Source organism: Marmota monax, unplaced genomic scaffold (assembly GCF_021218885.2).
Source record: "Marmota monax isolate L192 unplaced genomic scaffold, Marmota_monax_Labrador192_F-V1.1 WCK01_AAM20220418_F8-fsc00029, whole genome shotgun sequence".
NCBI classification, from domain to species: domain Eukaryota; kingdom Metazoa; phylum Chordata; class Mammalia; order Rodentia; family Sciuridae; genus Marmota; species Marmota monax.
Window position 1 is genome coordinate 11,737,296 of NW_026693024.1, and position 144,179 is coordinate 11,881,474.

Below are 144,179 nucleotides of genomic sequence, written 5' to 3' on the forward strand. Positions count from 1 at the left end.
CATAAAGAATAGTATCCTCTTCCTCCACTTATTTCCTGGAAGTGCAATAGAATTCTGAAGGTTCAGTTCATGCGTCAGAAGAGTAATGAGTTGTCTTTTTTACTTGTCCTTATTTTAAACTCAATATCCGATATTGAGTACATCTCACAGCTTTTGCAAAAGCAGATTTTCATGAGTAATGTAATCTCTCCCACGTTCCCAGTCCTACCTGATGAACGGAATGTGACTTTGATGGGTTGTCCAACAATTAACATACTCAGTTCAGGCTTAGTCTATTCCAACATCAACTAATGCTATTTTAACCAGTCAGTGGATCCTGAGAGGAAACTTAGATTTGGAAAACTTGTTTTCTTTCTTTTTTTTTCCTTTTGATTTCAGAATTCATGTAGTGTATTTATCAAACATTTATATAAAGGAGAAGTAGGAATGGAGACCTGTAATCCCAGTGGCTTGGGAGGCCAAGGCAGGAGTATTGCAAAATCAAAGCCAGCCTCAGCAAAAGTGAGGTGCTAAGCAACTCAGTGAGACCCTGTCTCTAGATAAAATACAAAATGGGGCTGGGGATGTGGCTCAGTGGTCAAGTGCCCCTGAGTTCAATCCCTGGTCCCCCCCAAAAAAAGAGGGAATGGAGAGATGATGATTGAAAGGCACAAAATATTTATTAGACAGAAGAAATATGGATTTTTTTATCCTGTTGCATGGCATGGTGAATAAAGGTAATAAGAGAGTATTGTACATTTCAAAATTACTGAGTAAATTTCAAATGTTCTTACCACAAAAAAGTGTTAAGTATTTGAGGTGATGGATATGTAAACTAGCTTAATGTAATTATTATACCTCGTATTCATAAATCACAACATCACTTTGTATCTTGTGCATTTGTATAATCATAAATTATCAGTGCACAATAAAAAAGGAAAAAACCTCAATCCCTCCCCAAAAAAGTTTACATGATGACGTTTGCCAAACCCTGTTCAAAATGCTTTACCAATAGTCATTAATTCTAGTTTCAGTCTTTCAACTAGCCTCTGATTCAGTTGCTGTTATTCCCATTTAGCTGATAGGAACATCAAGGCTTGCAGAGAGATGAGTAGTTCAAGATCTCGCAGCTAAGAGGCAGAGATGAAAGTGAAACCCACTTGCTGAGGCCAAACTATGAATGTCATATTGATGTGTTGTTGTTTTTGCTTTATATATATTCCAAATTTTCAGAAAAGCTATAAGATTCAAAATAGAACTCACCCCTTACTGAGATTCAGTAAAGGGTGAATTCTACAGATTACTGTTGATATGTATAATTTTTTAAAAATACGGCAGCATAACTATGTATATTGAGGCCCTTCATCCTAGAATACCTCAGGACACATTAACTAAGACTAGGAACATTCTCTTGCAGAACCGCACAGTATTTATCAACTTGAGTGCATCTCACACTGATCTAATTTGTTTAATTTACCATCTGCATTTCCATGTTGACAGTTGACCCAGTGATGCCCTTATTATTTCCTGCAGGGTGGAATCCAGTCTAGGGCCAGATATTTGTATCCATTGTCATGTCCCTCTGGTCTGCTTTAATCAGAAACATTTCCAGAACCTTCATTTATCTTTTATAGCAATGGTACCTTTGCAGACTCTATGTCCCCCTCTCATCCCACCAAAAAATATTTGTGTGTGTCTGATGTTTCCTCAAAATTAAGTGAGGAAATGCAATACTACCTAAGTAGGTGACATTGGGATGGTCTCGGGGTCTCACTTCTGGAGGCCATAGTATTTTTCTGCCCTTCACTGTTGGTATAGATTTTGGCCACTCTGCTGGGCCAAGGGATCGACCCATTTTCCCACCCTGTGAAGGCTGTTTCCTCCTTGCAGCTAGCCCACAGCAGGTCTGCGGGGAGACTGAAGCAGAGCTGCTAGACAAAGGGATCAGGGCGTGTGTGGGGTGGGGAGAGTGGTGTGGTCACCCCGAGATGTCCTAGACCTAATTAGAAAGCCTGGGCGTGGAGGAGGGAAGAGATAAGAGAAGTTAATCATTTAGCAGCTACAAGGAAAACAACACAAGACCCACTCACATTCCTGAACGGGTATAGAAACCCAACAAAATTCCAAGGACTGAAATCCCACTGTGGCAACCACGAGGGCCACCAGGTCCCTGCCAGGGCCACCAGGCCTCCAACCAACCCAGAAGCAACAAGTGCTTCTCCTCGAGGACTAGCCTCCTGTCCAAACCGTGGCCTGCGTATCCTCACCCACCCTTTTCGTCATTAGCCACTGTAAGCTCAACGTGGACAACTTGTGTTTTCCTTCTTCAAATTGTTGTTGTATAAAATACTCTTAGCTTTAGGTCCTGTAGACATTCCCAACTGCCATTTGTCCTTGCTCCTCTGGTGGAGATACCTCCTGGAATCTGATGCTTTTTCTGGCTAGCATCTGTGAATTTAGAGATTTAGAGATGGTGTCTCCAGTCTGTCTGGAAGTCTGCTGCCCTGTTAGTTGTCACGTGTTGAAGACGTGACCTCCAGCTGGTGGCGCTGTTGGGAAGTGGTTGAACCTTAACTACCAGTGGGTAGGTCTAGTTGGAGTATTTTAGTCAGTTTTGCATGGCTGTGACCAACAAGAACAATTTAGAAGAGCAAAAGTTTATGGGGGGATCACGGTTTCAGAAGTCTCGGTTCACAGACGGCTCCATTGCTAGGTGAGGCAGGACATCATGGCAGAATAGTGTGGTGGAGGAAAGCAGCACAGGACATGGCATCAGGAAACAGAGAGAGTTCCTCACCAAGGACAACATATGTACTCCAAAGGCACACCCACAATGATCTACCTCCTCGCCTCGCCCTATCTATCTACAGTTATCCCCTATCAGAGGATCGATGAGTTGGTTAGGCTAAAGTTCTCATAACCCAATCATTTCACTTCTAAACTTTCTTGCATTGTCTGATACATTAGCTTTGGGGAGGGACACCTAGTATCTAAACAATAACAAGGGGGACATACATTATTGGGTTGTTACCTTGAATGGTATTTTGGGACCTGGCCTGGGCCTGGCCCTTCCTCCTTTTCTGTCTCTCTGTTTCTGTTTTTCTCTCTCTGCTGATAGATTGAAACCCCTAAAACTGTGAAGAACCAAAATAAATTTTTCCTTATTTAAGTTTCTTTTCTCAGGTATTTTGTCACAGCAATGGAAAGCTGACTAACACACTCATGAAGGCCTATCCGTGTCTCAGGCATTTTGGTTAGGGCTTAGACGTTGCTCTAGGCAGAACAATTGAGGCTTCAGCATTTCTGGGCTCCAATAAGTCAAGCTTGCACCTATAAAATTAGAAGGTAGCAGAATCACCTCCTAAAGAAAAAGGAATGGAATCTTAACCCTTAAAGCTATATTTGAGGGTCAAATATATTAACACATGTCTGAGGTTTCAGGAAAAGGCATTTCTTCCCTGAGGGGAGATTGATAGAGGGAAATCTGGCTGCTTTCATACCAGAGGCTGGGATAAGTTGCAAGCAAATGTGAATGGAAATGTGTGAGACTAGACAACAGAAGAACTTGTTCTACTGCCCCCTAAGGGTAGGTATATGTAGTCTAGGAGCTGCAGGGCTCGGGGCCAGGAGATTTTATTACAGAACAGCTTGACCCAGCATGAAGACAAGCAAGGCCCCTGCTTCCTTACATACCCAGTGAGCATCTCAACTCCTCCATGTGTTCGTTGCAGGTGACCAAAGATAGAAGTTAAAAAGAAAGGATAGAATAGTCTAGGTAGAAAAGATGGGAAGAGAAAAATTAGATCCATACGTTCAAGCTGTGCTATTTAGTTACTGACACTGAGCATCCAATTTGCATTTGACCTTCCTGTCAGTAGAGTAAAAAAACACACAAACAAAAAATGATCAGTTAATGATCAGTTTCTAATTTCCATGAGAAAGAGCTCATTGATTACGTAGGAAAAGCAAACACTGCCTGATGGTTAAATAGGAATACATCTGCCTATCATGTGCTATTGGTAATAAAGCTTTTCTTCCGGTCAAGGTCTTGTCAATTTTCTTTGTAATTATTTTACCTGTTGGCACCATGAGTCAGAGGTCTTTCAGTGCTGTAATATGGGGGAGGCTCAAGCCCCAGGACAGACAATAGCAAATGTGCCAGGTCATGTTGAGAGTGCATGAGCTGATTAACCCCAGAGTTATCTAAAACCATGGATTTTACAGGGTTTTTTCTGATCCCACCAACTCTGAAAAGGAGTGAGTGAAGTTTGTCAGGTGCTGTGAAACATGAAATCCACCCTCAGAAACTTATAGCAGAGAAATCATATAGCTGTCGGTCAATAGCAGAAGAGACTGAAGTAAAAGATGGAAAATTGCTTATATAAAAGGAAACAATGTAAAAATAACTCATGACCACTGTAAATCCTTTCCTTGGAAGGGATTTTAGTTTTTATTTAAGGATCCTGCAAAGTCTTTTATGCTTTAAAGGGCTCCACCCATCAATGTGGAATTGGGTGTGGACAGGTAGGAGATGGATTCACTTATTTGATTAGTCAGTCAACAAACATGAAATGAGCTCCTGTGTGAGCCAGGCCATCAGATGGAGATGAACTCCCAGTCCAAGATGCCCTAGTTCTGAAATATACAATGGAACAGAGACTTGCGCAGTCCAGGAAATGATAATATTGCTATGTGTTTGTTTGTAGAAAACTGAGCAATCATTTTAAAACCTTGCTTTCACAGTGTTGAGCCAGGTCATTATGTACATGGCTATTTCCCAGGCAGATTAGTGGTGGAATCCTTTATAAAAGCCAAATTGGTCCTCCTCACCTGACCACAAGGGGGTGCTATCTGTAGCACCCTCCAGAAGGCATCCAAGCGAACATGGCTGCAGACCTCCCAATGCTGGGTACTAAAGGAAAAGCTTCAAAGCATCCTGGGTAGAGCCCAAAGGCCTTGTTACTGGGCGATTGAGTGCTTGTCATTTGCACTGGTGGAACAGTAAAGGACTCTTGGGAGCTCCCTTCCAACTTAGGGCAGCCATCTGGAAGGAGTAAATGCCCCAAAGTTTACCTCCTTTTGCAAGCAACAGGGGATATGATAATTTTGTCTCTAGCGGACTTTCCTCTGCACAGCCGGTCCCTACAAGTCCTCCTCTCCTCGTTCCTTGAAGAACTTCTGTGTTCTTGCTTGTTGATTTTCTTTTTGCAAATGGGATTGGAGGACCCATTATTCAACTAAACCTTTTGTCAAATCTTAGGCCCTTCCTAGTGTTGACTGGACGTCTAGACAGGTAGAATTAACTGCCTAAAGGCCAGGACGACCCTAACTCAGCTTCCCATTTACATTTTTACATTGTCCTAAAATACACCCACACCAGCCCTGTGTCTTGGTGTTTCGACATTGTACAAGACTCTGAAATAAGTTGCTTCTCTACCAACATTTAAAATGTCCTATTTGCAACCTCTTCAATGGGGTACTCAAGTCACAAGAGGGCTCAGATGGTTCTGGAAAACTCTTGTTATGCTGCTGGGGTCATAAAGGAGACTCATAAACTGCTTTTGGACAATGAGGCAGGGGGAGGGAGAGCTGGTATCTTGTGTCTGCTGTATCCTGACTGCCAGGCAGGCCAGAGAAAATTAGGGGTATGTTTTCATTTAACATCATTTTTTGCTGACTCTCGTCTCCCTGGAAAATTGTCCGTGAGGAGACAAAATAAGGTGCCCTCTCTGTTAACTCAGTTTTCTTAATTACAGTCATTGGGAGATGACTTAAATCATGTTGTGAGGTATGGAGGTGATTTTTTTTTCCCTACCTCCCAGGCTGCCGAGGAATTTGTCTTAGAGACTGGCAGTGGTGAACTTGGAGATAAAAGTCAGTGTGTTAAATTTTTTAAGTTGTTCTTTCTAGCGTTTTCTCCCCTGCCTTCTGGGGAGAACAAACAAACAAACAAACAAAAAACTAGCCACAGGACCAACATGTGCCTACGCGTCACGACCTGGGGGGACGTAAGGCGAGTTGGACTTGGTCTTTTCCTGACTCACTTTGGGGTTTCTTGCTTGGTGTCTTGCCTTCCCTGTGCCCAGGGCTGAGGACTGCACCCGGCTGGTTCCATGGGGGAGAAGCCGGCTCATCAGTGGATCCCCATCTAAGCGGATGTCCATGTCAGAAACCCTTCTCCTGGTTCTGTCCACATGCTCCATTGCAGGTGATCACCACCCTGTGGCTCTCGCCTCCCACACCCCAGAACCTCTCCTCTTCTCTGCCTTTCTCCCCTCCATTCTAATCAAGATACCTTACTGTTTCCCCTGCAGTGGGTTCTTTGGCCCTGGGGGCCTGCCGTTCTCTGAGCTGCAGCCTGAGTGCTATTTTCATAGCAAAAGTTTGCTGTCACTCTTCACACCCCCATCTTCAGCCTGTCAGTTGCACTCAGGACAACGCTGACATCCTTCCTGAGGTTTCGAAGGCCTGGCCCTTCCCAGCCCCTGCCACCACTCAGCCTCATCCCTCGCCATCCTCCCTTCCCCCTGAGGTCCCGCCACACTGGCAGCTTCTGGGTTCTTGAACTTGGCAGGACCCTGGCATCCTCAGGCCTTGGCCCTTGTCGCCCCTCCACCTGGAAGGCCCTTCCCTCTTTCAGCCTAAGTAAGTGTTAACTCATCAGATCTCAGATCCAACAGTGTTTCCTGAAGGAAGCCGCCCTGCCCGTCGCTCCAGGGTAGGACATGGCATCCCATAGGGTTGCGGTTTTCCTTAATATATATATATATATATATTTTCATTTGCCAGATTATAAATTCCATAAATTCAAGGAAAGTGCTTGGATTTTTTTGCTTACTATTCTACGCTGAGAACCAGCTGAATCGCAGGTGTTCAATAAATACTTACAGAACAAATGGATGATTAAAGTTGTATTGGTAATAAGCAAGTTTGGAGGAAGACGAAGGAAGCCTGGCCAGAAAGGCTGTTCTGGAGGATTTCTGGGATGTTGGGCAGCGGCAGCGAATGAGAGCAGAAGAGCCAGTTGCGGTTGTATCTTGCGGGGGGGGACTTAGCACCCACATTATAGACTGCGAAGAGCTTGACTTGGGAAAGAACAGTAGGTAGGTGATGTCGCTGGTGGACACAGAGAACGTGGCTGGAGCCCGCCTGCGGGTCTCCCTGTACTTGCTGCAAGGATGCAGCAGCCGGAGGCGGCCTGTCCACTGTCACTGTACCTGTCAGATAGACTCCAGGGAGAACTCTCTCAGGGGCCTCAGGCAGGGCATGTGGGCCTGTGTTCATTTTACGGAGACCTGTGAGTCTGATCTCATTTCCTTTATGTCATTGGCTTTCCAGAAAGTTCCAGGCCAAGGTGCACAGGCAGCCCCTCCTCTGCTTCACGGACTGCGTCGGGGTCTGTCTTGCCTCTTCTCTCCCTGTCTCTCCCTCCTCCTCTCCCCTCCACTCTTCCTTCTGTAGTCTTCCTTGTCTTTGTCATCCCCTTATCACAGGCTCTGTCTCCTCCTGTCCCCTCTCTTGCCCTTTGCCTCTCCCTCCTTTTCTCTGATAGGAGACGGTCACAGGCCGAGTGCTCAGTTTCAGCCAGTCATGGGGTATTGGTGCGCCTATTCCCAGGTATGCAATTCTCGGAAGGTGCAAAAATGCAAAGCCCCGTCTCTGGGGGGGGGGGCGGAATTCCACTCCTCACTCACCTCTGCACGCCTTCCTGACCTGACCGCCAGCCTTGGGCAGCTCTTGCGGTTTCCTCTGCCCTCCAGCGAGCACGTCCCCTAAGATCCATCTCTCTGACTCCCCCCTTTGGGTGTGGCATTTCCGACCAGCCCAGGTTGTTCTGTGGACCCTGGAAAGTCGTCCCTGGATCTCTCAGGTGGCCTCCGTCTATGATCAGCCTTGCACTGTCTAAAGGCCATGTTTACTTTCTGTCTCAAAGAAAGCAGAGCCAGGTCTCCCCTTTCTTTCTGTCCCCTTGGTACCCAGCCCATTGCTGGCTGGGGTCGGGGGCTCCTCAGGCTGCGACAGTTGGTGCCTCATCGATGGGGAGGATCTGCCTGCTGTAGCCGGCCAGGCAGGAAGCGTCCAAGGGATCAATGAATCCTTGCTGTGTTTTATGTTCTCTGGTGAAGGACAATATTTCTTTTGTCATTATTCCTCAAAAATATGAAGAATATAGATGTAGTTAATGAGGTGACAATCACCCCCTCCCCCGATTGACTTTTACTCATGGGGGATTTAGGAAAACCCGTTGGTCTTCGTGGTGGGTCGTGAACTACCTCAGTATTACCTCTAAGGCCAGAGCCTATTACGGACTCAGAACGCAGAACTTTCCAATGGGATCTTTTCCTGTGGGATTTGCAATGTTCCTGTGAATTGACGATAATATTGACTTAAAAACTCGGGAATATTAAAGTAAATTGGGAAATACTTTACCTCTTTTAAAAATAAGCTTTATTTAAAGAAGGCTTAAATACAAGGAAATATACCTCTTTTGCCAGGTGCAGTGGTGCACACCTGAAATCCCAGTAGCTTGGGAGGCTAAGGCACGAGGATCACAAGTTCAAAGCCAGTCTCAGCAACTTAGCCAGGCCCTAAGCAACTTAGGGAGACTCTGTCTCTAAATAAAATACAAAAAAAGGGCTGTCTCAAAATAAAAAAGGGCTTAGGGTGTGGCTCACTGGTTAAACACCTCTGGGTTGAATCCCTGGTACCAAAAAAATAAAATCTACCTCCTTTAAGCATGTATTTTGGTAAGTTTTGACAAACTTATGCATTCACATAATTACCATAACAATCAAGATATGGACACTGTGCTGTCCAATTTGGTAGCCACTAACAAACTACACATGACTATTTAAATTCAAATGAACTAAAGCTAATTAAAATTTAAATACACTTCCTCAGTTATACTAGCCACATTTCAGATGTTCGGTAGCATTTGAATTGTGTGACTATTTGATGGTGTGACTATTGCTTACCATACTGGGATGTGTAAATTACAAGACACTGCCATTATTGTGAAGGTTCTGCAGTGTTGGACAATGCGGATATTAAACATGTCCATCATACAAAAGAGTTCCTTTGTGTTCTTTCCTAGGCCATCCTCAACCCCATACACTGGTCTCTAGAAATCACAGATCTGAACTCTGTCTACACAAATTAGGTTTGTGTTTCATAGAACTCCATTTGCCTACTTTGCTCAGCATGGTTATGGAGGTTAATCGATTTCTGCTCTTACCTGCATAATTAAGTCACTCCTTCCTATTGCTGAATAGTATTCCATTTTATGGATATGCCACCACTTATTTACCCAGTGATATCTTGATGACATTTGGGCTGTTTTTACTTTGGTATGTGTACGAATAAAGCAGAAGATTTGTTGTGCACATGTTTTCATTTTTCTTGGGTGAATGTCTATGATTGGAACTACTAAGTTGTATGGAAAATATATGTTTGACTTTTTAAAGATCATCCAACTTCACAGCTGCTAAGGTATGGAATCAACCTAGGTGCCCTTCAAGAGATGAATGAACAGATAAAGAAAATGTGCATATACTCAATGGAATATTACTCAGACGTAAAGAAAAATGAAATTATGCATTTGCTATAAATGGATGGAACTAGAGACTATCATGCTAAGTGAAATAAGCCAATTCCCCCAAACCAAAGGCTGAATATTCTCTCTGCTATGCAGATGCTGGATCATAATAGACAGGGTGGGGGGACAGGGTGTGGTAGTAGAGGTTTACTGGTTTGGACATGGGAAGTGGGGGAAGGTCGGGGATTTGGGAATAGGAAGGACAGTAGAATGAATCGGACATAATGTTCATGTACGAATTCATGACCAGCGTAACTCCATATCCTGTATAATCACAAGAATGGAAAGTTATACTCCATGTAGGTATCATATATCAAAATACATTCAATTATCATATATAACTAAAAAGAACAAATAAAAATAAATAAATTTAAAAAATCTTTTAAAAAAAGATCATCAAACTGTTTGCTGAAATAATTGTACCATTTTATATTCCCTCCAGCAATGTAGAACAGTCCCATTCTTACTTGTTAATACGGATTTTTATTTTTATTTTTTTACTTATCCTATTAATTACTGAGAGATGGGTGTTCAATCTCCACCTATCATTATATATTTTCTGTTTTTTCCTTTCAGTTGTATTAGTTGTTGCTTCATGTATTTTGAGCCTTTGTCACTGGGGTCACACACACGGTTATATCCTGGATACGAGGTGTCTCCCAAAGCTCCTGTTTGTGCAGGAATGTTTAGGGGTGAAAGGATTGGATCATGAGAGCTGTAACCTAAATCAGTCCACCCTGGTTTGAATGGACTGACTGGGAGGTAACTGTAGACAGTTGGGGTGTGGCTGAAAGAGGTGGGTCACTAGGAGTGTGCCCTGGAAGGATGCATCTTCCCTTCCCCCATTCCCCTCTCTGTTTCCTGACCCCACCATGAGCCGAGCAGCTGTCCTCCACTGGGCCCTTCCGCCATGATGGCCTTACGTGGCCCAGAGCAGTAGAGTCTGCTGTCTATGAACCGAGACCTCCGAAACAGTGACCCCAAATAAACGATTCTTCCTGTACGTTGTTCTTGTCAGGTGTTTTGGTCACAGTGATGGAAAAGCTAACAAAAACACACACTGAAGCGTGTTTTGTTTTCTTTATGAATTGATCCCTTTAACATGAAAAGTGCCTGTTAGGCCTTGTTCTTGTTTTGCTAATAATATCTTAAAAATACTATTAGAATGTGTGTTGTACACTTTTCTATCCCTTTGCTTTTAATCTATCTGTGTGTTTTCATTTGAATTGGGTGTCTTTCAACCTACTTATAGTTTACTTTTGGTTTTTAAAGTCCAATCCGAGTATCTAGGCCACTTACTTTTTAAAGTGCTAATTGATGAAAAACAAACCATACATATTTAAAGTATACAAGTTGATGAGTTTGAACATACACATACCTGTGAAACCCTCACCACCATCAAGAAGATGGCATTTCCCGGGGCTCCTGAGGAACCTAGTTCTTCACCACTCCTCTCCCCAGGGAACTACTGATGTGCTTTGGGTCACTATAAATCAGTCTGCGTTTTCTAATACTTTGTGTAAGTAAAAACATACCATATGTACTCTTTCTTTGTCTGGCTTCTTTTTCTTATAACGATTTGGAAATTCATTCATATTTGGGTTTTTTTTGTTTGTTTGTTTCAATTATTTTCCTTTTTATTTCTGGGTAGTACCTCATTGTGGGGATACATAGCAACGGTTTTATTCCTTCACAAAGATGGACATCTGGGTTGTTCCTAGCTTTTACTATTAAAATAAAACAGTGATAAATGCTCTTAAATCTTTGTATGGATATATGCTTTTATTTCTCTTGAGTAAATAAATACCCAGGAAAGAAACTGCTAGGTCATATAGAAGGCACATATTTAGCATTTTAGGAAATGCCAATCTGTTTTCCAAGGCATTTGTACCATTTCTATGATTTAGATGCATAGTGTCCCCAAAAATCTCATGTGTGAGTCACTGCAAGAAAATTTAGTGGTGAAATGATTAGCTTGTGAGAGCTTTAGCCTAATCAGTGCATTAATTCCCTGATACAGATTAACTGGGCTGAAACCGCAGGCAGGTGGGGAGTGGTGGGAGGAGGTGGGTCCGTGGGTGAGTCTTTGGGGTTTAAATTTTGTTTCCAGTGAGCAGAACTCTCTCTGCTTCCCGATTGCCATATCTGAACTTCTCTTATCCATATACTTCATCCACGATGTTCTGCCTCAGGGGGGCCCAGAGCAGTGGAGTTGGCTCTCTATGGACTGAGACCTCTGAAACCGTAAGCCAAAATAAACTTTTCCTCCTCTAAAATTGTTCTTGTCAGGTCTTTACATCACAGTGGTGAAAAATCTGACCAATACGCCAACAGTGTATGAAAGCCACTTTCGCTTCTCTTTCTCCCCAACATTTGGTATGGCTTTTATTTTAAGTAAGTCTATTTGGTGTGGGTTTTTATTTCATTTACTTATTATCCACTTACATGTCTTCATTTATGAAGTTTCTGCTGAAAATTGTTGCCTAGTTACAAAACTTTATTTCTTTGTCTTATTCTGATACAAGTCCTTGGCCAGTACAATATATTCTCTCCTGCTCTGTGGCTTGAGTTTTGTTTTCTTAATGATCTACTTACAAGAGCAAACATTTTTAATCTTAATGAAGTCCAATTTATCAGTTCATTTATGAATTAGATTTTTTTTGTTGTTCTACTTATTAAACTTTTGTCTGCTTATGATCAAGAAGATTTTCTCCTATGTTTTCTTCCAGAAGTTTTAGAATTTTTAGTTTTACATTTGGGCCTATGATCCATTTGAGTTAATTTTTGTGTAGAATGAAAGGTAAATATTCATTTTTTTCCCCATTGAGAGATCTAGTTGTTTAGCACCATATTTTTCCCCCAAAAGACATTTCATTCCCTCATTGAAATGACTTGACATGTTTGTCAAAAATCAATTAATGCTTATATGCATGCACAAAATTATACAAGGTATATGCAAATGCTTTTCAATAAATCTCTGTGAGATACCTGAATAAAAGAGTGGGTCAGACAGTAAACATAAATTTTGTGATATCAATCTTTTAAAAATTCAAATATGGTTTGCTTTTATTTCTTTGTGTCTACTCCATATCACAAAAACAGAGGTCCTCCAACCTATTGTGGATGCATAGGCTTTCTGGTGAAGGGAAGCCCTCTTTTCAGATATTTGAACTTGGTAATGTGCACAGGCTCCAGAATTTTCTTCAAATGCAAATGTACTCTGAAGTGATCTCTCTTTCTCTCTCTCCCTCTCTCACACACATAGACTCTTTAATTTTCCTAAAAAAATACAGATTGATAGAACTGATAAACTGATCATAATTAAACTTTCTGAATTAGGAGGGCCCAAATCAGTCAATATTTAATTCCATGACAGAGAGAGAAACTATGGGAAAGAAAACCCAATGGCTATGAAAATAGAGATCTAAAAATTTAATGATTTAAAAATAGCTCTACATACAAAATGGCAAAGAGTAATACAGATTGAACGTTTTGGTTTTGAAAACGTGAAATGTCACCACTTTGCTTAGAACCAGTCTGTCATCTGCTAAGAAATACACACCATACAATGAAATCGACGAGGACACACTTAATTTCTTCAAGTGTTATTCATGTTCAGCAACCCCCTTCTTCCCCACATCTCCTTGTCACACAACAACACCACTTTTAATCTTCCGTAGGCAGTGCAGAGCATTGATGATCACAACAGCAATTGTTTTGAAAAGCACCTTCCATGTTTATTTCCACTGATTCTTCATCACGCTAAAATCCTGTGTTCCTCATAAATCATTTCCTGTTCCAATGATTTGGTTGTTCAAAACAAGCAAGCTTAATTTGGTCAAGGAATATATTGCAAAAGAAAATACGTTTCCAAATAGGCCAGAATCCAATTATTTCTACTGACCAAAAAGACTAAAAAACATGCTTCTCAAGTAGGCAATGCTTGGATACATTTACCCACCAGGTAGGGTGCATCCCCCTCACCAGGGATGCATCTGATGGCTGTGGTGACTGGGCTGGGTCTACACCAGCATGTGTGAGGACAGACTAAGGCATAGATGCTGTCTGTGACTAGCTGAGTTGGTTGTGGGGTGAATATACAAGGTCATCAGCCACACAGAGTTGTGAAGGTTGGATGCACTGTCTATAGCTACTGGAAATGTTGGGTCTGTACCATGTGAGTTTTAAGAAGGGCGTGAGATGAAGAATATAGCCTGGTGGCTCTAAGGGGCAATGACCAAGGAACTGGCCAGTTTCCCTCAAGTAATTGGAGCAGAAGTGCCCAAGAGAATGTGAAGTGTTGGAAAGGCCTCTACTTGATGAAACCATCCCTTCTTTTTGTGGACTATCATAGTCTGATATGACTTCATGGATCCCTGCTTCAAATAATGTTTTGCTTTTTTAAAAATTTTTTTTTATAACTCTAAAAACATTCTTTGGAAAACCTCATGGCTGAATCACTGACAAATGTAGAAGATCCAACAGCCCCGGGGAAACAAGAGTTATCCTTTGACTGTAGCTTCCTCTCAGTGTTGAAACAACCAGGCCCAGCTATGGACCTGGCCTCCTCATAGAGTACACAGGTCTCTCCTCTCTCCAGCACCTGAAATCTCAAAGCTAAGATTAGCATATATTTCTGAAACTTGATCTCCAAGAGGGCTTTTTCAACTGGAATTGGGTATTTTGTCCTAATATGTTCCAGGCAGTGAATTTTGAAAGAGGTTTCAAAACAAGAATACAACATACCATGCCTTATGAGAGGGTGTGTGGGAGATGCACACTTGCAAATATACTAGCTTTGGGTGTGCCAGGCTCAGAATCATCACTAGTATGTGCAGAACAATATTACAACCAGCTAATACATTTTTGAAAAAACAAAACAAAACCCAAAATGCAGCATTAGGAGGTGCTGACTAAGGTGCTTCTTAATTCACGTTTTTTGTATTTTTTTTTTTAAATGGAATGTATCAGACAAACACCTACAAAACAAACATGAATGCAAAGGACCGGACAAGTTTCTGTACAGCTTATGTCCTAGATACTTATATGCATACATAAGAACCCCACAGGGAAGAAAATTTTTCCTCTCCAGCTCCCTGAATTTCTGAAGGTTGTCTAACTCAAAAAATGTTAAAATATTTCATTTCCATATAAAATATATACAAAAATAGATCCTATTTACAAAACCCAGATAGTATTTCCAGTTTCCCTTGGTAACAGTTCATTCAGTTCCCTCCTCCTCCCCTGTCCTCTCAGAAAGTCGCCATCTCCAGCAAAGAGCGCTTGAACAGCTGGGCGTTTCTGGACAGGTCCGTGACCTGGTGGACCATCTCCTGCAGGGCGGTGGTGCTGGGATAATGCAGGGCCGCCATCTTGGTGGCCATCACTATTGTCTTGAGCTGTTCACAGAGCTGGTTGCTGGAGTTCATGACTTTGTTACGGATGTCCTGGGCAGACACCTGCCTTGTCAGCGTGTCTCCGATGAACACCAGTTTGTGTGCACTGAGGATGACAAACTTGCTGTGTGCCACGAAGATCCGCGGTGGCTGGGCCGAGCTGACACAGCTGAAGAGCGCGTCGATGGCATTGAGGAGGGAGATGAAATGGGTCTCACACTGGTCATAGTAGAAGCAAAGCAACTGCCGATCCTGGGCCCCCGCACCGCTGTTTGCGGTCGGGAGGCTCTGAGAGGGCTTCCACTTGGACATGTCGTTCTCCACTGGCTTGGTGATTTCTTGTTCCAACAGCTGGAACTGACTCAGCTGGAAAGAAGACAAAAGCAGGTTTCATTCAGGGGAACACATTGTAATGGAAATGACCCCTGGGTGGAAATAAGAGATGGGGTTTAATCCTTGGTGGGCGTCGGATGCCTATTGGCTGTGAGGCCCTGTAAGTTGCCTTGCTTCCCCAGCTAGGCCATGTAGCTCTGGGGAAAGGTGATCCCCAAGGACGCCTCCTGCTCAAACCACCAGTCCCCTCTGCCTTCTGGCTGGAAGGCAGCTTAGGGTGTAAACCCCAGCCTTGTCCCCTGTACCTTTGGGAAGGTCAGGTGAACTAATATTTACAAAGGGCTCAGAAGAGCGCCTGGTGGATCATGGGACCTGTGTAAACATTTATTACATGTTGAGCGGTGGCAAGGGAAAACCAAACATAGTGATCTTTTTGTCACTTAAGTCACCAACAGTTTGCCCCTTGGGGAAAGCCTTGACTGTCTCTGAGAGCAGCTTAGGCAGAATGACAATTCATGATTCTTGTCTGCTTCTCCTACTCTTTCTGTCAAGACTTATAGTTATATTACAATCCAGCACTAGAGACACTAATGCAGATAAATGTCCATGCACTGAGAGAGAAGATCACGACTGAGGACACTTGAATGCTAGCTGGCTGTGCATCCTGGTGGTAACAGCCCCCTGAGCTGTTAAAAGGGCCTTGAACAGAATGGTGTTAGCTTTCTTATTTTTCTCCTCATTTTCCCCAACTGGTGTATTATTTAAATTGCAACTGAAATACTTTCTAGCTAGTCTTCCAAGACTCCAAAGACATCTCTCTTTTGTAGCTGAGGACTATTTATGACCTTACTTTCAGGACTTGGTTAAACTCTCCTCCTGGGGTAGGACTGAGTCAGAGCAGTGATAACCTCACCCGGCTTCTCCCCCAAGAAATGCACATCTAGCTTGTCTATGGAATCTGCTTGCTTCTCAGGAATTACTATGGTTTCAGCAAATTCCCTAAACCCCTGCCGTCTTACTTGGTCAAATGCCACTGCAAACGTAAACAGATACAGGGTGATGAGCTAAGGCTTTTAATAATGATGAATTATATTTTACACAGCTTAGGCTTTTGCAAGCATGTTCATCAACGTGTTCTCTCATTTATATGGGGGGTTACATTTCTGAGTTTTAGAGAACTAATTGAAATTCAGGGAGTTATATGACTTGCCTAAGGTGGCACAGTCAGTTGATCAGAAAGCAACCTAGGTATCCCAAAGACTGCATGCCATTGCAGATCACCTCCCCTAAAGAGGCTTATAAATCTTCAATCCATTTCGCTTTTTTAAAAATGTCCTTATCCATCATTATCTGGTTTAACCTTTGAATGAACACGCCCTGCCCAAAGTCCTAGGTAGAATGGTTTGGATATATTTTGAACACAGTGGGTCCTTCCTACTCTCTTACTCTTAGGTGGGACCATGGGTGGACAAGATGTAGGGTTGTGCTGATGGCAGGGGACAAGTAGAGATGGGAGAGGGGGAGAAAGACAGTATGAGATTCGGACTTTCCCAGGCATTGGATGAACCACAGAAGAAAGCTGCCACCCTCTGAGAAGGCGGAGATCAAATGCCATCTATAGAAAGGAATTTGAGTGGCCATTTGTAGGTTCTGTCAAGGCAGAGGGGGCCGGTTGGGCAGGTCAGTGGAGGAAATGTCAGAAAACAGGAGGGAATGAGGCAGACAGAGAGAGACTCAAAGGAGGTTACCCAGTCCTAGTTTTTACTGAGCGTGGCTGCTGCTTCATTTCTGGGCTGGAATTCTCTCACTATAGATGATGGCCTCAATATAAACCCCCCATTTGCTTGCTTGGGCAAGCTTAAGTGGGTCTTGTGTCTTGAGACTCAAAGCCTTAACCCAAATAGCACTAAGTATGTGATATATTAATAGATTTAGCCTTAAAAATTGTCATTTGGATGTAATCCAGGTGTGCCCAGCTGTATTAGCAAGGTCATTGCCTTCTCTCAGTTCCTATGCCCTATTCTATGCTTTGGAGCTGATTGATGCCAGCATACTGACTGGATCCAAACCTGTGTCTTTGGAAGTCGTACTTTCCCTGCTGGGCGGGAAACCCTGTCACCTCCCAGGCGTTTTTGTTGGACTTGAACTGACCTGATGGTGCTCCAGCTGCATCTTGTTCTGCTTGATGATATTCTCTTTCTCCAGCAGCTCCTTCTGTTGCCGCTCAAACTCCTCCTTACCCTATTATTGTCCAACATAAAGAACACATTACCTCATCGCTGTGATTCACTTATGCTAATGACTTCGTTGACAAGTGCATACATACTCTTTCATTTTCCACTGCTCTGGCCACTTCCTGCATGCCCAATTAGGCCCTGTGAACCCCAGATGGGGGTGGCAGGCTCCTTGGCCAGAGACCTAGAAGCGCTGTGGAGGGTGAGGTGGAAAAACCAAAGCTGCTTCCAAGTGGGGTGCATTGCTCTCTGCTATCTTATCCTTCTCAGGAAGCTTCCCACAATCCACTTCAAACCTCCTTAAGAAGCACTGTTTCTCTTGGTTCTTCTTTGACAGATTTTATGTGAACCCCCAGATCTCCAAACACAGGTCTCAATGGGGTCCATGTTTCACTTCTAGTTTTTTTGAATCACTTATGTCTCTCTACTCCAGATTACCAAGGTGCAGAGTTGGATGACCAGGGAGATGCATGTTAAATTTCTCCCTCTCCCCTCTCCTTATGCCCTTCCTGAGCACCAGGTGGCTCTGTTGACCTTCCCCCACTCTCTTGGGGAGTTTAATAATTTTCAGTGTAATTCATGCTTCTCAGTCATATTAAAAATTCAGATAGTAAGCCAAATTCTAAATGGTGGAGTGTTTTAATCACTTTGGTAGAGTGTTTTAATCCCTCAAAATGGAAGGTCAAGCTGTTAGGGTCCCAGGGCAATTTGGAACTTGGTAGAATTTCCTCCTGTGGGAGCCATGCTGTGATGGCACAGTTTTCCATACGCCAAGTAAGGGGTCTGAGCCAATTTCAAATGCCCAGTTGCAACTAGATGCCATTTTGGCTGTAATTCCAGTGACTCAAGAGGCTCAGGCAGGAGAATGGCAAGTTCATGGCCAGCCTCAGCAACTTAGTGAGGCCCTGTCTCAAAAAAAAAAAAAAAAAAAAAAAGGACTGGGGATGTAGCTCAGTGGTAAGATTCCCCTGGGTTCAATCTTTAGTACCAATAAACAAAACAAAACAAAACAACCTTGAATACCCATTCATCTTCTAGGTAAGTCTGAGATGGGTTTGAGCATCTCTGTAATTAAACACACTGTGGAACCTTTCTCTCTCTCTCTCTCTCTCTCTCTCTCTCTCACACACACACACACACACACCGTAGATTCTAGAGAGGACTATAGAAATTCTCTATTTATAGAGATTTCATTTGTTTTTTTAACAGTGAATACTTTCTTCCCCCCAAATAAATATTTATGGCACTGTACCAAAAAATACAAATAGAAATGGAGTTGGTATGATTTTCAGAAGACCTGTGGTACTATTTGGAGAGGCATATCAATAGATCTAATCCAGCCCTGTAGGTCATTCATTTTACAAACCGTATAAAGGCCCAGGGAGGCTAAATAAATTGGGCACACAATTAGTGTCAGAGAAAGATCTAGAGCCAGGAGGTCTGAGGACTCCTATTCTGGCGTTCTTTCTGCTGTACAGCATCACTCCAACTTTCAAAGCACTTGGGTAAATGTGGAATCACGTCTGCGCCTCAGGTAGCCGAGCCTAACAGCCTTGCCGGCCTTCGGCCCAGGCTCCCTGAACATGGAGGCAGGTGGTTAATGAGTTTGGTTTCCTTACCTGCAGGTGGACATAGTCATAATCATCCATCCAGCTCCGTTCCGAGCTGTCACTGCTACTACAGTCAGGAGGCTGGTCCTTTCCCAGGGTGGGGGGCAAGGGCTTGCTGAGGGCCTGGGCCTTGCAGTCACCAGGTCGCAGCAGCTGCATCTGGGAGCCAGCGTGTGGATACTCTACTGAGTTCATGAAGTTGTCAGGTCCATTCTTCAGATGGGAACTGCCGGGGCCTGGTCTGAAGAGCGCCTCTGCATTGGTGTTGATGGTGGTGGTCAGCTGCTTGGCATCGTCGGGCACCGTCTTGGCCACCATCACAAACCTGTCCAGATCATCACATTTGTTTTGGGGCTTATTGATGGCCAGGATGTTCAGGGACCAGCTGCACTCGTTCAAGTCATGGCTGGTTTGACTTAGAATCTGGTGGGAGTCTTCCACTCTCTGGAGCTCCCGCTTCATCTTGTTGTGGAGGACCAGTTCCGGGAGGTAGGAGGCATTGGCTACCGCCCCCTTGGCAAAGTGGAGGTACTCCCTCAAAAACAGCTCCACCTTGTCCACCGCGGTGCGTATCTCGTTGATGTGTCTTTCCATGTATCCGTAGCACCGCCAGTCGGTGGTGACCAGCGCCATTAGGCCGCAGACTCCCATCTCCAGGGCCTGCTGGAGCCGGTGGAGTCTCTCGATGGCTGTGTCTGGATCCAGGAAGAGCCTTTTGTCCTGAGACGGGGAGGCGGACAAGGAGGACTCCTTGGAGGAGGTGGAGGAGGTGGACATGTTGCTCCGGGTGCTGCCTGTGCTGGAGAAGGACAACCGGTTGATGCCGTCGACCACATCCCGGGAGCCTTTGGCATCTGGCACGCTGTGCAGAGGGACATCATAAACACCGTCTCTTTCTTCGGGGTTTGTTTTCTCACCGTTTTCTGCTGGTGGCTCCAGGAACTGGACTCCCCGGGGGATGTCGTATGCATCGTTCTGAATGCCCACTGCCTGTCCCAGCTGCGGGGGCGATCGGTGCAGGGACAGGCTTTGGTGCCTTCGCGCCACGACTTCTGCGGCTCCGGGAGCATCGCAGGCGTACTTCATGTGAAGGTCCTTCCCCACTGGCTTGGTGCTGTTTGGGGGGATGTCATAAACCCCCTCGGGTCTGGTGTCTGGCCTTCCGGTTTGCTTCATTGGAGGGGGGAAATCATATTCTTTTTCCCTGTGCCCAGCTTCGTCTCGGCAAGCGGAGGGCGGAATGGCATAGACCTGTAAAGTAAGGAAAATGCAAGACTTATTTGCTTGGCTCATGGGAGCATCAAGGAACTGAACGGGCCATGGAAACACAGCCCAGAATTCTCTCCCCGCTGGTCGGCTCTGCTCTCGCCCTCCACTCCTAGCTGGGTGTTTCCCATAGTGCTGCTGTTCTCACTTCCCTCACCCTTTGACAGGGACATCTTTCCTCTGGTCTTGGTGCCGACTCATCTGCGGAGCCCTCCTGGCTGAGCTGCATGCCCCTGGGTCCCAGTCCTGGGGCAGATGATGCACTAACACACTGAGCGGGTAGGGTCTCTTCCTGGTCCCCCTGGTCATCACACAACTGCGTGAAGCTGGTAAGCCCCCAGGTGTTCTGAGGCACAGTTCCCTTCTCTGTGAAGCAGGAATAACTGTACTTCCGTACAGGTGCGCCCCAAAGGGTAGCTCCTACCCATGCAAGGCATAAGCGGTAAACAGTCCACGAAGATGAGATGTGTCAGAACTTGCCAACCCGCACTCCTCTTCCCTTCCAATGGCCTCTCCTTATTGTTTTCCCCATTTTTAAGGGGAGCTTCTAAATTTGGAAACCCTAGAGTTAACTTTGGTTATTGCCGTGCCTACCTGCCCTCTTTACTTCCTTCTTCCCTTATCTAAACTAGATTTTTCCCCTTTTGGGTCTGCCTTTCTTGTTTTATCCCAGTGAACTAACACACACACACACACACACACACACACACGTACACATGCATGCACACACGCCCTACTGGCTATGGTATCGTAGCTCACTCACCCCTTTTGTTGGGGGGATGTCATACACCCCCTGAGGTTTTATTTCTCCCACCGGAACTGAGAACACAGGGCCTTTCACAGATGAGGGAGGGATGTCATATACCTAAAGGGAAACACTTGAGTTACCCGGAATGGTAATGTCTTGTACTGGTCATTTTTTATGCTGCTGTTTTATTATGGGTTTATTTCCAGGCTATGTACAGGCTTGATTGTGGGTAGCATCCCATATCATAAGGGCTCAATGGAATTTTCCTCTAGAAATGTCATGTCCTTTGACTTGGATTGAATACGCACGTGACCTTAAGTGTAATATCTATACTCCCTGAACCTGAAATTATGATTTAAAATTCATGCTTCCTGAAATAAAGTGATAAGTGATAAACTGATAAGGCCACATGAGCTTTCTCAGGAAAAAGACTAGGATTTCCTCAGAAGGAAAATCCAGAAGATATAATTTAAAAAATCACTGGAGAAGATGGTTCCTAGATTGACAAGCCAAACAAAGCTTTTCAGATGAAATGTACCTAATTTGTGAATTTTCTTTGCTTAAAGAATGCTACCCCCGAGAACAGCTCCTTCCTGGTGACCACGTTCTTGGCACATACCCCTTGCATGGTGTGGGAAGGAGGAACATCGTAGACGTCCTTGTGGCTTCGGGGTGGGTCCTCGTACACGTAACCATGGGCTGTCCTCACGGGTGTGATCACCTGGGGGCAGAAACAGGCCAAGGGGTGAGATTCAAGACTGCAGCAGAGCTCCTAAACGCCCAGCCAGACACTCAGCCCTCCTCTCTCCTTGAAAAGGGAAAAAAGAGAGGCAGCGAAGAGAGGAGGAAGAGAAAAAGGAAAGACCATAAGACACTGGGTCAGGAAACTTTCAGATCTCTCCTGGACCCCAATAGGAAGCAGGTCCCAGAAATACTCTTTTCTTTCCTCACGGTAACAAAATCATCTTGATGTTTGTCACAGAATCTCAATTCCAGGTATACACCTGAAGGGAGGTTCAAATTCTGATAAAAGTCTTCCCTGATCCCTTTGGAAAGGCCCAAGGCACAGCATACAGATTTTTTTTTTAAAGACTCTAAACTTTTATAAAGTAAATAATGTCAATAGTTTGGCCACTTAAAATTCCTCTCATACCCTTCCCAGCATGCCTCTTCATCTGACATTATTATTATGATTATAACTAAAATTCCATGGGTCAGGAGCCCAGAAAACCAAAGCTCAAAAGTGCAGTCCTTAGAACTTCTAGAGCTTTTAAAATTAACTTATGAAACCGAGGAAAACAGTGTCCCTCAGTACCCACAATGGAGCGGTTTCAGGACCTCGAGAAGATAGAAAAACCATGGATGCTCAAGTCCCTTATATAAATGGTAAATTTTTTTGCACAGGACCTATGTACATCATCTCTAGATGACTTAAAGTATCTCATACAATGCAAATGCTATGTCAACAGCTGTTATACTGTATTGTTTAGGGAATAAGGACAAGAGTCTGTACATGTTCAGTACAGATGCAGGTTTTTTTTTTTTTTTCCTGAATATTTTTGATTTGCAGCTGGTTAAATCCTCAGATGCACAACCTGGGAAACAGGACTGACTGTACTGACTCCGGGAGCCACCAACAGAGTGCAGGTGTCATGACCTCTGATCTCTGATCGTTCTCTCATTTCCACCAGGGAAGTGAACATCCCCAACAGTTTCTGTGTCTAAGGGATGTCAGAAATCAAATACACTCATCACAACTCTGGCATCTGAAGCCAGTGCCAAAAACGTGAATCTCCCATTCTGGGCTCCTATTTTTATATTACACACTGCCTTGATATCCTAAATGTGGGTAGAAGCGTTATTGGAACTTAATTTATCCTGAAATATATTTAATTCTCACAGGGCTCCTAAACGGTCAGGGTCTTGTTTTTGTACAACCCCCACACCCAGGATCATGAACAGGGTCCACTTTAAGTATTGCCCACGATGTCCTGGAGAACAGACATCACAAATTAGGAAGAATTGGTTGTTCCTGAAGAAACCCTTATTCTTTTTCCTTTCTCCAATGTGAAAACTCTGGCGTCAGGCTGCCTACAAACTATGTGAAAAATGCTCCAAGTCTGTCTTCGGCTGAAATGGGTGGAACTCAGCCAAATGCACCAATGCCCTTCTCCCCAGGGACTCAAAAATGCCAGAGTTCAATTTTATTTAAAATCCCTGGTGCTTACCACAGATTATTTCTTGCAATGAAGGTATCAGAGATTAGTATGCAGTTAACATTTCCCTGAAGCCTCTCTGCTTTCTTGGGTTTAAAAAGGAACCTATTGCTTTAAGGTTTTTGGCATGGAGCAAACAGAACCGTTTTGTACAGTGGCCACTGTACTGAGGATGGCAAAGCTTCCCCTTGAAAGCAGAATGCCATTTACTGAAGCAAAACATACTGTGGTTCTATGCATAGATATAGAACCCAGCAATCTACCTGTCTCTATTGTGTTCACTGTTGTCCAGGAGAGAAATGAAGATTTTCTCCTGGTCTTCTCATTAGCTCCTCTATTTGTAGCCCCGTTTGGGCTTAATAATAGAACCTGCTCACAGCGCAGCTTTTGTTCAGTCTGCAAGTTTCTAAGAGTGGATTCTATCCAGCTTGCCCATTTTGGAATAATGCTAATGGACCATCAAGGCTGGTTATGTTGGAGTCCAACTGGACCATTCATTCTTTGTTTAATAAAATGGAGGGAGTGGCACTGGTGTCCAAAAATGGCATGAAATAGGAACACAGGGCATGACCCTCAGAAGGGGTCACGGACAAAGCCGTTCCTTGCCCTTGCGGACCTTCCCTGGCAGAGCGTGGTGTTTGTGCTTTTCCGCACTTAACATTTCACTTCCTGACAAATGTCACAGAACCCCAACTTGCTCTCTCTTTCTCATTTAGAGGATGCCTGTGGTCATCTGGTTTTTAAAAACGTCGCATTCCAAACCAGTCATTTTCCTTGTTTATGCATTCAAAGAAACAGATGGTGAAAGCCACAGGGGGGAGAAGCCCCAACAGAACAGCACTGTCCTGATGGTCCAACCCGATTCACACTGGTCCATAAGTGGCATCTAAATGGGACCAGTGTTTCTCATCTGGTCCCGTAGGACTAGGATACTCAGTGATTTGCGCTGCACCATTGGAAAGGTCCAGGGGCTGAGTGTCTACTTTTGGACAATCTGTGCCTGGACCCATTGCTTGGGTCCCTCTTTTGCCAACTGTGTGTTCTCTTCTCAGAGCAAAGTGCTGACGGAGCTGTCCCTTACAAAGTCTCCAGTTTTGTGGTTCATTAAGGCTTTTTCTTCCTGCTTGACTGGAGTACACAAAAACCTTTCTACTCTCCCTCCACCTCCCAGAACCACTGAACCTTAGCCTGAGAGGCACACCTAGTTCTGGCTAAGGGAACCTCGAGTTTGGGAGAATTTGCCTGGGCATTTGTGGGCTCAGGTAGGAATCGCTACCCAGCATTTTAAAGCTCCCTGTCTCGTTGAAATGAAGTCAGGTTTTCATTTCCTTTTTCTCTTGTGTGTTTTTCTTTCCTGCATTCCTTTCATGCTACGTATTTATTTATAGTTACAAGGGCGTAGCCTTAGGAATTACAAACTGACCTCTTAATTCATTCGTGTTGCCTCAAAGGGGGCTAAATGGTGAGGTTCCCTGTGGCCTTAGGACCAAACACTACTGCAATTGCTTCCCTGATTACCCCGAGAAGAGGATTTACACTTTGAGATGTGGGTTTTCTGTCTCCGTCCCGAGGAGGAATCCAATCTTGGTGAGAGGTTAGGACCATTCTTCTCAACTAACAGGAGAGTTCCAAGAAAGAGACTTTGAGAAGAATTAAGAAGCAGAGAAGAGAAGACCCTGCAAGCAATTTTTTCTTTCCTCTTTTTTTAAAAAAGATCATTAACTCATATTAATAGCACATACCAAATGTGATATTTCCATACATGTGTATAATGTAGTGCGTATTGACTGTAAACATTTAGAAATCTCCAAGGCTGGGTCCTGGCAAGGTAGCATCAAAAGACCAGAGACTGGGGTTATGTTAGTTCCCTAATCTGTTTACAAAAAAAAAACAAGAAAACAACCTCAACTTGTTCCAACCCGCACTCTAATGGTGTTTGCTTCGTGCCATTTTGAGCCTCCGATCCTGGCTGAGTGAGCTGGTTTTGGAAACGTTTTGAATAGAGTTGGCCCTCTGTATCCTGAAGTTCTGCACTCACGGATGTCAACCAACCTTGGATCACAAATATATGAAAAAGAAATTCCATCCGTACTGAATATGTGTGGACTCTTTCCCTTGTCTTTAGTGCCTTAACAGTACAGTATAACTATTTATATAGCATTTGCACTCTATGAGGATCTACAAGTCATCTAGAGATAATCTGAAGTCTATGGGAGGATGTACGAAGGTTATATGCAAATAGGGCAGACACCATTATCTATAAGGAACTTTAGCACTGTAGATTATATAAGTTTAAGAATCCTGAAACCAACCCCCAGAGTTCAGAGGGATGACTGTACTTTCATGTCTCATAATTTTTAAAGCCATGCATACTGATGTTTGCAGAAGAGAGGCTGTGTTTGATAGTGAGGGCCTGCGGTACGCTGAGCACCAATGTGTGTGAGAGGCAGCGGGTTGGAAGAGAGGTCCTTGTGTCCACATTTTATCAGCCTGGGCTCGTACTCCCAGCAGAGCAAGGGTCCTGTACTTGGATGCTTGCAGGGTCCAGCAAATAGGGTATAGGGCAGACACAGATGGGGTTTTGTGTTGGGGAGACAACTCACGTCCTACTAAAGGAGGCAGTCACACCTCTGTTCCAGCCAACTGTTGTCCCATCTTTCAAAATTTTAGGAGAAGCCAGAAATCTGGATTTTTATGTGAAATCTTCTGGTTTTCAAAATTAGTCCAAATATTTAAAGCAGTGTCGTGGCCAGATTGAGCCTATCTCTGGTCCCCAGGCTGCCACTCTTCATCTTTGCCTTCATCTAGGTATTTCTGCCCACCTTCCTTAAGACCTTAAGAGCCCCAAGGGCAGAGCTCCAAGCTCTCACCAATTCCATCCCTTGGCAAGACTGATTTACTCCATCTTTCTCCTGTGCTCTTCATGCCCACTCCTCCGAGCCTTGATTCATTCTGAGTCTTTGTATAGGGTTTTCTTCATTCTTTCCTAATATTAAAATTTTATTCTATTTTTGAGGCCAAGTGGAATGCCTGTCTTCCACGAAGCCTTTCCCTGATAGATCAACTATCATCCTCCCTGGGCAAGTGGTACACACAACTCCAATAGAATAGGACTTGTCAGTTATGGTTTAATGGTTTCAGCACAGCTCTTCTCTTAGCATTTTAGGGTTAGAGACCATTTTTATCCAGTTAGATATAAACACCAGGGCTTACAACTGTGCCTTGAATACAGTAGATCTTAAATTATTTTAATAAAATAAATTATCCACTGAACACATGAATGAACCAAAGGAAAATTCTAGTCTTTTCTTAAGCAAGATGGCAGGAGCTAGAGAGGATGCTGAATGGCGGCTGCCTGTATAGAATACACGGAGCACTCAAGTAAGCCAGCTCTAGGTCAGGGACCATAGGATAAAGGGAAGAACCCAGTCCAATCAGCAAAGGAGCAAAGACAGTGGATTGAAGGTGAGGTAAGGATGAGCAATCAGAAACCATGGGGGGACGCACCTCCTGGGAGGCTAAGGAGCGCTTGCAGAGGGTTCCCTTCCCCTCAGTTGGGCTTGCATGTGATGTGAACACTTGGGTTCTTCCCAGCCAAGCCAGAAACAATGGGGGAGTGTTTTGGAAAAAAGAAACCCCAACAAACCCTGCTTTCTGCTTTGACATCAGAAGGGAAGTACAACATAAAGGAATAGGTATCATGCTTGCTTTAATTCTGAGAACATGTGACAGCCTCATGTCACAAGAAGCTGGGTACCAGTGACCTTGTCCCATGGGGGCTTTGGCTCATTGGAAGAATTAGATCCGAAGAGGAGAACGGTGGACAGTGGAAGCAGGACTCAGGCAAAGCTGGATTCACCTCCTGGCTGTACACTTAGCACAATGAGAACCCAATTCATATCCTTATTCATACCAAGCCCCATTTTCTCATTAGTCAAATAGAAATAATATTACTTTCCTCCTAGGCTATTATGAATTCTAAATGGGATCAAGTACATAAAGTTCCTGGTATTAAGTAAATCCTTTAACCTCAACTATAGTTATGGTAATTGTCACCTACTTTATACAGAGTTAACATTTTGAACTTTGCCTTCCAGAAGTCATGGGACTTGGTAATCCAGACTAATCCTGCTGGAAGCTCTAAGAAAAAAAAAAAGTGGCAGTGTTGGAGAGATATCATGCCAGGCAAATGCTCTACCACTGAGCCACAACCTAGACCCCCAAATATTCTTAATAGAATCAGTGTTAAAGGATAGTAATTCTTTAATCTACTAGGTCAGAATCTGAAGGAGAAGGAATTCATGGTGGCAAGGTTTTTTTTCCCTGTGGGCATCTGCTGGTCTGAGAAGCTACGTTGTGTTGTGCTTCTTCTGGCTTTTGGGGATGAGGGGGATACTGGTGTGTATGGACACCAAGCCAGGGACCTTGATGAGCCATCCCCACTTTGGGCTGGAACCCTAGGATTGGCATTCAAAAGCAAGGATCCCCTGGAAGGAAGCCCACTTCTGCCTGGGCTGTGTGGCTAGGCTTTAGGTCATAGGGTTGTTCAGAACATCTGGAAGCACAACATTAGATTTATGTGTGCTTAAGAGACTGACAGAAGAAAGCAGAATCCTCTTTAGAGACTAAGAACATCTTCATAGGCCTCGAATCATTTTTACAAATTAAAACAAACAAAAATAACAATGTCCAACACACAGTCACAGATAACCAGGGACACAGGAGACTAGAAAATAGGAACAGGACAAACTTGCTTGCTATCTGATTAGGAGTTTGTGTCTTAGTGACCACAGATCTCAAAGCTATTTGCTTTCAAAATGTTTCCCAGTTAAACCATGAGAGAAAACAAAATTTAATCGTTTTTAAAGTCAGACAGAAAGAAACTGATCTTCACAAACGCATGAAGTGTTGAAAGTGTGGTGTGAGGGGCACTTGGAATTTCAAATCGAAGCAATAAATGACAAGAGACTTTGGTCCTTGATCACCATCCATAGATCTACTTGGGTTATTATTTTACAAGGCTCATATTCATGCCACCATTGTCACAATTATTAGCATCAAAGTTCAAGATATGCCAGTGGAAAATCCCAGGGGAAAATGTGTTGGGAGATAATAACATTTACCCAGGAGGAAGATGGTGAGGCTCACACTCACACTGTTGAAATTCTCATCAGATGAAGCCTTTCCAGGGGAAAACCACAATCTGTCAACGGGATCTCACCAAGAAGCTGGACACAGACCATCACTCTGGAATGTGTAGAAGCAAAGCATTTTCTCTCAAGACAACTTTTGGTCACATGGAGTCACTTGTGCCAGGGTCTCAGCAAGTCCACTTAGGGGTACGTCTTCTTCAGGCATCCACTTCACCTCCCCAGTGCAGAGCTGGCTGGGTGCCTGGGATCCGGGCAGCACAGCAGAGGCAGAGGCCATGAGGTTAGGAAAACTTGAGCTTCTAGGCTGCAGCTGCCAGCTGAATGGAGCCCTGAGGGAGACGGAACCCTAGCAGCCTTCCGCCATTCACAAAGGCAAAACTCCTCACCCCTAGGAATACTCAAGTGCCGCCATGTTTTGTTGTACTTCCTCCTGATGCAATGGCTCATCTACTCATCACAGCTTCTCATCTCTTTTCTCTAAATACTCTTCAGCTTCAACTCCTTCCCTCCTTTCACATGCTGCTAGCAGCCAGAAGGAAGAACAAATTAGTGGACACTAAAAATATTGGTCTCACAGAACTAGAGAGTAGTGGCGACCATAGGCTGGGAAGGGTTGAGGGGCAGGCTGGGAGGATACAGAGAGGATGGTTAATGGGTACCAGGGTGCAGCTGGATGGGAAGGATAATTTCTAATGTTCCATAGCACAGTAGGATAACTATGGTTGACAACTAATTGTGAATTTTTTTTTTTCTTTTTTGGTGCCAAGATTGAACCCAGGGGCTCTCAACCACTGAGCCATATCCCTTCAGCCATTTAAATTTTTAAAAAAATATATTTTGAGAGAGGGTCTCGATAAGTTGTTGAGGCTGGCTTTGAACTTGTGATCCTTCTGCCTCAGCCTCCCAAGTTGCTGGAATTACAGACGTGCACCACTATGCCCAGAAATTAACTGTATATTTAAAAATGGCCAGTAAAGACGATTTCAAATGCTCCCAGCACAAAGAAATAATAAATGTTTGAACTGATGGATATGCCAATACATTGATCTGATCAATGCATGTTGTATAAAAGAACTGAATAACACACTATACCCCATGGGTATGTACAATTTTTATGCTGGTTGGAGTAGATAAGAGATGCAGAGATGGGATGGGAGTGACACAACAGACTTCAATAGCACTGGTCATGTTCTAGTGTCTTATCATTATTGACAGTTCTACTCTATCTTTGTACATATCAAAAAATGACAAAAATCACCAAATATAATTTATAATTTGAGCATATTTTTAAAAAAATAATAAGGAATCCCACTTAGAAAAGTTCTCTTCCAATAAAATCATGGTACATAAAAATCAAAACAGGGACAACCTAACTTTTGTAACTCTTCTAATTTTGTAGCTAATCTCCACGTCCCATGAATCTCTGTGTCCAAATCTCTACAATTCAAAGCACCAAGAGGAATAGCTGGCCGTGCTCAATCCTGTCTTTGATACTAATGCCTTCATCCCAAGCCAGTGGAGCTTGCTCATGGATCCAGTAGAGCCAGAAGATGGTAGCCAGCTTTTGGAGTCTGGCCCCCTGGCCTGGTCAGGAACTGGGCAACCCAGGTGGGGCTCAAGAAATACAATGTGTAGGGCTGGGGTTGTAGCTCAGTGGTAGAGCAGTTGCCTGGCATGTGTGAGGCACTGGGTTTGATTCTCAGCACCACATATAAATAAATAAATGAAATAAAGGTTCATCGGCAACTAAATATATTTAAAAAAAAAAAAAGAAATACAATGTGTAATTGATGAAAGGTTAAAAGTGCCATGGTGCCATACTGATCACAGTATGCATTTATAACTTTGCCATTCATGGGACCCCAGATTGTCTAAATTCACAAGTATGTTTCACTGATTAACAGTCTATTTGCTTTTTCTTGGCATATGTGGAAAGTCAAATTAAGACTGCTTCCTGTCTACCTCCAACCACAGCCCTACCCCCGGCTCCCTGATTTATTTATACTATCTCTCTTTAGGTTTCGTACATTAGTAAGAATATTTAGATTTCCCAAACTGCTTATTAGAAATGCCCTTACAAAGCATTGATGGAGCCACCACAGTATTTATTAGGTTTTATAATAATTTCTTTGTCTTACATGAACTACTTGACCCTTCTCTTTAAAGAAAGCCCCAGGAAGAGAAACCATGCTCATTGCCTGCCCCGTTAGAACCAGGGATCAATTTTTAGAAACTCTTGTTACAGAGGTTTGTCTGTTTAAAATCCAAGGTGACTACTTGCTTTTCTATGTCCAGGGGAAAAGCCACATGTTGCCTCCACTGGATTTATTAATTCTCTATAAATTCTCTCTGCCCAGCTTGGGTGTAGCAGTGAGCTCATTTATTTACTTGCATAGCAACCATATAATGAAAACTGAGTCTGGCCTTAAAAATACATCCTTGGGAGCCACGTCTGTGGTTAACCCTTGCCAGTGCTGCTCTTGTGCTCTCTGAGGTTCTTTTCCCCTTTATTTTTGGGAGGCCGTTTGCTTTGCTTCAAAGACGTATTGATGCCTGGTTTTCAGCTAGAGCCGAGGCTTCTGCTAGCCACATTTAAATCCCAGCCAGCTTCTTTCCCCCAGTGAGGAAAAAGTTGCTACCGAAAGCCTGCAAGTGGAACAGGGCTCCTGGGTCACTTCCATCTTACCCAGCATTGTGTGGTGAACCACTCCATGGAAACAGTGCCCTGATTGTTAGGTCCCCAGCTGTCCCCCCTGCTGCTTTCAGGAAGTTCTTCCTGTGGCAAGTGCTAAAGCAATATTTAGTTGTGGAGTGACCAAGCACCCCAAAGCAGCTAGAAGCATTTAACGTAAAAGAACACAATGGGAAATAATGTCTGGACTCAAGGGGTTGAGGTCTCTCTCAGGACAAAGCTGAGTACAGCCCGTGACCAATGGGTACAGAAAGACCATTTTAAAAAAAACATCCTAATGGACCGAAATGTTCTTTTGAATGAAAACTAGAAAGGCACATGCATTTGGGCTCTTTGGATGTCCAATTCAATTCAACCGGACCCTGAGCACTAAATCTAGATTTTGAAATGGGCTTTAGAAAGGCGCCCACAGAATGCCCTAGGGAGGGTGTGACTGTGGAAAGGAGGTAAGAGGTGAGAATGTGGGGACCCAAACCACCGCTGGTATTGTTTCCTCCTACACAGCAGATGCACGGCTGATTGGGCACATGCTCAACGTGGCAGGACTCAGTGCCAGCTCAGAAGGGGGCTGTTGTGTCAAGAGGCCCAGAGCTGCAAAGGGCCTCTGCCAAGTCCTAGAGGATTAAATGGGGGAACTGGCAGAAATCAGTAAGTTCCAGGACAGCATGCTTTCTTAGCTCTTGATAACAAAGTGGGGAAAGGAGTTCTTCACTAGCAACTCTCTGGACGTTTTCTTGGGCACAGCCCCCGCGGCTACTGGAGGCTGATTCTCCCGGGCTTGGCACACCCTGACCCTGCTCTTGCCGTGTTTGGGCATAGCTCTGTCATTTGAAGGACTCTGTAGTTCTCAATGGAAAAAGTAGGCTGGATCCTAAAGGAATGGTAGGAGGGTCTTGAAAAGTCTTGGGAGTCAAGTTGATTTTTTTTTATTTTATTAGAGACTCTCAAGTTCAGGTCATTTAATGAAATTTTATCAAGTGATTCTGGGACAGAATTAGATAAAGACATATGGATCATAAAATGTTAGCAAAGACCATCGGAACCCAGCATGGCTTGCCATTTTGCAGTTGAAGGAGCTGATGTGTGGGGGGTTACGCAGCCTGCTATAACAGAAGTGAATGGGACTCTCGGTTAGCTGGGTTCTCTCCTTCTTGCCCTGTGGCCACACCAGCAACACCCACTAAACATTCCCTAGACAGTCACCACTTTCTAAACTTCACAAATAAACACTCCAGAGAAAGTTACTTCCGTCTATGAGAAACACAACTTGAAAACTAGGTATTGTGATTTTGGGGGGTGCCCTTCCACAAACCAGCCTGTTCAAGGAGATCTCTCTGTATCTGATTAAATGAAGTTATCCACTTGGAGCAACTCCAAGTCATGTGAGAAGATGCTATTTCCATATGGCAGAGAAAGTAAACATAGCCAGTGTTCTCAGTTGTACCCCATTCCTGACATCCCCCAAGTGACCCACTCAGGACTTTGGAATCAGCCAGCTCTCAAACCGACCCCTGAAGCTGGGTGGCAGAAACTTCCACGTTCCTTAAGTCTACTCTCTAGATCTGAGGTGAGAACCTTGGGCAGCAACTTTAATTTCTCCTGGCCAACAGAATGCTTCTTAGTGCCCAGGATTCTGGAGAGCTGGACTTGCTAATGAAGTGTCTAAATGTGTCCTCTTAGTATAGGGCTTGGCGACTTCAACCACTCGTTGGGATGTTAAAATCATTAGCGCTGGAATCAGACAGACATGGACTCAGACATCAATCCCGCCTCCTGGGAGAGGCAGCAAGTTAACTTCAACAGGTTAACTTTCTTCTGAGACCTCAGAATCTTCCTCTGAAAAAGGAAGGCCATAATGCACCTCACCAGGCCGATGAGAGGATCAGATGATATCATGTATATAATATCCCAAACATGAAGCAAGGGCTCAGAGGCATCTCAGGGTCACACCCTATAGTCTATTTCTGAAACTATTTTGCAGAATCACACATAGACTTGAGTAACTAAAAACACCACTAAAGGTCACCCAATACATTGCTGGTAAATTTGAAAACAAAAGTGAGTTCAATATGTAACTGATTTAAGCATGACGTGCTTTAAGAAAAACCAAATATTTGACTGGCTAATGAATACCACAGGTGCACACCTGTAATCCCAGCTCACAGGTAGGTGGAGGCAGAAGGAGTGTAAATGCCGTGAAAGCCTGGGCCACTTAGCAAGACCCTGTCTCAAAATGAAAAAATATATATATAAAATAAAAAGGGCTGGGATGTAGCTCAGTGATAGAGTTCCCCAATAGAAAAAGAAAAAAAAAAGATAAAATAGAAAACGATATTATAAAAATTATTCAAATAAACCAGATGTCATGATGACATTGCTAAATGCTTCCTTGCCTCCAAAATGGGTGTATTGTGGGGCAACTTTAAAGAATGGCCTCCTCAGGTCTCTTCTGATGTTACTGGAGTCACGTCCTGTCTACGTGCGTCACACCTGGACTCTTTACCCAGGTGTGGCGTATCTCTCCAGACATTACCTTGAAAACAAGGTTAAGGGCACAACTGTTTAGAACCAAGTGCTTTCGATTTCTGACGTTTCTCTAGTTCTGCATTTTGTGCAATGCCCTCAGACAAGTCCGTTTTAAAAGAAGTGTTCAACCATTAGTAAGTCCCGGCGTTATCTTTAAGCAAGAGAAGCAGATTCTCTCTTTACTTCACAATTAAGAGCGTCAGCTGCTCAGTCAGATACAGCACTATGCGTGGTGTCTTCCTCCTTGCTCTGATAAGCTGGTCACTTGGCATTAAATCATTCAAAAAGGAATGATTTAAGCCTCTGTTTGCCTTGGTGTGGGTTGGTCAGGAGTGACTAATGCACTCTTAGAAATACGTGTTATCTGGGAGCTGTAGGACAAAGTGCAGCTGAGTTTGAAGGTTTTGGCCTTGACCAAACAAGAAGGACCTTTGTCTAGTTCTAACAAGGTGTCAGGCCTGCTCATCCCACTGGCGTGGGTGGCTTGTCTGGGAAGGGACCCTTCTCCTCTTCAGCTGAGGTCATGGTTTGCTCTTCAATGCACAAGGACGTCTAATTTTATGTAAAGATTTAAAATGCATCTTGATTCCTCAGAGAAGAAATTTTAGATGAAATTTCAGTTCTCTGCACAGCCCCCCAATCCATGTACGGAAGAAAAAGTGTATTCCAATTGGGTCTATCTGTCCATAGGGATGCACACTCCTCGAACCACAGTTGTACTTTACTGAGTTTATATGTGGAGAAACTGGAGGTGCCCTCTGCCCTGGAAGTAGTTTTTGAGCTCTGTGTGTGTATGCAGGGAACAAAAGAAAGTGAGATGAAGTCAGAGTTTATCTTCTCCGGGAGGTTTCATTTCCTCTAAATCTATTTTTCACTTGTTAGTGGACGAATCTTACTGCTTAATATATATAGCAGTTAGTTGGCTGGTATCTGAGTGTTGCTCTGGGCAACCAGATTTCACAATGCTTCCAATTTCAATAAGGGAAGTCCTTGTTCCTTAGCCAACCACCGTTTGGGTGTCTGTGTGCGCGTGTGTGTCTGTGTGTAATCTGTGATGACTCAGTGTCTAAGAAGGTACAGACATTGTAACTAATGTATTTCTGATTCTTGTATTACCTTTCAGGAATGAGCTTAGAAGACCTGGCTAACACCTTTGAATCATTTCCTGGCAACATTTGTTTGGGTCCTATTTTGGAAGGCAGGATATGCTCCTTAAAGAGGATGCCATGGAGTCCTGGCAAACCTTTACAATGCTTGAATTTTCTGAGTGTCTTCTCAAAGCAGCATTTGCCTCGGTCTAGACCACCGAACATAATAGTAGACCATTGCATTTTTTAATGGTCCCATGAGCTGCCTTGAGATCCGTGAAGTGTTCCATACATTTTAGGACCAGAAAGGAGGAAAAGAACTGCTGGGCTGTAAAGAGAAAGGTGCACAGAGGAGATGAACGCTGCGATGGGTTCTAAAGGATGCACAGGAGTTCCCAGGGAGAATAGCTGGGGTGGGTCATTCTAGGTAACCCATGCCAAATGCAAGGGAAGAGCTGAGACTCAGTAGGAAAAAACTCTTTTACTACTTTGAGTAGTTTTTCTCTTTAAGTGACTATAAAAGACTTAACCAATCTTGCTGTGTATGTAGGGGGGAAAATGCATAAAATACAGCCTCTTGGACAACCTGACCTCACATCAATTGCACTTTGCTGGTTTTCTGTGTGTAGATAGCTGTGATTGCAGAAGATGGGTGGTGACTTTCTCAAAAGCCCTTCTAGCAGGAAACCACTGTATATAATCTGAAGTCTGTCACACCATGTGATAAAGAGTTGGAGGCTGGGATGTGCGTATGTGACAGCGGGTGGGTGATAAGTCCAGAACCACCTTCCCACCTAAGCTTGCAGGTGCGCTTAAATTTAATACTATACAGTAGTTGCCTTCCTGGTTCATTCTTGTTGGCCACGGTATGCTAATACTTTGCTATATGGCTAGCCCCTGCCTTAATGTAGTTGATAAATTTAATCCCAAAGTGATCTTTAGAAGGAGGCAAAGCGAATCTAATTCCACCAGTTAGAATTAAAGCAACAGGTCCAAAGAATGATCATAGAAACACATATAATAATAACTCTCTGTGTGGATCAAGCATGAAATGGGTACACTTGGGTGGCAGTTTTACTGATTTCTGAAGCAGAAAAATGAGGTATTTTAGATCTTTGTAGGCATTTTCCTTTGGGTGCATGTGAAGACTCCAATTCAAACCGAATATCTATATTAGGTAGAATTTTTTCTTTTGAAATATTGAAAACTTTTTTCTTTTTTTGTAATCCAGCTTTTCAAATGATTGGACTCTGAGTAACTCATTTAATTTAGAATTGCCTCTGAGTTCTTGGCAATCATGATGCATATTTAGAAATTTTTGCAAAGTGACAAAAATCTAACTTACAAATTGTTTTCAAATGTAACCGAATAGTCACGAACCCTAAATATAACAACTAACGAGGCTGACATGATGCTGTTTCCTGGACGTTTGTCTAAATGTTTACTAATTTCTACTTTGTAGTTCTTGCATTTCATATTTTTGGAGACAAAACTTCGTTTTATTTACTCATTATTATTATTAGTCTTTTTATTTTGTTTAAATCAGTTCTTAAACATCCTTGTAGGTCCTGGGCACTCTGCCCACAAGGTCTAATGGATAAAACAGCCCTGCTCACAAAACCCAGGGTGAAAAAGACCAATGAAATTAAGTAAAGGCGTCAGTGTATATGGTTTTCGGATACCTTTGGGAGTTTTTTTTACCACTCCCCCTCCACAGAATGCTTGCACAACTACATGCTCAAAGGACACGATACATATGCTAGCAACTATGTGTATGTTCAGTACATGCAAAGAAACAGATTGACATAGTTCAAGAAAAACTCTGGGAAAAGAAAGAAACACAAGGAGGGGGACTCATTTTTAGACCCCTGCTATGCTCAGCACTGTGCCTGGGGATTTCTGGGTATCATTCCATCCACTTCTCACAACTGCCCCTTGAGATAAACACAATTATGCCCATTTTACAGATAAAGGAACCAACACTGAGGGAAGGTCTGTGACCTGTCAAGGGATACACAGCCAAGAAGAAACACAACCAGGAGTGGGGATTCACCCTGAAACCCACGCTCCTCCTCAACACTCATGCTCCCTGTGTCTCATGAAAGGTGGGATGACAGGACTTCCTCTCTCAGCCTCAATGCTGATTTAATGAGTGATGAATGTCAGTGAATGGGGTTGGGATGCAGGAGGGTGGGTAGAACCCGGGGTTTCCCACAGACAGAGAAGGGAGAGGAGGCAGGATTCACTGTCTTTTTTTTTTTTTTAAATTCAGTGATTCATTGGTAGTAAAAACTGTGGTGGGCAAAACTTCTGAAGCCCACAGTTTATGGTGACATTGAGGGAATTTTGAACTATGGAAAGTCCCCAAAACTCAATCATGTTGGGACCTATCCAAGCCCCTGCATCCTCCCTTTATAGTGTTTCTCAAAGTGTAGTCCTGGCCCACCCCACCCCAGAACTATGCAAGGAGCTCAGTCAAGTGCAGATTCCAGGGCCCCCACCTAGACCCACTGCATGACGCTCTCTGAGAGAAAGGGCCTGGGAATCTGCACTTTAACTCACCTCCCCCACCTCCCTGGGTGAGTCTCTGTTCACTAAAGTTTTAAAGTGATGTTTGTGTGATTCAAAACAATATGCCAACTGGGGGGGGGGGCGTGGCACACACCTGAGATCCCCGTGACTAGGGAGACTGAGGCAGGAGGATCACAAGTTCAAAGCCAGCCTCAGCAACTCAGCAAGGCCCTGAGTAACTTAGTGAAACCCTGGCTTCAAAATAAAAAATAAAAAGGACTGGGGATGTAGCTCAGTGGCAAAGTGCCCCTGGTTTCAATCCCTAGCACAAAGGAAAACAAACAAACAAACAAACAAACAATAACAAGAAGATTCCACTGTGTTCTCATCTTCTTGCTGAATGACTCTTAGGGAGCACAGCTTAAGCCATCAGGAACGTCTAGTTCTAGGTTTATTACCATGTCCCAAATGCAAAACTAGAAAGAAAAAAAAAAATGAGCCTGTGAGCAAAGTAAAGGTTAAAAGGGAAAACAAGCAAATTGCTTTACTAGAGAGTCAGTAAAACTGCTGAAATGAGAACTCACACCAAGCCAAGCCAGAAAGACAAGACCAGGCCTGATCCCCGGGCAAGGAGATGACCCCTTGGGGCCTTAAGTGCAGCCACCCACTGAGAAGCTACATGGCAAGGAAGATGCTGGCAGAAGTCAAGATAGTCACTTTTACCTGGAAAAGCTGCTGAAGGTTCTCTTCTAGGAAAGGAAAGAAGGAAGGGAGGAAGGGAGGAAGAGTGAGTGGGGCGGGAGAGAGGGAAGGAGGGAGGGAGGAGTAGGAAGGAGGATGGAGTAGGAGGGGGGAGGAGAAAGAGGAAGAAAGAAGGAGGTGGAGTGGGGGTGGGAAGGAAGGAAGCAGAGGTCAGTTCACCCCTGGGTCCTGTGAGCCTTGATCTCTGGGACAGTGCGCTAGGTCATGTGTCCTAAAGACCCAAAGGCACTGAGCTGCTTCAAGGGGAGGTCAGGGTATCACAGAGGGTGCATGAAGCTATCTCCCTATTCTCTCCTGCTCTTCCTGTTCTGGCCACCATTTTACTCCAGAGCCCAAGGGCCCTGGGCTACCGCTGCGGGTACTCCCCAGGACAGCTCTGCCTGTCCCTGGAGGGCTGGCAGAGGTCCCTTGGCTAAACACAGAATGTTCCGCAGAATGTAGAATTAACAGAACAGAACAGCACGGGGAGGGACTGCCTGAGAGCCACCCCAGTCCTGTGGCCCCTGGACATCCACCCAAGGGAACGTGAGTCACAGCCTTTGGCCTCAGAGAGGACTAGCGCCCTGGAGAAAATCATGCACAGTCACAGCGTGCACAACAAGAAGTCGGAGGTGTCGGACTACTCTGACTTGGAACTCAAAAGGTTGAGTCTAAAAAGGAAAACACGTCACCTTCCTGCCAAGATAAACTGTGATGAAAGCTAGGACCCTCCACCTTTCAGCCCAGCACTTCCTGTCCCGGCCACCCCCCATCTGCCCTGCACCAGCCCAGGCTTGCTATTTTTAAGGTGCAAGCAACCAAGACTAAGAGAAGCTATTTATTTATAGTCACACCTTTCAACTGTTCTTTTTCCCCCAGAGAAAGAGGGGTGGGGGGAGAGGGAGAGCAAGCAGGTCTGGCTTTCCCTTTGCATCCAAAATCGCCGGGGCAAGAAGGACTTTGAAAGGTCAAGACTCCAACTATCGCCCCCGCCAGAGATTGATGTCCTGGGGAATGCTAAGTCGGAAGGCTGTTCCTGGCTTCTTCAAGAATTCCTCCTCCTAGACGCACACTCGGATCACATGCGCTTGAGAAGTGTTTTGTTAGAACATATTTTTTTGTATCAAAAAAGTGCTTAGAAAATGCGTCAGTGGTCTTGTTATTTAGCCGAGGTGCAGAATGAATTTAACACAATCATGCTATGTGCCTGTATAAATACACCACTGTGAATTCCACCTTGATGTGTAAAGCACCAATCAAAAATAAAGAAATGAGCGAAGGAAAGGAAGATCAGTAGAGAATAGGGAGAGGGTGGAGGGGCGGGTAAGGAGGGAACTGGGGATTGATAGGGAATAAATAAAAACCCATGCCTGTATGATTCTGTCAAAATGAACCCAATTATTATATACAACTCTATCCTCTAATTAAAAGAATGTTATATGGATGAAAAATAATAAAGGAATTCAACAATAAATCTCCCCTCCCCCATTTTTTCAACTAAAGTTTCTAGAGCCATGCAAGTAGATATTCCCTAATTTACATGGGTTTGGAAGTTCAGCCTTTGTACTAGATTTGTTTGAGGGAGGGCCCATCTATAACATCTGTATTTAGTTTTCTAAGAGCCAATCGGCTCGTTCTGCCACCTAACTTCATTATCCCTCTTGTAATTTGGAGATATTTTCTTGTCCTATTAAATCAGTCCATTCTTTATACCAAACCTCAAAGAACCCACTGGAATTTGCAAGTTAATGGAAGGGAAGCTCCGTCCCTTGTAATGCACACCAACCCATCAGCCTGGTTTGGGCTGTTGTCACCAAAAGCCCACTGACGTTCATCTTCATAGCACATGTACCCACCCTGCATTATTGTGTTTTACTGTGTCCCTCACTACAGTGTAGACACCACGAAGCCTTCTTCACCCCTTGGTTCATCACAAGCATCAAAAATATACCAAATGTTCACCATTCGTCTTCAGTTAACACGTTTCTATTTATTGCAAATTGTTGTAGTATTCCAGATTATAAGGGTGACGAAAAGCTCTCCACCTGCTATGGTTTGGGTGTGGTCTGAGTGTCCCCCAAGGGTCTACTGTGATTAAAGGCTTGATTTCTAGTGTGTGAAGTGATGGAAACCTTGGGAGGGGCCTACCAGGAGGTCCTCAGCCTTTGGAGGTGTGTCCTCTGAAGGACTGTGGGACCCCAGTCTCTCTCTCTCTTTAGCTTCCTGTTTGGTGACATAAACTCTTCCACACATAGCTTCTTGAGCCATGATGTGGCTGTCGCTGAGAGGGCCCTCACCAGATCTCGGCCAATGCCAGTGTCATGCCCTTGATCCTCCCAAACTGCAAGCTCAATAAATGTTTTCTCTTTATAAAGTTAGCTGCCTCTGATATTTAGTTATAGTGATGGCATGCTGATTAATGTATCATCCCTTTCTTTTCTTTTTTTAAACTTGATGTCTTCAGAAATATCTAAGCTCCACTCTTTTTACTCCCTGGCATTATTAACAGGAATAACTTCAAGGATGTAGGGATGGCTTCTTTCCAAATCCACTAGTACCTGTGTATTTTAAATGAGTCCAGCTTTAGTCCCTAAAGAATAAGTTAGTGCTGTGATCTACTCCTGGCTTTTTCTCTGTTTCTACTTCCCTGGTGGGTTCTCTGTCCAGTCAAGCCAGTGGGCTTATGATCTAGCTTTTGGTCAAGGAAGAATCACTACTGGATCACAAGATTTGGTGCTTTGTGTCCCTCAAGGAAGAAAAGATAAAATGGGAGACTATTTGAGCAGAGAATCCAGGATCCAGAAGCAGTTCTATCGGAAAGATGGAGAAAAGCAATTCTGTGATCCAGGACGACCCAGGAACTTAGAATGGCTGTGGACCAAGACCATTTGGCCCATGATAGTTGAAGAAAATTCTGTTGACGGATGAATGGTGAAATGAGGCAAAAATAAAATAAATCAAGGATGTCTGAGTTGGGGCATATTGACTCTTGGGTAGTTTTCACTTATTATTTTTGGAACATTTCTGTTGCCCCAGATGCAATGGGAAAAGAAAGTGAGTAGGGACAAAATTCTAGTTAGTCACTTACCTTTTTACTTAAGTGGGGGCCGTTGGTGCTCCCGATGCTTCTCTGTCCTGAAGGTGGTACTTGATACACGTCTTGTTCTTGGGTGCCATGCCCCGTGGGTACTTGGTAAATTCCCTGGTTCTGGTGGGAAGGTGGCACCTGGTAAATAGTGTCCCGAGATGCCGCCTGTGAATTGGGCACCTGGTAGAGTTTCTGTTGGGCAAAGCTCTGGTGCGTAGGTCCAGACATGGGCTGGTCGTGACTGGGCGGGGCGTCCTGCACAGGACCGATCAGAAGCTTCACCCGGTTGCCAGGGACGATGCCTTGCCGTCCGTGTAGGGAGCACAGCCACCATCCTTCTAGTCCCCCGGTATTCTGCTCTATGACAGTCAGGATGTCCCCCTTGCGAAAGGCCAGCTCCTCAGCACACTCTGGGACATTGTCATATAAGGCCCTTGCCATGAGATTCTAGGAAGAAAAAAAAAAAGGGAAATCACTTTAGTGTGTTCAATCCGTCTCTTTTATACCGACAGCCCATGCTCTCAGGGAGACGCACACTTCCTGGAAAAAGAGAAGAAGAAATCTGAACAAGAGCCTGTAAGGAGAAAAACAGATGGGCAGACATAAGACAGATACACACACTGTGTCTGCCACCAATGACATCAGACTACCTCCTCCGAAAAGCTCGAGACACCGGGAGAGATCTTTCCTCTACTTGTAGATGTTGTGCCAAGGAATTATGAGTAGCCCTGTCGAAGAGTCAGAGAATGGTTCTCTAAGCAAAATGGTCTTCTTCCTTTCTAAAATAAGCTCAAGGGCGGGGTGGGGGGGGAAACCTACTCCTAGATGGACCACAATGGACATCTCTCAATTTTTAAAATATATACATTGGAGGAATAAAGTCAAAGAAAATCCTACATAACACACACTACACACGGCATGGCATCTATATTCAGTGTTGCAATGTAAAGAGAAGTACTTTCATAAGTGCCTTGACAAGGCTCCAAAAGATCATCCCCTGAGATGCTCGAGAGGACTTGGATATGGGGAGACTCTGCAGGCAGGACAGAGAGACGTGCCAGGATAATGAAGCACAGAGGGATGTGCAGCAGTAGTCTCTATCTCTGGCTTTGACAGCCGGAGCGACAAGGAATTTATTCACACGTAGGCAGAAGCCAAGATCATTCGATCTTCTGCTCATACCTCTCCTGAATTCCTTGTCTTGCCACTTTATCACCTACTTCTTGGATCTCGCCCTTCACATCTGAGAGCTATGCCTTCCCCTTTCGTGGGTCTTTGTATGAAGGCCAGTCTGGCTCGCCCAGGGCTAAGCAGCCAGCCAAAGCAGGCGGTGGGCAGGCAGTGGGCAGGCAGCGTAAGCTGACTGACATTCCTGGAAGCCTTTCAAAGGCTCTGACGATCTCATTCCTTGGCGTTAGTCACGTTTCCCAGCACGCTGGCAGCCGTGACTGCGTGCCTGTCCCCTTCCAGGCGTGCGGAGAAGTTGGGGAACATTGTAAATTCATCGCAGGCACTCAGAAAATTAAAAGTGATCCCTAGTGCTTCGTTAAATTGTTTGGATGCACTTAATGTCACTGTGGTGGGGATCCTTTATGGAAGAAAGGACTGCTGATGGGCTGGGGCATTCTTGCAACTGGCTTTCACAATGTATTTGTGGAATTCGGGGCTGTGTTTTGTACTTTTGTCCCCTTTTCTAAAAATGTGGACTTGATCCTTCAGCTTTGGGCTTTTCATTTCTTTAAAACAGACGTACGTTAATCGTCTTCCCCGTACTGTGCCTGTAAGCTCAGGTCTTGCATACGGGCTTCTTTGCTGTGGAGCGGCCCTGGATTTGAGGGACCTGTCTGGTCAGTGGTTGGAAGGGATCCAATGCTACTACCGTCAGCCAAGCTCCTTTTAGCCAGCACAACTACTTAAGGAAGGGAGATAAAGCCACAGATGTCAGTCCCCAGGAGGCTCTGTGGTGGTCTTCAAGGAGAGGACTGAAATCCTTATGCTTTTCGAGAGCCAGGAATCCTGTGATCTAGACAGATGAGTTTTAAGGGAATTTCAAGGGAAACCGAAGAGTCTGTGTTTCAGATGAAAGTTGTACTTGGTATGTATTCCAGGAAACCCTGGGTTCCTTCTAACAATGAGAAGTTCATATACAAAAAGATAAAATCAGGTCATATTCTATCCAAGTTTGTGGAACCATCCAAGAATATGTCATAATTATAAAATCTACCCTTTTTTTCTCTCTCTTTTCATCTTTAGGGTGTTTTATAATGAAAAAGAAAAGTCATCAGGTTACAGAGGACAAGAAGTTGATCCTTTGTACCAAATGATCTCGGGGAAGTGACTCCGCCAGTTAGGCTGTGATGACAGAGCCAGGAGGGAGCTGACCACTTACTTGGTCTCAGTCCCTTTCTCCTGGGTCCATTCAACCTTTGGGAATGGCTAAAAGAAGTCCCCAGATGAAATCAGGAGTAATAGAGCTGGGGCCAGTTGATCGCTGTAGGATTACAGAAGAGAAACAGAAGACAGCGGAAAGGCAGAGTCCCACAGAACTAATGAGCATAATCAGCAGGAGACTCACAGTAGAGTTGGGTCATTTCCAACTCCATGGAACACCCTGAGGCACCAAGGAGAACACCAGACTGTGCTTGATTAGAGGCAGATAGAAACCCCTTGTGAGCATTGGGTCTAGATGCTGTTTCCTATCCCTATCCTTCCCTCCACCTGGTGAGCAGCATGCTCAGGTTTCAACAGGACATGGAGAGTCAGTCCTGGGGGAGCTTTAGAGCCCCCTACTCTGTGCTAAGCTGGGCACGGTGGGTGAGTTCCCCTGACCTATGACTTCCCTCCAGTTTTCCCCCTGCCTACAGAGATTAGGGTTTAGAGCTGTTGATGTCAGGGGCCCAGCACCATCCTGACACCTGTCCATATGCTGACAGACATCCTCAGCCCTGGCTGAGCAGGAGTGGGAACAGTTTAACCCCTGTGCAAGCTTTAGAGAGCACATGTCTGTACCCAGCCACTCTCCAGCACAACAGGTGACAGCTGTGGAGACCTTAGAGACCACAGGGCCCGACATTTCTACTTCACAGGTGAAGACACAGGTCTGGGGAGCCAGCTCATCATTTGCCTGAGGTCACACTTTGGTGTCAGAAATGGAAATAGAACTGGAGTCTAGAAGGCTAAGCTGTCTTAGTTGTGACTCGGTGTCTTAGCTGGGCTCAATTGCATTACTGATTCATCAAATCATTATTGATCTAATAGAGGGTTCTGAAAATGGCCAATTCTTTTCATGCCTATAGAATAAATGGATTCCTGGTTTGGGGATTCTGACTGTGTTTCTTGGGCTAATTAAACCTCTTATTTATGTCTTGGTCATAGGTAGTGCCCATCTCATGGGTTTACTGTGAGGATTTTTTGGGGGGCAGGGGTACTGGGGATTGAAGCCAGGGCTGGGTGCTTTACTACTGAGCCACCTACCCAGCCCATTTTATTTTATTTTTTAAAATTTTGAGACAGGGTCTTGCTAAGTTGCTTAGGGCCTCACTCTGTTGCTGAGGCTGGCCTCAAACTTGTAATCCTTCTGCCTCAGCCTCCTGAGGCTGGGGATCATGGGCATAGGCCACTGTACTTTGGCCTCAGGAACCTTACTTTACCTCCTCTCAGTTCTCAATCAAAGGTTAGTCCTATCTAAGGGAGATATGTTATATATAAAATATAAGGAGGTGCAAGAAGTTAATGATTTTCCAAGTCACCTGGTAAGAAGGTCTTAGGACTGGGATAAGGATCCTGACCTCCTGCCTCTAGGTCCTGACTTGGACAGTTTATATATATATATATATAAAAAATATCTCCCTTAGATAGGACTATATTTCTCTTATTCCCCATTACATTTTGGAAGAACTATATCTCAAAGCAACATTTCTCTGAATTTATAGGGGAGTCACCTCTCCTGGTATATTTCTCTACAAATGGTAATAATGAAACCATGGGGTACCTTCAAAAGACCCTTGAAGACAAAATAATAATAGTAAAAATCCTAAAATGATCTTACTTGATAAAATATGGATAAATGTCACCAGATCCCAGCAGAATACAATACATCATTAGAAAGGAGGGAAAGCCACGTGTAAAGAGCTTGGTTTTTATGCGCTGTATTTGGTGTTGGAGCAAGAGTTCAGCACAAAGACAGAAGCCAGATTAAATTCAGCCAGAACACCCCTGATCAGATGTCATTCAAAAGTGACAGACTCCTAAGACGGTCAACCAAGGGTTAATTCTTCCAGCAAGGAGAACTGGAGGGATCCTTTTTTTTTTTTTTAGAGCAAAGATGTGATGTAAAGATGTGATTGCTTGAGCCCAGAGAGTCAGAAGCTGATTATCTGATCATCTTAGAAAAACCCCAAAAAGGCGGTTGGTTTGTCTGTTCAAGAGCTACCCCCATCTCCTTGGATGTTTATCTCCAGGGGAGGCAAGGTCAACACAGAAACAAATCGAGGAGAGATAAGACAGCCCGAGTAACTCTACACCCGGCTGGAGGGACGCCTCCAGAGACTGGCAGAAGCGGCCATTGCTGGGCGAAGCACCAAGACAGTTATGGCAGCGCACAGAGCCTGAAAGCTCCCACAGCGGGGGTCCAGCTGTTTCTCTTGACAAACGAGAAGGGGGAGGTGCAAGAAGTTAATGATTTTCCAAGTCACCTGGCAAGAAGGTCTTAGGACTGGCATAAGGAGCCCGACCTCCTGCCTCTAGGTCCTGAACTTGGACAGTATGAAATAAAGCCAGTGCTCGTGCTTCAAAAGCTGGGGCTCTTACCCTGACTGGGACTGCCATTTAGGGTCCCAAACACCATTTGAAGGAAGCCTACTTGTAGTGGCCTCTGGCAAGGATCCCAACTACGATCCTTCTTGACACTCATGTGCCTTCCATGATGTCGCCTCCTGATTCTTCCTCCTCTCTTGACCACTCACCTCCACTCTTCCACCCCCCCCCAATCTCTTAGGTTGTCATGCTCCAAAGGGTTCCCTGGTTCTGAAATGAAATCTTCTCTATGGGATGGCATCTGAGCACACAGATTAATGCCCTAGGCCCAATTTTCTAATGAGCATCTTCATCTCTAACTCATCAAGTACAAAACCCCTTTTTCTCCTGCTTGACCTCTCTGAGGAGACAGCATGCACCCACCTGCTGAAGGTAGAAGCCCAAGGGTTGCAGAGTCTCTTCACAACCTGGAAGCCAATCAGCAGGCCCTGTGTCCCACCTCCCCACCTCTCCTAGTTCAGGTCCTCAGCGACTCTCTAATTCTTTTTCTGGAAGTTCAGGAAATTGCTTCCCACCTGGTTCTCCTGCATGTAACTCCTTTCTGCCTTAAAACCCAGAGTAGTTATCTTTCCAAAACCCAGCTGATTCCCTTCCATTTCTCTATCTTTTTACAGGATAGCTTGTGTCATCCCCCTTCAAGGCTGTGAACCCCTGAAGTTCAGGGGTGCTAATTCCTTTTGCATTTCCAGAACTTCGGCCCTCTATCTGAAACCAAATGCATAATCATTCAACGTTTGCTCAATTGAAATCCATTTTCTGGCCTCTGATATCCTGTTTCTCCACAGGAAGGGCAAAAATCGCTTTTTTAGAGAATTCAGCAAGACATTTGGTTCAAAATTCTCAGATGGAACTGTTGGAAGGAAGACGAACCAAGCAGAAAGACAAATGGTATATCCAAGTCACTCAGGCCTGACAGCCAGAGAATATGGGAGACAGCAAGCAGGAAGGTGCCTGCCCCTCCCTATTTAAACAGGACAATGACGCAGATGGGAGCCTGACCCCCCTGAACCTGGTGTTCGCAACTACTGAGCAAACAGGAAGGCCAAGAGGAACTGACCATCCCAGTGAGATGAAAATACAATGATCTCTTTAAAGAGTCTTTTCTCCCTGTAGCGTAGCAATCTGCATCTGGGGGTAGGTGACAGAGCACCATTCAAACACTTTGCCAGAATGTCTGGGTTCTGCTGTCCCTGGTTCCCAAGCTGTGTCTGAGGAGGGGGAAGAAAATGCTTTGCAACTGGCCACAACTGCCAGTACCAAGCGCTCAGGTCACATGACAGCTTCTCCCCCTCGGCTCCCCAAACCCTCCCTGCCTGTCCCAGTCCCCACTGCTATCAAAATGTCAAGAAAGCTTATTGCCAGGGAAATTATCTGCTTGTCCCAATATAGAGAGGTGTGACGTGTAATTTCCATGACCATTCATACTGCTCTTTGAAGAGAAATGAGACAATGGCTGGTGTGTCACTAAGACCGATAGCATCATCAATGGCTGGCTTCCTCTTATTATTTTTTACTTCATTCTATATTTATGCAGGAGATCTTGCCAAAGCCTCTGGGCTGCCACATTCTTCACAACACGATTTTCCTGCACACCCCCTCTCCCCCTCCCCCCCCCCACCCGCCTGAATTTCAGCCCTGGACTATGGTGGACTCACATGCGTGCGCCACAGGCACACAGAGGACAGACCCTGAGAAACTGACCCGCTAAAGGAAATGGCCATTGTCAAGGAAATCAGTCCTAAAGGAAGCTGCTGGGGGATGAACACCATCCAGGTCAGCCTCAGGGCACGCTGACAGGAGAAAGAAAGGCTCTTGGGCTTTTGTGGGACCTGACAAAAATCAGCTTTAGCTGGAGGACCAGGAGATCATTTGGGCTATATTCCTCCTCTCACTCCCTACCTCTAGGAGAGAAGGGGATGTGGGCTTTCCCTCAAAGAAGGAAACAGCCATTCTTAGAACACAGGATATCTGTAAGTGTCAGGATTTTGATTCTTGCAATACTTGGTTTACAGCTAGGTTCTGGAATGTTGAATTTTGGGGGGTTGTATCCTCTCGATGTTCCTAAGTAGCAGACAAGAAACTTTCAAGTACAGGGATTAGAAGACAGAATATGATACAACCTGCATGTTTTCCGGGAATAGCCGTCACCTGCATTTTGACATACTTTCCAGGGGATGATCTGAATGAGCACACAGACAGGCAACAGCAGGCTCCTGCCAGGTCCCATGAGTTGTACTTCTGACTCTGGTGAGGTGTGATCCACATTTCCCACAAAAGAGTCCTCTGGCACCTGGACTGAGTTTCAACCAATGATTTTTTATTTTCAGGAAAATGGTTGCAGAGTTTAGATGATGATCTTGGACCCTCTCTGAATCTTCATGTTATTCACTCTGCCCCACACACTCAAGTTTTCTTAGATTCCCCAGCTTTGTGAACCTTCGTCACAACATTATGTTTTGAGCATTTCCTAGTGGGAGGTGCTTAAGACAGGTGATATTAGACCTCTGCCTTCCAAAGGTACCCTTTGACACGGCATGAGACACCATGAATAATCTCTGCACTGTGGGGCAGCTCCCTGTGTGCGGTTGTGCATGGACTCCTGGGTTCAGGAATCTTAACATTCTTCCACTCGGACCTATTCCTATTTGGGGAGGAATCGCCTAGAACCCAGCATTATTGTGATAGCTCATATACCAAAGTGACATCACTTCTTGAGACCTGGTGGAAAGATTCAATGCTCATTGTAAATTTGAATATTTGAATCTCTGAAAGAAATTTCAGTCTGAGCAGATTGAGTAATATAATATGAATGAACAGCATAGCTGTGAGATTAGAAAGTGTTTCCTCAAATGGCTCTTCTCTTTCCCTGACTTTTAAGGCCTCAAGTTGGCAGGTAGGTGTGCAACTTCACAGCTAACTTTATTTCCTAACGCGTGGTGGAGGATTGATCCTTAAGCAAAATAAATTAGCTTCTCTTCACAAATCTGATGATCATAAGTTTTACATATATATGTGTGTGTGTGTGTGTGTGTATGTGTGTGTGTGTGTGTGTGTGTGTATAGTTTAATTCTCTACTCATCTGTGGTCTTTGAGATTTACCTAAGCAGTTTCCAAGGATCTTAAAGAAGATGGAAGAGCACCTAGGTTTCTATGGGTATTAGAACTAGTTGACCAGAACTGACTAGAGTAGAATTTTAGAACAAGAAGAGACCATTCTAACCCTGTCTCTTTGTTTTGCAGCCTAAAGGGTCTTAGATTAGATTAGCAGCAGAGCCAGAGATAGCATCTGGTTCCCCTTCTCATCTCGGGTTTTTCTCCTCCTGGGCCAGAATGCCCTTCCTAAGACTCTTTTCCATCTTGGAATTTAGCACTGTTGCTCTTAAGCCTTGGAATTTATAAGCATTTGTCCCAGGTTGCCTGGTTTTGATAACTTTCAGTATAGTATATTGGCAAAGGATCAAAAACACGGGGCAGGCACAAACTCTTTTCAGGGTTTTGTCCCCAGATAAATCTGACAGGCGCCACATAATGATGAAGGCCTGACACTCTGACACCCACTCACCCAAAAGATAGGCTTTATTAACAATAAAACAACCACCTGGATCCCAGCCAACGTTACAGTGCTGGCACCAGATCACATCTATCTGCCTGTCTAGACAAATCCCTCTAACAAACAGGTACTTGGGGAAGAGAAATGAAAATTAAGTTATAAAGGAGTAGGAGACTCCGATCTACTCTGTTATGGTATATTTCCAAAAATGATATCACTTCTCCAAAGTCAAAATTCACAAGTTATGACATCTAATAAAGTTATCTGAAAAAAGGAAAAGATCTTTCTATTCTCACATTCCATGTGCTCTTCCCACACGGACGCAGGCAGCCCCACCCGTGCCAACACGTGCACCTATTGGCAAGCGTTGTCTGTCTCCCAGGATTCAGCTGGTGAGACTGGGATACTACCTTTGATGGAAGGGTTTTAGATGTCACCCGACCTGGGTTTGATGCCTGATTGCTAATATCCACCCACCCTGTGAGGTCCTCAAAGAGTTTTAAAACATGGATTCACACTCTTGGCTGAGGGGTGTGTATGTCACATTCTGTCAGCATTACTGCTGCTGAGCTATCTCGAGGAAAAACCTTTAGAAGTTGTAGCTTCTCAGCAGAGAGGAGAGATGGCAGCGGCAAATGGAGCAGAAGAAAACCTCAGAGTGGAATTGTTCAGTGGGTAGGTGTACGGACAAGCTCCTGCTTGTTATATGTCAGCTTAGGCGAACAAAATAGCTTTCTTAAGAGCTAGTTCTAGATGCATGTTCCAAGATTAGATGTATATGCAGAAAGAGAAGCCAGAGGAAGACTTTGAGAACGTGTTACCTCAGAAATGGTTTGCGGGTTTTACACTTGGCCTTGGAAAGATCTTGTGCTTCTTAGTATTTTGTGGTATTCACATGGACACATTAGGGCTAAGCCTGAAAGAGGAAGTTGCTTTTTGCTTGAGATCTGTTACCTTAAGTTCAACCTCAATCATAATAAAAATCTATGCTTCCATCACATAAAACCTGTAGGGCAATTATTTCTTTTAAGCAGAAGAAAGTAGGAGAAATTAGAACAGTGGTTGTCAGCCCATAGAGGGGGTTTTGAACCACAAGGGGACAAAATGTTTGGAGACGTGGTTTAGATGTCGCAGTGTGACTGTGTGTGTGTGGATGGTTGGGGCATCTAATGAAGAGACCCCTGGGATGCTGTTAAACATCCTATGGTGCACATGACAGCACCCCTCTTCACCTCTCCTCAAAGAATTATACAGTCCTAAATGTCAATTGTGTTGAGGCTGAGAAACCCCGGATGGGGAGATGGGCCCTGGACTGAATTAGGAGAATCTGGTTTCAGTCCTCACATTGCAAGACCAGTGGCAATGAAATGCCTGCCTTTTGCACCTCTGTTTCCCCATCTGCAAAGTGGGGATACTAAACATGTTCCTTATAAAATATCACAAGGAATCATGAAGTCATACAGGTGAAACACTCTGATTTCTTCAGAAGAAAGAGTCTCCATAGAATCAGAGCACAGTTATTATTCCTGCATTCTGATGAGCTCATGAAAAGGTGTCTTAATAACCATATTCCTCCCCCTCAAAAAAAAAATAATAATTCCTCCGGGAAAAAAAAAAACAAACCAGAAATGATCTCATCATAATTGCACCTGCCACACCAAAAGGCAGACACAGTTCAGAGAAACAAAATTCCTTCCCTTCAGCGATGAACTAAGCTGCGTCTGTAATTAAGATCTTAATAAGGGAGGCAGAAGGCTTGAGCTGGACGCTGCGGGCTATGAGCAGGGAGTCACCTCGCCAGGTTTACAACAAGAACAACTGAAATACAATCCCCTTCAGCACCTCGAACTCTCAGGTGTTCCAAACGAGTCCATATTTCAAAATGTGCTTGTTTTCATTTCTAAAGATGTCTATTTTTCTAAAGGAAAAATGAAAGGAGAAACTTAGTGTTCACAAATAAATGTTATTTATGACTCTCTACTAAGAATTCACCTAAATCTACTTTTTTTTTTTTTTTTAAATACCCTTAGATAGTTTCCTGCAAAAGGCTGTCATAAGGGAGATGGGATAATGCCTTTGGTGGTTGATTGATCTCTGGAGCAGCTTATGTGGACCATCTATGGAGTGACCATGTGTTCCTGAACTTTCTATGACGATCCCCAGTTTCAAATATCCTTTCCACTGTCAAGCCATATGTCCCACTGATTGGTTTGTAAAACATGGATACTTTCCCAAAGAAATTACATATGCTCTAAACAAAGACCAAGGATAGACATGCAAGTAGGTTTCTTGCTTGTGGATTTGCCTTGGTTGAATTTAGGATTTGAGAGAAAGTAAGACAGGTAGTGGTAAGAGTCTGTGATTCGGGCAATGAATGTGTCTTCTGATTGACAAGATGATCTTTATAAGGAAATGAGATATATGTCCAGGGCCTGTGGGCCTCTGGGAGGTCGTCAGGAAGTCCTGCTTTATAGTTAATGGGGTTATGAAGAGAAATAAGATTTGGGGGCTGTACTTCCATTTAAAGGCTCATCACATTGAGCTCTGAGCAAAGAGGATCTGAGATTCAAAGACCACTCCAGGAAGAGAGGGCTTTACGTTTTTGCTGTTGCTGTGCATTCATTGGTGCAATAATATGGCAATACTTCTGATCCACAACTAGGAATGAGAACAGTGAAAATACTTGACAGATGATTGACATATCCTGACATTAAAGACGATGAACTCCAAGAAGGCTCCAGTGTCTATACGTCCATGCAACTGCCATTCCCTGTATGCTGACTTCGCACGTTATGATTATTTGGGGAGGGGGTGGTTGTAATGGGGGCAGAGAAACCCAGCTCATCATCAGTGGAGCACAGAGCCCCGGGGATGGAAAAGTGCAGAGGAGCTGGGAGTTTCAGCCACATTACCTGTGGGCTGAGGCGCTCAATTGAGGCAAACAAGCCAACAACCATGAATCAATGAGATTAAGGCTCACTCATAAGAGAGAGCATACAGTGTTTACTTTAACAAAAAGAAATTAGGAAAAATATTTGTGACACATCATACTTTCTACATCCATATTGCCTTAATACATGGAAAGGAGGTCGGACTCAATTAAACCTTTTATGTGTTTTAGTTACTGCAACTTACCATTGAACTCCACAGACAACTCCCTACTCACAAGAGTACAGAAAGGAATTAAAGTTAATTTCAAATGTAGCTAGCACAAATTTTTGTGGTTTGCAATGCTTGCACTTTTACATATTCATGGCGGCTCCATGTTTTCTTTTTCTGGTGAACATAAACATCAACATGTCACGTAAGGAACATTTTTGGTAACATCTTATAACTATTACCTTGACGTATTAGAAATAGCAGTAGCATTTGAATTTGCAAGACCGAGAAGATTTGCCAAGAAATGTGACACCTCTAAATTACTGCACCCAACCTTTGAATAAGGATCTCGAACCACCTACTGAGACACCATTTAAACACCATTAATGGCTGTGGGGAAAGGGGCTGTTTTTCTTTCTTTCTTTTCTTTTTCTTTTTTTAAATCAACTTGGATTCAGTAGTCCATGGTGGGATCCAGGCATACATACTGGAAAAATTTTTAACTGGCAATTTTAGTATCTCATGGTCAGCTACCCCGACTCTTTGCCTCAGCCACGAGAAGGTGCTGTCACACAGCGTCACCATCCATGCGTTTTGGGGTGCCAATTCCACCTGCATCACATGATATGCCTTGATCCATCTAGATTGCCTGTTTACTAAAGTACCTTCTGAAAAATTCACCCTTTCCAGCTCCCCAAAGGGTAAGGGTCACCAATAAGGCCACTGATCTTAAAATGGAGATTCCTCAGGAGGAGTCTGCAGCCAGGCTGCGGTGTTCCCCCAGCCAGGCGGGTCCTCGTTAGCCAGTAAGAATCACCACAGGGAGATGACTGGAATGCTCAGAATAAATAAGATGCAAGGGGATGGGGTTGACGAAATATAAACAGGGCTTTTGGGTTTTTGTCTTCTTTCCAGGCTCCTGCTCCTCGCAATCATCTATTGCCTAGGAAACCGGCAGCTATACTCTGGCATTTTAAGTTGGAAATATTGTATTTCTTCCCAACGGCCCTGCTGCATTTGTCTTGGCAGGGAGGCCTGGTAATTAAGGCTATATGTTACTGCAGAGGAGTGTGGAGCTCCAGGACGCTGGCATTCCAAACCAATTTGTCTAGGTTTCTTTCTAACCCTAAAGTGATCTAAAAATAGAGATTTGAGACCTCTTTCTTTACATTGACATTACTCTGACTGCAGTAGGATGAGGGCAGAGTTCATCCCGAATTTCTCATGCTCCTCCCTTCTGGGATCGGAACCTACCTTTGGTTTTCTAAAACTGCTGACTTTCTCTTTTCCTCGCTGATATTTCTGTCATGGTAAACAATTCTCGTGAAGGCTCCCTCTGAAACTTGTAGCTGTATCACACTTCCATATTTATGTGCCTGCATGATTTGGATACCTGCATGATCAGCTTCTGCTAATCTTCACCTTGACCATGAAAAACTGCTGTCACACGCCATCACTATTCCTGTGTGTGTGTGGCTTATAATATCACATAAAAGCTGCCATTTGTCAAATGCCTACTATGTACCAGAAACTGTTACATATTAAATATCTAATAAGACAGACATCATTCCTCCTGTCTTATTAGTAAGGAAATGGAGGTCTAAAGTAGCTTGCTGAAAATGGTATTGTTGGAAAGAAACAAAAGTGGGATTCGAAACACAACCCTTGTTCTTTCAACTGGGTCACACAGTGTTAAGACCCTTTGAAGTGGCTATTTAACTGGCTGTTGTATATAGACTTTATGCAATTCAGCAGTCAATTTTCTGAGTACCTATTATGTGCAAGGTCCTGTAATTTCAGAACTTTATCAAGTCTTATTAATAACAATGAAGAAACCAAATCAACAGTATATTAGGAAGTGGGACCATGTGCCATGGGTATACTGCGAGGCCCCACACAGGGTATCTGCCTTTCCACGATACACATCCAGGCCTGGGGACACTCAACAATCTTCAAGATTACTACAATCTACAAGATCACTACCCAAGCCTAGTGACTGGGATGTGGATATAACCCTGCCACAAACTCCACACCACCCTTTCAACCTTTACGGAGCATCTATTGTCCAAGGAGAGCTGGGCTGGCTGGCATCGCCTGCTTACCCAATGCTGGGAACCGTGGTATGTATTTTACATTCACTTATTATCCCAGGCTTTAGAAAAATAGGAAGAAGTTGTTCCTGCTTTCCCTGTTCTACAGATAAAACTGAGGCTGTCCACCTAACTTGCCCAAGGTCACAGAGCTGTAAGCCACAAGAAACAAACACCCTCTGCAAAGTCCACAATTCATCTTGTCTCTAGCAGAAGAGCAGATAAAACCAAGTCCCTGCCCCTTTGAGGCTTAAGCAATCCTAGATCAAACTTCAAATTCAAGGACTTGTGCATCAGTCTGCCTCTACATACAATTAAAGGATGGCTCTCTTGTATACAATGTGGAGTATTTAAAATTGGACAGCCCAGGAGGCAACCTGAGTAGTTACAGGTTATCATGGAGGTAGCAATTTGATGAAAGGGGTTAATAAGTAAGGTATTGCTAACAGAGTAGGGCAAAGGTAAAAAACATAAAGCCTATTTAAGGGATTATATAGCACAATCCAAGAGACAAAGGTGCTAGCTTTTGATTGCTTTATAGAGGGGATAGATGAGGAGACATTTTTAGAAGGAAGTGACAAACCACTCAAAGTCACGTACACACGGGTTCAGGGGCCAACTTATGGAAACAGTGTGGGAACAGGATTTCCCATAGCAGAGTCCAAGAAGAGGGCAAAATGAGGGCCACAGGAGGTGCAGAAAGGGCCTCATATCCATGTGAGTGGGGAGGTGAGTCTTGCACAAGTCTGGTATAAGAGAAGCACAGGAAAATCTTGACGGAGAAAACGAGATGGAGGGAATTGGCAAAGGAACTTGAAAAGTGGAGGAGATTTTTTTGTAGAGGAATGGAGGTGGGGGACAACAGGAAGCCACTGAAAAAATTCTGGGAACAGAACTGAAGTATATTCCAGCAAGAAAAGGATGCTAAAGGAATTCTTGGTATGTGACACACTGCAACATGCTAAATTTGGTATTACCAGAACACCTACAGTTCTACAAAGACTTTTGTCTCTACGTAAGTCATTTAGCTTTGAAAAAGGGGTTGCTAAGTAAATAAATACAGCAATAATGAAGTTAATATTTTTCAAAATGTTTTATTGTGCTTTTAAATGCATTGATCTCATATGAGATTTTAAAAGAGGAGGGAGGGAGGGAAGAGTGCCACATTTGGATTGAGTGCAATAAATCATTGAGAGAAAAACAGAGAATTTAAAGTCAAGCTATCAAAGTGAAGAAAGAACCGAGAATTCAAGGGGATGTGAATGATCCTATTGGGTACATTAAAGGTTCTCTATCATTTTTTCCTCAGGCTAGCTTGAGAAAACAAAATAATGTCACAGTTTCCCTCAAAAGCTTTTCATTGCACACATTTTCTCCTTTCCTTGACCTACTTGGCCCCCATTCAACCAGAACGCAAGAATCTGAATTTCAGATTGTAGCTTTCTTAATTGTACTGTAAACTCTTACATCTGTACTTTTTCTTCAGTAAAAAAAATGTTTAAGAATAAACTTGCTGCATGACAGACTAGATAAATAATTTACAATTTACTGCAGGCTCGTAAGGGCTCAGAAATTTGGCAAAGCACAAAGCTGCTTAGGCTTCAGACTTCAGGCGTGCTAGCCTCCTGCGCACCTTCCAGGCCTGGGCACTAGTGGGCGGGGCCTCAGGGCTGGCCTGCATGGAGTGGGCGGGGCCTCGGGGCCTTTCTGGATGTTGGCATCTTAAGAACAAAACAAGTGAACGTTGGTTGCTCACTAGTTGTGATCCCTGAAGTGGCCAAACCAGATCATCTGGTTAACAACAGCAAAACACCTTTTAGGGCCTTATGTATAAATCTCTCAATGAACATTTTTAAGTCTGTGCTAAATTTATAGTTGATAGAGCAACATAGCGTTTAAGAGATAATATCTGACTCTTGGATTTTACAATCTAATAATTATCTGGGCTTACCACCTAAATCGCTTAAATTAATTAGCTGCCAAGCATGCATTTCACTCTGTAGAGTTACTGTCTGAAAAAATAAAATAGGAATACTAGGGATGAAATAATCTTGAACTTAATGTTTTAGGGAGGCCAAAGATGATTTTTTTTCTTTCTCTTAATAGTGGTTAAATCATGAGTTCTGAAGCCAGCTTGCCACAATTCAAACCCAATGCCCACAATCTCTGTGCCACTGGATGAATTACTTAGCCTCTCTGTGCCATAATTTCCACATTTAAAGTGCATGTAAAAAGAATACTTCATGGAATTATGGGAAGAGTTAAATATGACAATCCCTCTAATTCTAGTGTGAACTAGAGAGAAATGGGCTTAAATAAAAATTACGTAGTTTTATCATTTGGCAGAGTATTTAACATGGGTAAGAACCAGCAAAGACTCCAGAGTTCTCCATGACAGCCAGTTGCAATTTACATCATCAATCACCATGGTCTTTTCTTTTCGTGAAGAGTAAAGGTAAACATGATGAGGTCACTGAATAAAAGTAACTTTAGACTTTGTCACTTTTGTCACCTTCTAGATTACAGCACTTGAAATTAATTTCAGCCATTTAATTTTCCAATAATATAAGAACACACTTTCTCTTTTTTCTGCAAGCCCACTGTTATTCAGCGGCAGGGAGGAAACAGTCAAAAATCATTGCAGGCTGAAGAACATGTAGTCCTATCACCACTCTAAGTAAGGAAACTCTGGAAAGATGGAGTAAAGTAGTTCAAGAAAGAGACTTTTCTGCGAGGTAGAAGGGTTCGTTTCTGATTGCACCCTGAAGTCAAATATCAGTAGTCCTTAGGATCATCCTCTGATCTTCCCTATTGATGCAGATAATGGAAAGTTAATAGTACCAGGAAAACTGACACCTGTGTCTTCAGACAGTTGTAACCTTTTCAAGAACTGTAACTCAGGCATCATAGTAAAGACATTTTAGCATTTAGATTTAGAGCTTTTGAACAAGATTTACAGCCACTGAACAAAAGATTTATCACCAAGGTTAGCCAGTGCTATTAGCTAGTGCAAGTATTTACAACCTTACATCAAAAAAGGATGGACCAGAAGCTAAATAATTCTGAAAGAAAGCAAAACAACCCACAGCTAGCATAATCCAGAAGATCAGCTAATACAAACTGTCAATCCACATGCATAGCCACCTTAAAAAAATTCATTTTAATAATAGCACTTTTGTTTAAAAGCATAGGACTCATGTCTATTGATCACTCAAAAAAAAAAAAAAAAAGAAAAGAAAAGAAAAAGAATTTATACCCAATTCATTGAAATCGGCTGCTACTGAATCGAGTTCCCTGGAAGTTGCTTGCCTGGATATGCTGAGTAAGTCCTATTTTTTTTTTTTTTTTTTTTTGCCAAGAATGAACACACAAACCATGGTGCCAGTGCCCTGGAAAATCATGCCTGGAACTATTAGACTATGACACTCTGTAAATTTCAGACACAATAAGCTGGTTAGAGTCTGCATACTTGGGGCCCATTCAACATCACCCTCAAAATGTTCTTGAGAAATGACTAATACTCATTTATTCTTACATCCAATACCATCTAAGGATGTCAGAATGCTCCACCATCAGTCATATAATAGTATCTGGGCTTTTAGTTTCTTCCACCAGAAGTAAGTATGGCAAACTGCTCCTCAGATCAAATGCTTAAGGCAAAGGCTGAAAAAAATCTTGCTTTAAGGGCCCGTGGAAGAGGCTCAGCAGTTCTGATTCCTCTTATTAGGGCTCCCCAGGGCAGCGGAGGCCAGGCCTCCGGGAGCTGCTGAGACTTGAGCTAATGCGTGCTGCGATTCAGCTAGACACCCTCTAATCTTCAGCGGCTGCTGGCAAGCGGCTCAGTCTAACTTCTCACACGTCATTTCCCCCGCAACTTTCACAGCGGCTAGACTGGGGTGGACGGTGCCCTCCCGGCGTAGGTCTCCAAGACCGAGTGTCTACTCGCTTGCCAACCTGCGGGGCCGAGACCCAGCTCAGAACCCTCCCAGGCAGGGATGGGGTCTGGGCAGAAGAGCTGTCACGGGGAGAATCCTGCACACACATTCAGGCAGAGCCTCCAGCTTCCAAAAGAAACGTGATGTAAACAGGAACTCTTACCTTATACTTCATTTCGGCCGCGTTGAGTGGAGCCCTTTTCCTACACTAGTCAGACAGCATTAAGCCTCGGAGTGTCCGCCCCTCCATTGAGCGCAGTGCTAAATAGAAGCGAGAAGGATCCCCGCGGAGGCTCGCCGCGCGCCTTCCCCGGCGTCTGAGCGCACTGTTTTGATTGAGGCAGGCCCATCGCAGACCTCATTTGCATGCCTACCCACCATTGGCTGGTGGGGGAGGTACCGCCCACGCCCCGCCTACCTCTTTAACTTGTGGAAAAACTCCTACAAAGACCTTGTAATGTGATCATTTCTTTTTATATTATCAAAGAGGGTGGAGAATAAAACAGAAAGTGGGGGACCGTCCTGAACTTCGGCATCCCTCTCCACACACGAAATAAAAAATTAAAAAAAAAAAGGGAAAGAAAGAGGAAACCAGGGAATGGGGGAATCCATTCCTTTTAAGATTAACCCAAAATTTAAAGAATCCGAATTCACAAAGCGGTCTGACAGTCGCGCTTCCTGTGACCTAGCAACTAGTTCATAAACCCATTTCATTTCAAAGCCATTCACCTCGCAATCTCTACATGAAACGAAATCTGGGAACAAAAGGTTTTCTGTCTCCAGGCCCCTTTACTAACCACCCCTGCTGATATCGCTGTCTCTTTCTCTTTTCCCTCCCCCTCCCTCCCTTTTCTGTGGCTGTTTGCTTTTTTTGTTCTTTTCAATGTTCAAAGTACTTTGCAACGTCAGTCTGCAAGGAGCCGCCGGAATACAATTCTCCCTCAGTGAGAAGGAACTCCCTAGCATAGGCACTGGGGGTGGGGTGGGGGGTTCCCTGGACAGCTTCTCATCAGGCCTTCCAGAGTTGAGTGTCAGACACATTCGGCGCCCTTCCCTGTCTTTGCAGAGGATAAAGGTTAGATGTGACCCCTGGGATGGGGCAGGCGAGTGCACGCCCTATACATCATCGCCATCCGCTGAGCACTGTGTTCTTTGATGGCCAGCATGGATATTTCCAGCTTTGAACATTAGGGATTTTTCCTTCTGACCTCTCTCCCCAAATGACCCATTAACCCACCAAGACTTATTATCTGGGGAAACAGAAAAGCCCCACTGGTTAAAAAGACCGGCTCTCTATAGTGAAACACAGCACGTGGTTTCTGAGGAGAAAGAGATTCACGAGGAGAGGACAGAAATGGTCACCTTCAGTGAGGTGAAAGACCCTTCTCCATGGGTTTCAGGATTGAGACTTTGTGAGTCCAAATGATATGTGTCCCTGAATGGGACTAACCCCAACCAGACTATAGGACTATACGTTGGAAAATCAATCCTTATTTTTTCCCCCTGACTGATTTGGATCAGAACAAGTTTGATTTTTTTTTCCTCTCCAAATTCCCAATGGGTTAAAAATCTACTTTTATGATCTAAGCAAATAGAACAGGAGAGCAGCTGTCCTATGAAAGAGGTTTATGCATATAGGGTTTGCAGTGGAGTCCATCATTTAATATGGCACCAATTGGCTGGACACAGCACTCTAACAGTCATAATGAGGTAGACACACCTGTTCTGTTCTCCTCTAGGCCTTGCTCTTTCCTCATTTGGTTTTAAAGCAAAAATGAGCCTGAGTGATTTTGCAGTTTCTTTCTGAGCACTATTAGGATACAGTATTGCAAGGTCTTTGCTAGCTTGCAGGAAGATGTTTTTGGTGTCTGCTTGGATAAGGGAGAACAACAAGTCAAAGACCTTTCTATCTGTAAGATGAGTCTTGGGCTCCAGGAGATCTGGATAACATTCCTTTGACCTCCTAAGTGGCCAGGCTGAACCCTCCTTCTGTTTTGTTTGATGAGTACCACTGAGTTAAGTAAACACCAACTATCCCATCCCGCTTTAATGTTTCAAAACAGCATCCCAAAACCCATGTGAGGGCTTTTTGTAATTTCATTCTCTAGCTTGGAAAGTTTTATTCCTACCAAATGATCTTCCAGTTTTCCTGTTTCTCTCCTGTACAGTAAGACGCTTAAAGTCCACCTGAAATTCATTTCAAGGTGGTGTAGGTTGGTGTGTAGTTACTTGCGTAAAGGAAAACAAAAGGTTATTGGAATCAGGTAAATTCATTTTGGAATCTCAGAAGATTTTTTAGCTTTTTCATTTTAGTGTTCTTAAATATAAAATAGAGAAAGTAATGGTACCACCCTCTAGGGTTATAATGAGATTTAAAGGAAACAATGTGGATAGAAATGAATAGCCAATGGTACATTGAAAGACCTTAATCGATGGTTGCTTATTATTATTACTATTGTCATTATTTTAATGCTGACATTAATTTTGTATTATTCTGTTGCTGCCATGTGACATTAGTGTGTATTATGTAAATAGCATTAATATTTAATCATATTAATTGTACAATTACCAACATGAGGCTGCTGTTGGTGTTGTAAGGGTGGCGGGCATTCACGAATAGGTGGAAAAGCCCCTCATTTGTGTTCCATCCTTTTATAGGTAGGGGTCTAATTTTAACAAATATCACTTGGTCACCAGCCACCAAGTACCTTTCTAGGTGGGAAGGAAATGATGATATCCCAGACAGGCCTAGTTCCTGCCCTCATGGAGCTTAGAGGTGAAAGGAGAGGAAAATAATAAGTAAATGTACAAGATGATTTGCAGAGACAAATGTTGAAGAAAAATGAAGCAGGAAAAAATGCTAGAGGGAAACAGACGTGTGTGTGTGTGTGTGTTCTTGTAGATATAGTGATTGGAGAAGCCCCTCTAAGGAGGTGATATTTAATCAGAAATGTGAATAAAATGAGGATCTTGCCTCTCCCAGATCTGGGAAGAGAATATTTTAGATAGAAGAAGTGACCCATGGATAGGGCCCAAGGAGGCGTGAGCGGGGCGTGTTTTCAGGACAGTGAGCAGTGCAGTATGAGCGCGGCCTACACACATGGGACCCACGGAGAAGACAAGTGTGGAGAAGTAGGTGGAAAGTAGATTGGATTTTTTCCTGAATGTGACAGGAAGCCATTGATTGGAGTGTTTTGAGTAGGGAATGATCTATTTCTGTGTTTTCACCCTTTGTTTAAACACTCAAGGACGGCAGGCTATTAGCTAAAGCCTTAAGCTTTGGTTTTAATGTGGCTTAAGCAAAGGAGATAGTTGTTACTTCATTAGTGCCATTCAGTGTGTTTCCTTAAAACCTTTTGGGGAAACACAAAGTCTCTCAATAAATAGAGGAAACAGCCCCCCGCCCCCCCCCCCCCCCCCCGCCATGCATCTGGGCCCTGAGCTGTTGGGTGCAACGGTGAAGCTTAAACCAGACTACCTAACTGCACCAGCAATCATGCTCCTTCCACGGGCACCTGGGACCCCACCCCTGTGCGCTCCAGCACTGTCCTTCGTGGGTGTGGGTATCTGCCCGGCAGCCTTGCTATCTGGTTGGCTGCCAGGGGCTCTGTCTTCCCAGACCCGCTCCTGTAGGCGGGAGCGAGGAGGTGGAAGCCAATGCCAGCCAAGTGGTTTTCCAGCTGCCATGGTAAATTGGCAGGAATCCCGAACAAAATCAAGAGAAGGCCAGGAGGAGGTGATGCGTCAGTCCACAACCTGGAAGAAGCCCACGTGGCTGTTCTCTAAGAGGAAAGGGCGAAGTCACAGACCCAGAGCAGCAGAAAGCAAACCTGGAACTCATCTCGTCCAGCCTCTCACAGAGGACGAAGCTGCTGCTCAGAGAGGCCGGGACGCCCACCACCAGCTTGAAGAGTGAAGACAATCTGTACTTTAGCTCGGCCTCTCAAATCTCTTTCTGGATTATTCTGATGATCTCTGAGTCTCCCCCACGCCAAACTTCTCCAATCTGTGTTCCACAGCACTACCTGCTTAATCCCTGGAACAGGAGCTGATCACGGTATTGTAAACATCACACCATGTTTAAAAACCTCCATTGACACTGTAAGGGGCTGTTCTCTGGGACCCCTCCCTTTCCGACCTCACCTTACCTCTTCCCTCCTCCTGTCCCATCCTCTAGCTACCTCGAGCTGGGCCTCACCCATTCCAGGACAGGTTTGTACCGTCCTGAATTTGCACAGCCGGGTCCCCCCACCTAGAGTGCCCTAGCTGCGGCCTTCTGCTCTCAAGCAAGCCCAACACTAACGCTTTTGTGTATCTTTGTCAACACCCCCACCCTGCCCACCTCGTCCTTTCAGGGCTAATTCCTCTCTCCCTTTACTATGCCCCCATTGTGCTGGGAACACGGCTCTATTATGAGGGCTTTTCCACCACAGGTCGTGATTTGTTGATGTCTGTCTCCCCGGCTTGGGTGTATGCTTGCTCCAGAGGGCTGGGGTGGTGTCTTGTTGGTGGCTGTGTCCCCCTACACTTACAGATGCTTAAGTGTTTGCTGAATGAATAAGAAGATAAATGGAACTTCAAAGAACCCATTTGTTTGTTTGTTTGTTTGTGGTACTGGGGACTGGACCCAGGGCCTAGCAAATATTAGGCAAGTGCTTCACCACTGAACTACACCCCCACCCAAAGAGCATATGTTTACCCCGAGGTTCTGGTTAGTGTCCAGGAAGGGATGGATGAAAAGGTGTGTGTCTGAGGGAAACTGTGTAGATAACATTTTTTAAAAATGGACCTGGGATACATCCTTCAGAATCAACACAGGGCCTGTTGCCTGTTCTGTATCCATGAGCTAAGAACAGATTTTACATTTTTAAATGGCTGAAGGGAAAAAAAAAAGGAAAAATAATAATTCCTAAGATGTGAAAATTATTTGAAATTCAAATTTCTGTCTCTGTAATGTTTTGTTTTTATTCTGGTACTGGGGATTGAACCTAGGGGCACTCTACCACTGACTACATCCCCAAATCAATTTTTAATTTTATTTTGAGACAGGGTCTGGCTAAATTGCTGAGGCTGGCCTTGAATTTGTGATCCTCCTGCCTCAGCCTCCTGAGTCACTGGGATTACAGTCGTGTTCCACTACTCCCAGCTATAAATAACATTCATTGAGTTAAGCCACCTGTACTGATTTACACACTGTCTTCTGAATTGCAATGGCAAAGTTGTGTGGTGACCTCAGATAGGGCAAAGCCCTCAAAGCCAAAACACATTATCTGACCCTCTACAGGAAAAAAAAATTGTGCTGATCTTTGTTCTAGAATAATGCAAGTTATATCTGGACTGAGTTCAGACCAAAGTATAGACCCTTCCACATCCACAGAGGAAAGGTCTAGAAGCAGAATGAATAGAGAAGAAACCAAGGCCAGGCCTAAAAAGGCTAAGCATGTTAGGACCATGTTTTACCCTATCTAGTTTGATACTGATTTTTAAAAAGCAACCTACATCGAGCAAAATTACTTCAAAAAATAATTGGAGGCAGCAACTTCTCCATTCTATCACAAGTCTTCAGAAATCTCTCAAACAAAGAGCAGCCAGTGAGAATTTTCTCCTTCAATTCCATAGACTGTTGGCTTATTCAGCCTTGACAGAAGCCCTTCCAGGTGCCAGGCCCTGGACTAGATATTTGCAAACATGATTTCATTTAATATTCATCTCAGGTACCAATCCTAGGAAGTAGGTTTTAGAAGTTCTGCAGCATGTGCAAAGTTTGGGGGCAGATGTGCAGCAGGTCTGGTATATAAACCCAGCCTTTCTCACTCCTGAGTCTGTTGGTCCTGACCACGGTACACAGCACCTGACGGTTTCCTCTGAGGCCCTGTTTGTCATTTCCTTAGGGTCAGGTCTCCCACTCGTGGCCCTCGCTGAGACACAGGTATTGCTCTCAAGTTGGGAAGACAGTTGATCAATGGGATGCAGACGCACAGACACCTGGTCCCTCTTTCCAGCTGCTTTCTCATCATCTTTCTGCGTACCCCTCTCCCTGGTCCCCAGCTTGCAGGCCGTCTCTTTCACCTCCCGACATCCTCCTCTGTGCTCTGGATTCTCCCAGGGACTGTGGCCATGGTCAGGGCTCCGCCAATCCAGCTTCCCTTGAGAGGCAGCCATGACCGCTTAGTCCTCTGCCCTGTGTGTGGGATTCAGCGGGCTCCGCGTGAGGCCTTGGACTCCATGCATTTGAAAAGGCCCTTGTGGGATCCCTCGTCCACCAGGTGCCTGCAGCTCACCATTGAGTCCACCAGGTGCCTGCAGCTCACCATTGAGCGCCTAGTTACTGCCTCCTGCGGTTCATTCATGGAAGTCTCTACCATTGAGATGGAAAGCAACTTAGAGAGGATCCTGTCCTGTCTGTGGCACCACCTTCGGCACCTAGGTTCGTAACTGAACCCCTCGAAGCCCTATACACAGTCTTCACCGAATTCAACACGGAGAAAAATTTAAAAAGCAAACAACAACCCCCCCCCAAAAAAAAAACAAAAAAAAACAAGCCACTTCCTAACAGGCAAGGGAAAGAGCTCCCGTCACTTCAAAGCAATAAGCTTCTCGTATCTGTCAAACTGGTCAAGTTCTTGGAATCAGTGAGAGTATATTCTTAGAGAAAAGCTCCAAGGACAGTCTTTAATGTTTGATTTTCTTCTTTTTCTTCTTGAGTGTGGGCTGGAGCCTTTGTTCACTGTCCCCCCACTAATATTTTGACACAAGAGACCTCACCGAGGCCAGCCAACCTCACGCCCACTTCCTCTGTTGGCAACCGGGTCCTGGGGAGAGATGGCATTTTGCCAAAGAGTTGGTCAGGCAATATTTTTAAAAATTGTTTCTGCAGATAGAGGGTGGTGTTTACTAAACAGGCTCGTTGGCTCTGGGCCCCTGCCTCGCTTCTGATTTGATTCCTCCTGATTTCTTTTTTGTCTCTCAGAGACGAGCCACCTGGGGCCTAGTGGGCCTCTAAACATCAGAGAGTGAAAATGGCTGCTCCAGAGCCTCTGGATTTCTGCCTGACACAGTGGGTGCCACCCTGTGAAGATGAGGTCCCACTGCCCTGCAACACTCAGACAAGCTTATTGTGTGACATTGTACAGTCCTTTAAAATATCCATCCGACCGCCTCCTCCCCCGTTCTGGCTGCTCTGTTGCGGACTCTTTAAGGTGCTTTTTATCTACCCGAGGGGGGGGGTGCTGAAATGCAGTGTCTTGGGCCCCGCTAGGGACCTGATAAACCAGGGAAGAATGCAGGAAGTCCCCTGTCACCACCAGGCTTCCACAGACCTAGGTAGCCCACTGGAAATGGGGTGATGATGGGCGATAACTGCACCTGCCTTTTGAAAACCTGTGTAACCGTGAACTTTCGCTTACTGTGATTTTTAACTCGGGCATACTCAATTACTACCCCCAGAACTAAAATCTGTTGACACATTAAATTACACGGCAAATAAATTCACTAAAGTCTAGGGAAAGAGGACAAGCGATGTGAGTCTCCCTTTTTAGCATTTAGCATTTTTTTTTTTTTTTTTAAGATTAAGGAGAATTCACTTTGGGGGTGAAATTATAAGGAAAATTAGAAACACCTAGTAAAGATTTAGGTTTGTTCATTTCCATAAATGAGCAAAGGTTCGCATTTCTGCTGCTTAAGGGTATCCAGCCGGGCAAAGGCACAGGGTTACCTGGAACGAGGGGGTTTTAATGGTAAAATCGTGCCTGCTGCAGCTGAGGTGCTCTGTCTTCTCTTGCTGGGAGGAGTTCTGTTATCGCATGCTTTAGTTTGTCCAAATAAACAACTTGTTACATGAAGCTGTCATGGAAACTGCTTCTGCTGAGAGAAGCTATAGATTGTGGATTTTTACAAAGGGTCAAGGTGATCTGCCAAGACCAAATACACAGGAATCCCACGACTGCACAGGGGAAGATCTGTTCTCACGGGCTCTGCCCAGCACAATCACCGTGGGCAGAAAACCCACTAGATGAGAAGGGACCGAGGCCCCGGTGTCTGCTTCTTGCTAACCCTTCATATACACTTGGCTCTGCAAATTCTTCCTTTATACATTCTTACTTTTGAGAAGTCTTCCTGATGTCCTTGCACATGCATTGCCACTCTATAGGTGAAATGACATGATAGGACAAGACCCAATGCCGTCATCGGACATGGCATGGCATCCGTTGCCATGAGGAGACGTCCCACCTCCCACCCCCCTCTCTCGCCATTGCTCCTGTACAGCTAAGCACAACAGGCTATGAACTGCATTCCCCAACTCCCAGGGACACTGGAAGTTCTGCGTCTGATCTGCTCCTGAGCTCTGCCATCACTGACGCCTGAAAGTCATCTTCCACATCAAGATGTCCAGTGTTACTCCAGGGGCCGAGTTGAGATCGAATGGGGACATAGAACACCAAATGGCCACGTTTCTAGAGGAACTGGGCCGACCATTCCTTTAGGGGTTGGACATACATTTTCCCCTCTTGTGCCGGCTGATCCAGTCATCAAAGAAAGCCTGCCTGCTGTCCCCTTCTGGGCTGCAAACATCCTGCAGGCCTGGCCAGGGCCTGTCTGACCAGCCCAGGCCACCACCAGCTGGTGCTGATGAGTGAGAAGAAGGAATCCAAGCCAAGCTGGAGGTGGGTAGGAGGAGAGGGATGGGATGTGGGGACCCGGCACACGCTGCACGGTTCCCGTCAAACTTTGGAAGAGTTTGATTTATTTAGAAAGCAAACGGAGCACTCCAGCTATCAGCAATCTTTTACTTGGTCCGCTGAAAGAACGCCTTTCCAGTGTGGGCTTGGGACTGGGTGGGGGTGGTAGAGGCACCAGGGTCCACTCTAAGCCCGTTGGGTAGAGTGTGGTTGCTACATTCCTTTCTGCCCACTGATGCTGAGAAATGAAGGGCGTTTCTCTTCTTCTTACGAAAAGCTGAAGGGGCCCTGGCTAACGAGAGTGTCCAGGACGCATGTTCTTGCTCCCTCTACCGCTGAGGTTCACAGATGTTAAGTATACCTCCCCTTAATTTGCAAAGTCTTGACACCCTGTGATTTCAGACTTGAAGATGTCGATGAGGGCGTTTTGCAAGGGTTTTCTGAAGTTCAGTGCCTATGGTTCTGGTGACTCATGTGCTAGGCTTGAGCTTCTGGTCTTAGAAAGGGCAGAGAGTATTACAGCAAGAAGCAAAGCTATGTCCCTCCTGATCCTGGATCACAGAGGACACAGCTTTCGGTTGGCTGTCACACCACATCACTCTCTGAAGTTGTTCCTCTGCATTCACGGGGGAAGGTTCCAGGACCTCACGTGGATGCTCAAGAGCCTTCTATGAAATGGTATCTGTGCAGAAGCAAGGCAGATCCTCCCATGAACTTTAAATCATCTTGTAATACCTGCACAAAAGAAATGCTGTGTGCATAGCTGTTAACCGTACTGTTCATTGAGTAACAAGAATAAAGTCTGCACGTGTACAGTACAGAGGCAATTTCCCCCTCCAAGTGTTTCCAATAGGCATTGGATTCAGTCCAAGGATGAGGGTGTCCACCAAATCCACAGGCCTGACAGCACGTTCAAATGCCACCCCCCGTATAGTTCTGGTCATGGGAAAAACAGTCCCTCTTCCTGACCCGGGAAGCTCTGTTTTTCTTCTTCCCTCTCAAGTCTCTAATCACCCCTTTCTCCTCTACCTCTTATCTTTCACACCCTGAACAAGTAAGTTCAAGTCTTTCTTGACCTCACTACAAATTTTTAGCTCCTTGGTCAAATCCCTGGGGACCAGATGAAAGGAGATATTCAGAATATTTCAGACCATGGAAGAGATTTGGAGGATATGCCATGTGTTGCAAAACACTCCCCTGGGATCTGGGTCTGCATTCTGCAGCACAGTCATTCATGACCCCGCAGTCAAATGCACGAAGTCTTACAAAGTGGGACAGATGACAATGGCATGTCACTTTGGGCCAATGCATCAAGTCTTGCTGCCAAGTGAGTTACGTAAATTCTCTAGATTTTCACATTGCATAGTTATGGGCGAGTGAACCCTGTTCTCTTCAGGGTCTCTCCTTTGCCATCTCTACTTCCCCCGGTGCTGACCGAGCTCTCTCTCTCTCTCTCACTGGCTGAGGCTGGAGAGGGAGTGATCCCAAATGCTGGCCTCCTCTCCTCCCCGAGCCTCTGCTTCTGCAACCCTACATCCACAACCAACCACACCAGCAGATGTAGTGCAGGGCTGGTGTCTACGCTGCTGGAAAAATGAAATGAGGAAGACTTAGAAATTATACGCTTTGGTGGAGATGATGATGATGATGATGATGATGATGATGATGATGATGGTGGTGGTGGTGGTGGTGATGGTGGTGAATGAGTTCAACAGATAGAAAATGACTCCCCTATGCTTGCTTCACTGTGGTCTGTCCAGTGTGTGGCCTGGTATGGGTCTGCATGTCACATTTTAGATGTGCCCCTTGGCTTTGGACATCCTCAACACCCTCTCTGTCTTGAAATGGGCCTCTCCTTCAGCTTCTGCGGCAGTGGCTCCTCCAGTCCCCTTCTCCCACCGATGTTTCCCAGTCTCCTTGGCTAGGCTGTGGTGCCGGGATACAGAGTCTAGGCCTGGCTGTGAAGATGTTTTTTAGATGACATTAACATTTACATCAGTTGACAGAGGAAAGCCAATGGATTTTTCCCCATATGGGTGGGCCTTGTCCAATCACTCGAAGACCTTTAAGAGAAAAGAGACTGAGATCCCCAGAAAGAAGGAATTCTGCTCTGCATTGACTTCCAACTTGAGCTGCTGTGTCAGCTCTTGCTTGAGGCTACAGTCTGTGTGCCTCCTTGGCAGAATTTGAATTTTGTGACCCAAGTCCTGGAAACAAATCTCTTTCTCTTTCTCCATACATTTATGCACACACACACACACACACATTGCTAAGGTTTGGATAAGTGTCCCCCAAAGGCCCACGTGTTGAAAGTCTTGGCCCCTGGCCATGGAGCTATTGACAGGAGGTGGAGCCTGGTGGGAGGAAGCTAGGTCACTGGAAAGGGATTATGAGACACTGGTCTCTCCTCTGTCTTTTGTGCGTCCACCAGGAGGTGAGCAGCTTCCACTGTCATATGCTCCTTCCATGATGTATGGCCTCACCATGGTTCCAAAAGCAATTGGAGTCAACCCACTCTAGATTGAAACCTCCCCAACTGTGAGCCAAGATAAACCTTTCCTGTATTTAAGTTCATTCTCTCAGGTACTTTCTTATAGTAATCAAAAGCTTACTAACACACACACACACACCCTGCTGGTTCTGTTTCTATGGAGAACTCTCACGGAGGCTCCATGAACAGTGTCTACTTCAAACCATTCTGTTTCTATTTTTGACATTACCATTGTCAGGGTACCTAGAATTAAAGCCTCAGTCTGATCTTTCTCCCATCTACTTCCCATATCCACCCAGCTGCCAAGCCATGTCAATTCCATACCCTTGATATTTATGGCACCAATCCCTTGCATTCCATTCATCCACTGAGTCCCAAGGGCCACTCAGGCCTGGTGGGTCATAAAATGCATCCCCCCCGTCCACAGTGATTGATCTAAGAACTTGGCATGCAACTCAGAGAGAGTCCATATGAGATTTTTTTTTTGAGATTTTTATATGAAGCCTGGGAATGAGAGACGCTGTTCATCTTTGGATCTTGGACTATGAACTTGATCAGCAATAAATGTCTTATTCTCTTTGTAGAAAGCATCTATAGCAAGAAAGAAGGAGTCCAAACACAAAAAAGAGACATTTAGAGAAGAGGGAGGGAGAGAATCCTGGTCTTGGCGCTCTGCCTCTGGATCCAGCCGGGGCAATAAACATACTTTGCTGCCTCACCTCATTGAAGTCAGGTGTCTTTGCCTTAGAACTACGTGTCCAGCTAGCCTGCTACCAGGAAGTGTTCTCCTAGACGGAGAAGCGCAAACCTTGAGTGTTTGTCCTCCCTGTGGATCCTCATATAGGATCTTAAAGATCACAGGTGCTCAGTCAATGTGTAGTGCTGAACTCCCAGCTTGACTTAAGGGTCAACTACACTGTGATATTGTGTGCAAAGGAAGATTCCAAGCTGATGGTAGTTTGGAGCATGGTGACTCCAGTGAGAAGCAAATCTCGATTACCTTTTATTTCTAATTCATCCCCTTATATGCACAACTTGAACCTTGGAAGGGAAAGTGGGACATGCTGTTTCTATTAGGTGGGGGGTGGTAGCGTCTTGTCTACCTGTGGATCCTGAAGATGTTTGTGTTACATTTCCTTCCCAATTAGTGTGGGCTTAGTTGTTGCTGAGACTTCGTTCCCCTCGTCCACCAATACTTAATAATTGCCCAGTGTAACAGTAAGGCACTGTGAGAGCTACAGAGATGAATAATCCCCAGCTCTGCCCTTACTTCTTAAATACCTATTTCAGTAGCAGCCAAAGCAACTTCATGAAAATAAACTTATTGGGGGGGGGGGCAGTGGGGAGGAGGGTGTCACACCGTCAAGTTATGTAAGTTTCTATTTTAAAATCATCTGGTTCTAATTTACTAAATTTAATGCTTTCGGGCCGACGCCAAAGTGCTACATTTGATTTATGGAAATACTTTCGCACATTTTTCCATCGCGCTCTTGTACAATATATTTACCGCCTTTTTGTTATGGTTAGAAAGATTATGGACCTAAAAAAAAATCCTTCTTTATGAGCTTGCTGATACTTTATTGTCAAATGCATAAGATGGAATAAGAAGTCTAGTAAACAATAATATTCACTTAGGAGCATTCCACATGGTTTAGCCTTTTTTTTTTTTAAATTTAACAAAGAGATCCATCTGGAAAATAGATGTTTAAATGTTCACTATGCCAAACCATTTCTTTTCAGGGCAGACTGTATTTTTTTTTTTTTTTGGAAGGTGGGGAGCAGGAGTGGATATTTAAATAGAAGTCAGACTGTGCTTTGCTGCTAACCAAAGAACCCTGTTGATACCAAAGGCTTCGAGGATGGTGAAGGCCCAGATTTCCATCACACCAAAGAGGGTGCCTACAAAATATCCCAGTAAGATGGAATGGACATAAGGATACTGACATAAGGATCGTTTGTGTCGGAAGCCCAGAGGGTAGGCACAGGCCCCTGGACAAGTTAGTGGCACAATCTGCCTCAGAAGGAGGGGGCCAGTTGCTTTCCTGTCTCCCGACCCTGAGGTGCTCACCCCACGGGGATCCTGATTCCGCTGAGAGGCCTCAGTAGATCCACCCAGGGCCCGGGATGCACTACCTTCCTGAGCTCTGCCAGCTGACCCGGCACGGCGGTTTGTCCTCTATCCCATGACATTTTGCAGAGCCCAGAGCTCGTGTCAACATTTGTGAGGGTTCCCGGACGTGCTGTGACTTGGCCAACAAAGCCTGCCTTGAACTGTCAAACTGGCCTTTAAAGCCGGAGCCTGCACTCATTCTGTGCTGGCTTCCCCAGCCTTGTGAGTCATGAGGTTTCTCACTTCACACCCCCACCAAGCAAGATGGCTGCCTAGGAAATGTCCCCTCCGCCTCGTGGCCTTTTGTTTCTTGAAAATGAAGCAAGCTCATTTCTCCAACGTGAGAGGCTGCAAAGGCCCGGTCAAAGTGCTTGCTTTCTGGCCGGCTGTGTTTGCCGAGCGTGGGCCCAGGATTCAGGTGTGCAAATGCACCAGAATGAATGAGGAATGAATCCAGGGTGGCCCAGGGTCCCTGCTACTGTCTAAGGTGGCTCTTTGCCCCCCAGCCAACTCCTCTGTCCCAGAGAGCAGTGCTGGGGTTGAAAGATGGCTGGTCCCCAACACGACTCATGCTGAGGTTTGATTCCCAGGGCGAAGGGCTTGGGAGGTGGTGGGGCTTGCAAGAGGCACTTGGGACCCTGAAGGCTCTGCCCTCGTGAATGGTAGACGGTTTCTCTGCAGGGAATGAGCTAGCTACCACTTTCTCTTTCACCTGCGCCCACTTTCCATTCTGCTTTTTTTCCAGGCTAGGATGCAGGAGAGGCCGAGCAGGTGTATCCACCCAACCCTGGACTTCCAGAACCAAGAGCCAAAGCAAACCTCTTTTCCTTATAATCACTCAGTCTCAGGTATCCTGTTTTAATCTCAGAAAGCCAACCAAGACAACCAGTCCTCACGTCTCCTCTTGGGAGCACTGTATAATAAATGAAAAATTTAAAACAATGACAAGAAAGTAAAGAGAACGCCATGATCTCTCCCTCCTTCTGGATTCTTCTTTGGGACAGCTATTTCTTACCCCCTCTCCTGGTCCATCCATTCCTCCCTGGAGCCTCAGCTCAAGGTTCACCTCCTTCAAATTTACCTTAGCCTCTGCTGATGCATCCTCTTCCTGCATGATGGGAAGTCATAGCCAATTCCACCTACTGTAACTCTGGGGCATGGCCATTGAGTACCACCGTGAAAATCAACAATATCTTGTGTGCAGGAAGTGTCTCATTTTTGTAACAGTTGACTTTAGAAAGAGGCAATCCTCTACTTGACCCAGGCAACAGCAATTTGATTTTATTGGGATGTAATTGACACACACGAAATTCACCATGTTTAATTGTACTCCTTAGTGATTTTTAGTACATTCACAGAGTTGTTCCAATATCATCACTATCTAATGCCAGGACATTTTTCCTCACCCCCAAAAGACACCCCATGCCCACCAGCGTCCCCCCTTAACCCTGCCTGCTAAGCAATTCACTCATTTCCCAACAGCATCAATTTATAATATTTTAATTTTCAACCCAATTTTAAAGCACAGCTGCAACACGAGACTGGTTATTAACATTTTTGAATGTGTTTAGAAGGATTACTCCAGTGGCAGGAACACAGGTAGACATTCAACACCTTTGAGAGACCCTGAAGTGATAGAAGTCTTAACACGGCAACAAAATACAAAAAAGGAAAACAAAATTTGGAGTGGGGGGGGGTGGCGTTGAATGATGCTTTAGAGGGTTTTAGAGAGAGAGGAGAAAAACAGTCCAGCAGAGACAATGAGATTATTCCTGTGTATTCCATGGAAAGGTCATGGCCAGCCACATGGGGTAAGTGAATTATCTGTTCGCCATAGCAACTAATCATCAGGGAGGGGCTAGCCACCCTACCTCATAAACAAGGAGCCTGATTCCCAGAGAGGTGACCGTCTTGCCCAGGAACGTACAGCTAGGATGAACTCAGGTCCATCTGGCTTCGAATCCCATGGTCAAGGACAGGAAAGGAACTTGACCTTTCTACTATGCCCTCAGGTTCCTGGTCTCTGCGGTCCTTTATTTATTTATTTATTTTTTTGGAGAGGGGTAGTGGTGGTGGTGGTGGTGGTAAAATCTTTAATAAAAATAGAGATTTCACTAGGGACTGAAATGAAATCAATTAAATTCCATGCATGCATTTTTACGCCACAACGAACCCAACTATTTTGCATAACTATAATGTACCAAAAAAAAATAGAGATTCTCAGATTAAGTCTCATATACATAATTACATACCCATCTAATTATATGTCATTGGCGAGATGTCCACGTGAAACAAAATGACCCACTAAAACTGAATATGAAAGTATGCATAAAATATTTCCGGACAATCAAAACAAAAGTGAAATCAGGATTTATATTATTCATACCCAAAGAATGAAAATAAGAATTACATAATCTTGTCGATAAAATAGCCAACATCAAAATATAGAAAGCAAAACTATGCAAAAGGGAAAAAACTACAATCTGTTCCTCATTGTGGAAATGGAAGGAGCCTTGGCCTGCCTGGTCTCTGAGTGCAGCCTTGTCCAGGGGCAGGAGAATGGCCTTCCTGCTGGACAGTGAGCCTCTCTGAATGCCAGCTCTACTCTGATGTCCCCAGGTTCTGGTAACTCCTTCAGTGGGAGCCTGAAGCCCCACCGGGTCCTGGGGTGACCTGGCTTCCCACAGTGTGCTGGTCTCTGAGGACTGGTCAGATGTCTTCTCCATCTCTTTTGGCTGTACCTGCTGCTCCTCCCCTGACCTGGACCTCGTGATGCCCCCTGGGATCTGCTCTCCCCTCAATTCTTCTAGGTCAAGCCACCAGCTGGGGACCCTTCCACAGCCACCCACCCACCCACAGGCCAGTGACTCCCTAGTTCTCATCCTGGGATGGTTAACTGATGTGTCAATGTGACTGGGCCACGGTGGCCTGATATATGGTCATGCATTGTTCTGGATATTTCTGTGATAGTTTGGACGAGGTTTACATTTGGGTCTGTGAACTTTGAGTCAAACAGATGGCCCTCCATGGTGGGGTGGGCCTCATCCTCACACTGAAAAAAAAGAAGGAACAATTATTGAGTCCTGAAGATTTGGCTTGGGCTGGGAGTGACAGAGAGACTCTACAAGAATGGACGTAAATAAGACACAAGTTCATTTTCTTCTTGTTTGTTAGAAGTCCAAGGCTGCCAAATTCTGCTCCAACAAAGGTGAGCGCCAAGTCGCACCAGTTGGGCCATCTCTGTATGTCCCCTTCCTGTCTTCCTAGTTATAAAAGTGGCTTGCCACGTTGTAAGAGCAGACACTGAGCCCTGTTGGCCTGGAGTGCTGCCGAGTCCTAGGACCTCTGTCCTGCTCAAGTACACGTTGGTAAATTGAAGTGACCCTAGGTTTTTTTTTTTTTACACTCTGTGTGAACAGATGTGCAAATGGATGGGTGTGACCAAAGGCAGAGTCAATATCCACCCTGGTTGTGGAGCTTACAGAAAGAGGGAGGGAGGGAGACTAGGAGAGGCAGGAGCCCTGGCTGCTCTGTCTCCCAGCTGGCCCAGGTCCCTGGAGGTCACATTGGGTTGTAAAGTTTTGTGAGATGTTGGCCCTGGCTGAGAGTGAGGGCCTCACAACACGCACAGTAGCTGAAGCCTAGATCTAATCCGACACACCATGAAAACGAGACTGTTGTATGCTGGCTTTGCTGGAGTCCCCACACGTCATCCCCCATGAGCTTCTCTCTCAGGGTGGCTTCCAAGAGCTCTTCTTTTCCCCAGCATCGTCAACACTAAGGAAAACATCCCGAGTGTCCTTAAGACTCACAGAAGCAGAGAGGCTGCTAGATGCCCACAATCACACTCTGAATCTACCCAAGAAGGCCTTTGTGGCCAGAGAGTTTGTTGGTGCCCCTCTCCTGGCATGCTGCTCTCTGGTGACATTTACCCAGAGAGCACGGCTCCTCACCAGTCCCCTGGACAGAACTGTTGTTAGCTGGGTCCAGCCACTAGTTTTTTTTTTTTTTTTAACCATACGATTTATTTTTATTTTTTCTTTCTTTCTTTTTTTTTTAGTCATACATGACCAGCCACTAGTTTTGAGTTTAACAGTGACTGTTCCGAAATGGTTCATTCACACTGTCCCAGTGAATGTTCTAGAACTGTTCCCAGACTGCTCTGGGATTCCAGAGTAGGTGCCTCAGCCCACATCCCAACTGAATTCCAGCAAACCTTACCTTTCTAGGGTGTTTCCAAGTTCTCATTTGCCAATCAATTTAATAAGACCCCAAACGGAATCCCCTGGTTAACAGCACAAAAAATGGTCCTTCTTATTAGAGTAGGGAATAAACCCACACACCTGCAGTTTCTCACTTGCCGCCAGTCAGCCATACACTTTGGACCAGTGTGCAGGTTGATCTGTCCAGGTTCTGTGCCTGGATTTCCCACTCAACGCGTCTTGCAGAGTTTTCCTGCTATGAGAGGACTTACAGAGAGAGCAGGGCAAGGTATAAGTGGCTGTTTAATTTGGATTTAAAAAAATATATATAACTTAAAATGAAAAGAGGAGATCCAATCCTAAAAAAATAAAGTTGTATAAAAACTGGTTGGCTCTCATTATATTCTTTTGATCCTAATTCTCTCAACATGGAGACGTTAGCTCAAACGTAACTGATATAGTCAGCTCCGTGCTAACACTTCAGGAAAGATAACGGTTTCAGGGCCCCGTGAAGGTGTCTTTGTTTAAATAGCCTCCCTGTCTCTCTCGCTCTCCCCTCATTGGCTGCTTATGTCGGAGACAGTCCAGAAGGTTTAGCTTTAGACAATTTTGGGTATTGGAATCCAGGGTAGTTAAGTAAGGAGCTCAAATCCATACTGCAGAGGAAAATGTCAACTTTCCTTATGCAAATGTTATGTCCTGAGGCATCTTTATTTCTCGTGGTTTGCAGACCCAGAGTAGTCCTCCGGGATTGTGGTCTGAGAATGAGGTGTCCCCTGAAATCTCCTGTGTTAATGCAAAAATGTTCAGAGGGGAAATGATTAGATCAATCCATTTGATGGATCCATACTTTGAAAGGTGGGGCATGGCTAGGGGAAGTAGGTCACTGGGGGCATGCCCTAGGGCGTGGTGAGATCTTGTTCCCCAGGCTCCTCCCTCCCTGTCTGCTTCCTGGCTCCCCGGAGCTGAACAGCTTCCCTCTACCACACCCTCTGCCATGGTGTTCTGTCTCACTTGGGCCCAGGGCAAACTGAGTCAGCCCACCGTGGACGGAACCCCTGAAGCACTTTTCCTCCTCTAAGTTGTTCTTGTCAAGTATTTTGGTCACAGTGTGAAAAGCTAACACAGCTAGTTTGGTGGTTGAAAAAATCGAGGCCCAGTCATTGGCTCCCGAAGTGATGGGTCAAGACAACGGAGCCAGGTCCGACCCCACCCCAGGTGTCCCCACTGGGGGAATCCTGTTCCCTTCTGATCACTAGGCCCAAGGAGCTGCCTCAGGGATGGGTGATCAGTCACTTCAAAGATTTAGGGACAGTGCTAATTGGGGGGATACAAGGCAAAGAACAGGAGAGATGACCTGAGGGATATGGCTGACCCCTTTCCTGGTGCTGCTAGTGAGCTCTGGTTGTCCTCGGGTGGCTCCGTGCCCGATGTCACACTGATTCACACCTCAGTGTGAGCGTTAGTGTGGAGCAGGGAGGGGGTGAAGTCCTCCCCTCACCCCTGTGGCCCTTCACACCAAAATGCAGAAGCAGATCATGCCCCTGCCGCTCCCCAGGATCCGAGGCCCTGCTATTCTCCAACTGTCAGGTGTAGATTGTGTTGTGGTCTCTGTGTGGATTGTTGCTTCTATGTTCCACCCTGGGTCCCTTGGTGGTATCAGATCGGTCCCAGGACTCACGCCTGGGAGAGACCTATGCAGAGAGGCCACTGGGTTTCTCCTTTTCTACCAGCCTGAGCGTGTCACGGGCTTCCCAGCCCCACTGGCAGCTGAGACTGCACACCAACACAACACCCCAAAAGGGCTGCGGGGGCGTCCATCACGCAGAGGAGCAGCAGTTTCCTGTGGAAATATCCGAACCGGCTCCCCACTTGATTACTCACTTATTAGCTGTGCTTGTTTTGAGTGTCTCTCCCAAATCTATGTCCTTTGAATTCTCTGGGGCCTGAGTAGGCTCCACCCTTCCTTTAAGGGAAGTGAAATAAATAACACGACTCACCGCCCTTCCCACCCCATTCACAGATACCCATCAAAAGATGATTCCTCGCAAATTGGCATTAAAGATCCTGGACATGATGGTCGACCAGTTGACCTCTTTCCCCCCTGCCTTCTGGAAATGCCCCTTCCGTGGTCAGAGGATCCCTGTAGAGATCCGAGAGAGCTGGTGGGAAGCAGACAAGCTAGTGCCATGTCACATTGTTTAGTCACTGCTCGAGCTTCTGCACAAGCAGAGCATCATTATCTTAATATGAAAATTTGTAAACGGCAAAGAGAGCAAACCAATTTCTAGCCTACAGTTCCATTTTCTCAGGAAACAACAACAACAACAAAACTCTGTGCACATCTCATTTTGCACTTTAATTCCCCCCTTGCTGGAAAAGTCTCCGGGAAAATTGCAGGAGAATTTGAACTTTTCATTCCTTGTACCTGAACCTTCCTGTTAATAGATTTGAAATATTCAAAAGTGCTTTCTGCTTTTCTGTTAGTATAGCTTGTTGCTGCTGTTCAAGTCTTCTGTGGGATGTTCAAACAGCCATTACCAAAGGCCATTCTTTCTTCCTGGTCAGAACATGCAATAATACATAGGTGCTCTAAAAGCATGTGAAGGTGACAATGTTCCAAAGAGTCTAGAACAAGGATAAAAAATGTCCAGCACCTGCCCTTTAAGACAACAATGATTCAGGCAGTGATATTATGGGCAGTAGGCAAACAAGTAAATATTGAGGAAGAATTGCCATACATTGGTAAGCATTTACTGATATTTATATTCTTGATGATTGTCATTTAGAAATACCAGTTAATATGGCCTGTTTCAGCACATATTAAAGGCAAATAATTAAGGTTGTCAGATCATACGTATATTATGTTCAAATTTCAGCTAAATCGTGGATGATTTTTTTGCAGAGGGCACTGAGGATTGAACACAGGGGTGCTTAACTACTGAGCAACATCCTCATCCCTATCTATTTTTTTTTCTTAATTTTGAGACAGACTTTTGCTAAATTGCTTAGTTCCTTACTAAGTTGCTGAGGCTGGCCTTGAACTTGCAATCCTCCTGCCTCAGCCTCTCAAGTTGCTGGGATTATAGGCATTTGCCACGGCACCCAACCATGAATGTTTTTTTTTTTTTTTCAATTTCAGTATAACCACTACAAAATATTTGGGACCTATTTATACAAAGGATTACTTGTTGTTTATCTGAAATTTGGATTTAACTGGGAATATTATATTTTTATTTGCTCAATCTGACCACCTTCTGTGTGGAGAAACAGCTACCACCACGACAGCTCTCTGCAACAAGGGGAGAAATGCCACAGGACCTCAAAGACGGCAGTGACCTATCGCTAAACAGAAAGGTCTCGCCACCTTTCTGGGTTCTCTCTCCCTTGAGAGAACGCCTTTCCCATCTGCACTCTGCATCCTCTCTTAGAAGCCTGGGTTGGTGGCACGTCACTGGTCTCCGTGTTAGAACTGCCACCTGAGGACATTGGGGTCACCCGAGCTTTCCCGGGTGGCATTTCGGTTTAACAAATATTCACGCAGCACGTGCTGCTTTGTAAACCAGTATCCTGGGTTGAGTAGTTGAGCGTCCCAAAGGGCAGACCTGACAGCGTCTGTACCTGATGCCAATTTGAGGCCAAGTGTGAAAAGATTCATATAAAAGGCTACAGGATCACAGAGAGGGGCCACTCCATCCTGGGAGGAGTAGGAGGTGAGAGAAGACTTTATGGAGGGCCGGATGTGGTGGCACACACCCGTAATCCCGGTGCATTGGGAGGCTAAGGCAGGAGGATCAGAGTCTGAGGCCAGCCTCAGAATCTTAGCCAGGGCCTAAGCAACTTAGCAAGACCCTGTCTCAGAATAAAAACTAAAAGGGGGTGGGGATGCGACTCCCAGGAGAGTGCCCTTGGGCTCCATCCCTGGTACCGCCCCGCCCCCCCCCCCCCCCCACACACACACAGAAGAAAGTCCTGGAGAAAAGGGAGAGAAGTGCTAGAGAGGGAAGGAAGAGTCTCGTGGACAGAGATGCACGTGAACCATTTCCACGCTAAGAGGATGAAACCTCCTAAGAGACAGAAACAGGGATGTGTGGTCAGAGAGAGCCGAGATTCCTCCAGGAGGGGTGATTCATTTATTTGTTTATTCAGTAGATATTTCTTAAACTCACAAATTAATGCAAAGCTGCAGTTGGGGAAAGAGCTAGGAAGGTCAACTATGAGGCCACAAAGGGCAGTATTGAGGAATGACCTAGTGAGGAGGACTGGGCAAGTCCTTCTCGAGGGAAGCAATGACTGAGTCAAACTCTGAAGGAGGAAGAATATTAATCAGGTGACAAGGGGTGATGCAGGCCTGCGAGGAGGAGAATATAAGGCAGATGGAAGAGCATATGCAAAGGCCCTGTGGCAGAAAGGAGCAGGGCGCATCCAGCAAACTGAAGGAAAGCCAGCGTGCTTGGAGCATAGGGAGGGTGGTGGGATAGTATGCAGGTTGCTGTTAGAGCCATCCAAGGTCTTTTGAGATTGATTAAGAAACTTATCTCAATCTTCAGAGCACCATATGGAGCCAGCCATTCCATGAATTCTGTAGCAGAAGAGTAAGAAAATTAGCTTTCACTCTGGAAGAATCCCTTTGGTTGCAGTGGTGGGAGATTGAAAGGAGACCAAACAGCAGGTGAGGAGACCTCTTAAGAGGCCACTGCAGAAATATGGGCAGAAATTGAGGGGAACCTATGTTCTTCATCTCCCTTATAATACAGTATTTTGTGCTACATTTGCAGAGGTACCTGGGAGCGGCAACCTTAGACCGCCAATCAGCATGCTCCCAGGGTACCTGGGAATTGGTTCAGCAAAGCAAGAAGAACGCTGTAAGTCATTGTGTGTTTGTGTGAGGGTATGGGGCATGTGGCGTCAGAACTGACCACCGTGGGTCCTGAGGGGCTATCTCAGGCCTCAGAAGGGAACGTGGGCCGGCTCACAAGCTGAATGGCCCTTCAGAACCTTCTCTCCTACGCCAGTACCTGAGGAAGAGCCCCCCCTGCTCAGGCTGGAGTCTACCTGTTGGCCTCTCCCTTGGTTCCTCTGCCGTCAGCTGTACCTACAGCAGGTGAGCAGAACAGCTCCGTCACCCTGGGAGACTCCAACCCCCAGGGCTCCTCTGCCCGCCTTGGCTCTGTTCACCAGGCAGTGACTAAGCGTAGGTAGTGGAAATCCTTCCAGAGCACTCTTCCTGCTGAGTTCCTGTGTTAGGTACTTATTACACACTCTGGGTTCAGTAGAGTCTTTGCAGTAGATTTTCAGCATCAACAAATATGAGTCTGTTCGGTGACATTTTCGATCCCTTGTGCAAACTCAGAGAAGTCCCCATGCATGTGGCGTCTTTGCTGAGTGGGTCACCCCCCTGCACCTTCCAGCTGTACCGCAGGCCCAACCACCTCCCTCGGAGTAGCATTGGTCAATCTCTGGGTATGTTGGCCAAGTGCTCATGAATTCCAGGAAATATGGCAAAGTTTATGAGCAAAATGGCCTATGTTGGCTCAGAAAAAAATGCAGAGCATAGCCATTGGACTCTTGGCTTCAGGTGGATATACTTTTGGGGGGCTCTGAATACCTTAATCTTATTAGATATTAATAGACCCTTCAAATGGCTTAGCCCAGCATTACTCAGCTTTGGCGCTACTGAGATTCTGAGCCAGATAATTCTTTGTTGTGTGTTAGCGGGGAATGGGGTATATCCTGTGTATTTTAGGGAGTTTGGCGACATCTCTGGCCTCTATACACTAGATGCCCGTGACTCCTCATCTTGGTCACTTCTGATAACCAAACATGTCTCTAGACATTTGGCAACTATGCCTGGGGACAAAACTGCCCCTGACTGGGAATGTCTGGGTGTTGCCTACCTTCCTTTTTATCTGATGGGAAAACCAAGAGGGAGGGAGAACAGGATACCTCCTCAGGACCCACCATTGCTGGGAGGCGACTCTGGAATTAGCCCTGGGGCTCAGGAATCCTAATGAGGTCTGTCTCCATAGCCCCCCAGTGGACCGTTTTCTGAATTCTGCTTCTTTTTGTCAATGTTCCCACTCTAACCAGTGCCCCTTCCTTCTTCCTTTTGTTCTAACTCATTCTTGGGTCCTCCTGTTCCTGAGATCAGCCTGGAGCCATTAAGAGATCTACAAAGATGGATTCCGATTCAACAGAAGGGTGCTTCTCAGGCAAAACTCTCAACAGAGGGAGCATGGAGGTTTATTTCATCGTCTAGAGGCCCAGATCCTTTGAAATGAACTTTCTTTTTATTCTCTATTTTTAATTAAATAATTAATTTAAATTAGGTATACGTGACAGCAGAATGCATCTGGATTCAACGTACACAATTGCAGCACAACTGTTCATTTCTCTGGTTGTACACGTTGTAGCTGTAGTGACTTTGCTCCCTATGTGCCGTCAGCCATGTACCTAGGGTCATGATGTCCATCTCATGACCAAGGTCCACCTTGAAAGTAGGCACACTCCATCTCCCCCAGCAGCCCACGGCAGACTCAGAGCCGATTGCCTGGCCTTGCTCTATTTCTATGGGACTCAAAGCATTAAGCTGCAGGACCCTCTGAGGGTGGCAGGTGCCGGCCAAGGAGGCTCAGGACTTTGCCAGGTCACCCTTGCTATGTGCTGATGAATTGAAATATCAGCATTTTTCTTGGAAATGGTGGTAAAAACCCAGCACCTTGGCTGGCTCTTCTGTAGAAGGTGTGAATGTTCTTCTGTGAACGGGGCTTAGCGTGGGGCCTCTCTGAATGCTCTCACATGTTGGGTATCAAGAATTTGAAGGGAAGTGGTTTTGTGGGTGTTTTTTTTTTTTTTCCTTTTCTTTTTAACATTTGAGTTTGGAGTTTGCTGTTTTGAAATCTGGTTGCCTCTCGAGATCTTCTGGATGAAAGGTCACAGGTTCTGAACCATTTGAAGCCGTGTAAGTCGTGAGTCCATGCTGGTGACCAATCAGCGCTGGTGACTCTGATCAAGGTGTGAAGTGAGTCATGAAAGGTCATTAAACTCCCCAGAGGGTTACGTCCATCAGGTGGGAGGACACAGCGCCACAAACTTTCAGAGCTGATGGTGTCTGGAGCAAGGCAGTGCTTGCCCTTGGCTGGGGGAAAGGTTATTAATTGCTCCATAGGCCTCTGGAGTTGCAGATGGTGCTTATGGCAGAAGAGGAACTCGGGGAGCTGCTCGGTGAGACCAGGAAATGCTCACACCTTGCTCCTCCTCGTGGGCACTCTGGGCCACTGGCTTCTCCTTAGGGATCCAATAAAGACACTTTGGGCAGTATTGAGGGGGCAAGTTCTGGGCAGTTCCTGTGAAGGAGCAGGACCCAGTTTCAAGGTCAGAGGGAACCAGACAAGGCCTCTATGCTGATCAGGTAGAAAGGGGTCTTTCCTTTCCCCACCCAGTGAGTGGCTCGGGGGTAGGCTGAGGGGCCTTGCAAACCCGGACCCTCCGCAAGCAGGAGGGCTCCTTCTCATGTTCCATCTCTCTTTCGCAGGTAAAGGTAGCTTGGCCGGTGCTCCGCCTGCCACCTGGTCATCCAGGAACATGCCCCAGTTTGCCTCTGTGGGAAGACCAAAGGCCCACGTGGAAGAGGAGTGGAAATAGTGAATCCCAAGTTTTCAGAAAAGCAAATCATTTCAGATTCCTGTTACTTAAGCATCCCACAGGCTTCTTGAAATAGGAGGACCCTGTAGGAGCAGGATGTGACGGAGGGGACTTTGAGGATGAGTTTTAGTTCTGTCCCCAACACCAGTGCCACAAAGGAATACCATGGTGTGTGATTTTATTGGTTTGTATAACAACTTCATCTTAAGAGTTCTAGGCATATATTTTTATTCGTAAAATCGTGTGCTTACACAATGGGATTTTATTTGTAATGTCTCAGTTCAAAGCAAAAGCAAAGATCTCCAATAAACACAAATAATATGCAGATGCATGTGATCTGAAACATTCTTTTACCCTTCAAAAATAAGTCAGGTCTTGGGCTGGGATGTGGCTCAAGCAGTAGCGCGCTTGCCTGGCATGCGTGCGGCCCGGGTTCGATCCTCATACAAAGATGTTGTGTCCGCCGATAACTAAAAAATAAATATTAAAATTCTTTCTCTCTCCCTCTCTCTTTAAAAAAATAAGTCAGGTCTTCAGAAATAATCAACACAATTTTTGATTCTCCTAATAACAGAGGTAGATATTATTTTAAGAGAGAGTTATCAGATACTAATATTAATAGGTCATTTTTAAATATAGGATAAGGTCATTGAGAATGATGCCCACAAAGCCAAAGCCTTTGAGAAATCAGATTAGATGATCACCTAAATGATAAAGTGTTAATTGTGCAGTGATTGTCCCCTCCCCACATCACACCACGGAGACAGAGCTCCTCCCTATCTGCTTGGCTCAGTCAGAAATCATAGCATTAGGAATACTTTCACTTGGCTTATAGCATGCAACTTTCTTTTTAAAAAGCAGATAATCTTAGAAAAGCAAATTAAGTCAATATTAGTCACTTATATTATAGAAATAACCATCACATCCACCAGGCGTGGTATTGTTGGCCATGTTTGGAAATGGGTTTAAAAAAAATGTATGTTAGCGGACTAGCCTAGTTAACAGAGGATGCCCATTGAGCAGCTCCCCGAGTGCCGCTTCCTCCTTGCAGATCTCTACCCAGCAGGAAAATAATTTCCTAGGATAGAAGAAATTGAGGAGGCCGTAGAGTGAGGTGGTTGAAATACAGGTGTTTAGAATCAAGTGGATTTCGCCATTTGGTTTCCTATCCAGACTCTGCTTTGGGAAAATGACCCAATCGTTCTGAGTCTCAATTTACCCAACTGCAATATTCATTTCAAACTGTGTCGTGAAGATCAAGAGAAGCATGGATGTGACACAGCCACACAGCAAGTGTTCACTGAAGAATGAGGATCAGAAAGACAAGGATGAAGGAGATAATGGTGGACTCACCCCACTCACTGTCACCCCAGTTCTGGGCATCGAGTGAATGGGCCTGGGCTTCAGGTCAACAGGAGGGGTAGAGGTTTATGGTGGGTCCTAAATAACTTGAGGACTCTTGGAATCTGGGGATAGGGACAGACTTGAAAAGGAATAGGACATAGACAGTTCATTAGCCACAGAACACAAATTATTTCTTCCTTTTTTCTGGGAGTGGGTTTTTGCACCTGTGGTCAGACATTCTCAATGCTGAAATGTTGTGCGGTATTTTGTGTGTGTGTGTGTGTGTGTGATGTGTGTGTGTGATGTGCGTGTTACAAAAGAATTCTTCCTGGGGTTGGCGCCCCTGTAGTTTCCCAAATGTGATCACGCCTTGGTTAGCTCACTGTGGGGCCAAAGCATGCAATGTTATGAATTATTTTTTAATTACTCTAAAAACTAAACCATTTTGAAAAGTAAGCTCAGATGTGGCGTGCCATTTGTGGTGGCTTCTTAGCAGTTTTCTTTTTGGCAGGACTGGGAATGGCTGGACTCCCAGAACGCTCGAGCGGTGATGATTTGTAATAATGATCATCGCGATAGAAGTTTCCATCTGTGTGCATTTTTTCAGTTTACCCAGCATTTGCACATTCAGTGTCTTAGTTGGTTCATAGAAAAACTCTGTAACCCAAGCTAAGTAAGAGAAGTTCTTTTCCCCATTTTATAGGTAGCCAAACTGAGTTATTAAGCCTCTTAAGGCTTATTAACTTTCTCAGTGGCACTTTGCAGAGCCAAGACTAAAACCCACGTCTGCATCCTTTGGTTATGATAAAAATCAGCAATACCAGTAAAACAATACAACTTAAAATAATTGTTATCTTCCCAAATTTCTCTTGGTTGTCATTAGCACATATGCACAGACATAGGTTGAACCCTTTTATTTGCAATATGTCATATAAGGCATTAGAAGTACAAAGATAAGCTTCACATAATTATTGCTCTCCAGGGGCAATAAAGTGGCATTTTCTCTTTTGCAAACTATACCTAGTTTATAAGTTTAATTTTCCCTAATTAAAAATTGAGGCATGCAACCTGGCGAGTCTGATGGCCTTGATGAGAACCACCAGACTTGGGTCGTGGAAAATGCAGGATACATGGTTGCCATTGATAACTTGGACCTCATTGTCTCTGCTTCTGTTTGTTCTTGCTCCACTCAAATCTCCAAACCAGTCAAGTCTGTGCAGTGAAAGATCACACTGGCCCAGGGGCCAAGCTCGCTGAGCAGCCCACAATCACTGGTAATGGTAACTGTTGCCACATGTTAGGTTTTTGTCTTGTGCTGAGGTTGTCAAATCTGGAACTCAATTTACAATGGCTCCTCCTGCAAACCTCCACCTTAAACATTTCTCAGTGTCCTCAACTCTGATTTTAGAGCATTTCTTTTAAAGAAAAAGACACGTCGAAAGCCCTCAGTGTTCTGGAATATTCCTCGTGTGGAACATGAGTGCTGAACCTGTGTCCAGACAAGATTTGCAAGGGTCTGCGGTGTAATGAGACCCTCGGTTCTGGGTTCTGTTTTCTGGGTGTTGATGATGCACACATTCCAGCTGTCAGATCGCCGGGGAAGTGCAGGAGGAAATTAGCAAGAAACACCTGAAAAGAGCACCGAGAAGCTCTGCTTTAAGGCCTTACTTTTTCCACACCTTGAGAATGTTGGCAGGCTTGTCGGTGACAGAATGTGGCAACCTTCTACCGGCCTAGCTAAATATTTGCTCTCCCCCTCCCTTACGGTTCATGCGATCAAGCTCTGGGGCTCTATTCCCTCCCTGCCCTCTGAGTGTAGAAGAAGGAAAACACAGGCTTTCCTTTCTTCCCTTCCCACATTCTCTGCTTGAAGCAAGTTTAGGAATTTATATGCGGTTGGAATGGGGAACTCGGACCATTCCCGAATCTGGATAGCAGTGTGGATCCACGGTTCCAACTTGGCTCAGGTCGTCGTCCCAGGAAGGGGTTCATAGAGAAAAGCATTTCCATCCACACGTCCCAGAACCAAAAATAGAAAACTCTGTGTTAAACACAGTATAGATTCGTTGAAAGAATAAAATCTGTTAAAGCGTAGAAAATACTGTCCGTGGAAAGTAGGTAAGTAGATGAGCAAAGGGGAGAAGCGAGATAGGCGAGGTTTCGTAAATCGTGACATCTGTTCTATGTGACACTCACAAATAAGACCAGATGATGTTTCAAATGCAAAATCGAACATTCAATTGTAAACTCTAGGCCAAATTCTCACTCCATAAAATTTGGTGGAAACTGTCTTCTAAAAGATGAATTATTCCATTTTTTTCCCATTAGTATTCCTGATGGTGAAAACATGGGGTGACCTGTGTTTTAACAGGGACTCTAAAGGAAATGAACAAATAAGTCCTTGGCTAAGTTTTAATTCTGATTTCATGATATGGTAGTAATTGCAGCTTTGGTTTTTTTGTTTTTTTTTGTCTGAGTTCATTTCAAAGCTTTTAAATGCATGTTCAATGTAGGGTACATATTCCAGGTAAACCATTGCTTAAACATTAAAAATAATTTAAATCAGATAACCAGGCAGGATTTTTGTAGCTTTTATTTTTTTGGAAAGGGGAGGATTTTGATTAAATGTAAAATGATTCAAAGAGGTTCAAGAGTCTGGTCTGCATGATTAATAGTCTGCAGCAGATATTAGAAATCCAGACAGACGGAGGGCAAAATGCCTTCTCGGGGTAGACAGACTGTATTCTAACCTCCAAGGACTCTGCATACTTAGTCACTCTCTCAGTTCAACTGTCTTTGCCAACCCAGGCTTCATTGGATTAGAGAGTAGTGGAAAAATCCCTCCCTGGAGCGTGGGGATCGAATTCCCCGAGTGTTTAATCTGTCTGGCACAGGGATGGTCCCCTTGAACTGCAGAGCCATCTTGGGCTGGCTGGCTGGTGCTTGGAAAGTGAAAGCAAGCTGTTATTTTCACCTCCCCAGTTACATTCCTGGCCTTTGACATCATGAGGTCATGGTTTGGTTGGACTGGAAGAGTGCTAAGGTCACACATGGATAGGTGCCATTTTTGTCTGGGACATTTACACAGAGAAAGTTCATAACCTCTTTCAGTAGATAGAACCCTGTCGCTTTCAAAAAAGGAAGTTCATTCTTAGTCCTCACCCAGATTTGAATCAATGCTTTGGAACTCAATTTACAATGGCTCCTCCTGCAAACCTCCACCTTAAACATTTCTCAACGTCCTCAACTCTGATTTTAGAGCAAGCCTATATCCTTGCACACCGTGGCCAAGATGGATTACACTCTGCTTCCCCCTTGGTGATGATGACTCCTGGTCCAGATGCTGTCCCAGAGCATGTCCTAAGTGACAGATTCAAGTTCAGAGTCTACCATTCATTAGCTGTGTGACTGTGGGCAAATTCCTTAACTCCTCTATGTCTCAGTGTCCTCATCTTTAAAACAGGGACAATAATAGTGCCTTTTTCCTAGGGTCATTGTATGATTGAACAAGATCATTTACACAAACCACTTTTAGCAGCACCATTCACAGGGCCCCTCAGTTGACATTAATTATTATAGCAACATGCCTAATAATGTTTTGGTCAAGGAGGGACTGAATATACAATTGGGCATCACGTAAAATTACATTGCCTAGTGATGTCACAGCTGGCTTAGTTTGGATACATGCACTGCATGATGTTCACATGAAATCACTCAACAGCACATTTATTGGACTGTATCTCCATTGCTAAATGACCCATGGTTGTATTATTAAAGTCTTATCTTGATCTTTCATTAGTTTTTGGTAAACCCTTAAATGTCCTTTTCCGCTGAGCACTGGAACATACTTATAAAATTCTCAATGCATCTCCTTTGTCAAAAAGTACTTATTGAATAACTCCATGTGTAGGGGATTCTGTTTTGAAGAAATATTTATTGGATTCTGTTTTGAGACGCTTCTTTGACAAAATCTATTAGTGATAGCGGCTCATGGAGACTGGACTTTCCATTTGCTAAGATGTGTAGAGCAGACTAAAAATACAATCAGCATTTAGGGAGGTGAGAGAAGGGAAGAGCTAATCGGTTTATCAGTAAGTCTATATGGGTTCATGAGTTATTTCATAATACTTATTTTGAATGAGTGAAGATATTAAGAGTATGCAGAAAGACCTCTTTAGCACCCACAGAGTCACCAAGAGCCCCCAAAAGGCAGAACTAAATTGCAAATCCTGAGTGGGAAACAGGCAGAAAGAAGGTAGGAAGAGAGAAATGGTGGCCTCTTTGGGGGAAGGGGAGGAAATAACTGTACTGAGCCTTCCAGACCCAGTGGGAAGAGAGTAGATGAAGGGAAGGGCAGCTATTTAAGTCCCCTTTGGAAGAGGGATAGTGGGTAAGGAATAAGGATCTGTTCCTGCCGCCATCTTGAGAGGTGGAGAGAAAGCTCTGCACGTGGCCCAGGGGCTAGGCCTAGAGGAGGTGGGGACTTGCCTCAGAGTTACATCATTGTCACCTCCTTTTGTGGCCTTGGGGTGATCTGAGCATGCCAAGGCTGCAGCCTCAGTAAGATGATGCCCTGAGAGGGGGAATCAGGGAGGCAGGAAGAGCCACAACGCCCAGCATCCTGAGTGGGTTTGGATGTCACCACCATAGTGGGAACTGCCCAGGGACAGGGATAGTGTGGTGTCTATAAAGTTTGAGAGAAAGAAAAGGTCACCAGGAATTTGGTCTCCAGCCAAGTTGTATTTTGAATAAGAAAGCAGGGAGCAGATATTATCAAGGATTCACAAACTCAAAGAAATAGAGCATCTCTGGGTCTTCTTTGCAAACAAATACGTGTCTTGAAAACCAATCTAGGCAAATTTATAAAATGAGTCAAAATAAAGAATGCAGGACCTGAAAGGCTGTGGATTCATTTAAAATAGAACAGACACCAAACAACTGTGGAAAACATGGCTAAAAAAGAGGATTGAAAGGTCACACATGAACTCAACTGTGCCAAACTGTGGTGGTTTGCCTTTTGATTTTTTGACTTTACGATGGTGTGAAATGGATACAAATTTAGTAGAAGCCAGGCTCAGAATTTTGAATTTGGACCTTTTCCCAGGATCCCTAGTGATCCTACAAGCAGTCGGATTCTCTCTGGTGATACCTGGTGATGACAGCAACTGCAGCTCCCTGTCAGCCCCCAGGTCATGAGGGGACACAACCAACGCTCTAAAACGCAGTGTGTTGCTAAGCTAGGATGGTTGACAGATGAGGTGCATGAAATGCACTTTCAACTTAGGGTGTTTTTCATCAATGATGAGCTTATCGGGATGAGGAGCCTGGGTATCACTATGTAACTAATCATTAGCAATGGAAGGAAAAGAGGTAAGAAGCTACCACTTCTTCATCTTTCCCATCAAGGAGTCAATAGATGCCATCTAACATGGAGAGGGGCAGTTTAAAACTAACACCAATTTCAGCTTAATTTTTGCATAAGCGTTTCCTTAATTTAGGGGACCTTTCAAGAAGTAATATCCAAAGCAGGGAAAAAAAAAAAACAACATCTGAAATCCATCAGTTTCTTCAGTTGTTAGGTTCTCTCTCTCTCTCTCTTTTTAAAATAGGGTCTCACTGTTTCCCAGGTGGCCTCAAACTTTGGGGCTGATTCATCCTCCTCCCTCCGCCTCCTGAATAGCTGGAACTACAGGCAGGCACCACCTGGCCCAGCCATTTCTCATTTGTTAATTTATAGGAAATTAAATCAAATATGGTAATTTTTGCTTGGAATTGCATGAGTATAATCTCATGGTAAATGTCCATATGGATTTATGCAATAATTCATCTTTCTCTTTTCTGTGTAGAACTTCTAGATATCTACCAGACTTTACACTTGGATGTGGACACAGAGAAATGTCTGGAAAAATGCTTACCAAATTTCAGTAATGGTTATTTCTACCTGGTGAAATAATCATTGAGTGGTTTGAAATATTCTTTTCTTCTTTGACCTTATTACTTGACATTTTCTATATTGTTTTCCAGGTTTATTTTATTCTAACAAATCTATGCTTTGCATTTTCAATTCTAGTTTTCCAGGATTTGTGGATGGAAATACTGTTCTCTAAGAACTCTATCCTGGAATAACAATTGAATCAACTAATGTATTGTCCTTAGGACCAGTGATATTGTGGAAAGTCTATTTAAAGCTGGTCACCCTGACAGAACAAGAGGCAATTTTTTTGGAGGGCTTGGGCATGAGGAGGCGAGAAAGAGGCATCCTTGGTCGAGAAGAGCTGTGTATATTAAATAATGGTTTAAACCACTGCTTCTCCACTTGGGAAGATTTTGTGCCCCCTTCTTCCCTGGGGACCTTTGGCAATGTCTGGTAGATTTTTTTTTCTTTTTTTCTGTGCTTACAATTGAACCCAGGGCCTCGCACATGATAGGTAAATGCCCAACACTGAGGCTCACTTCCAGCCTAAGGAGACTGGAGATATTTTTGAATTGAATAACTGGAGGTTGAGATGTGTATGGGTAGTGCTACCCATGGCTAATATCCTCTTTCACTTTTAGGACCATCTTTCACTATGAATCAGGAGCAAAGCACCCATAGAAAGGAGAGGTTATTGCTTTAGTTTGAGTAGAGATTTTGCTCTCAGCCCAATAGTTTTTACAGCACCATGCCAAAGAAAATCTGCACCCTCTGGAAGTACCTGTCTGGCTTATGATTACAAACAGACCTCATAAGAAAATCTCAGGGCTTCTAGCTGCTGACTCCAACGATACATTATGAAATCAGTATTTCTCAATGTCAATTATTTTATTTGGGCCACAGTCACTTCTCTCTGGCAGTGCTTCCTGCAAATGGGTCTTTTCAGGAAAATTTAGCCTGGAAGTGGCTTGTGACATACCATCTGATTTTATCATGCAAAGGACAAATGGCTCTTGTGCTTATGGGGGATGGATGAACTGAATTCTTAGTCTGAATCTTTGACAAGGTCAGAAGACTGCAAGTATAAGAAGCTACCGCTTGCTTGGCTACAGGGAGGTAGTTCCTAAATGTCTTTTCATAATGCCTTAGGAGCTATACTTTGATTTATTGTATATAGCTTAGGAAAAGTATATAACTTGAAAGATTTGACATTATAGGAAAAGAGAATACTGTAGCAGGGGAGGAGAAAGTGAGGCTTCTAGGATTGTGAGAAGCACCAGTTTGCAACTAACTATGGTGATAACTGCATTTATTATCAATTTGTGGCAAAGATCCCAGGCGCAAGGGTAGGTGGTGTGTAATATAGCAGATACTTAGATCAATTTTCCATTATTCTCAATGTCCTGTTTAGCCCTCAAAGAAACATAAGTTTAATATTAAGGATGTAAACAATCATAATATTTGAAACCTCAGGTGCCTTATGATAATATTACACTTGATTGACATGATATTGTTTACAAGGCATGTTTATACGAAGGCCTCCTTTTGACCTGATTCAGTATGAGGGTATGGGAAGTCAAGTGGGGAGGGCAGAACAGTCCCCTTGTTCCCTCCATCAGCCCTGGTGTTTATACTCGGGCAAACACACCTGCCCTTGGATTAGGTGGTCTCGCCATCCTAAGGCCTCTCCCAGGCAGCTGGGAGAAAAGCAATCAGGCAGCAGCTTTGAAGTCCTTGTCAGCAAATGTAAGTCTCTGGAGGACGTAAAAGTAAGTATTTTTAGAAGCATTCTACGTCTTGATCTTATTTAACTCTCAAGTAGCAATCTTTTTTTTTTTTTTTTTAATTCACAAATTATTCCAGGGCACCTTCCAGAAGCTTCTGTAAACTCGAGACATAAGCCAGAATCAGCTGACTGACTTACAATGCATTTAGTCCTTCCGGGTGACTTGTTCACTATTTGGGGAACCCCATTTCCAGAGCTGGGTATAGGGGTGGCAGAAACCAGGCTGTGAATGGACTTGAATTCAGGCTTGGAGAGATATTGGGCCTAAGTCTTAGAAAACTTTGATGGGAAATTCTTGAGCTGACAATGCACCTTTCCAATGCAAAAGTCACCTGCAGGAGAATTTATACCTCCCAGTATTGGCCTTGGAAGATGTTCCATTAGTATTCTAGATGTAGAGAAAGGAGAGTTAGAGAAATGGATCCCATGGATAGTGGCTATCGAAACACTATTTAGGGATAAGACAACCTGGACTTGGGACTTGGGAACTTTCAGTTTTAAGGAAGTCCACGATGCAGAAGCAGCTAAAGAGAACAGTGGAGTCTTTGGACTCTAACCTTTTATGCCGTGGTTGGCAAGACTATTCCTGTCATTCGATGGACCCTTAGACTCTTGATTCAACCTGTTCATATTCTCCTGATGTAAGGCTCTTGTTCTGATTTCAGGAGCACATTCCCCTTCTGGTTCTTCCAAAGGTTTTTGGGGTAGGAATCACATGGAATTCCCGCAGACTGTCTCTTATGACAACAGTTAGGACAAATCAGTAAAGCAGTTTCTGATTAGGATATCACTTCTCACCTAGGTCGACTCAAGGGAGTCAATCATGATTGCATATACCTGTCCACTGTATTCTGAATAAACTAGACATTCTGCAGGATGCCCAAAGCACATCACCATGTTGGCTGATGTCACTGTTGGACACGGGGGACGTTTTTCTGGAATTTCAAAACAAAACACCGGCTGCTAGAGTATGACCACCTTCCCAAAGTTCCACCCAGGTATCCACTTGGCTTCCCTAGACTTCCTGAAATCTCTTTCTCATCTGATTTCTACAAGTTGTCCATTAGTCTCTTATGGATTTGGCTCATTGGAATCACTTCCAGAGGTTCTGATTAGTTCTGGGAACAAGCATTAAATTTATTTTATTTATTTATTTTTAATTTAAATTTATTTGGATCTCCTAGAAACTTGTCCAGCGTGTGTTGACCACACCTGAAAATGGAGACTCAGTGGTTTCTCCACTGCCGGCTTCTCACTGTGCCATGATTCCCAACATGTTTTACCCTCTCCAGCCTCTCCTCCATAGCAGCTCTATTTCTTTGACTCTAATCAAAATATGGGGCAAATTAAAAACTGAGAAGGCCTATTTTCTGGAAAGTGGATAGCAATGGGAGGAGGAGTTGCTATTATGTTTGGCGAAATGTGGTAGAATATTCAAGGAGACTTTTCATTAATTTATATCAGATTATTCCCTGACTTATAAGCTGGCTGGTAGCAATTTTAATATTGGATATCTGAGAATCAAGGCAAATAATAGAGTCAACATACTTATAAAAGGCATTTACTGAAAGCAAATGGAATAAAAGAGATAAAATAAGACTGAGTTCAAGTTGTTAGTTCTTCATAAGGAACTTGTCAGTATTTTGGGAAAAGGATTAAAATTGCATTTATTTCAACAGCCTAAAATGGGAGCTCTATATTATACCTCATGCTTTCAACCTTGTTTCAGAGATATTTAAATCTGCTTAAAATTGGGGGGGGGGATTCCTTTTTTATAAAAAAAATTTGGCAAAGGTGAAAACTGAAAAATTAGAATTTGTATATTTCCTGAAATTGCTTAGCATGCGAAATTGGTGTTTTCTTCTAGTTTTAAAAGTTAAGCATGTGACTTCTAACTACAACTCAGTGTATGTAAGCTATTCACCGGAAACTGAGTTAAAAGTTTGGGGCTGAGGAAGAAAGCTTAGTGCTGGTATCCAGGACAGACCCTACTCTCCATGACAAACCTTCTTTGAAAACTCCACTCTTATTAGAGTTCTGTTTGGGGCTCTGTCTGGTTAGGTAATAGGGAATTCTTGCTGCTATGAACAATTTAAGCAGTTGTTGACCTTCTCTGGTGTCTTAGGTTATTTAGAGATCTGCTGAGAATTTTGGAGAGAGGCTCGGGAGACTGTAGTAGTTTCACTTGTTCCAATCTATTTTTATTCCTTCCCAGAGATAAATTCGGCTTATGATGGTAAAATGGGTCACTTATTAGTTGATTTGTGACAGCTGAAGTCCTAAGATAACGCTGGCTGAAACTCATTGGACTTTTCCCCCCAAGGATTTTCTTAAGATGACTCTCTTAACTTCCTTGGAATTAGATGCAGATGAAGCCATAAAAAAATAAACAAACATAGCCTTATTGATAAACAAAGAAAACCACTCTCCTGGAAGGGGATCTGTGAGCGTTCTGTTATCTTCAATTAACAGACCAAGCTACAGTGTTCATTACCCTTAGGTTACAAAATAGTAAGCAGTGATTAGCTGCTATTCAACGGAACTAGAATTACAGCATCTCCAAATGGAGACTAAGTGGTTTCTCCACCTCCCCCTTCTTTGGGTGCTAGGGATTCCTAAATATCTTCACAGTGTGCAGATTTAAAGAGTCTCCAGCCTCCAGCATTTCCTCCCCTCTCAGGAATAATAGCAACATTTATCTACCTAAAATAAACAGGCAGAGGCTTTCAGAACAGCTGAGACCTTGCACGAACTTAGTTTATCGGTCACCAGTGATGTAGCTGGAAAAGCAAGAAAACTATTGGGCGGTTAACTTTAGCATGAATAGCAACATCGCCAGGAGTGTCACGTCTGCATACAGGAGCTAGGGTGACCCTAGGGAGCAGCTGCTCCCATACTGCCCTGACACTCGGTTGACCCTTTGTTCCCAAAGCTGAACATGGGGGTCTCCATAAGTTAAGGATTACAGTTCATATGCAGAAAACAAATTGGTCTTGTATCTCCAAATCTTTCTTTTATCAGTCACAAACTATGGTTTCTCCCATCTGCCAAGACCTGTAGAACAAAGGAGAGACTGGGTGCAAAATGTAGGGATAGCATTCGATGTTTGATTGATATTATTATGCTTTAAAAACATTCAGGCTGGGTGCAGTGGTGCACGTCTGTAAATCCCAGTGGCTTGGGAGGCTGAGGCAGGAGGATTGCGAGTTCAAAGCCAGCCTGAGCAATTTAGCAAGGTTCTAAGCAACTCAGTGAGGCCCTGTCTCAAAATAAAAAATAAAAAGTGCTGGGGATGAAAATATAAAAACATTCAGACATCACAAAACAATCAACTCCTACTTTCAGCTTCTGGCTGAGTGCTCAACTGAATGCAGGTTGATCCAGATGTGCCTCCTTGGTTTACCTTCAATGGCACTGTTTTAAATGACAATAGTAGGCCATATGAGCAAAAGAAGGGCTAAAATTGATGAATTTATTTCAGAATGGTTAACTGAGAAAATTCTTACTTTTCACAAAGAGCAGAAGGTGGGTTTCCTTTATTGTCTGCCTAACCTTCTGGCCTCCTCTTCCACTGTTCTGCAAGCCTGTGATCCAGGGGCAGAGCCCACAGAGCTGGACTGCAGAGAGCCTCCAAGTGGGAGAGAGAGGGTCCGGCAGTGCCATTCCTTCGTTTCTGGCTTCGTCCTGTTCACACCTCATTGCGCAGTCCCCGAGTGTGCAAAAGGGAGTGTTGTTGATCCTATGGATTTGGGATTGTTGTTCTTTTCTGTTTTTTGTAACTGTCTGCTTGATTTTTCCCTTCTCTTCTTCCCGGTTTGATTAATCTCTTCTCTCTTGACTCCAAAATGGTCAGCCTGTCCATGCCAAAACACCACCTCCCACGGCAAGCGGGCCTGGGGAATAGATCCGTCCCATGGCACTGCTTATTTTCTTGTCTTCATTATTAACAGATCATCAGAAGGACAATGGGCTTTGTGCTGGCCTAGGAATAAAGACATTGCTTAACTGTTGCCTAATTGAACTCAATTGAGGAAGTGGTTTCTTGGGAGCAGGCAAGGTGAAGGTTTATTGAAAAGAGTGCTCCAGATGATGATATTGAACTGAACTGGCCACGGGATTGCCTGTTGGCCTTTCCTACATAAGGATACTTGGCCTAACAGATATATTGTGGAAAACGTGTATTTAAGTTGACATTTTAAGAAGCTGAATTTGCCCAAAGCAAGGGCAATCTGGATTGCAACAAGTACATTTGTCTTCTGGGGAGGCTACCGGATGAAGGGCACTGGGATCACCCATGTGTCTATTTGCTCACTCAGCCCTCAATGCAGCATCCGCCTGTGGCCAAACCCGCTGCTCTCTCTCTCCTGCTGGCAGAGCCCGTCCTGCTAGTGACTCAGAATGACTGCATTTATTTGAAGGTTTTGAGTCAATGTTATCACCATCCAAATTACCCGAGGCATTGTTCTTACAACTGAAGGCAGAAATGGACACCCGCTGACCTTCGGGGTCCCACTGAGTTCTTCTCAGTGCACTCACTATGAGCCTGTCCAGCCAGACAGTGTCACCTCCCTGTGGGTGACTCAGGTGTCGTGATTTGAGAAAGTAACTGTGGGGGTGAATACATACACGAAGGGCCCCACTTCTTCTGTGTGATCAGTTTCTTTTTCCTTAGCCTTTTCCAAGGGGAGCCAAGAGATGCTGCCCTCATGAACATACTTCAGGAGCCAAAGGCACTTTTTCCCCTGTCTAATGATGGCTTGCAGCCAGGGGCTCCAGTGCAGTCAGAAAACACGGTGGGGGTTATGATCCTTGACGGTTTTCTGGAAATAATTCCTAGGCAAAAGCAAATCATTCTTTTGAGACCAGATTCTTCTTTTACCTCTCTCTGAATCAAGTCTGAGAACCAGGTTTGAATTTGTTATTATTGTTTAATTTGAACAACCCCAGTTTGCACCTATTTCTGCCTCTGAGTTTTGTGGGAGTAACTGGTATTTATTGGGTATTTATAATCAAGGATATGGGACAGGGTTAAGCCATCTGGTCCCCTGGGCTGTTCTGTGGTCAGGGAATGACCGAGTCATATGTTCTGAGGGTCACCTGGGCTCCCTCCTCAGACCTGGAAGGGACACCCAGTCAAGTCTCACCCATCACTGATGTTCCTAGGTGCAGTGACTGCAGCTGGTGCCACAAGCTGGGCCCTATACCAGGGAATGTTCTAGGCACTGGAGAGAGCCCCCACTTTCTTGCAATTATTCCCAGTCTGTCCGTGCTCTCTGGGACGATTCATGCCTCTGATTTCCCATTAATCAGCCACTTGATCGACTTGTTATTCCACCCGTCCCTGGGCCTGCTGGGCACAGATCACCAGCTCCATGTGAGTAATGCCAGGCCGAGCAAGGCCTACCATATCCTGATGCTCCTATTCTATGCCAGTCAGAGTGGCTGCTATCAAAAAGAGAAGAAACAGCAGTTACTGGAGATGATGCTGAGAAAGGAAACCCTTGAACAGCGCCCTCAGGAATGTAAACCGGTACCATTGCATAGAGAACAGCATGGAGCGTCCTCAGCCATTAAACATGGGGTCTGATAACCCCACCAGGGGGTGCTTATCAGAAGGAAATGCATTCAGCATACCAAAAAGATACCTGTTCCTCCCCCCCCCCTCCCCGCCCCGTTCACTGCAGCATCATTCACAACAGATAGGCTATGGAAGTCAACTAAGTGTCCATGGGTAAATGAATCCATAAATGTGGCATACACACACAAATGGGATATTACTCATCCTTAGAAAAGAAGGGAATTCTGTCATCTGTGAAAACACAGATGAACCTGAGGGACACTAGGCTAAGTGAAATAAACTGGCACAGAAAGACAAATCACACGATCTCACTTATATTTAGAATCTGAAAAATCAGAGAATAGAAGGGGGCTTACCAGAGGCTGGGGATGGGGGAATGGAGAAATATTGGTAAAGAGAATACAAAATGAGAGGAAGAAGTTCCAAGATGCCTTGTACATCTAGTGACCATGGTTAACACCAAAATATGGAATACTGGGAATTTGCTCAAGGGGGTAGGTGTTGAGCCCTCATCACAAAAATTGATCGGTATGATAATGTGAGGTCACAGATATGTTAATTAAGTTGACTTAACCCTTCCACAACACCTATGTATTTCAAAGCATCATGTTGTATACCATATATATATATATATATATATATATATATATATATATATAATTTCTACTTGTCAATCAAAGTTAATTAAACAGATAAATATATTTTTTTTTTTTGCAAAAAAGAAGATGAGACACAAGAACTGTCTGTTCTTGTGAGTACACGGTTATGGAGGTGGCAGACATGACCACAGGCAGCAAGTTCAGCACTCATCAAATATGCGGGGACAGAAACAAGGACAGAGAGGCAGGCAACCTAACAGGTGTCACTGTGTCAAGTTCACGGTTGACTTGCATTCGTGTTCGTTGGAACAAGGTGGAAGCAGAGACGTTCTTCAGAATTGTTCATCAGGTTTTGCTCTTTCTTTTCTAGTGACACAGGTGACCCAAGGGGGAGGGTGTTCTCCTAGTCACTGACTTGGCTGAAGTAGCACCCACCCTGAAGAAAATGAGAACCGAAGACAGGAAGCACCCACTTCAACCAGCCCGAACAGGAGAAAGTTGGAGAGAATTTCTATTTCAAAATACTGTAGTCATAAGCAGACTTCACTTCAGACATGAGCGGGTCCTTGTGGATTTGTGGATACCTCATAAATTCAAAACGTCGAGAAGTACACGAGATCTGGAGGTCAGAGAAATCTTTCAGCCACCCAAATTATACATATGGAAATAGAGATAGATTAAGAAATCTTGTAAAACCCCCACCGAGACCAACTGCAATGGAAATCACCTGCATAGGAAATGAATCTTGATTAAGGGAAATGTCAGATTCTTTAAAACACAATCTATTATTATTTATGTCCCACTCACTTGGCATTTATCCTATGCTTCCCTGCATTACTGGTGTGTGTGTGTGAGTGTGTGTGTGTGTGTGTGTGTGCGTGTGCACGTGTGCATGTGCTCTCCTTATTTAAAATGTAAGTTTCTAGGCTCAGCACAGGGATCTGCAGGGCGTGGGTGGTTGGTGGGTTCTGCTGTGGCTATGAGTGAGCTTTTGGCACAACTCCAACCCAAATCAGTGGTTAAAGCCCTCTCTCATCAGATCTCCCCAGAAGTCCTTTAGCTGTAGTCCCGAGCTCCTCCTGGGAGCCTTGGTTATCTGATTATGATGCTTAAATCACCAAGGTACTAAGAAGGAAGAGAAGTGGGTCCATTTTCTCTTATTTTTTTGGCACTGGGAATTGAACTCAGGGGCACTTGACCACTGAGCCCACATACCCAGCCTTATTTTGTATTTTATTTAGAGTCAGGGTCTCATTGAGTTGCTTAGCACCTCGCTTTTGCTGAGGCTGGATTTGAACTCGAGATCCTCCTGCCTCAGCTCCCCAAGCGCTGGGATTACAGGTGTGCGCCACAGCACCCAGCGGGTCTATCCTTCTTTACCCAGAAACCCACCCCAGTGATTGCTGGGCTTCCCAGGACAACACAAAAGAATAGGGCTGTCACACAGCACTGTGTTTATGGCAGTGGGCATGGGTCTGAAGAACTTTGGATGGAACATGTTGAGCTAACAGGAAGAACAGTTAATTAAATCTGTAAAGAAATACCTGGTATTTGATGTGGAAAAATCCCTAATGTCAGAAATGAAGACAGGGTCACTGCAGGGTTTCCCATGCAACCAAGTGTCTGTATCTGCACAGAAAGAGACAGGTCTGATGCGCCTGGGCACGAATCTGAGAGTAATGATGTTTGCTTGTCACACAGCACCATGGCAAAACCTGCAGAGGGGCTGGCCGGTTGCATAGGTGTCTACTGGAAAAGCCACCTGTCACGCTGAGCACCTTCTCTCACCCCTTATGCTTAGCATGGAAGCTTCTGGAAGAAGGGCTTCTGCCTCTGCTTATGCCACTCAGTACTTGACAGGTGCTGAGATTTGGAGCGTGGCTTTGTAGGGCAAATGGCAGCACAGGCAAGAATGGCTGCTCAGAGCTGGTGGGAGGTTGGAAGACTAAAGACTCTACTGGACCCAAAGGTCAGCATTCATGAGTGAAAAGACAGAGGTGGCATTTGGGGGCGGGGAAGCCACAGAGGAGGACATTCCAGAGCTGCCGCAGGTCAGGCTCAGGAATGAGTTTCCACTAGCACAGCTTGGAGGTCTGGGGTGTGCTGTGTGGGGTGGGGGTGGGGGTGGGGGTGTCGAGGGTGGAAGGAGACCCGGGAGCAGGTGAGCAGAGGGCTCCAGAGAAGCAGGAGCTGGTCCATAGCCATGCGGCGCTCTCCCCAGACCCCCCAGGACCCACAGAGCCCTTGACAGTTTTCAAAACGCCGAACCTTTGCACACAGCTGTGCCGAGCCCTCTCAGTTTGGTGCTAAAGGTCTGCGGGGGAGGCACCTTTCTCCCAGAATGAATGTGGCTTTAGGGACAGCTCTCTTAAATTCCACTGCCCAAAGCTGCGCAGGTGGCCCACCCCAGGGCAACTGGGGCTTTTTCTGGTGACTTCCCGGCCCTGGGGAATCATTAAGAACAGCCCATTGTGCTGGTTATTCTGTTTGCCCCCCACCCACTCAATTCATTCTTGGCTTTCTCTGCTTTGCTCTGTGCCCCAAGAGGCTGCCCCTGAGGGCTGTTTCCCTGGCTCCTCCTTGGGTTCAGCAGTGGAGGCTGCAGTGCGAGGTTGGAGGTTGGTTGGAACGAGGGAGGCTGGAACGAGGGAGGCTGGGCATCTCGCCCTGTACCCTCTCTGCTGCTGCTCCTTATCTTGGCAGCTGCTGCATCTCTCCACCATCCCAGTTTTTGCTGAGTTAAACACTATTTCTTCTCTTTCCAGTGTAGACCAGACACAGCTTCCCACTGTCGCCAGTCTCTGTGTCCCATGACACCCCTGGATTGTGGTCTTATCCCTGTACACACCTGTCTCTCCACCTTAACTCCAGCAGCAAATTCTGTTCCTGGACATCCCCTAGGCCCTCATGCTTTACACTAACCCGTTTAATGCTTCTAATACTTTCCTGATGAGGCTGAGACACAGAAGGGTTAAGACACTTGTCCACGGTCACATAGTAAGTGGCAGAGTCAAGGTTTGAACCTAGGCCACTGAGCTCTAGACTCCAAGCACCTAACCCCTGATCGGTTCTGCCTCTTTCCTAGCTTGAAGTCACATCCCTAGAACACAGAAGGAACAAGAAAGGAAGACCCAAAGAGATCTAAAACATGCCCCAAAGTTCACACGCTAATTGTAGGAAAACTTCTGAGATTGCGTTAACTCTTATTTTATGCACAATTTGTAACAGAGAAGATATCCGCTGTCCTTTTCCAGTGGTTCTCAGCCTCAACTGCACAGTAGGATCATCTTGGGGGGCTGTGGGGATGGTGGTGGTAAACTGTCCCAGAGCCCAGGCCTTACCCCAGACTAGTGAAATCACTAGATGGGACCCAGGCACCAATATATATATATATATATATATATATTTTAAGTTTCTAGGAGATTTCAGTTTGTTGCTCCCAAGGCACCGATTACCAGGAGGCAGAGATGACAGAGGTCAGGCCTGTTGATGTAAGGAGAGTGACAGCTGAAGGGAGGATAAAGATGAGACATGAGAGTGGACAAGAACTGAAAGACATAACCCAAACCCAAAATAAAAACCAACTGTTATGATCTGGCTTCACTGAGTTCCTGAGCAAGTTGCTCCTAGGTCTGTGGATAACTTACGACTTTATTTTTACATGATACTCATTGTCCTGAGTCACTTCAAATAGAAAGTTTCTCTCTCCCCGGAAGATCATCAGGGTCCTCCTTGAGTAGGGTAAACTTGAGGTGTCTGGAAGGTTCACTTCAAATACAAAGTTTCCAGTGGATCTCTAGATGCCAAATAAATGATGAATTGTCCTGTGGTAGCAAATATTTATCCAAATAGTTACACTAGCTGACCTTCAGCAGAACCAAAGTTCAGCCGCTCTTGATCCGTGGCCACAGATGACATTTCCATAGTTTTTGGTCCTAATACAGCTGCTTGGACAGACAGGCAAGGCTGCAGACCACGGCAAAGGCACAGGATAAGCTGGTGGATTGGACTCTTGCAAACGGTCCCCAGCACCAGGCAAACAAGGCTCTGCGAGTCCCAGACGTGGGCACGGTCCCCTAGCGGTTGTTGTTGGTTGTTCCTTTTGGATGGGGCTGCGGGGTTCCAGGGATCTGGTCTCATTTCTGTCTTCTGATTCTCATGGTTGGCTTCTTGTTTATATGCTTGATTGCAAGACACTGATGCGGTGATGTGACAGTGGTCCCAGAGCCACCAGTCGGGGCTGCTCCCTCCTCAACCACCATTAGCTCCAAAGCCAGGGCGTTGGGCAAGGGGAAATCCAATAACCACCATGCCCAGTCCAAACAAAGAGCTTGCCCCCTTTCACTCCCCTGACCCTGAAATGCCACTTCTGAGAATTCCTTCACTTCCTGTTCTCAAAGGATCAAGAATGTTTTGAGTTAGGTCACCCCAAAATCAAACCTTTCAGCTGAGTATGTGGGTGGAGCCTTGGAGTGGGCTCCTGGGAAGGTACCTTGACCTTGGCATTATTGGGATTTGGGACTGGATCATTCCCTGTGGCGGAGACTGTCCTATTCATGATAAGATGTCTGGCAGCATCCATTTGGTGTCTACCAACTAGACCTCTCCTCCTCAAGAGGTGACAATGACAGACGCCTCCAGACAGTGTCAACATCTCCTGGGGTATAAAGCCACCACCTCCAGTTGAAAACCACCATACTGAAAGGAAGACATATGGAGACCTGAACCTTGAGTCTCCTTTGCACATTGGGGCTGAGGAAATAAACAGACATTTCAACGACTCTCTCCCCAGCACTGGGCTGGAGATGAGTGGGATCTTGTCCTTTATCTAAAGCCTTGTCATGTAGGTAAGGGATTAGACCTGTCCTGCATTGACCCCCGGTTCACCAGGAACTTTCCAGAAGTCCGAGTTGTCTCAGGGTGACATGAATGGCCGTGGGTGAGGCCTGCCTTTTTACAAGGTGGGCTTGGTGACTCCTCGTTACTCCTCCAGAACGATCTTCACCTCCTTCTCTCCAGAGTCTGACCTGCAGGTGCTGCACTGAGGGGCTCCCTCGCGCTGGTGTGCAGCTGGAGGGAGGGAGGTGAAGTCAGGTGCTTACCCTCCTCTGCTCTCACTCCTGCAAAGAGCTCAGGGCTGGCTGTGGCTCCCAGCCAAAGGTCTCAGCTCCTATCAGGTGGCCCAGCTTAGGGTCCTCTGTGCCACCAGCTTCAGTGTGCAGAGGGAGGCCTCTCTGGTACAAGCCCCAGGAGTAGGGTGGAAATGTCCTCCTAAGAGTCAGATTTCTAAGGATCTCAGGAGCAAAGGATTCATACACCTTCTTCAGACCATTAGACCCTCAGACAGGCCAGGCAGAGATTAAAGAAAGCTAACAGTGAAGGTAAACATGGAGATTTGCCTCTTGTGGTGAGATCCTACACAGACATCTCCAATACAGAGCCTTAAAATGCAGAATCCAACACAGAGTCTTCTGTATCCAAGTTAGGCCTTTTAAGAATATAGCTCCTTCCAGCAAATTCAGCTCAACCTGGAATAGTGTCAAAATAGACGAGAGGTATGCCTGAGGTGGCCCAGTCTGCTCTCTCTGGAAGCTAACAATACTGCTTCCCCCCCACCCCTTCTTCTTTTTTGCATGCCTACTATGTTCCAGATGCTATTTCAAGTACTTAATAAAATCAACAGCCATTGCTAATGTTTATCAGTTGCATTTTATATGACAAAAAAATAGCTCTGTGCTTAAAGAGCTATTGTAACCCTGTGAAGTTATGAGGAATGCCATACAGTATATTCTGTATTTTGCTGATTAGAAAACTGAGTTCTGGGGTGAATCTGAACTTCCCAAGGCCCCTCATCTGGGTGTGGCCACAGAGAATTGAACCCAGGCAGTCTGACTCCACATGCTAAGCTGCATGTGCTCCTCCTGCACCCTGTGCTCATGGCTCTGGGAAGTGGTCCCCTACATAGCGTTCCTGTTCTGGGTTGCTGTAGGAGACATATACAGCTCATCAGTCTTAATGGGGAGATTGAGGGTTCTCCTTCATTCTCTCAGACTCATGACGGCTGGCTCTTCCCTGTACACTGAAAACTTTAAAATGTTGCTACAGAAATTAAAGAAGACAAACAAATGAGAAGACGCAATATGTTCATGGATCAGAAAACTCAATATTGTTAAGATGTCAGTCTCCTTGAACTGACTTGTAGATTCAACATCTGCCCAGCCAAAATCATAATAGGATTTTTTTTTTGGTAGAAATTGAGAAACTGATTTTGAATTTCACTTGGAAACACAAAGAACCTAAAGATCAGGCACAAATAAGGCAAAGAAGTAAAAAGCCAAATATTCTGTAAAAGAACAAACCTGAACGATCCATACTACAAAATTTCAAAGACTTGCAAAACTCTAATCTAAACAGTGTGAGATTTTATATAGAAATAGCTCAACAGATCAACACATACAGATACAACTGATTTTGCAAAGGTGCAAATAAAATGTAGTGTAGAAGCAGAGTCTTCAACCAAGGGCACTGGTACCTGTGTTCTCCATCTATAAAAGCATAAGCTCCAATATTTAGCTTCCATCGTATAAATACTAACTCAAAATGGGATCAGAGATACAGGTGAAACCCAGAGCTCAAAATATCAGAGAAAACGTGGGTGGCCTTGGATTAGGCAAAGATTTCCTGGATCTCACACCAAAAGCACAATAAAACAATAAGTTAATAAATAGAATTTCATCCCAAACATTTGCTCCTCAGGAGACTCTGTCAACAGAATGACAAGACAAGGCAGATGCCGGAGGAAAACGATCACACTAGGTAAACTTAACAAAGAGGTCATCTCCAGAACAGAAAAGAAATGCAAAACTTGATGATATGGAAACAAACGATTCACTTAAAAGTGGGCAGAATGTTTGCAGCAGACATTTTATGAAAGAGGGTGTGCAGAGGATAGATGAACACTCGGGGACACCGTTAGTCCCCAGGGACATGCACAGCAAACCACTGAAGGTACCACTGCACCCCTGAGAATGGCTGAAATGGGACACAGGATCCAATATGGCGAGTGTGGGCAGGGATGGAGGAACTGGAACTCCCACATGTGTGAATGGGGCCATAGTTAGCAGTTCTCAGATTGCTAAGCGTGCATCTGCCATGGTACCCGGTCACCTGTTCCTAGGCATTTTACCCAAGATAAAAGAAAGTGTATGTCCACACCAACACTTTAACACCAATGCCACGGAGCTGTGTTTCTGGCTGCCCATCACTGTGACTAACCCAAGTGTCCATCAGAGATGAAGGGCTAAACACACCACCGCCCATCCTACAAGGAATCCTACTGAACAACAGTGAGAAGGAACAGCCCCTTGATGCTCTCAGGGTAATGACAATCAAAGTAAGCCTTCAGAGCAAAAAGGCCAAAATAGTTACGCATGGTTGATATAATGTTCTGGGAAATCCAAAGTAATCACAGTGATAGAAAGCAGATGGATGTTAACCTAGGGATGAGGACATGGGTAGGAAGGGGCAGGAGTGGGGTTATAGCAGGACTTGAGGAAACTCTGGGAGGTGATGGATAGAGCCACTATCCTGTTTTTTGTAATAGTTTCACAGATCTCTCTCTCTCTCTCTCTCTCTCTCTCTCTCTCTCTCTCCCTTTCTCTCTCTTCTCCACATTGTCAATATACATGTAGAATATTATACGTCAATTATGCTTCCATAAAGCTGTTTGAAGAAAACCATGTTGTTAATGTTTAAGGAAACAGGTTTATGTGTGTGTGTGACAAGTTGACACAAGGACACAAAGTACAGAAATCCTTTTTGGACACGTAGGCCAAAAAACACAAATAAAAAGCTCTTAGAGATTAGTGATCTTGCTCTTGGGTTTTTAGGTAATATTTGCAAAACATTTTCTATTTTAAATTTACATATACTTGCCCATATTTATGGGGTGCAGTGTGACATTTCGATACATGGATATAATGTGTGATGATCAGACTGGATAACTGGCAGATCTATTGCCTCGGACATTTATCCTTTCTTTGTATTGGAAACATTAGAAATCCTCCCTACTAGCTATTTTGAAATACACAAGTAGCTGTTTTCAACCCTAGTTTCCTACTGTTCTATAAACATTAGAAGTTAGCCCTCTTATCCAGTTACACCCCTGTATACCCACTAACGACCCTCTCTCCACCTCTCCCTTCCCCATACCTTTCTCAGATTATGGTAACCACTGTTCTCTGCTTACAGGAGATCAACATTTTAGCTTCCCCATGTAAGGGAGAACTTGTCTTCCTCTGCCCGACTTACTTCACTTAACATAAGGTCCTCCAGTTCTATCCACGTTGTGCAAATGACAGGATTTCATTCTTTGTCATGGTTAAATAGTCTTCCATCGTGTATATTAGATCATATGCTTTCACCAATACCCATTGCCCTCTTTTTACCATCTGACATATTCCTACATGAACTTGTGTAATTATCCTTTTGACTCCATTTCTCACTTCAACAGGGTTTGCGTGAAACCCAATGCCTAAAATACACAAGATTCCAGACAGAGTGGGAGCTGAGGGTAGAACGTGGAGAAGGGACAAGGCTAAGATGCTAACTTGTCACCCAGCAGGTGAGAGGTGCAGTTTAACCTTCCCCGCTCTGGAAGCTGAATTAGGTAATGAGCTGTCACCTTATTTATCACCTAACAATTACTGCAACTGGAGAATGTGTGTAAAAGCCTGGAAAACATTATCCTGTCGACTCTTAGTATCTCTGATGAAGCTGTCCGTGGCAGGGTCCTGGATACAATTGAATAACGTGCGTGGCCTGCTGAAATTCATTCTGCAGACCACGTCTGGCCTACAATATGGCAATTGTCCACTAAAGGCAGTCGCATTATTAGAACAACCTGATCTTAACTTTCTTTATGGCCCAGTCAAAATAACCCAGGGCTGGTTCAGCAGCAGTTCAAGATGGGCAGAGTGAGGGCAGAGGCCTTGTGGGCAAACTTCTGCCTGCCCCAGGTGCCTGTCATGAAGTGGCATTTACCTGGAAGAGTATACCATGGCCCAAGATCTGTTAGTGACTTTGTCGGCATGTTTAGAGTAGAACCAGTGCACAGCATTTGATAGATTTATACTAATTTTAAAATAATAAGTACAACTGAAGTGGACCAGAATGCTTTGAGGCAGCTCTGACAATGGGCTGACTCCAAAAGGAAGCAAATTATCACAAAGTCGCTCCGCGCGCCCTGACAGAATCAGAACAGGGGCTGCTAACACACCTTGAAATGCTGTTGTCAATGATCAGGCACTCTTGCCCACAATTGGGGTTCAATATTCTATCACGGGAACCATCATGCTTTGGTCCACATTGTTAAGACTGTGTCTTTCCCAGCTCCTTTCAGGAGGATGGGTTCTGCCATCCAGAAGGCCTCTATGACCTTCCGGTTCTCTCTTTTTCTTGCTTTCTTGATAACCAGCTCCTGTTCACACCAATTTCATGCAGTCAGGCAGCCACCTGGATTTTCGCTCACTGACTTGCGACCACATTCCGCCTTATGACTGCACCCCAGATCAGTAGGACTGAAGTTTGGGGTGCTTTGCACTAAACTCTCTTTTAGGTATAGATGGATGATTTTCATAGCAGGCTAACTGTATTCATTTTGTTTTACCAGTGTGTATGTATTTATGAGTTTAAGTCTAAAAGTCACCTCTTCTTGATTCTTTTTGGAGGTGTCTAACTGACCTGCTTCCCCCTCCTGCTGTCCCTACTGACCACTGATTTGAGCCCAGGCTTTGCCATAACCTAATCCAGGTGCAGCAAATCCATTCATCTTATTGGCTTCAATGGCTGCCAATCAAATGGGCACAGCAGTTCTACAATTGACAAGGATAAGCACATTTTTTTAAAGACAGGGAAGAAGAGACTAAGAGGAAAACTAAAAAACGAAGGCACCTGTCATTGACTTCTGTAGTTTTATCATTTCTTGCATATATGAACCATAAAATCTAGGGATTGTGATTTTTTTTTGATGGGGGGAGCAGGGGCAGCTAAATCAAGCAATTAATTCTGGCACTGCTATAAACTTATTTTCTATTATTATTAAATTTTGTGTGGTTAAAAAAAACCGTATAGGTTAAATCAATAGCATACTTTGTGGCCAAGTGGCAGATGCTATTTTTATTTATTTTCCCTTCCTAGCTGTTATGAGTGGGTGGGTCAGAGTATTAAAATATTTATCCTCGCTCCTTAAAAACAGGAACACTAACACACAGTCTTCAACTAGTCCAGGCCAGATTTCTAGATGAAAATTCAGGAAAAAGATCCTGTTCATATATAAAGTCTGTGATGGTAAAGTCAGGATTTTAAAAGATAGGTATGTAACCACTGCCCAGCTAACACTGAGCTAGACAGAGGTGGTGCAAAACTGTATGCAGAGTTTCTAAACTGCAAAGGAGTGGTCTCCACTGGTGAAACCTTACCCTCCCCAGACAGCTTTTAGCATCCCCTATGGAGACCCCGCTTGCCTGTGCCCACTTCCTCAGCTTTATCTGGGATTTTCTGAGCCTCTGTTCCTTCTCACAACTGAGGACAAGCCTTCAAGACTCATTGTCTGTGAGCCAACCCGGTGGCCGCAAAGCAGGCTGACACCATCCAGAACTTCTTAACCCACCAGCTCCGTCTCCATCCTCTAAAAGTTATCTTGACAGAATCAAGTACAGAATACAAGGCTCCGTAAGTGACGTTGGGCCTCTGAATTAAACATCACAGGGTATTCTGTTTCTGTTTTTCTTGCCTTTCCCCAAAGTAATTTTATATCCCTTAGGAGCCAAGAAGCATTTCCCATAATTAGGGTTTGCTACTGGCCCTTGTTCCCTGAAGCCCTCTCCTGGGCCCAGCTCTCAGACCCAAAGGCGCTGCCCTGGAACTGTGGGCTTCAGAACAGGGTGGTCATGTCCTTCCTCATCCTGGAGTCCTGGGTAGAAAGGTCTGGAAATAAATCTCCAATTATATTTGGCACTTTATAAATGCTTTTATACATTAATAAGAATCAATAGGAATGGGTAAGAGGGTCCTTGGCAAATACCAGTGAGCTGAGCTGTCTCTGGTTAGCTGTGTGAAACTTGTATGTTCTCTGGGTCTCAGTTGCCTCAACCAAAAAATCTTAAAGAAGTTGAAAGAAAATGGCCTTTAAATTCTCTCTGAGGTGGACAGTGTTGTCACCTGTGTACTCTCTCTGCATTTCTCTGCCTTCTTGAGTTTTGGTTGATCATCTAACTGAGTTCTGGCCAAGTGAATGCTGGGGTGCATGATTTACTCCACTTTCCAGCCTGCTCCCTAAAATGTCCCACACCTTTCTCACTTACACTGCTGGAAGTGAAGGACTCAGAGACGCTGGAGCCACAGGATGGAAGAAACCCAGATTCCTGAGGATAACTACCCAGGGGAGTGATGGGCTGTTCCACAGGGGAGAACTCACTTGTATTACGTAGAGCCACTGAGATTATAGGGCTTACTTGTTACTGCAGCTTACTGTGGCACTATCCTGACTAACATGGCTACCAGTTCTGAGATTCGGTGTATTTAACAAATGGCACAATACAGGACAGAGGTAGAAAGAGATTAGAACATGGGCAAGAAGAACTAGATATCAACTATATACTCAAAGATGCTTCTCTAAAATGAGCTGGTGGAAAACTGAGAGGGCTCTGGATAATACTTAAAGGACAGGGGACGCATACTTCTTTTTAATGTAATGGTGAGTTTGTGTGGGTTATACTACCCCGTCAAAACTGAAGAGATAGTTTTTAAAGAGAACAAAGCAAATTGTGGAGAAACAATAATGAACATCTCAATAAGAGCACTCAGAATAGGTCTGAGGACCAAAGATCAGCTCTGCCTTTGTGATATCTGGGTGGTGTTGGCAAGCAAAGGTCACCCGAGGGATCTCAGCCATCCCATCTGGAGGAGTCCACTGTCCTTGATTAAAATGAGACTGTGAAGTCTCCCCCCAGGTTTTTGTTGCACTGCTTCCAGAATTTTTTTCACCGTGGTATGGAAAGCGGTGAGGTCTGGGTGGCTATTGATCATCGGGGGAGAGTAGATTGTTTCTGTGACGCTCTTACTTTCATCTTTTGCAGACCGGATTCCCACGGATAGAGTTTTCATCTTCACTTTATTTTTACTGAGTAAAAGCACCATTTTCAAGCAAACTCCAAAGCTGCATATTTTAGAATAAATGGAGCCTAGTTGTGGGAAAAGAAAACCACAGAAGACAGTGAAAAGCCACTGACCCAGTGTCCAATCAGAAAAAGTGTCTGGCAGGAACAGGAAAGCCCGTCTGAGCTTTGGGGTCACTTTCTGCATTGCAGCTCCTGTTTACTTTGGGGACATTGGTCAGTGTCTTCTTGGCAGACTGCAATACAGCTGGACTTTGTGACCCATAAACAAACACAGAGAGCCGTCAGCAATCCCATCTGGAGGAGTCCACTGTCCTTGATTAAAACGAGACTGTGAGGTCTCCCTCCAGACGCGCCTCTTTGCAGGCCCAACCACTCTGACACCTGCAGGGTACTTCATCTTTGAATATGCTCCTCATTTTCCAGACAAGCCCAGGGGATCTGCATCCCCCAACTCCTGTCTGCACTACATTGCCCTTTAGTGCTGATTTATACCTCAATAAAACTACATGTCGAAAAGGAGAATTGGTTTGATTCTACAGCTAACATGATTTACACATGCTTTAGTTTTGGAATATGCAGTACTTGTGAAGAGGGAGAGGTCTTTGCAATGCGATGTGATGTGGTGATCCATATCCACAAAGCTCATGACAATGAGAAAGGTGAAAATGTCCTCAAGCACCTGCTAAGCACAGGGCAACCCAGCTTTGGTAAGAAGAGTCCTCTTACAAGATCAGCATCCACAGCTTCAAGCAAGAAGCCTCAAGATTTTCTGAGTATCAGAAATCCCCTTGGAACCTGCTAAAATAATACATCACTGCGCCCCACCCTAGACCCTCTGGTTGGATTCATTGAGATTGGGCAATTTGTATTTAAGCAGACTTTAGAGGTGACTCTGAGCACACAGGATTCATGAAGCACTCACCTTCAAATTAGGAAATAAAACTTGTATTTCTCTCTGGTTTTAACCAGTTACCACCACTGAACTATAGGCTGGAAAGAAGGAAAGGGAAATAATGTATTTTTGGATGCTTATGTATGTGTGTGTGTGTGAGGCATCAAGGTAGACATGATGCTTGATTCTAAGTGTCAAGGTATTTTTTTTGTTTAAATCTTGTAACAGTCCAACAAACTTGGGATTATCTTTCTTTTGCAAAAGATAAGGATAACTGGAAATTGTGGATAATGCTGCCAGGGACATGGACGTCCAAAAGAGAAACTAGAAGTTCAAAGAGAGTATGCAATATTACAAAAGAGCAGGGCAGAGATTTGCATCCAACTCTCTTTGAATCCACAGCATACACATTTCCTACTAAGCCACGTGGCCTGACCTGCCACCTGGCCACTCTTCTGTGTGCCCGGTGTCAGGCCAAATATTTTAGGATTCGTGATAGGTTACACTCATCTACTGAGTGACTTTACAAGAAATTTCTTCCAGCTTTATTGAGGCATAACTGGCAAATAAAAATTGTGTACATGTAAGGTTTATACATGATTTTATGCTGGCCTTTTGAGATATATATATATATATATATATATATATATATATATATATCCTTTTTTAAAAAAGGCTGAATAGTATTCTACCCTATGCATGTGTATGTATATATATATATATATATATATATATATATATATATATATACCACAGTTTCTTCATCTATTCCTGGATCCACAGACACATAGATGGTTTAAATTGCGGATAATGCTGCTCTGAACATGGGTGCACAGACATCTCTTTAACCTACAGATTTCAATTCCTTTGGATATATACCCAGAAGTGAGTTTCTGGGTCATGTGGTGGCAGTTCCATTTTTACTTTTTTGGGGAACCTCCATAGTTTTCCGTAATGGCTGTACCCGTTAACTTTCCCACTAATAGTGCGGGGAAGGGGCCCCTTGTCTGCACATTCTCACCCACACATCTATCTTTTGACTAAAACCCTTCCTAACAGGTGTGGGGTGATATCCCGTGATGGCTCTAATTTGCATTTCCCTGATGATTAGTGGCGTTGAGCATCTTTTCATACACCTGTTGACCATCTCTAGTGCCTTCTTTTGAGAGATGTCTTTCTTAGCTATTTTGCCCATCTTAAAATTCAGGCTATTTTCTTGCTACTGAGTTGTGTGAGTACTTGCAAATTGTGGATATTAAACATTTATTAGCTGTTTGATTTGCAAATATTTGTTCTCATTCCTTAGGCTATGAAAATTTCTGAAGAAGATAATGTTTCACCCGGGGAAAATTCACGGGGGGTAGGTAAACTTCCTACTTGTAGTGGACCTGGGATGCGCCAACCAGAGACCCCACTTCAGGCTGAGCAGCTGTTCCCTCTGCCAGCCACTGAAGGGTTGGCAACTAGCAACCCACAGAGATTCCCCGACTGAGGAGAACGGCTTCATGTACCTAGTGCCTCCTCCTGGGGCTGCACCCACCCACCTTCTGGTCCAGGTAGGGCATAATGTCTCAGCCCCCTGATATCAATTCTGGACAACTTGAAGGACCATTCAGCTCCAGAGGGCCCTTGTGATTAGCTGTGGTCTTTATTTTAATGTTGACATTGCTCTCTATTTAATCCTGCTTATTTTGCTGTCTTGACAGTGAGGACTTTTCATAAAACACCTGCATTCCTGTCTCTATCCCAGAACGTGACCTGGGATGTTACTGAATCGAGTTGCCCTTGTGGATACATTAGGCTCATGTTTAGGCAGAGGGACGGGCTGAATTGGCCATGTCCTTCGGTTTGCATGCTGAAGTCTGCACCCGTGCCACCTTACAATGAGGCTTTATTTGGAGACAAGGTCTTTACAGAAGTAATCAAGCTAAAGTGAGGCCATGAGGCTGGGCTCTCATCCAGATCACTAGTGTCCTTCTGAAAAGAGATCAGAACCCAGCCACAGGCAGACAGGAAAACTCATGAAGACCAGGGACAAGATGGCATCTAAAAGCCGTGGCGAGAGGCCTCAGGAGAAAATAACCCTGCCAACACCTTGGTCCTGGCCTTCCAGCCTCCAGAACTGCAAGAAAATAGATTTCTGTTGTGCAAGCCACCCAGGCTGCGGTACAGAGCACACAAATACAGGCAGGTTTAGGGGTGCTTCTTCATTTGATCCCCACTCTTTCATCTTTACTCGTAAGGAACCACCTAGAAATCTGAACAAGTTAAACTATCTTTTAAATATGATGATGCACAGTGAAAATTTTCACCAAGTGGAGTTTTCATATTCCTTAAAAGATATCAGAATAATCATATTTTCAAGGGGAGGTTAGGGGATCTGTGAATTACCCCTCTTCACGGCACCTCCCTTTTAGGACACTGACCACAAACCTAGGGAAGATGTAAATTCACAGTGTAGATGACTACCTGGACCCGTGTTTAACTTGTATTTCGTGGGCGGGGAGGGTAAAATTTTCAAAATCTCAGTCAACACGTTTTTGGTCCTCTGTGAAGCAAGAGTTCAATTTGGCTGATTTTTTTTTTTCCAGATAAACCAAAACACAGAATGCCCAACTGCCAGCTTCCTGCCCTAGGAGGAGGGGAAAGGGTAAGAATGCCAAAGAAACAGGTTTGCAGTTGAAAAGATTCTTCTTCAAAGCCTTCAGGCTCTCCGAGGCAGCCTCTCCACCCCGGCCAGTGCAGCCCTGGCCAATGTTTAACCGCCGCTCCCTGGAAATGGGCAAAACCAAACAACTCAGGTGGGAGCGGTGGGCTGCCTCGCCCCTCTGCAGCCCTCAGGAGGCCCCGCAGGTGTGGGGGCCACTTTCGCGCTTCTGCTCCTGCTTGTATTTATACAGTGGCCTAGGGCTTGCTTTTATTCTCTGAGGGTTTTTTCAGGGAGCTTAATTTTAAGAGAATTTATGAGCTAAGCACTTTTCCCCAAGGATCATTCCTGGCAGTGCCCACACCTGCGGATCTTCAGTGTTGCTCTGGAACCAGGAACCTGCAGCTTAAGGAAGCTCAGGAGAGCCACCGAGTGTAACCTGCAGCCCCGCACCAGGTTCCCAGGCCTGTCTCCCACCAGGCTTTCCCTACACCCTGCTTCTCCTGTCTTTTCCTGTTAGTGAGTTCTGTGAGCTGCCAGGGACGGAACCCAGGACCTTATACATGAGAGGCAAGCGCTCTACCAGGAGCTGTGCCCCAACCCCCAACTGCACTTCTCATGTGCTTCTTATAGAACTCAGGGTGTCATCAGAAGGATAGATGGAGGGCTTAGTAGGTGGGGATTACATTCTAAATAATTTACATATTTAATCATCACCACTTAAAGTGGGTGCTATTCTTATACTCATTTTATGGGTAAAGAAACTGAGGCCCAGAGAAGTTAAGTGCCTTGTTCAGGGCTGGCATTTGAGTCAAGCAGTATGGCTTCGATTATGTGTCCTTGAGCTATATGCTGCTCCTACCCCCAAAACATCAGAGATATATCCTTAGGAGGCACTAATGTTCATTAGGTGATAATGACAGCTGCCAGATATTTGCATTCTATTTAGCCTAGTAGGGTGTGTGTGTGTGTGTGTGTGTGTGTGTACACGGAAATGAAGTTCAATGATGAGGGGAAAATATGCAGAAGTCCCGAAATTACAGATCTCAAGGGAGATTTCCACTCTGCTCACAGATAATTCTAAAGCTCACTGAAGATTTCAGGAGGTGGAGTTGTCTGGTTTTTAGATCTTCAGGACCAAAAGTTGAGAACAACACGTGTTCGAAATAACTTAGTGTTCAGTGCGGGGTCTCAGACGGAATGCATCGCTGGCTTCCGGCAGAGAAGACTTTTTGGGTTCTGTTTTTTGTCTGCTTTGCAAAGCTGGCTGAGAAGAGATGATTTTGTCTCACTAGAGACACAAAGAAATGAATATTCTTGCTGAATGGCTTGGGGAGTCACAGATCAATGTCATTAATTCCACTTTGAATTAGTGATTTGGTTTGATTGAAACCTCTGAAGCTTCCAATTCTGTGACAGATTTTTTCCCAGAATCCCAGGACCGAAGGAGATTTTTAAGAGATCAATTATTTTACCTTAAAACATCACAATGAATATGAGAATTGAACTTTAAAAAAAAGTTAACTCCAGGGGAATCTTTTACTTGTTTATCAAAATGTTTAAAGAAAATATTTATCATTATATTGACTTACAGCCTTTTTCCTGCAAGATAGAGCCTTCTCCAGATTGACATGGCTTCTCAGTACTTTAATTTTTTTTCTATTTTTTTTTACTGGGTTAATTGGGTGTTTGTGTGTGTGTGTGTGTGTGTGTGTAATTGATGGTTGTTTCTCTCTGTGATACATACAATGGATGATTGATCTCAATGCATACAGGAATTAAACTTTTTCTTTTGAGTGCATTACTTTAAGTACATTTTCTCATTTCCTCCTCTAAACCATCTTCCTATCACCATTTTATAAATGCAGAAACAGATTCAAAAGGGTTAAGTAACTGGGTCATGGCCAACCCTACTACCAAGTGTAAGAGAAAGGACATAAATCCAGACCTCCATGATTCCCAATGCTACTTCATCAGGTCGTGATGCCTGCCTCCCTTGGAAACCATTTAATAGATCCAATTACATGTATTTTTCCATTTAATTTTCATAAAATCTTTAGGAAACCTTAGTTACATGGGGGAATTGACTATTCCTAACCCTAACTTCTGTCTCAGGCCAACTCAATTTTCTTGTGGAGTGGTAAAATGGAAGTCCAGTGGCTTAAGGTTATTGGCAGAAAAATGAGGCCTCAAGGACAGGCTAATCCTTATTTGGGTGATCAGCCTCTGCATAGCTTCAGACTCACTCAGGCACCGGCTGTACTAAGGGTAATATGCTACCAGTATCCCAGAAGATGCCTTCCCCAGAGATTCGTGGGTGAAATGGGATTCCCTGTGACCATCAGCCTATCCATGTTAAAAATTCACCAAATGCAAAATCTCGCAGCCTAAAATTAATGTACTTTTCCCCAAAAAATATTAGTTGCATATCTCATATGACAATGGAACACCATTCATATTGTTGTTTTAGAAGAATTAGTCCACATTGAGAGAAAAGGGGGGTCAGAAAATGTATGCCTTTTCTGCCCCTACTCACCCTCGACCACATTTTCCCCCAAGGGATGATGGAGTTCTGGAACTCAAGGAGGACAATTCCAGTGTATCCGTCTGTTGGCCAGCTTCCTCCTTTTCATAACTCTGCTGGAAGAACATGTGATGTGCTCCTGCCAGGGTCTCATGTTATGGAACTCACAGCTCACCGAACCTGAAAACAGAATTTAGGAAGGGGAAGGTGAGTGAACTCTGGAAGGGTTAAAGACCCTTTTGTCATTTCAGGATTGCATCATAGCAGTCATGAAAGCCAAATCCGTAGACTCATGAATGGAACCCATCATCCATTCAATATGGAAACCATGTTGGCGCTTTGGCTATGTGAGCTTCAGCTTCAAAGATGCATCAAGTATGGTCCTGTTTTCACAGAGCCCAGAGTCAAGTTGGGCAAAATAAAGAAACACAGCGCCATGAAATGCTACCGTTACTCTGGTCAATTATACAATGGGTTCAGTTACAGCACAGAGGGAGATGGTTGACATTCGGTTGAGTCTCGAGTGAGGGGTGAGTGCTTCCAGATGTTCCTCATCACTAGTGCAGGTAGGAGGGATCCCTCATTGGCTGCCACCTATAGCTTTAGTCATTGATTTAGCTTGTTCTCGTCCCTGCTGCCTCATTAGCCCCTTTAATCCAATTTAATATGTTGCTGCTTTTATCAGTTTGAAGACACCAAATGTGCCTGATTCTACCTCTCACAAGTCACAAGGTCACTTGAATCATATGCTTTTATGGTTTCCAGAAAGGAGGAAAACTGGTGTTTTGGAAATGTGACTTTCAAATAGCTTAAGTGGAAAGCCCAGAACTTATTTTTTATTTTTTTAGAAGAAAAATCAACTGGACTTTTGGTGGGCTTGTACTGGCCCATTTTTACTTTCCATTTCATCTTCTCACAGTTTTGAAGTGGGGTGTGTGTGTGTGTGTGTGTGTGTGAATTTATGAACTATTATTGAAATGTATATTCTTAGAATATATGAACCTGATTTTTAAACCACTTGGGATACATGGAAATCCTTTTGAATATGGGTAATCCGAATCTTTGTAAAAATAGTATTTTCCTATTAAGAATGAAAAATCAAAACTAAGTGGGTGGTGGAGCAGAAAAATAAGGACCACGTCTGGCACATAGTAGATGCTCAGCCAACTGTTTCAGGAACCCACCCAGCTGCCCCTATGAGAAGGAAAAGAAGCCTTCTTAGAACTGCATTCCAAACAGAGGGTAATTGGGAGTTGCTCTCCCTTTGCTTCTACTAGATAGGAAGAGTCTCCTGTAATTTTGGTTTGGTAAACATAGTATTTATAATCTTGGCAAAGAGGAGGGAGAGGAATTTTCCTCTGAGGCCCTTTCAGTGGCAAGAGGACATGGGCCCATGACTCATTTGCTCTGCCTGAATTCATGCACAATTACCCAAGCATCTTCACCCCAGATGGAGCAGAGGACCAGCAGGAGGGTAGCTGTCACCAGCCAGCACTCTGTCCATTGTCCCTAGGTGCTCATACCAGGAAGCAGTTTAATGTCTGAGATGTCTGCACTTGTAAGTGCACTTATTTGTGTTTGTGGATCCTATCTTCTACAGCACCAAGAAACACCCAGGTGTGCATGCACGCGTGCACACACACACACAGGCATTTGCACAATTTATATATTTCATTAATTATTTCCTGGGAAATATAACATGCATTGAGAAATGGCTCTAAATGCTGTAAGTGTAGCTGCCACCCAGGTGAGGACACAGATTTCTTCTGGACCCCAGAAGCTTTCTGAGTGCTCCCTCCAATACGATCTCTCTCTTTCCCTTCAAGGCCTTTAGCTCCATGCCAGGGGGACCCTGGCTGAGGCCTTGGACTTAGGACCTTCTGTCCGTCTGTTAGCCACATACCTTCTCCATGGGAGAGGAGTCTGTGCGCCCCTGAACCCCATATCTCCCTCTATAGATATGCACCAAGCACTGGGATATGGGAGTTCTCTCTTCAAATGGATCTAAACCCACTTCCAAGTCTTCATGGACATTTTCCTTGGGGTGTAGGATGGGACGTGAAGGTGGATTCCTGGGCCTGAAGGACATTACTGCTTGTGTCACAAACTCCAGCAAGAACCTCCAAGGGATCCAAGAGTTCTGAGGCCCAACCTGGCCTTCCAGGTGCCCTGAAGAGGTGAGTGTCCAGGTAGGAGGAGGGAGCACTTTTATTTAACAGCTTCTTAGCATGAGTGATAATTCTTAAATATTTAGGCCCATAATATGCAGTTCTCCATTTGTACTTTTACCTGAAGTTGCACATTTATTTATTTATTTTTGGTTAATGCTCCAGTAAATCCTGAAATTTTATTATATGGAAGAACATCAGATATTAATATTTTATTTTATGGCCCATGATAGAAATCAGAAAAAAAACATGAAATGAAAATGAAAAGAAAAATTTAATTGCATATAATACCAAGTACAGGGTTTTAATTTCTATATGATCCAATAGTACCAAGAGCATATTTATGGGTACACCATTAATAAATGTGGCAATTTCCTGCCTAAATTTTCCATCAGGGGTGGGTCTGCTGAAAGGTAACTACCCTGACTTCTGGTCTTCTCTTCCTTGCTTTTCTGCAAACGTCACCCCTCTAAGTCTGCATTCTTATATAATCACTTTTTTCTATTTTGAATTTGGTATAAACAGAGCTGACAGTATGTGTGTTCTTTTGTGTTGGCTTTCAACTCAGCCTCATGTTCATGAAATTCATCTCTGTTGAAGCCGATAGCTATAGTTTATCATTTTCATTGTTACATGGTATTCCATTTTATGGATAGACCAGCGTTTACCCATCCATATTTATGTTGATGGACAATGGAGTTGTTTCTAGTGCTAGACCATGATTAATAATGCTGCTTCAGAGATCTTTATCTAATTCTATTTTGGGTATACTTGAGAATAGAATTGCTCGATGATAAATGTGCACATTTTCAAGCTTAGTAGAAAATACCAAGCCATTTTCCAAAAAGGTTAAATCAATTCATAGTCTCAGCGGCCTGGTAATAGTTTCCGTGAATTCTGATAATATTTGATATTTCTTGTAGTTTAACCATTTTGTACTAAGAATAATTAGGGGCATTGTCCCTCTAAAACATTTCTAGGTTCAATGCAATCTGCATCAAAATACTAATGACATTCTTCATAGAACTAGGGGAAAAAAAACAGTCCTAAAATTCATTTGGAAGAATAAAAGACCCAGAATAAGCAAAGTAATTAGCCAAAAAAACAATGCTGGAAGCATGCTGGTGCACATTGTAATCCCAGAGACTCAGGAGGCAGAGGCAGAGGGACTGTGAGTTCAAAGCCAGCCTCAGCAACTTAGCGAGGCCCTAAGCAACTCAGTGAGACCCTGTCTCTAATAAAATATAAAAAAGGGAAGGGGATCTGGCTCAGTGGTTAAGTGCCCCTGGGTTCAATTCCCTGGTACTGAAAAAGAGAAAAAAATCAAACAAATAAAAAAGCAATGCTGGAGGAATCAAAATATCTGACTTCAAATTATACTACAGAACTATAATAACAAAAGCTGCATGGTGCTGACATAAAAATAGACACATAGACCAATGGTACAGAATAGAAGGCATGAGACAAACACATCTACAGTCATCTGATCCTTGACAAAGGTGCCAAAAATATACCATGGAGAAAAGACAGCCTTTTAAACAAATGGTGTTGGGAAAAACTGGTTATTTATATGCAGAAGAATGAAACTAGGCTCTTATCTCACATCCTGCACAAAAGTCAGCTCAAAATGGATCAAAGACCTTGGGATTGGATCAGAAACGATGCAATTCCTAGAAGAAAATGTAGGGTCAACACTCCATCATATGATTTTCTCAATAGGAGCCTGAAACTCAGGAAATAATGCCAAGAGTTAATAAATAAATAAGACAGCATCAAATTAAAAAGTTTCTGCACAGCAAAGGAAACAATTAGGAATGTGAGTGGGAAGCAACTCTTCTGACAGAGGATTAGAACAGGTAAAGAGCTCCAAAAACTTCACACCATGGAACAAATAACCCCATTAATAAATGGGCACATGGATTAAACAGAATTTCTCAAAATAAGAAATACAAAGAGCCAATACATACATGAAAAAATATTCAACATTGTTGAAGTGCAAATCAAAACTACACTGAGATTTCAACTCACTCCAGTCAGAATGGCAGCCATCAAAAATACAAACAATGCAAATGCCTGCCGGAGAGAATGTGGAGGAAAACGAACACTTCTGCACTGTTGGTGGAGTCATACTACAATTAATTAATACAATCGCCATGGAAATCAGTTTTGAAGTTCCTCAAAAGACAAGGCGTGGAACCAACATAGGACCCAGTGATACCACTCCTTGGTATTTATTCTAAAGAATCAAAGTCGGCACACTACAGTGATACATGCACGCCCATGTTTATAGCAGCCGAATTCACAATAACCAAACTATGGAACCAGCCTATGCGTCTGTCAGCGGGTGAATGAATACAGAAAATATGGTACATATTCACAATGGAATTTTATTCAGCCATAAAGGAGAATGAAATTATGTCGTATGCAGGAAAATGGAAGGAACTTGAGAACATTATGTTAAGCAAATAAGCCGAACTCAGAAAGTGAAGGGTTGTATGTTCTCTCTCACTTGGAAGCGAGACAGGAAAAGGGGAAAAGAAAGGTGGGGAAGGGGAGATCTCATGAAAAGAAAACGGAGACCTGTGCAGTAGAGGAAAAGGGTGTATGAGTGGGGCGGGAGGGAAATACTAGTGAGCGATATTGGCCAAATTATACTGTGAATATTGGATGCACGTATGGACCTGTAACAATGAGTTCCAGCATGTGTACAATTATAACGTACCAATAAAAATTATGGGAAAAATAACAATAAGATGTGTCTAGGTTTCCCCCTCACGATGTGTCCATGAAGACATCAACATGATTACAGTAATTTGGAGTTCCAAGTTTACTGCTTATAATATGGGTATAGGTACATAGTAAGAAAAATAATATTATGCTAATAACCATAGGTTTTATCTTAAACTAAGGAATCTTAGGGAAGATCTGTAACCTTAGAAAATAAGTAGAAATAAAATCCAAGAGCTAAACAGATTTGTCCAGTATGCTACTGTAAAGCAGAGACTAGCAGATGAACCTGGGGGTAAACCATCGCACCGACTGTGTACACCAACCTCAACCTCTCTGCTCTAGTTTGGATTTGAACATCCCCCATAAAGCCCCTGTGTTAAAGCGTGGTCCCTACAGTAGCACCACTAGGCGGTGCTTGAAGCTTTTGGAGGTGGGGCCTTGTGGGAATTCCTTTGGTCATTGAGGGTACGCTCTCAAAGGGGACTGTGGTATTCTGGTCTCTTCTTCTCTACTTCATGGCAAGAGATGTACACTCACTCTGACAAGCTCCTACCATGAGAGGCCGATTTCATCAGAGCCTCAAAACAAATGGGGCCTCTTGATCTTGGACTTGAACATCACAAACTGTACACAATTTTTTTTTTCTTCATAGGTAGCTTGTCTAAGGTATTTTGCTTTAGTAATGTGAAACTGACTGATGCATTCACAGGGATGTGCCTATCTGAGAGCCTGCTCTGATAGTTGTGGCAGCCCTGGATACAGATTGCTGAATGTGTGCTGGCTGGAACCAGTCAGCACGCTGTAGAGGAGAAGGTCAGCTGGGGGAGTCCATCAGCTTGCAGCTCATTAGCATGCCCCATCTGGCAGCATCTGTTCCTTCTAGAGATAACAATTACCATGTGCTCTGGCCACTTGAAAATGAGGACACAGACAAACCTCTTTAGCAGAAATAGGCACTGCCTCCGCACCTGTTCGCTTCCTTCTCTACCTACTCGGTCCCTGAGCTTGCTCAACTCACTTCCTTTTGCCAAACTGTGTTCCACCTCCTTGCCCCTTGGTCCCTTTCATGCATCCACCTGGCTGAAGCCCAGCCTTGCATAAACTCAGTTGTTTACTTTCTCTACATCCATTGCCCAGCTGTTGAACACTGCTGCAAAAACCACACACCCTGCAGAGGGTGCCACTATAAACCCACAGTCGCTAACATCATCTGGGTCCTTGTTACTGCCAAGCAGTCCTTCCCTGGTCCCTGGCCAGCTCTCTTCCATCTGTCTACTTATCTATTAAACTCATAATAGATCTTCGTTCATAGCCATCGAGTGCCTGCTCTAGACCTAGCGGGCTATTGCAATTCAGAATCAGTGGCTATTTCAAACTCTCCTCACTCTCCTCAGAATCTCTGATTTTATTGTCTCTGTGTCTCTCTTGAGTTCTGATCCCAAAACCCACTGTGATCCTCGGTAGCCAGTCCCCTTCTTGCTTCAGGAAGACAGCAGGAGCCGTCCGTAGGGAACATCCTCAGCTTCCCTCCTCCACATCTGCAGGTTCACTTGGCATCCAAACTCATCCCCTCACCTGCTCCTCTTGACAATAGAGGAACTGTCTTCTCCTGTGCCCAAGGGAACTCCCCCACCTGTCACTGGATGCCACCTTCTCTACTTCTCAGGGACGTCGCTCTCCTGACTTCCTCCCACAGAGGTCAAGATGGCTCACAGCTCTCCCTTAAGATACTGGAGTCAGGTGCTTCCCTGGCTGGGCAAATCCTGCTCACATGGCCTTCACCCAAACAAGCCACCAGGCAGTGTTGCAGGGTGAACTCTGACTCTGGACCCCACCCGTATGTTGGGAGTCCCAACCCCCAGGACCTCAGAATGGGTCTCATTTGGAAACAGTGCCATTACAGGTACATTGATTAAGATGAGGTCATATCGGAGTGGGACGGGCCTCTCATTCAACCATGTGATTATGTAAAAGAAGAATTTGAACACAGACGTAGGGAAACGGATGAAGAGTCACAGGAAGAAGATGATCATCTACCAGCCAAGGACAGAAGGCTGGGACGACTTCTTTCCTCACAACCCTCAAAGGAACTAACCCTTCTGATGCCTCAGACTTCCAGCCTCTGGATCTGGGAGAGGATGACTTTCTGTGGCTTAGGTCACGCCGTCTGTGGTACTTCATGCTGCATCTCCGGGAGGGAGACTGTATCAGTGTTTTGTTCACTAACTTTATTGGCTGCCACCTGGGGCCAGTTGGTTTATAGACACTCCACACTTTCATCTCTTGGTCTATAAAAGGGAGATGGGAGCAGTTGCCTCATGAGATCTTGATGACAACCAAAGAAAATGAAGCAGAGACCCTGTTGATCGCAGGGCCTAGCTGCATTAGCTTGCCAGGGTCACACGACAAGGTCCCAACAGACGGCTGGCTTAAACAACACACGGTTACTTCTCACACTTCTGGAAGCTGGAAGTTGAGGGTCGAGAGGCCAGCAGGGTAGGTTTCATTGGCTGTAGGTGGCCATTACCTTTCTGTGTCCACGTGGCCCTTCTTTAGCGCATGCTCTCGGCAGGTGGGAGCAGGGGGAGAAGGAGGAAGAGATTTCTAGTGTCTTTGATGAGGACACTAATCCTGTTAGATCAGACCCTCACCCTTACGACCCCATTCAAGCATAATAACTTTTTTTTGTGGCGGTGCTGGGAATTGAACCCAGGGCCTTGTGCATGCAAGGCAAGCCCTCTACCAACTATCCCCAGCCCTAAAGCACAATGACCTCTTTAGAGGGCTTATCTTCACACACAGCTACCCTGGAAGATAGGGATTCAACCCAAGACTTTTGGGGTGACACCAGTGTTCAGTCTGCAACACTGGCATCGCATAGATACTAAGTGCCCAACAGCATTTTTTTGAAAGGCCTTCCAAGAACTCTGCTTTCCTCTTCAGCTTTGCCTTAGCTCTCTCCTGTCCTTCAAAGCCAGGTCACCCAAGTTCACCACCCCCAGGTTCTCCTCTCCCTCTTATGACAGGCTGGTGTCCACCCTCCCGCTCACCAAGGTGGCTGTCCCTGACATCTCCTTCTAAATCCTTCCTCCTGAACCCAATGGATCTCTTCCAAGTCTTCTTTCATTGTGTAACATTTGCCACCATTGAAAACTTTCACTCTTTCAAAATTTGCTTTTTCCTTCGTGCTTCTGGGTGTTTCTCCCCGGCCTCTGCCTCCCCTCATGCTGTCGAGGCTCAGCCTCCTCTGCTTTGAATGCACCCAGGCTTTCTGGGCCCTCACCGGCCACCCCAACCTCCTTTCCACTAACAGCCTTTCCAGCCCTGGCCTTCTCTCCAACCACCCTGGGAGGCCACCCTCAGGAGCCCCTCTGTCCTGCCCTCCACCTGACCCAAAGACACACCACCCCTGCTCAGCCAAATGAGCGCTTTTGTATGAGTGGCCTCTGTGAGTGGTCCCACCGCCCAGGTGACAAGCCGGGCATCACCCTGTGCTTTCCCACTGCTCATCTTCCTCTGGGGTCTTCACCATGTTTCTCCATGATGCTACGGGGCTCCTGCACTGCTCTGTTCCTCTCTGTCCTTGCTGCTGTCATCTTAGTCCAGGCCACCTTCCTTCTCGTCTGGATGGCTGAATTGGCCCTTGACCCTTGGGTCTCACCTTGACTCTCTATAATCCCCTCGGTGCCATAGAGAGAAGTAAAGTCTCTGAAATATAAACTTGATCACTCGAGTTGCCTACCTAAAGGAATATAATCGACTGACAGAATATTGTTAAGAAATGATTGCAAAAATGCTATTGTGAAATGCATTCGATGTGGTCATGGCTTTATGGATATTTGTGTGTGTGTGATATGTATGTGTATCTATGTACGTACATGAGTACTTTTTGGACATACATACTAAACATTTGCAAGGGAATAATCCCGTGGGCCAGAGAGAGTGAACAAAGCTTTCCATGTGCTGATAATTGTTGAAGTTGGCCGATTGATGCTATCCTCTCCACTTTTGATAATTTCTATAATAAGATGTTTTTTTAAAAAGTGAATCTCCAGATTCAAGCCAAAGAGAAAGAACAACAAAACAAAACAATACAAAAATACTGCAATATGAAAGAATAAGAAAGCTATCCTTGTTAAGATGGTCTTCAGAATTCTTAAAATGATCATAAGACCCTTCATGATCATTGTCGACCTTTCTTCTAAGTACAGGGTGCTCCTAAGCTCAGCTCTTCATGATGGACGGATGGATGTTTGAATAGATGAGTGGATGGATGGATGGAGGGAGGGATGGATGGATGGATAGAAGGATGAGAATAGGAAGAGCCTCAGAAAGCCTATATTCCTACTTTCACTATGTAAGTAACTTTGCCTGAGACCCATGACCTTTAACTTCTTCTTTTGGGTCTCAGTTTCCTCGTCTTCAACATGGAGCATAGACATATCATTATTCGGGGGGCAGTAGTTCCAAGTTCTGGGAGGAACTGAGGCAGAAGGATGGGGGTAGAGTGAGAGGAGGGTCTCCCAGCTTTCCACCTCTCCTCTCCCCAGAGCAGCTTCACAGATTTAGCTGTTTCATATTTTGGAACCCTTAGTCATATTTGTTTTAAAAATGTTTCATTGTTTAAAAAAATAAAAGAAAAAATTCAAATCTGGGTTAGGTGATAGATCAGATCCTTTCCAACTGCAATAGACTATACTTATAAGGAGGTTTTACAAGATAAAACATATGGGTTTGGTGAAAATGTAGCACATGCTTCCCTCCAAAAAGCCTGATTTAATAAAATTTCTTTCTTTCCAGTAAAGGAAATTTGTCATAGGACTTACTAATGCAATTTAATTTGTAAGCCTTTAAAGACTTATATATAGAACATTCACAAATTAGAAAAGCAGTCTTCTGTTGGACCACATGTTGAGATTTGGGGTTTTGAAGTATGCTCACTGTCTACGTGGGGCTGAGAGACCACTGGGCTAATAGCTGTGGCTGTCCCCTCTTTATTTTCCCCAGGAATAGCTTGGCATCTGGGATGAAGTAGGTGCTCAGTAAGTGTTTACTAAAAGAACACCTAAGGTGAAGCAGACTCTCACTGGGGCTGTGTCAGAATACTTGGTGACCAGAAAAAAAAATTCCTTTTAAAGAAAGGGTAAGTAGAGAAGAATCCAGAAATACAGATTAAGAGCTGAGAGTACTTTTGGCTTAGGGGTGGGTAAAAATGGCAGGGCTTGTTTGTAGGATGGTTCTCTGTGGGTTGGAATGAGCAGGATAGTGGAAGGCACTTTTTATGGCCCTCCTGGGACAGCCTGTCTGGATTCTAGGCCACTTGGCCAGCCACTTCATTCCCTCACTGAAGCAGGTGGACCATCAAGTCGACTTTTTCCCCATCTCTCCTTGGAAGCTTCCCTAGTCTGGTTTCTGATCCTTATATTTAAGGTCTTTGATGGGAAGGAACATAGATATCCACTGAGATGAGCCACGTTCTCCAGCCTTCTAGAATTCCCTTCTAGACACGTGCAACTGGTAACTGTGAGGATATTCACAGCAAGAGTGACTTGACACTCAGGAGACCCACGCCCCAGGCCCAGGGTGTGACCTTGGGCAACTCGGGCATTTCTGGGCCTCAGTTTCCTCACATGTTAAAAGAAGGAAACAGAAAAAAAATACATCCTCAATTCTGTTTCTTATTTAGGTTATTCCGTTGGAGTAGAATTGGTGAAAGCATCTGGGAACCTGGCCCAGGAAGCAGAGAGAGCTCTCCTCACTGTGACAAAATATACGCCCTAAAAGGCACACCCTCAATGGGCCACCTCCTGCAGCCACACCCTACCTGCCTACAGTTACCATTCAGTTAATCCCTATCAGGGGATTCATCCACCAATTGGGTTAAGGCTCTCATAACCCTAATCAATTCACCTCTAAACCCTGCATTGCCTCACACATGAGCAACACCTCGTATCTAAACCATAACAAATGTCACCAATATAGTGCAGCTCTCTGGCTAGACTGTCATCCTAAGGAAATGGAGTATGACCCGTGTCAGATTTATGGAGAAAGGTGTCAGAAAGACCCCGATGGGTGCTGATGATACTCTCTTTGGACAGAAGAAGCAGAACACAGGGCTGAAACTAACTTGGTCCCACTTATGGTTCTGAGGGCAGTTCTGGGCCTAGGAACAGAGCTGAACCCACTTCTCGAGTCACTTGCATGCCTGAAGTAGATGTCCCTTGAGCTACAGAGTTGTTACCTTTTTTTCCTTAGCAATTTCATTTCCCCAGCTGCAGAACCCAACGAAGGACATGCTTGCCCGTTGATGATGGAGTCCTTCTACTGTGTTGGGATTTGCATAGTTTATTTTGGTGGGTGACTAAGACAGAAAGCAGTGATTAAAGCCTTCATGAAACAGTCCATCAGCCACCTGCCTGCAGAGCAGAGTCGGAGTTTGGCTGCTCTTTGGCAAGAAAGATGGAGTTCTTCAGCTCTCCCTTGGGTCCCTTGCAGGCTTCCAGCCAAATTACCTGTGAAAACTTCTTGGTTGTAGTATAATTTTTTCCATTTGTATAAAAACAATAACTAAGTACGAGTGGTCTTGTCAGGCCATGCCAAAGAAGAATTTGTTGAGGCTTTAAGACCCTGATTGCATCAGACACACATGAATTTGGCTGAACGGTCAAATTGGATGATTTGGCTCAATTTAACCAGTTAAAATGTGGTATAAAGCTCTTATAGAATGATTCTTGGAGAGGACTGGCCTTTTCTAAGGATTGGAAATCCTCAGGTGTGTTTTAAAGATCTACAAAATAAGGCTTTCCTTTGTTTTAAATGGGTAAGACTCAAGGAGAGAGATGAAAAGCACTATTAGTTCATCTATTTGGGCATTGAACATGTGCCCTGGAGGCATAGCTACAAAATAACTCATGTTTTAATGTTTTCTACAAACAGCGAAATACTCCAAATGAGGACCCAGGAAAAAGCACCTGATCACAAGGTAAGTGAAAGTCACAATGTGATGTCCTCTCAGCCGTTCTGCACTTAGGTTCCGTGGTGGGTGCATGGCTCTGACTCTTCCCCTGGCTTTCCAGGAATCTTCCTGGCAGAAGAGAGGAATCGCTCATGGCACCTTCCACTCCCGTGGGGTTCTTGGATGGTGACTTGCGACTGCCTCCTTCACCCATCTGGTTCTCATTTTTATTTCTTCTTTACGAGGTCTCTGACTCATCTCTGCCCAGACCTTTCGGTTTCCTGAAGGCCTTGCTTCTCCAGACTTGTGCCCCACCCAGGTATCTCAACTTGCTGCTGTCCCCGACCAGGAAGGGCAGAGGGAATGGGACCACGGTTCACACGACCATCCAAGCCATTCACAGGACCATTCCCCTTTGACTCGAGCTCCATATCCATCAGTCCTGAGGTTTTGCCATTCCAAGCCCCCCCCACCACCACACACACACGAGGATCTCTCAGGGGCCTTCCTTCCTCCTGCATCTCTCCCTCACTGTTACCACTGTCTGAGCTCATTCTCTCTCCCAGACTATTGCAACCAGCTTCCCAGCGTCTCCTGAAGGCAATAGGGGAAGATTCGGAAGAATTTTCACTGGAAGGGGACTCAATTGTATTCTCTTGCTAGAAAAATAACACCCAACATAGCAGAGAAGTCCAAAGATGGCGGGTGTGGTGGTGGAGAGAAGCCCATTACTAAGCTGTCTTAGTACAGTTCTTAGTACAGTTCTCCCTTATCTGTGGCTCTAGGTAAAATGCAAAATGGAAAAATCCAGAAATAAACAGTTCATGAATTTTAAATAACTTTATAACAGTAAAATTTTATTATTAGTTATCATCAAATTTGCTATATCTATTTTATAAACTGGACTTTAACTTAGGTATGTGTGTGTTTAGGAAAAGCATAGTATGTATAGGATTTAGTATTATCCATGGTTTCAGGAGTCCACTGGGGGTCTTGGAATATATCCCCCATGGATAAGAGGGGACTGCTGTAATCCAGATGAGAAACAAGAAGGGTGTGGATTAAGCTGGTGACAGAGACAATGAAAGGAAGAGGAGATGGGTATTTAGCAAGTTAGACAGAAGAAGTATAGTCACTGATGAGAACTGGAAGGTGAGGGAGAGGGAACCATTTGTAATAAGTGTCTTCCAGCTAGAATCTCAGGAGCCTGGGTGGGAGGCTAATACCATTCAGAGAAAGAGAAAATTAAGAAATAAATCTGGAGGAATGATGGCTTGAATGGGACATATTAAGGTCTAGGTTCATGTGGGGAATGCCACATGGTGAGAGATTCACAGATAGCTCCTTAGTAACCAGCAAACAAGCCAAGCCAGGGCAGCCCACTTCTACAGGACTGCAAGTCTGAAGGCTAATTCTAAGTACAGGTGAGCATTGTGGTTACCGATTGTGAAATCACGAGGCTAGAGATCCTGATGCCGAAGCAAGAGTGCTTTTGATGTCAGCTGAACAGAGCTCATAAAATAAGAAAGGGAGATGGTGGGACCCCGGGGACAATCACACCTCGGAGGGTATCCAAGGAGAAAGAGCCAGAGGAGTAGGAGGAAATTCAGGATGGTGTGGTGTTACAGAAAGCAAGAGAGGAGAGAACTCACAATTAGATTATGGATGTTCCTAAGCAGATCAGTTTCAATGGAATGGTGGGGCCACATGCCAGAGGCCATTTGGTTGGATAGCGAATGAATGAGAAGAAATTGTAGGCTCCTCTGACTAGCCCGGCTCGGGAAAGAAAAGAAGAAGAAAAAATAAAAGTAAAGAAGGAAGGAAGAGTAAAAGGAGGGTGTGGGAGAGGTGACCTGAAGCCCATGTGCTTTGGCAACACAAGAGCAGGCGGGTCGCTGTCTGTAATCTCTGACGACAGCGATGATTCACACGGGTTATGTAATTAGAATTAGCCTACAGACTTTGCTGGCCCGTAGAAGTGGGGTTTCCTAGCTGGGCTGGTTTGCTGGTAACTCGGGAGCTGTTGCTACATAAGGTCATACTTATAAAGCCGAACCCTCAATAAGATTACTCAGAGATTTGGCTGCTTCCTCCCCCTGGCCGTTTTGTCTTTAAGTTGAAAAAAGAAACAGCTCACTCTTCTAAAAATGACATTACACATCACTTTGAAATATGTCCTGTAGGTCAGCCCTGAAATCTACAGTCTTTCTGGATGCTCATGAAAGAAGAGCTTTTGTATTTAAAAAAATGAAAAAGAAAATGATGGATTTCCCCTCAAAAGCTTCTCTGATAACCCAGTTTTTAGAAAAGTACCTGCTGAAAGGAAACAACTGCAGAGGTGAGAATTCATCCAGTTCACACCTGATTTATCTCTGCTGCGGTAAAATGACAACTTCAAGAATCACTAGGGTTATTTAAAGGAGAGATTTATTGGGCACTGAGACTTCGTTTTAGCTTCTGTTTTTATAATCCTTTTTGTTATCATATTAAAATGACAAAGATAAACCCTCTTATTTGTGGCTGTGCAGGCACCATGTGGAATATCTACTCAGCTCAAAGACATTCCCATGTGCTTCTCCTCACTAAGAGCAGCAGAGCCCTCGTTTCAGTCTGGACAAACTCTATTGTTCAAGGCTCCCTGGGCCAGGGGTGGATGCCTGACCCCAAATTCAGGGCTAAAGCTTTTCTCTAGGAATGGAAAACTAAGGCAGAAAGGTGTGGAGTGTCTCTTCAGCCCCTCTCCAAGAGTGAGCTTGGTGTAGTAAGGGGATGTCTCTTACTAGTGTGAAGGCGGAGCAGAAGAGAGACAAAGACCTTCAGAAAGGAAGCCATGCTGGGTGACAGGGAAGAGCCTTCCATGGCTTGCTGGGAACTTTCTGGCTGGGCTCCCTGATGCTGTCCCTTCTAGAAGCAAGGTCACATGCCTGCTCTGGCACCACGGGATGTGTTCTTGTACAAGAACCACCTTTGAAAGGGTGGACCAACTCCAAATAGCACCACACTGGGGACCAAGTCAAGATTCACATGGACATTTGGGAGACAGTAGAGATCCAAACTACAGCAACCTCTTCAGAGGCTTAAGAAAATGTCAGAGTATGCATTGGAGAGAGAGAGAGAGAGAGAGAGAGAGAGAGAGAGAGAGAGAGAGAGAGAGAAGAAGAAGAAGAAGAAGAAGAAGAAGAAGGAGGAGGAGGAGGAGGAAGAGGAGGAGGAGGAGGAGGAGGAGGAGGAGGAGGAGGAGGAAGGGAAGGAGGAGAAGAAGAGGAGGGGTAGAAGGAGGAGAAGAAGAAGAGGAGGAGAAGGAGGAAGAAGAAGAGGAAGGAGAAGGAGGAGAAGAAAGAATGGAGGCAGCGAATCCATGGCTGTCACCAAAGATGAAACCTGTGTTGTACCAGAATCTTAGTTGGTTATTAGTAAAGAAACTATTTGAAACTGCTTTCTCTGCAGCCATTGGTGGGTCAGGAAACACGGGCAAGCAGGCATAGCTGTGGCCATGGCATGTGGTCCACTACTCCTTCCCCCACTCCCCATGAGAGCAGCAATCAGGCAGAGCTAGGAGCTCAGCTATCTGCGGCTGCATTCCCCTTGGCCAGCAGTGACCTCCCCCTTGAGGGAGGAGGAGAACCGGAGCCTCCATGGAGCGTTACAGACTGGAGACTGGACATTCCTCCCCCGGGGGATAAGGCCTGTTATTCCTCATATTCTGCAAAAGAGAACAATATCACCCTGTCTAGCAGAGAAAACAGGGCCTTGAAACTCACACTAAGGTATAAAAACTTCGATTGCTATTTTCCTTGAAATGGACTTTCACAGGAAATTGATTCCTCCCTCTCAAGACGGAGCCTGAAGAGGACAATTTACAAGTTACTTGCCCCAGGTAGTGTTGACAGATAAAACACACAGCACCCAGTCAAATTTGAATTTCAGATAAACAAGTAATCTGTATATTAACATGTATATTAAATTGTTAAAATGCCCATACTACCAAAATAATATACAGACATAACGCTATCCCTACCAAAATACCAATGACATTCTTCATAGAACTAATTTAAAAAAATAGTCCTTGTTATGGTTTGGATGTGAGATATCCCCCAAAGGTCATGTGTGAGACAATACAAGAAGAGTTAGAGGAGAAATGATTGGGTTATGAGAGCCTTAACCCAATCAGTGAACTAGTCCCCCTGATGGGATTAGCTGAATGGTAACTGGAGATGGGCAGGGTATGGAGGTGGGCATTGAGGGTAAGCCTTTAGGGCATATATTTGGTATTTGGTGAGTGGAATCTCTCTCTGCTTCTTTTTTTGGGGGGAGGTATTGAGGATTTTGCTCAGGGGCACTCAACCACTGAACCCCATTCCCAGCCCTATTTGGTATTTTATTTAGACACAGGGTTTCACTGAGTTGCTTAGCATCTCGCTTTTGCTGAGGCTGGCTTTGAACTCATGATCCTATTGTCTCAGCCTCCCAAGCTGCTGGGATTGAAGGTGTGCGCCACTATACCGGGCCTCTCTCTGCTTCTTGGTCATCACATGAGCCACCTCTCTCCACTACAATCTTCTATCATGATGTTCTTTCTCACTTCACGGAATGAAGCCTGCTGTCTAATGGACTGAAACCTCTGAAACTGTGAGCACCTAAATAAACTTTTCCTCCTTTACAATTGTCCTGGTTGGGTCTTTTAGTCACAGCAGCGAAAAAGCTGACTAAAACAGCCCTGAAATTCATCCGGAAGAATACAAGACCTAGAACAGCTATAGCAATATTAAGCCAAAACCAAAACCAAACCAAACAAAGCAACACTGGAGGCATCACAATACCTGACTTCCAATCATACTACAGAGCTAGAGTGATAAAAACGGCATGGTACTGCATAAAATAGACACACAGACCAATGGAACAGAAGACAGAGACAAACCCACACAGATACAGTCACCTGATCCTTGACAAAGATGCCAAAAACACACATTGGAGAAAAGACAGCCTTTATAACAAATGGTGCTGGGAAAACTGGGTATCCATGTGCACAAGAATGAAAGTAGACCCTATCTCAGACCCTGCACAAAAGTCAACTCAAAATGGATCAAAAATCTAGAAATTAGATCAGAAACTATGCAACTCCTAGAAGAAAATGTTGGGTCAACACTGGCCCACTACTGCCCTTTCCAGACGCCCCCTTGCCCAGAAAACAGAAGACAAGGCATGGAACCACCATACGACCCAGCTATACTACTCCTCAGTATTTGTCCTGAAGAATTAAAGTCAGCATACTCTAATGATACGTGGATACCCATGTTTATTACAGCACAATTCACAATAGCCAAGCTATGGAACCAGACTACGTGTCTGTCAGTGGATGAACGGTTAAAGAACATGTGTTATATATTCACAGTGGAGTTTTATTCAGCCATAAGGAAAAAATGAAATGTCCTTTGTAGGAAAATGGATGGAGCTAGGGACCATTATGTTAAGCGAAATAAGTCAAACTCAAGGTCAACAGTTGTATATTTTTTCTTGTACAGAGAGAAGCTAGAGAGGAAAAAGGAAAACAAGGGGAAGCAGAGATCTCGTGAAAATCAAAGGGAGTTCATAGAGGAAGGGGAGGGCCAAGTGCTAGGGAGGGACACTAGCCATATTATAATGTCATACTGTGTGCACGCGTGAATGCGTAATAACAGATCCCAGCATTAGGTACTGCTATAACACACTAATAAAAATGAGGAAATATATATATATATATATATATATATATATATATATATATTATATGTGTATTTATATATATTATATATTCTCTCTCTCTCTCTCTCTCAACTCTGGCCCCAGGGACTGACCTGCTAGAGTGGGAGGTCTGTCTCCAAGGTTTATGTCACCAGTGTGAAGACCCATTTGTTTCCTTCATTCCAACGAAATCACCACTAACAAGCACACTATCCTCCAAAGCCAGTTCCAAGCACAACAATCAATGGCAATTTATCTACTGAATCTGGTCCTAACAAATGGACACCACCCAGTCCTAGGCTGCTGCTCAAATCCCAGAGGGAAACCATGAGTGTCCCCTTCTCTATGAGTAGGTGATTTGTTTGACTCTGTTTCTGACACAGAATATGGATTTCTGCCGCTCTACCATATTTCCTTGCATAGTCTTCCCATTCTCCAGACTTAAAAAATAGAGAATGATAGTGTGTCGAGTCAGGAACTCTCCTTCTGCTAACCAGAATGTGGCCCAAGACTTCCCCTTCCAGGTGTCAAGATATGAGGCAGGCCGTGAGGGTAGAGCTGGGACAATGGAGAGTGTACCATTGTGACAGCGTCTTCAGTGGGAGAGAGGGATCTGATGGAACATCCCCCTACCGTAGACACCATTCTTCTGGTTATAAAGTGGCCTGTACAGGTGATGGCCATGACCTTGGTTAGAGAAAGAGAGTGATCCTGACTCCAGAGATAAGTCAGCCCTATATCTGCCCTACATCAATCTAAGACCCAAATCATCTGCATGATATCGCTCAGGATTTCCCTTTATGACATCTTAGAAGGGTGCCCTCGGGTTACATGGAGTCTACAGTGTGCAGCTGCCTCTGGGATAACCACACTCCCAACAACCAGTGGCATAATGACAGAGAACATGGTTGCCAGCACCCCACCTCCCAGGGACGGAGAAGATGTTCAGGTGCCATAGATGGTGGCACGGTCCTCTCTGAACATCCTCCCAGTTTCCAGCTCCGAGTGAGGCAACAGCCTCCCTTTCATCTGAATGGTCAGGTTGGAGACCCAGGCATGGAAGGGATCCGACTTTCTGGAAGAGATGATATCATGGAAGAACAATTAAGGACAACAGCTGTGCTAGAATCTGGGCCACAGGAGTTGGCTCTTTCCTGAAGCTGCGGCTCCCTAAATAAAAGACAGAGCCATGAGCAGCAATGGTTTGAGCAGAGGGGAGAGATGAAATCATGAGTCAGAGGCCCTGAATTCCCTGTAGACGGTGCTGGTGAAAACCTGGGTGTGTTACATTACAGAAACCTGGTCACAAGTGCCAGGGCCAGCGAGGTTTGTAGGGCAGACCCACAATGGCTTGCTAACAGGTAGCAGACACAACGGGCAGTGCTTTGGGTTTCTCTGCATCTTTTCTTTTACATCTTTCCAGGGAGCTGGGAGAAACTCCAGTCTGAAACTCGAACCCGGCTCAGCCATTCTCTTCCCTTCAACTAGATCCGACCCTCGGGACGGTCTCTGGATTGTTGGCTGAATTCTAGTGGGAACTGAGTCCTCCAAACATCATCATCACACCCTGCGAATGTTTTCCAGTGGAAAGCACATCTAAACAGGGCATCTTATACCCCTTGATTTGTCATTCCGTTTTAAAGCTAAGGTGACCAGGTATTCAATTTCAACATTTTTAAAAACTTAACCAGAGGAGACAAGATTCCAGAAAAAATTCTCTAGGAAGGACAAGGATTTTTGAAAGTATCTGTGGACAAACAAATGCGCTGTCCCAAGGCTACTTGCCGTATAACTGAGCTAAGCTGATAAAGTGCTTAGTGAGTATTCTCAGGCAGTTTGGCGGGGGCCTGGTTCTTGGCACCTGAGACCTGAGCTGGGGGAATCTGCCAACTGTCCAAATTCTCCTGCTTCTGTGCAGTCAAGATCAAGGTGCATCTCACTAGGAGTGGGGTTTTGGACACCATATTGTCACCGTAAGACACATAGCTGAGGCTGCTAGGACTAGGGAGGAAGGAGGGCATCAATTTCTCTTAATTCCATACCCAGAGTGCCTTCCACCTCCCAACCCTCTGCCCCTCAACTCTTCTCTTTTTGCAATAGCTCATCAGGGAACACAGCATAATACGGCAGGTGGGAGCCCAGGGTGTTCCCAGTGACAACCACAGGCCACCAGAATCAGAATCACTGAATGTGCTTATTTGAAACCCCTTTTGCTGGGGGGCTGCTTGCCTCACCTCTAGACTGCAGCCTGGGAACCTGAATTTTGCACAAACACTCCAGGTCCGTTCCTACACACACTCATTTCAAGTTGAAGTGAAGGGGCCTTAGATTAGCAGCCAAAAAACCGTTTCCACCTGGGTGGTCTTGGGCAAGATCCTTATTAATGTTCAGTCTCATTTTCCCATCTGTAAAAATGGATAGCTATTTTATAGGAGTTATTTTTTTTTCTTTTTGAGGATTGAATCAGACAAGACAGACATACAACACAGTGGCAAACACTGAACTCTTACTAAATATCCATACACGGTACCCTAGGGAGTTAGAAAGAGGTGGTGTACTTACAAAAATATTTGTAGGCCTCAAGATGCATATATTTTGAAGTAATTACAAAGGTTGACATAATTCTCTTTGGGCAGACAGAGAACCCAGAGAATTACCACCAAGTGACTCTACTGTCCACCAAGGACTTACTAACATGTGTAGGAACTGAGGGTGCAGGACTCTGAGGAAGACCAGGCCATAAAGAGGCATTTTCAGGAAAGCAGACACTGGCTAATATAAAATGTAAATGACAAATCAATCTAAGATCACAATGCAAAAGTGGGATCCCAGACATATTCCTTAGTGGGGACACATGTCCTTGTCCTTGGTTGTCACCGAGGGTGACTATGTCCCCCCGGGGAACATTAGGCAATGTCTGGAGACACTGGGTGGCCACAAAGTGGGCTGAAGGGGTTGCTACTGGCCTTTAGTGGGCAGGGGCCAGAGATTACAAAACACCCTACAGGACCTAGGACAGCCTGTTACAACAGAGAATCATCTGGCCCCAAGTGTCGACAGTGCCCAGGAGGAGGTAGCTTGCTCTAAGCTGACATGGAAGGCTTAGCTGGAGGTCATAGAAGGAAGCTTCCAGGGGACAAAGCACCCATCTAGGGATAGCGCCTGCTGCATTGCAAAGCGACCCACGAACCACGGCCCTGGGTCTAGCAAGCTGATGGAGCTCCATTCACCACTTCCAGGCCTGCATTCAGCGGGGCCAGTTTCCTGCCAGTTTGAACAATGAAAAATCAAAGAGAGAGAGAGAGAGAGAGAGAGAGAGAGAGAAACTTTCTTAGAGCACTGGGAAAGGAGAAGGTGCAGTTCTCCATGTGGGAGAGAGGGGGGTGCCTCAGTCCTAGAAATTGCCTTGCTTTTGGCCAAGAGAGTAGAGCAACGAGAGGAGAGAGGGAGGCTGAGCTGTCCAATGGGGCTGACACTCTCAGGAGCCCCGTAGGTTCACAAGAATGTACCTTGTAGCTTGGAGGGATGCTGCAGGGCAAGCGTTCCGTGTTGGTACCAAATGCAAATGGCTCTTGGTTGTTGCTAACTATTTACTAGTGTGGGCTGCGAATCCCTATTTAAAACCCCCAAAATCCAAAATCCGAAATCTTTTCAGTGCCAACTTGATGCCACAAGTGGAAAATTCCACACCCTGAATCTCTGCTTCATGCACAAAATTATTAAAAGCTTAAAAATTACCTTCAGGCTATGGGTCTAGGGCATAAGTGAAACATAAATGAGTTTCCAGTTTACACTTGGGGTTCACCCCCAAGTTATCATTTATGTGCAAATTTTCCAAAATTTGAAAATTAAAAATCTGAAGCACTTGGTCCTGAGTATTTTGCATAAGAGACACTCAACCTGTGTCCCTTCCTGTGATCCTTGTCTTCATTTTGTGGATTCCTCCTGATACTTCCAGTTTAAAGCCTCGGTTAACCAGTTGCCCGGTTCTTCTTCTTTCAATTTTACTCTCCCTGTTTCTCTACTGATCACCTCTTTCTCAGTTGGGCTAGTGCTTTGGGGGCTTCACCTCTGCTAATAAACTCACTGGTTGCCCTCCACTTCAGCTCTCCACACGCTCCTGTGTGAATGTTTGGCACCTTCCATCTGCCCCAGGATTTTCATGTCTGCTGCCATCCTGTGTGCAAGGCCAGCTTCTTGGAATGTCTCCTATACAGTCACGTAGGATCCCATGCTCAGGAGGGCCCTGGGATGGGGTCAATGCTCTGCTGCCACCATGTTAAAATTCTTACAAGTTTTCTGTTTGAACTTGAATTTGGTAAGTGAATTCCGATGAACGAACAGCACGTGTGCAAGAACAGAGCACACACGTTCCATTTCACTGTCTATCCATCCCTGCTACTCCACTTGCATGGGGGGTTCGCCATGAGCACAGAATTCTGGCATGTGCATGACACGTGGGAGTTCAAGGAAATTTAAGTGAATCCAAAATAATAAGAGTGTTTTGTCTATGACTGGGTAAGCTGGCGAAGGGAAGGGATGCCCACAGCCCCAAGAGGCTTCCCAAACACAAAGGAGGTGGTGAAATTCTAAGAAACACAAATGACCAAGGAACCCTGTCTTGTTCTTTCTTACTCATGATTTTGGCCTGAAAAATGAAGACACAGCAGGGAAATGTGGTTCCTTCCCTTTGGATTCCTCCCCACTCATCAGTCAGCCCGTGGTATGGAACGTTGGTAGAATGTGCATGTGTCAGGAAGTGAAGTAAAAGCAGTGGGATTAGGTTTTGTGTAGTGTTTCCACTGTTCTGGTAAGAGTGAGCTATGCAAATCGTGTAGTTTGGGCCACTTAGCATGTGGGTTCAGCACTCTCTGCACTTAAAGCTGACACTGCACAATATGGAGACGCAAGGTCAGTTGCATAGTAATAATTAAAAATTTTAATTTTCCTTTAGATGGCATTAAATAGCAAATAACAATAATTTTTAAAAACTATATGACAAGTCAAGAGACCGTGGAAGAAAAAGAGAAGGTTTTATTTTAGGACTTCCTATGGCACGTTTTACCTGCTTTTTTGAAAAATAATAAAAAAAATGACACCCACATTTCTTTTTGCACTGGCCTTGCCTGTGTATCAACCACTGCTGCCCACCATGGAGAGGAGCTCTGTATCTTGTTGGCGTGTGGTCCTTGGCAAGATGAGCCCACTTGGCTGACATGCTCAGACAATAGGTGTGCCAAGGAACTGAGGCTGCCCGGGAGCCTAACAGGCTTGGAGGTCTAATCCTGCAGCTCCTGTCTTACTCACCAGGACGACCCTGAAGTGTAACCTACATGGACTCCACGCTCCCCCACGGGGTTGGCTCCAAGTCATCTTCTATGCACTGACGTTTGCTAGGGCATCTTCTCTTTCTTCACCATCCTCATCCCAGTTCCCCACTCCTGGATCTGTTTCCTAAACAACCACTTTCACTCAACCCAAAGCCCCATGTCTATGTGTCCAGAGATCTGGGCCCAGCCAGCTGAGGTGTTTGAGTGGTGCTGTGGACAAGCTCACCTGTCCTGCCTAGGTCCCTCCATGCCCAGGTCATTGTTTTCATGAAGAGTCAATCTTAATGAGATCAGACCACGGGGTAAAAAAAATCCAACGTTAAGAAGGTTCCCAAAGGAATCATCTACACAAGTTGACTTTTAAGACTTGAGGGTGGAACATTTTTGACAGAAAAACCTTCCCAGGCTGATCAGAGGGAACTTGGAGAACAATTTGAGGATCTGGCCCATCGTGGGCAATATTCTTGGCAGATCTTGACCAATCCCCAAATGAGTAAAGTCCAATGGCTTGGACCTCAGGAAAGTGGGCTCTATTTACTTAAGATGCCCCCTGATATCAGTGTCCCCAGATCTACTTGTTTTGATAGGGGAAATGAAAATGAAACTAACCAACAGCAAACTTCGTTTTGCTATTTAAAGTTAGTCATCTGTCCTGCAAGAACCAGTGTTATGGTTCCGATGTGAGGAGTCCCCCAAAAGTTCACGTGTGAGCCAATGCAAGAAGGTTTAGAGGAGAAACGATTGGGTTATGAGAGCCTCAACCCAATCAGTGAACTAATCCCCTGATGGGGACTAGCTGAGTGGTAACTGAAGGTGGGTAGGGTGTGGCTGGAGGAAGTGGGCATTGGCAGCTTGTCTTTGGGGTATTTATTTTGTATCTGGCAAGTGGAGTCTCTCTCTTTTCTGCCTGATCATCATGTGAGCTGCTTCCCTCTACCACAATCTTCTGCCACGATGCTCTTCCTCCCCTTGAGCCCTGAGGAGTGGAGCCTGCTGTCTATGGATTGAGACCTCTCTGAAACCGTGCGCCCTCACATAAACTTTTCCCCCTCTGTGATTGTTCTGGTCAGGTCTTTTAGTCACAGCAGTGGAAAAAGCTGATGAAAGTAACCAGGCTGGGATGAAAACCAGAGTCATATCATCTTTTCCACTCATCCAGGTAGGTGGCCACTCAACCTGAGTCATCTCAGGATGCCTTTCACCTTCTCCACCTGGAAAATTTTTGTTCACTCTTCAAAACTCAGCATAAACCCTAATTGCTAAGAGAAGTCCATCTCATCTCTCCAAGGATAGTCTCTCTTTCCTGTGCTGCATGAAATTTCCGTAGAAATATTAATGTGTGTCTTGCTACTTCCCTTGGACTATAAGATCCTCAAGTCAAAAATTTTGTCTTTTTTACTTCTGAAGCCCCCCTGCTGCTCTGCGCAATACTTGGCACCTGATCTCAAAAGTGTTTGACTAAGTAATAACAATGGCTGCTGGTAGGAGCCAGGCACGGTACTGGACACTTCATATGTATTATTTATTGACTTTCATTTTCATGACAATACAATAATATCTCAAAGAGAGGACCAGTACCTTCGTTTTATAATTGGGGAAACTGAGAATAAGAAAGGTTTAGTAACTTGCCCAAGACCTCACAGCCTCCCTGCTGTAGAACTGACTCAAAGCCAGGTTTGTTGGCGCCAGAATCTGTGTTGTTAACTAGATGAGCTTGGCAAATAGATATTTCCAAGGCTGTCAGGAAGAGTGCTCATTAGACAGACTCATCTGTACAACACCTTTTAATTAAGCAGCATCTCAAAGTTCCCTTTGTTAGAAAAGATTTATTTTTATCTCCCAATTCTATATGGAATCAATTTTCACCTTAACAAGTCTCTCCTGTGTCCACTGGACTTTGTTGTCAGAGGTCTTTTGACACAAAAGTATTGGCTCTGGTGCAAGTTAAAAACAATACAGGGACCAAGCACAGCTGCAGAGCTAGGTTCTCCCCTCCCCAGGCTCCTGATTATAATTTGCATAGGACCCGTTTTTGGCATGTAAGACATCCTTGAAGGTGGTACTGCTTTACCAAAGACACTAATATGTTTACCAAAGACAGTAAAATGTTTTTTACTTTGTTATGGGAAGCTCTTTCTTATGGGGAGCTTTATTGTTCACAGAGGATTTCAAAGTATTATCTAAGTCTACGAACTCCATACTGAGTCATCTGGATATATGGGAGGGACTTTCATAGCCCAAATGGGTGCTGTTTTACATTGTTTTTTCTTTTCAATCCAGTGTGGATTCATTTTTAAAAAATCATAAGAATTTGACATCTTCCCTGTCCCCTGCCACTCCTGGCCTTTGTCACTGAGAACACAGGAGCATGGTGGGTGGCTGTCTAAGGCGTGGTGGAGGCTGTGGGCTTGTCTGGTGACCCACGGATGCCACCCCTGCACTCTCTTCCTGCCTCCTCCTCTCGAGAACAAAAGGCCCATAGTCTAGGCAGTCTGGATTTGGAGTTGTCATTTGCAGTCACCAAACTTTGAGGATGACTAACTTGCCAAAGCATAAGAGATGAAATCAGATAGGAGGAACCGTTTTGTAAACCACAAAAAAGAGAGAGAGAGAGAGGCAGAGTTGTGTAATGGCAAAAGTGACGCAGTGGCAGTTAGGGGACTTGGGTTTTAGATAGGGTGACATAAAACTCCTTGTCCAACCTGGAACCCCTTTTGAGAGTGACTAGGATTACTGTTGATAATTATGCTGGGATGACAGGTACTACCTGGGATTGTCCCGGTCTGGTCACCAAAGGTCTAGGACACTCACTGCCTTCAGCAAGGCACCTAATGCATCTGGGTCTCAGACTGGGGAGGACCTCACTGAGTTCCTCCCCAGTCTCCATGTTTCCAAAATGATCACGTCAAACAATGCTAAACGAAACACAATGAGACAATCTGTCCATTGGAACCTTTTGCCAGCATGAAATAAATGGTTACTGTACCATGTGAATGCAGTTTTAGGCAAAAGAAAAGAAAATGTTTTTGACATTTTAACACAACTGTGAATCTCAATTAAAATAAACCTAGGAGTTCTGGAATCATTTTTGAAAATGCCCACAGCTTTTGGGACCCTTCCAATATCTTTGTGATCCACAGACCTCTAAGTAAGGGAGTCGAAAAGCTCTTGACTGGATGCTGCATCAATCCAAAATCCTTTGGACCTTTTCTTCTCACCTGACAACTTCAGAGCCTCCCTGGATGACCTAGGGACAGAGAGGGGGAATGGAATGCGCAAGAGGGCATTTGGGAGTCAGAGCCTATTGGCATGAATGTGGGTCTGGAAGGGATTTATATGAGGTTGTTAGTTGGGGATGGAAACTCTCATCTCAGGACTCCTGGACAAGCTCCTATAGGCCCAGAAGAGGGCGAATCCCCTTCCTCTGTGAGCCTTCTTGCTTCACACTGGGAGAATCCATAGGGTGTATTCACAACCTTAGGAGATAAAATAACTGTGCAGTTGGTCATTCTTGCCTCCCCTCTTCCGTGCCTGGTCTCACTCTTAGGGAAGGAATGAGGAGCCAGGACCCTCCCATACAGATTTGTCTGCAGAATCAGAGAGCAAAATAAAGAAAGCACAGGCCCACTGCTTAAATGCCCCATGGGACTACTGACATTGTAGTTTCTAAGGCAATCATCTTGTGATGTCCTACCCACCCAGTGGGAAATGCATGTGTCAGTGGGTGGGTGGTTGTGACCATGACTGGACATAGACACACACCCCTAGCATCTTCTTCCTGGGAACTGGGGATGCTCAATGCCCTGCCATGAGCTGGAGGCCCTCCCATATGATGAATCCTCCCATACAACATGTCCAGAGCACCTCCACTGAATCCAAGGATTGCTTTTTAATTCTTTTTTTTTTTTCAGTAGCATTTTTTAATTTATATATGACAGCAGAATGCATTACAATTCTTATTACACATATACAGGCACAATTTATAAAGAACTATTGCACCCCCTAAGATGGTTCCGGTCACT

The 144,179-nt window shown here is 44.6% G+C and overlaps 1 protein-coding gene and 2 long non-coding RNA genes across 5 annotated transcripts; 2 read left to right on the plus strand and 1 right to left on the minus strand.

Moving 5' to 3' along the window:
- Positions 1-12,991: 12,991 nt before the first annotated feature.
- Positions 12,992-117,398, minus strand: Nedd9 (neural precursor cell expressed, developmentally down-regulated 9). 2 transcript variants are annotated; one of them, XM_046453451.2, is made up of 7 exons: positions 117,266-117,398; positions 41,177-41,623; positions 21,781-21,882; positions 21,177-21,278; positions 19,157-20,398; positions 17,455-17,544; positions 12,992-15,336 (listed from the first exon to the last, which is right to left on the minus strand). In XM_046453451.2, exons 1-7 carry the CDS (start codon positions 117,275-117,277, stop codon positions 14,827-14,829), a joined length of 2,505 nt encoding a protein of 834 aa, XP_046309407.1. In that variant the 5' UTR covers positions 117,278-117,398; the 3' UTR covers positions 12,992-14,826. The 2 variants fall into 2 exon arrangements, with proteins under 2 accessions (XP_046309407.1, XP_046309408.1); XM_046453452.2 differs by lacking the exon at positions 117,266-117,398 and adding an exon at positions 58,829-59,000.
- On the plus strand, positions 71,593-82,016 carry LOC124098585 (uncharacterized). Of its 2 annotated transcripts, none has more exons than XR_009227651.1 (6): positions 71,593-71,809; positions 72,690-72,792; positions 78,639-78,891; positions 80,697-80,818; positions 80,904-81,011; positions 81,162-82,016. It is a non-coding gene; the product is annotated as an uncharacterized LOC124098585 (long non-coding RNA). The 2 variants fall into 2 exon arrangements; XR_006853621.2 differs by having other exon boundaries at positions 80,925-81,011.
- Positions 113,261-119,433, plus strand: LOC131424506 (uncharacterized). The gene is made up of 4 exons (XR_009227652.1): positions 113,261-113,442; positions 114,674-114,732; positions 117,289-117,460; positions 119,304-119,433. It is a non-coding gene; the product is annotated as an uncharacterized LOC131424506 (long non-coding RNA).
- Positions 119,434-144,179: the final 24,746 nt, after the last annotated feature.

What these genes read in the sequence shown, in the direction of transcription:
- Nedd9 (XM_046453451.2), bottom strand. An exon ending in GCCCCCACTTAAGTAAAAAG is followed by an intron (nt 21,883 to 41,176) that starts GTAAGTGACTAA and finishes TTCTGCCCCCAG; the next exon opens with GTGATCACACCCGTGAGGAC. An exon ending in CTTCCCACACCATGCAAGGG is followed by an intron (nt 21,279 to 21,780) that starts GTATGTGCCAAG and finishes GTTTCCCTTTAG; the next exon opens with GTATATGACATCCCTCCCTC.